Raw genomic sequence first — 144,179 nt, forward strand, 5'->3', positions numbered from 1 at the left:
TTTAGGGATTTCCAACCAAAGAAATATGGTGGGAAAAGATAGAAAATCCGTAGGTCCTTTCTACACAAACAGAATAAAATGCGTAATCAATGTTCATTAGGTATGCTGCAATTTGTGACCCCCGTGATTGTTTGCAATCACAGGGATAGTTGCCTGCTAGGGCATTTCAAAACATAAACTCTTTTGTTTTAAAGCGGTCCCAGTTCCCAGGAACTCTGGCAGGTTTTTCTTTTTTTTTGCAAATCTTCAGTGATAGCAGGCTGTAGTCCCTGGGATGACTGCCAATTCCCCCTGAAGCTGACTCCCCAATTCACAAAGGGAAAGAGATCTAAAGGTGACCCCCTTCCTTTTGTAAACAATTTACCACCTCAGCTTGGTTGGTGGATCAATGGTTTGCGACTGGAATTATGGTTACAAATCATCAATACATAAGTTACTGATTCGCAATTTTGAAGGAACGCCCAGAGCACATCCTTTCCAAATTGCAAATAAGAAATCATATCTAAACCTATTTTACAATTCCGAAGACGAATTCCAAATTCGCAAAATGAGTCTGAAACATAATAAGAAGATTGATTCTCAGGGTTTAAAGCACTTACAGCCAGATGCATCAACAGATGGAATTGCGATTCCTAAAGAGCGATTTTTAAGGAATCGCTATTTAGGAATCGCAAAAGCCTATGCATGTAGGAATCGCTATAAAAATAGCTTCCTACACATTCCTTAATTGCGACTCGCAAATTGCGAGTCGCAATTAAGGAATGCTGTCCCATTCATTCCTATGGGCCTCCAGGCCCATAGGAATGAATTGGAGATTGCATGAGCAAATATGCGAGTACCAGTAGGTACTCGCAAATTGCTCATGCAATTTCAAGGGTGCAAGGGTGTCAAAATGACACCCTGTTGCACCCCTGAAATTGATCTGTGCACATATGTTAAACACACATGCCCTCAGGGCATGTGTGTGCGCAACATGAAACTTTAAAAAAATGCACTAAAGTGCATTTTTCAAAGTTTTTGCAAATTACCATGAAGTTCAACTTCATGGTAATTTGCTACTCCTATTAGCGAAATCGCTATTTTTTTTACTTTGATGCATTGCATTTAAGGAATCTCAATTTGGGATTCCTTAAATGCAATCGCAACTTAAGGAATCTCAGTTTAGGAATTCCTTAAATTGCGATTTTTGCATTTGGGATGATGAATCTCAAATGCAAAAATACCAGTCGCAAAGGGGGAGATTCTGAGATTCTGCCCGTTTGCGCCAGTTTTTAGCTTGATGCATGTGGCTGTTAGTACATCTGAATCATACTTTGCAAAAATTGGAATTCTTTCCTCTGTAACTACCCTGTGCATAAACATGATCTACAGCTTCTGCATGCATTGTCCAATATAGAATAAAGTGTGATATATGTAAGTTGTATAAATCCAACTTGTTGGGTCAAGTTTGGCTTTGCTGGGTAATACTTGTGTGAAAGCTGTCTCTAGGGCAGAGCTTGATTTGGTAAAAATAAAGTGTCAGGGCCCTTGTCAGGAGGTCACTGCAGCTTGCACCATCCATTGCTCCTGTCAGCACTGCCAGTGACAGTACCAGCACAACTACTAGCCATTGTCCTCCTACAAGTGTGAAAATTCTGAATATACAAATCCTTGCGAATGGGTATGGCTGCTGGTATTTATCATTATAATGTATATTGAATTAATAAACAACTGCTGTTGAATTAATAAAAAACTGTTGTTATGCTCATCTTTAAATAAGACAAACAGCGCCACTATGTGGCAGACTGTCATAAGTGCAAGTGTTCACAATTAAGTGCTGGTGCTGAGCAGCGGGAAACCACAGAGTCAAATTAAGCACTTCTCTAGGGAGACACAACTTTAGCTGGTTTAAGGAAAATAAATGCAGAACTTCACAACCTTTCCACAAGTATAAATTGTAAAACGTACAATATTTTAGGATTTTAAAAAACTGTGCAACTCTTGATTCCTTCCCTGACAGTATGCTGCTCTGCAACATCACAAGACGCTGCGATTGTGCTTGAGTACTCCAATATGATGTGTGACAGTCACCCTGCACCTTCTACCCAACATATGCCTGGCCTGTGCATGACCCTTTAGATTCAATAGTGTTTTTTGGCAGGCTGATCTTGTTAGTTATTTATTGGTCACTAGGGGTCGGAGATGCAACCCCCTTTCTTCCCGTTGCAACCCTTGGTTTCAGAGGTGAGAAAAGCGGCGTCATGAGCTGAAGGTAAATTGAGCCCTTATGCGCACAGTTTACTTTCTGCAGCTCTCACATGGACATTACACATTTTATTTGGTAAAACAAAAATAACTCAGTAGTTCACCTCTCTTTAGAATACACATTAAAATTAAATAAATAAAAAAATACATATTTTCTAAGTTTGTCTCCATGATTCATTATGAAGAATATATGAAAAACAAGCTGTGGTAAAGCCGATAGGTCTGGCCTTGGCCATTTGGTGAGATGATTATTTTCATGATTGCAAAGATATGCCACAGAATAAAAAGAAAGAAAATGTGTTCTTGATTGTCATCTGGGCTGTTCCCTCCTCTTTTGCCTGAAGAAAGATTCACCAAAAGCAGGCAGATCCAAGTGATCCTGATGGGCTCCTTACCACCTTACTTATATAGCCTAAGTACTGTACCATCTACTACTTGTTTTTAGGTTGTGGCATACATTTGTTTTGCAAATCTACCTTAATGCATTTCTGTTTTGCATTTATAGAGCAAGCATTGCCAAAGCCAATATGTTTGCCTTTTGTACAATGTGCATGCACAGACACACAGATAATATCTAGGAACATACTGATGAGAATCACACATTCATGTAAACAAGCAAACACAGCAATATACCAACAGATATCCATTCAGACATAGAAAACACAAGTTGAAACTCACACACACAGATCAGATGATAAACAGACACCCTTGCACACACACCTACAGATACCCAGCCACACAGTGTCCAGGTGATAATGAATGAGCCTCCGTTGCCCAAGGCTATAACAACCCTCACTAGACCTAGGCATTAATAAACATCAATAGTGAAGACACAATGAACCTGAGAGTCTCTAGGCAGTAATATGCCTCGATGGCTTCCAACAGTAGTGGCGCACAGTGGACCTAGGCTGTAATGAACCACAATGGCCTCAGATGGCAATGAATATCAATGCCAAAGGCTGTACGTACTACAGTGGCTCCAAACTGGAATGCTTATCAATAAACCTAGGCAGGAATATGGCAGTACATGCATGCATTAATAATTTTAAATTAAAATTGATAGAACTGAGGGTCTCTAGTTGGCAGAGGTAGGTACCTTTGTCCAAATTGGGACCCTCGCTTCTAGTCAGGGTAAGGGGGATACACACTTTAGATAACCCCTGCTCACCCCCTGGGCAGCTTGGCATGAACAGACAGACGTATCCCATAGGCAATGTGAAAAGCATTTGTACTCACTACAGTGATGACACCACAAATGGGCACCACACCAGTTTAGGAAAAGAAAGTATCTTTATCTAAACTCAACAAGACCAAAACAATAAAAATCCAACATACCTGTAATAAGAATATGACTTTTCAAAGATTTCAAGCAATTTGGTCCATAGAAAACTATGATGTGCGATTATACACAAAGAACCTGAGGATGCGTCAAAATTCACAAGGCCAAACAGCCGCAGAGATGGGAAGCATCGAGAAACAAAGAGATGCTTCATTTCCTGAGTCCTTTGGGCGGTGATGCGACAGATCTGCTGCATGCAGGAGATGTGATATGTCAAATCTAGACTGTAGTGGGAAGTGATGCGTCAACTCCAAGACGATTCTGGTCTGCAGGTGATGCGTCGGGAAAACTTGCCGCAGAGGTGCAGTGCATGAAAATCCGGGATGTGGCGGTGATCGATGCAGCGATGGCAAGCCGTGCCGTGACAGGTGCTGCATCGTCTCTGCAGCAGTGCAGCAATGCGTAGAGATTCTTCTTGCACGGCAGTGCCACGTTCGGAAAGACAGCCAAAAGAAGAGTGATGCATCGATTTTCTTAGTTCTTCAGGTTTCTTCCAGCTCCCAACAGCAGGAACAACCTCCAGAGGCCTAAAACTGGAAAAGACGCCTCCTGGCAGGTCAGAACTCTCAGCAGCAGAGTTCAGGGGAGCTGAGGGTGAAGTCTTTGTGTCCCTAAGGGGATTGGTTACATCGCGGTGTTCATACTGCAATACCTTTACAAAGCTGGCATTACAATGCAAGTCATTACAATGACTTGCACTGGATGGCTCTCTAAGCTAAGGAATAGTATGATTTACTATTCCAACACTTTCTCTACTGTAACGTAGGCTGAATTTGGAATAGTAAATCATACTATTCCTAAGTCCAGCGCCCTCCAGCACAAGTCGTTGTAACAACTTGCGTTGTAAGGACTGCGTGGTAATGGTATCGCAGTGTGAATACCGCGATGTAACATTGCATGTTCGTCCCTAAGACTTCAGAATAGGGGGCCAGCACACACTGGCCCTTGGAGATTCTTCTTCAAGCAGGTTCACAGCAAATTTCCAGTCTTTGTCCTTTCCTTAGCAGAAATAGCAACTGCAGGCCAACCCCACACAACATACAGCAAAGGGGCAGTACCCCTCCTCACACCTCTTCAGCTCTTCCCCTTTCAAACGTTCCTCTTGAGTATAGAAGTGATCTAAAGTTCTGGGGTTTAAGGTCTACTACATGTACCCCATTTTGACGTTGTTCTCTCTGTACAAGGGTCTCTGAGCCCAGTCAAAACCTGCTCTGTCCTCACTGCTGCAGTATGACCACACGCGGTGGAGATAGCATTGTGCAAGGGAGACAGGCCGTATTCAGGTGCAAGCAGATCTCCTCCCACCACTCTAAATGCAGCCAAGCCCCATTCAACTTATCGCTGAGTCATCCAGGAAGGGCGAGGCACACCTTAACCTCCCCAGTGTCCGTCTACAGTGAATGCACTTCCCCAGCCCCTGTCACCAAAACCAGAAAGTAAATCCACTACCAGGCAGAGGCACACAGAATGGTTAAACAAAAAAAGCCTACATTCTAAAAGTCCTCCTAAACATTGTGGTATTTCAAAATTATTTAAATTTTACAGAACCAGGAGTGAAGATTTTTCATGCACTATGATTTTTTATAATGTACAGAGTCTGTGTGTTTTGTTCCACGTTGTGCAATCTGTAAGTGTGTTTTCCCTGCATTATGGTAAATTGTTCTAATTATTGAATTTCTAAATAACTTGGATCCATAAAATAATAATGAAGACTCAGGAACTAGGAAGCAGCCAGGCTCCTCTGACCAATCATAATGCTGCAATGCAGCATTGTGATTGGTAAGCAACCTGGCTCCCCTGACCAATCACAATGCTGCAATGCAGCATTGTGATTGGCCTGAGCATTGCGGTTTGACGCTCAGACAGGAACAGGGAGCCTGGGCAAGTTCTCCACACAGGCTCTAATGCAGTCTGTGTGGAGAACAGGGAAAGGCCGGCCAAACAGTCATTTGCACTTAGGAGTGGGCAAACCACCCCTCGCATGCCCTGCTCTGAGAGCAGAGCAGCCCCACCCTCCCCGGCCGCAGGAACAAATACAATGATAATAACGTTCAGTTATTATCATTTTTTCTTTATCTTTTATTTACATGGCTTAAAAGCAGTGGGGCGACGCTCCTCTGCCATAGTGGAGAAGCCGCCACTGTCACTATTGTTTCTTTGGATCACTTTTTTGTGATTCTCCCTATGATTTATCAATATATTTTCTCTTTGAACTATACATTAGCTTAAGTGACATTACTTACTGTGATGCCATCAGTATCAAGGTCACATGGCTTCAATTCATGGAATTCAGGGTCGCAATCCAGAGCAGGTCACTTCCTCTGATGCCGTTGAGGTCAAAGGGTGTTTGATATCACTTTCGTAAGTCTTGGCATTTTTGTGACTAAAAGTATGTAATTCTAAGGACTCAGGAGTTTATCACCTTTCTTTTATATGTAAATACCGACCTGTTTTTCTTACAGAGGATATATTTTGCAGTTGGTGAATATAGGTATTGCATAAATTAAGGACGATCAGAACATAATGCAAAATGCATCAAAATCTCATTGTGTCCGGAAGCAAGTTTTGGATTTATGGACAACAATTTTTTTTTATTTTTGTTTCACAAAAGCAAAAAAATGAATGCAAGCTAGAAATAGTTCTTAAATGAAATAACGTGTTTTTTTCTTTCCAAAGGAGTGATTTGCTCGCAGTGGGAACGGTTTCCATCAGATTAAGCAGACTCTAGCCCCTCGTTTTCCGCATTTGTTCCGCACGACATTTGAAAGTGAAATATGTGATGCAAGTTAGTCACAGCGATGTGATTGACCCAGGTCTGCATTCAGTGTGTAGCTTGGAAATACACACAGAAGCTCAACAGCCCAAATCAACAATGGCAAATCAATTCATCACTGAAACTTCTCGGAGTAAACCCATGTTTTGGGCAGAATGAGGCCCTAACAGCAGTACCACCGGACTTTGCTTTCAAACATTTCAAAAGCCACGCGCTTCCTCGGGAGTTTGCATAGGTTCTGTGTTTTAGGGCTACTGCATTCAACAACAGACCTTTGAAAATTCAAACTTCTAAATCTTGTCTTCGCTTCTGTCAAATGGGCAGCGAACTGCACCTGTTTTCCATCCTCTGCGGCGCGTTTGCAATGGCGGGCACTGTAGCGTCTCTCTGGACGGACTGCTGGCAGGTAAGGCGCGCTTCTATGGCATGTTACGTAGAATGTGTATGTTGAGGCGCGTCACAGAAATATACTTGTATAACTTAATCTCATACCGAGCTATAATGTAAGATACACATATATCGTAGAGTAAGTGTCTCAGGCTGCGTGTTTTTTGCTCCGGTTACAAAGTGATTAGGTATTCGTTGTATGAACTGACAAGCCTAAATGTGCTAAGAACGGAGACATCGTGTCCTGCAAAATGGAGGCGTTTTGCGTGCAAAACTAAAGGGAAAAAGACATAAGAAATTAGTAAATTAATAGTAATTGCGATTTACCAGCTGGACTGCTCTTACAGAATGTGTGTGTAGGGGGGTGGGGGGGGGGGGTAATACGTGTTTTAATAATGACAGAGGGATCACCTTAATAAAAATGAATCACTCTCCCTCCAGCCATTTTTTAATACACCTTCTAGGACTTCACTGCCACTTACACTCACGCACCCATACGGCATCATCAAACGATCTCCGAAAAAGAGACCCTTCAGGGGACCCGTAGGGCATTGCAGCGCCGGCCCGACGAGGAGCAAAAGCCCAATGATGAAGCATGACATCCTTCGGATGTGTGAGGGCATTAAGATAAGGACACACTACCCCCCACAATTAGAGTAGCACACGAAAAGAGCACCTCTTACTTCCCTTCTTTTTATCTCTCTAGTTAGGAAGAGTGACTTACTTTTGGTATAAGGTTGTCTTCGGGAGCACGGGTCACCAGATCTTTTGAATAGCCCCTAGAGTCCCCCTCTTTTGATAAATAGGATCATTTATATCAAATTCATATAGACACCCAGTGCCCATAGATAGTGTCTCAACACTTTTATATTACCATTAACATTTTATATAGGAGTATACATCCAAAGACAGATTGACTTGTCTTTGGGGGAAGTTCCTTGTTTTTTAACAAATGTGATAGATGCTTTCTTACATATTAGTATTTTTAACACAGATTTTGGAATTAAAACCATATATGTTTTTCTGAGAAATTTGTGGTATTCTATTCTGCCTTATTTTGGAGTTTCGGTGTATTTTAATAGGTGCGAGATTGAATGATTTTGAATGCTATTGGGGGTAAGTCTTAATGGTTGTTACATATTTTATCGGAGCCAAAGAGCCCCTGAGCTCCAGCAATGCATCTTTTTCTAGACTGTCATCCAGGCTTTTCCCTCTGGCTGTGCCTTATGAAAAAGTGTCAGAAAGCAGGCTTATTCAAGCGACCCTGATGGGCTCCTTACCACCATGTTTATAACAAAAGTACGCTGCCTATACCATACCATCCCCTGCTTGTTTCTATGTTGTGGCGTACATTTGTTTTGCAAATCTACTTTAATACATTTCTGTTTTGCATTTATAGAACAAACATTGCCAAAGCCAATGTGTTTGCCTTTTGTACAATGTGCATGCACAGACACACAGATATTATCAAGGAATATACTGATGAGTATCACACATTCATGTAAACAAGCAAACACAGCAATATACCCACAGATATCCATGCACACATAGAAAACAAAGGTACAAACTCACACACACACACGCACACACAGACCAGTCGATAAACAGACACCCTTGCACACAAACCTTCAGGAACCCATGCACACAGTGTCCAGGTGATAATGAATGAGCCTCCATTGCCCAAGGCAATAACCCTCAGTGTTCCTAGGAATTAATAAGCATCAATATTGAAGACATAATGAACCTCAATATCGAGTAATGTGCCTCAATGGCTTCCGACAGTAGTGGCGCTCAATGGACTTAGGCAGTAATGAACCACAGTGGCCTCAGATGACAATGGGGATCATTACCAAAGGCTGTACGTACAACAGTGGCTCAAAACTGGAATGTCTATCAATAGACATAGGCAGTAATGAGCATGAATATCCAGGCAGCTAATGAAAATCAAAGGCTCAATGGAGCACTGAGCACCAATGGCTCAGGTTCCAATGAACCTCAGTGGTCACAAGCATTAAGGACACTCAATGGCCCCAGGCAGTAATAATAAAAAAACTATGACATATAGGAATGGGAACCGATTGCTGAGGCATTAATGAACCTTATTGCTCTCAACTAATCGCAAGCCTCAGTAACTTTAGGCCATGGGTCACCAACCATTTTTGTAATAAGATCTACTTGTATTCAATCAAAATCATCCTGAGCTAGTAATAGTAGTGATGTAATGATGACCACCCCTTCTAAGATTGTCAGCAGTGATAACATCAGTGCCTTAAGCCGGATTGCCATCATTAAAGTAAAAAGAGATTCTCAATTTGGAATGCCCCTATATGGGTAATGCATTAAAGCTATAGCTGCGACCGCCTGGCATCAAGGTAATAATATGGGTAATAAATCTCTCCCTCTCAAATAATAGCGTTGAATACGTTAAAAAAATTCAACCATTTTTCTCCAAACAGCTTATGAGTTATGAAAATACACACATTTTCATCTCAAAAACATGCTTTTGTACTTTTGGTATACATATAATAATTCAACCAGGAAAAAGTTTATGTAATAATAGGCTGGCTGCACCCTGGAGAGCTTCTCACAGGTACCTTGAGAGCTACTCGTTGGAGACATCTGCTTTAGGCAGTCATGAACATCAGTAGTACCTAGCAGTATTGAGGATCAATGGCCTGAGTTAGTAATGCCCATCTTTGACTGCAGAGGGCAGCAAGCATCAATGGCTTTGAGCATTAAAGAGCTTCACTTGTCCCTGGCTACAACAATTATCAGTATTGGCCAAAGGCTGTCATGTACATTAATAGCTCTAGGCAACAAAATGGCTTAATGGTGCCAAAAAATAATAAGGTCCAAAAGCCGTAGATATTAATGTTCACCGATGTCCTCAGGCAGTAATGATCATCATGTTTTCATGTACGTATGTTTATAGGTTAGAGTGGCCTTGTAAGTCCAGCAAAGGTGACCAGTCACCCTGCATCTGTCTGAGGAGAATGGCACTACGATTCTCAAAATCTTCGTGGTGATAGAGCTTGAAAACCCTGGTGTGACCCATTACCAGCCCGCAGAGTGTGGACTGCGAGACCAGCTCAGAAACTCAGAACTGCTACCACTGTTTTGTATTTCAAAGCAGAGTTGTGTTCATCTCAAGCAAAAGCTTGTAGAGTTATTGGGGCATTATATGCTTTAGAGAGTTGCATTTCTTTGAAAACAGGTTTATTGCCCCATTTCCACCTGTAGACAGGAATAGGAAGGGACCATGATATGGCTCTGAAGATGCATTGTGACTGTGATCATGTCATGGACCTACAGCCTTTCCACCTGAATGCTTAGGTGTGCCAAGGATAAGATGTCAAGCACTGTGCCCTTGCCAGTGAGGAGGCCATGTGTCCTCATCTGTCATCAATAATATATGCACAGAACAATAGGAAAATAGGAATGCGGCTATCACATCTGTACATCAATTAAGAAAAAACAGCATTGACGCTGTATATGTGCACACTCACTAAAAGTCTTATTACATTATATAGGTCTAACCAAATGGTGATACAATGGAAGTCTGCTGCTAAAGGTGCCTTGCTAGTCCACCGAGCCTCTCCCAAGTGGATTGAAACAGAAGGCCAATAGATTGAACATGGAGTTGTGGCACTGCACTATTAAAATTATGGTATTGTAGTAGGACAGTTAGTAAGTACAAATTCCTGCCACAGGATGAGTTTCTGTCTACTTATTCCATTCATTCCCATGTTCAAACACCATGCAGGCGACACATGTTTCACCTTTTACAAGGCTAAAAAAAAGAACCAAACAATTTATAATATATACTACAATTGAGTAAAAGGTTCTATAAAAAGATGATGGAGAATAAAGTAAAACAAAAAACAGTAGAATACCACGTGTTGTGCACAAGAAGCACATTATTGCATATTAAGGATCTCAGGGAATAATCTGCAGATAGCCTTCCTTTGGTTAACTGGGTTTTCCGGCAGCAGCAGCATGGGCGTCTTTGCACTTCCATGTGACAGAATGCCCTGCCCTGGACCGAGGCTGGAGGAGGCCACCAAATGCTGTGCCACCCCAGACTGACCCATTGTCATTGTGTATGTGGCAATCAGCCCCACACAGATTGACAATGGGCGGGTGGGGCTGCTCTTGTGCTCAGAGGAGTGCAAGGCAGCCCCATCAGGGAGCTGAGGCCTTTTGCAGGGGAACAGCTCTGTTTCCTGAAAGGCCCAAAATTACGGACAAAAGGCGTCCGTAAAAGGGATCCTCACGAACAACGGACGTGAGGTCCAATTTACGGACTGTCCGTGAAATTTACGGACGGTTGGCCACCCTACTCCTTGCTTCCTCCACCCACCTGAGCTGAGCAATGCTACCCTCACGGCTCGGCACATGCTGGATGCTCCATGCCTCGCAGGATGTGCTTTCAGTGCAGGATTGTGGTGAGCAGTGGCCCAGTGAGGAAAGAGGGGGCTCTCATTGAAGTCTGCAACACGCACAGCAGCACCAGCCGAGGAGGCTTTGTGAGCGAGGAATAGAGGGCTATGGGTGAGGCAGGGGTTACAGGGGTTCAAGTTGGTTGTGCATTGCAGGTCTGGGAATAGTGTGCTTGGCTCTGATGATGATGTGTGTTGGCAACAACTGCATGGTGGAGCTAAGCTATATTTTTTAAAGCTAAATGCCAACTCCTTTAATCAGCCTCCGCAATTCCGCCAGATTGCAGAACACAGCTGAATTTGACGGAGTTTTCCGGTAACTCTGCCGAACTCCGCAGATTACAACTCTGCGAACTCTGCCCAGCCTTATGGGGATGCACACAGGGGGGGGGGGGGCACAACCTGTGTCCCCCTGTATAAATGCCTACCAGTTCCTGCCAGGCATAGACTTTTCAGTCCATGTCATGCAGGGTCTGTTTTTGGCGTTCCCATTGCGGTGCCCATTTTTAGGGCACCGCCATGGGAACACTAATTAAAAAGCACACCAGACAGGTGGGAAATCCCAATCTGGCAGGCGATCTGACCACGGCTTTGGTGGTGCGGAGGCGGGCGGACCCGGTGCCGCACTGCACAAAGCCCATAGTGTGCTTTGCCACTTCAGAACGTATTCCTGCATTCCTGAGTATATCTGGCCCTTGAAAAATAGGCTTGATGAGAATAAACAAAATGTTACCTGACCATAGTATAGCAAGCCCCTAGCCCTTGATAAGTAGAAACAAGGCAACATAAACAAAGGGCACTAATCGAACAATCTATACTAATATAATAAAGAGAGAGCCCAAACATTTGAGGCGGGTAATCTCAGGAACCACAGCACCAATCACAACACCCAATACAGCGTTGGTAAGGGTAGTTGCAGCAGAAAGACATAGGCTATGCAGACGCCCACCATATTCATTTAAAAGGTAAAAGAACCGTGCCAGAAAAAAAGTCCCTTGTGGGCGTGTCTGCGTTGTGCTGTGGGCCTGGGCTGGGGGCATGACAAACGCTGGGTGCGTGTGGTACGTTCCGCCCTTCATGCCATGTCTCATATCGTGTGCTAATCCAACCCTGCTCCCTTTAAATACCCCTGCACCCCATAATCATAACCCACCCTTACTCCTTAAAATACCCCAACACCCTTAAACACTAACCCATCTTAACCCTATAAATATACCCTGTACCCCAAAACCCAACCCCATCCCTAAACCCTAAAAATACCCCTGCACCCCAAAACCCAAACCTAGCCATGAACCCTATAAATACCCCTGTACCTCAAAACCCAAACCTACCCCTGAACCCTAAAAATACCCCTGTACCCCAAAACCCAAACCTAGCCCTGAACCCTAAAAATACCACTGTACCCCAAAACCCAAACCTACCCCTGAACCCTAAAATACCCCTGTACCCCAAAACCCAAACCTAGCCCTAAACCCTTAAAATACCCCTGTACCCCAAAACCCAAACCTACACCTGAACCCTAAAAATACCCCTATACCCCAAAACCCAAACCTAGCCCTGAACTCTAGAAATACCCCTGTACCCCAAAACCCATACCTATCCCTAAACCCTCAAACTACCCCTGTACCCCATAACCCAAAACTATATCTGAACCCTTAAAATATCCAAACACCCCAAAACATATACCTCAGTACCCCAAAACATATACCCCTATACCCATTCTTACCTTATCTAAACATTAAAAAAAACATGCTTTTACCATTCATGCATTTACATCGAATTTGGTTGTAAATGTATGCATGGTAAAAGAATATAAAATGTAATGCCATGCATTATAATGGCATTGCAGAGTCATGGTACTTTCGTAAGGAAAGTATGCGGAGTGATGGTATGCGGAAAGAAAGTTGCGGAATAATAGGTGTTTACCCTCCCCCGGTAAGTACATTGGTGGCACGGCGGCCCACATCTCCAGCACCATACTCATTTTTTTTCACCACCCATTTGAAAAATGCACAGGTCTCTCTCATTGATGGCCAGCACTGACATACATTTTTAGACCGACCTCCCGCCACAAGTTCTAGAATTGTGAACTTTAGAGCTGGGGAGTTGCGTTCGAATCTCGGCATCAGCTCAACATCCTGTGATTCCAGGCAAATCGCTTTGTCTCCCCGTGCCTATCACAAATGAATGTGTTCTTCTGTAATGTAAATTGTGCTCATGCCTTGTTGTCGAGTTCGCGCTATATAATATTGCAAGGAAAAATAAAGTAGGGAAACTCGAGTCACACACTACTGAACGCGCACTCTTAAGTGCATCAGCAGTGCACTGTGAATCGGAGCGTTTCACAGGCCTGTCACAGATAAGAAATTCTATCAAAACGAAATCCTACAAAACAATATACTACTGGCCGGCAGCAATTCATACCTGGACAACGTCGGCACGGGCTGCTAGTAAACTATAAAGTAACAACTGAATCCACTGAGTTGTTCTGAAAATTTCTGACCACTGTATTTGCTAGATGAAGCCCCCACCGCCTTGAGGTCTTTCTCCTCCTAGACTGTTCCGAATATTGACGCTCAACATGGTAGTATTTAAAAAAAATCTAGTTCAAAATATCAGGAGACAGAAATATCAGAAAAAAAAAATTGGGATTCAAAAATATTGTGATGCAAAAATATAACTGTCAAGAATTTCATTTGTTTGGGTAAGTGATATCGTTTTTAAGAACATCGTTTTTTAATATAATTTTCAGGAATATAGTTGTAAAAAATATGGTTTAAAAATTACTTTATTGCGTGTTCGTTAAAATATACATTTTATGTGTTTAGATTGTTTGTAAAATTGTTAATATTGTTTTAAAATATTTGTTATTTGAAGTCATTTATATTTTTTTTATTCAATTGCTAATGGTAATTGATAGTGTCATTGTGAATTGTTCAGTTTGTAGGGGAATCAAGTGAGAAGTTAATTAAGTAATATTAGACCTGGCATCCTTTGTGTGGTTTTCCCCTGCATTTTTGCCTCTGCCTCCTGTGTTTTTGATGTGTGCTCGACTTCGTTTTTGCTGGTCTAGATGCTTTGGGAACCTTGCCAATGCTAATCAGTGCCAAATTGCAAGTGCTCCCTCTATGAATTGTGAATATGGATTGGTGTTTCCATGATTGGCTCATTTGACTTACTACTAAGTCCCTAGAACAGTGCACTGTGTGTGCCCAGGGCCTGTAAGTCAAATGCTGCTAGTGGGCGTGTAGAACTGATTGTGCCACCCACACAAGCAGCCTTTCAAAGGGTTCTCAGACCTGCCACTGCAGTGGCTGCGCGCAGTCGCTACTGCCATGTCCACCTGCCATGTACACCTATTTGTCAGGCCCTAGCTTTCCCTTTTCTTACATGTGAGTCACCCCTAAGGTAGGCCCAAGGTACCTCTGAGGCAGGGTGCAGTGTATGTGAAAGGTGGGACATGTCCTGATGTGTGTAACATGCCCTGATAGTGAACTACAATGAATTTCATTTTTCACTACTGAAAGGTTATCTGTTCCATAGGACAGAATGGGAGTTTATAAATATGAATTCTCATTCGGACAACATAGAAAGGTAAAGTTTAGTATGCCTGAACTCAGAATATAAAGATGCATCTTTTAGTAAGGATAATTTTTACTTTCTGTGTTCGAACATACCACTTTTAGAAAGTGGGTATTTTCTTGCTCAGCCATCCTGTGTGCCTCTGCAGGGTTGTGGATTCAGGGCCGGACAGGGAACCAAAACTCGCCCTGGCAAAGAGCTCGGCTGGACCCCCTAGGATTGGTCGAGCTGTTTGCCAGGGCTGGTTTCGGCCGATTTTGTTACAGGGGCTGATTTTGCAGCTTTGCTGCAAAAACGGCCCGGTTAAAAAAACGGCCCCCAGGGGCCCAAAATCGGCTCCCACAATAGCGGCTCACCAGGGAAACGCCCGGTGCCCACTACGGCCAGTCCGGCCCTGTATGGATTGACTGTCTGGCTTTGGAGTGACAGGGGCTGGGGCTGTGCATTCACTGTAGACAGCCACTGGTGGCGGTTGATGTGTGTCCTGCCTTTCCTGGATTTGTCAGAGCAGTGATGGATAGACCTGGGCTGCATTTAGAGTAGGGGGAGGAGATTTCCTTTCACCTGAATGGGCCTGGTCTGCCTTACACAATGCTGTTGCCATCTCCTGCTGGGAAGCTGGACCAGAGAGGACAGAACTGGTTTTGACTGAACACAGAACCTCTCTGCCACAAGAGAACAAAGAGAAATGGAATACAAATATTGGGGCCCATACCCCAGAACTTTAGAATACTTCTGGACTCAAGAGGAACCTCTGCCAAGGAGAAGAGATGGGAAAGCTGAAAGGGAAGTACTGCCCGCCATCGAGCTGATGAAGTAACCGAAGCAGCGCTTGCCCGCGCCTACCCGTGGCTGGAGAAATCGCTGCACATCGAATTGCATGCACCAATCTATGAAGGCCGAGATCACCCCATCAATTTCGACCCAGGCCCTGCTGTACGGCTGCAAGAACCAACGCATTGTGTGACCGCGGCGGGAGAGACTAACGTAGCGTTGTTGCCTCCGCATTGAGAACCAGCGCCAAGTTTACAAGAATGACGGGGCCACAGTAAGGAAACGACTCATCAGCTCCCACACAGTAAGAAACCGACACATCACCTCCCCTTCAGAAGGGTACCGATGCATCATCTCCCCTGCGTGGTAGTAAGGAACCGATGCATCACCTGCTATGAAGTAAGGAATGGACGCATCACCTTCCCAGTGCATAAGGAATCAACACATCACCTTCCCTGCGGCTGTTTTTGTTTATGATTGTGACACATCCAAGGTACTTTGTGTTGAAAGTGTGGCATCTATTGTTTGCTATGGACAGAACAGTTTTTACCTTCTAAAATGTACATTTTGAATACTATAGTGTGGTTTTTTTTTGTTTTGGTCTTGTTTGGTTTAGATAAAGATTACTTATTTTTCTAAACTGGTATGGTCCCATTTGTAGCGTTTTCACTGTATTACTGTGTGTGTGCACACATGCTTTACACACTACATATGAGATAAACCTGTTTGCTCATGCTAAACAACCAAGGGGATGAGCAGGGGTTATTTTAAAAGTGTATCACCCTTACTTTGACTTGGAAGAAGGGTCCCGACTTCAACAAAGGAGCAAACCATTGCCAACTAGAGACCCCCATTTATAACATTGGTGGTCAGCGGTTAGGATCTGGACTTGCATTTGTGCTTTACATACAGTGATTGGTGTACACTACTAGTATAGTGCAGACCATAACACAACCACATACTACCAGTGGAACTTTTCCAATTTGGATTTTTTGGCAACTTGAGAACTGCAAATTTTCACCATGACAAAACCAGCATCAATTGCATCTGTGGATATTGAATTTGGAAACCTACACTATGCCACAACTGAAAGCCATCTGCAAAAAATGTGAAATCTCAGGAAGAGACCTCAACAGAAAGGAGGAATACCAAAAGGCGCTGAGAGCCTGGTTGGAATCAAGGAATGGCAGTGAGCATACAGCAGAGCCTATGGTGGAGGCAGATAATTTAGATGGGCATCTGGATGGGCTATTGTGTCTGCCTGGAGGGAAGTTACCTTCCAAGGGGGTAGCAGTGTGTCTTCAAAGGGGTGGTCTCCAGAGGAGCTGGAGGATAGAGGGAAAAGCAGAGTGCATGAGGCGGAACTTGCTAAGCTCAGGTTGGAGAAAGAGAGTGACATGGAGGATAAGAAATTAAAGTTAGAGAGGCAGAAACTTGCCATGAAGGAAGAGGGGATGCTCTTAGAGCATGAGAGAAGTTTGAAGGAGCTTGACATAAAAGCCAAGACTGTGGAGTCCAGTTCAAATGGTGGCAGCTTGGCTTCAGTGCATGGGGAAGGGAGGCTGTACATCCCTAAGGAAGTGATTAAGGATTATGGGGAAAGTGATGACATTAGTCAGTGGTTCAAGGGTTAATAGGTAGCAATGAGGTGCCACATAGTCCCTGAGAGAGACTGGGGAGCGGGGTTGTGGAGCCGCTTCATGACAGAAGGGAGGGATACCTTGCTAGCCTTACCAGAGGAGGATAAGATGGTGAATGCTCCTATGAAGGAAGTCCTAATCAGGAGATATGGCTTGACTCCAGAACTATACAGGCAGAAGTTCAGAGCCTGAGAGACACTGGAGCCAGTGTGACAGCTGTCAGTTGTCAGCTAGTGTCTGAAGAGCAGGTGGTCCCTAACGTACTTTACCCAGTAGTTGCAGATGACAACTCAAAGTGCCTCTGCAAAGTGGCACAAGTTCTCTTTGAGTGTGTGTGGGGGGGTCTCAGGTACCTTGAATGTAGTTGTGACACTAGCCATGCCTGTTGACTTTCTGTTTGGTAACAACATGGAGAGTTCCCCTTGGGAGAAGGTGGAACACAGGTCTCATCTGGAGATGTTGGGTCTGCCTGAGTGGACGTGTGTGACCAATTGGTTAATGGCAGCCAGTAATGGCAATCAGGAGTACCTGGAGCCTGAAAGAGTGGCCCGGTGCCTGCCAGAAAGAGAAGAGGCAGTGGCCGTGGGAAACCGGCCCTGAAGTTTTAACGATCCAGGAGGAGGCAAACCTTGAGGGGATGCCGTGGAGCCTACAAGGGAGCAAGTGGCTAAACTGGGGACCTGCCTGAGCTTACCCACCCATTGGCAGCAGGAAGGGGGGGCCTTCAGGGAAGAATTCTGCAAGGAACAGCAGGAATACCCTTCTCTTGTTGGTTTGTGGCAGCATGATGCAAACCAGGAAGCAAGTGATCAGTCCAGATCACATTAGATTTACTGGGAGAATGGTTTCCGGTATAGTAAGCCTAAGGTGACTGAGCCTGGGTCAGCCCATGTGCTGGTGGTACCCCAGTGCTTCAGAGCCTTCCTATTGGGTCTGACTCATGATGTGCCTTTGGCAAGATATTTGGGGCAAGACACGACCTTTGATAGGCTTGTCACACACCTTTACTTGCCCCAAATGCGCAAGAACTCTGACACACATTGTAGGTCCTGTCAGACTTTTCAGGCGAGTGGCAAGAGTGGGAGGAAGTGCAAGGCTCCTCTCCAACCTTTCCCTGTAGTCAGCACACCCTTTGAGAGGGTAGGTATTGACATTGTGGGGCCACTGGAACCCAAGACAGCCATGGCCACCAGGTTCGTCCTGGCCTTGGTGGACCATGCCACCTAGTACCCCAAGGCTATCACTCTCCGGACTACGATGGCCCCCGTGGTGGGCTGGGCATTGATGGGGATATTTTCCCATGTGGAGTTCCCCAGAGAGGTGGAATCCAACAGGGTTACCAACTTCATATCCAAGTACATGAAGTTCTTGTGACGGGAGTGGGGTGTTACCCATAAGTTCATCACTCCTTACCACCCCTAAGTTAATGGGCTGGTTAAGAGATTCAACCAATCACTAAAATGCATGATTATGGGTCTTACAGAACCCATGAGGTATAAGTTGGACGTCCTCTTACCATTCCTGCTGTTTGCTTACAGGGAGGTACCGCAGAATTCCTTAGGGTTCAGTCCCTTTGATCTCCTATATGGCATCCTGTAAGAGGACCTTTGAGTCTGGTCAAGGATGGCTGGGAGAAACCTCCCAGTAAACCTCCCCAGGATGAATATAGCTACATGCTAGCCTTGTGGAACCAGACTAAGATATTCAGACAACTTGCTCAAGCGAATCTGAAAGCCAGCCAGGAAAAGTCGAAGCAGTGGCACGAATAGAATGCCACTCTTATCAAGTTTCAACATGGCCAAAAAATGTGGGTAATGCCCCCAGTGGCGCCTTGTGCTCTCCAGGACAAATAGACTGGGCCCTTTGAGGTGATGGAGAGCAAGAGTAAAGTTGCCTACCTGGTGGACTTGCATTCTCCCAGGAACCTTTTGAGGGTCCTACATGTGAACTGCCTCAAGCCCCACTTGGGGAGGTCCGAAGTGGGCATGCTCCTAGCGACAGCCGATGTAATGGAGAAGGAGACTGAGCTACACCAAAATTTGGAGGGGTGCACTACCCAGGTAGTCTTTTCAACAAATTATGTTCACTTGTTTTGTTGTTTCAAAATAAATCCTTTATTTTCAATGTCATCCAACAATGCAAAGTTCCAGCAAACACGTTTCGTTCATTAAGCAATGAACTACTTCAGGGCGTTCATGGGTATTGAGACTGTGAAGAGAAATATTCTTCTGGTCGACGTATCTTGTAATAAGCATGATGAGAGCTTGCTCGAGTAAGCTCGAGGTGTTTGTAAAAAGAAGAAGCAATCGTCTAGCAGGTGCGAAATACCGCAATACTACAACGGGTGCGGCCTCCTTGATAAGGGCCAGGATCCGTAGTTCTGTGGTGCAGTACGCCCGGGCCAATCTCGATCCAGTCAGTGGGAGATTGAGCCTCTTCCTTACCTCCTTTCTGCAAAGGAGCATGATGGGTCAGTGGACGGTGTAAACCTCTCACCCGCCCTGAACCCTGAACAGCAGAGGGACTGCTGCCAACTGTTGGAGCAGTTTGCTACTCTGTTCTCCCTGACCCCTGGTGTCACTCAGTGGTGTGTCCATGATATGGACACTGGGGCCAGTCCTACTGTAAAACACAAAATATACAGGTTGACTGACAGGGTCAAAGCTAGTATCAAGGAGGAAGTCTCCAAGATGTTGACTCAAGGGGTGATTTAGCCCTCAAACAGCCCTTGGGCCAGCCCAGAGGTCTTGGTCCCGAAGGTTGCTACACCCGGTGCCATGCCAGAACTCCGGTTCTGTGCGGACTATAGAGGGCTTAATTCAGTCATGTATACTGGTGCACACCCAATCCCCAGAGCTGATGAGCTCCTAGATCGGTTGGGAGCTACCAAGTACCTCGTATGTTTTACTTAACGTCTGGATACTGGCACATTGCCTTAACTGATGGGGCCGAGGAGAGGTCTGCATTTTCAACGCCAGAGGGGCACTACCAATTCTGGGAATGCCCTTTGGGTTGAAGAATGCCCCTGCCAACTTTCAGAGGTTGGTCAACCAGGTGTTGGCTAGACGGAAAGATTTCAGTGCTGCTTACCTGGATGACATCGCAGTCTTCAGTGCCACCTGGGAGGAACATTTGCAACACGTCTGCGAAGTGTTGAAGGCCCTGCAGATGGCAGGCCTCATGATCAAGGCTAGCAAGTGCCAGATAGGACAGGGATCATTGGCGTACTTAGGACATCAGGTAGGAAGCGGCTATGTGGTGCCCCTACAACCCACGATTGACACCATTCTGGCTTGGGAACCCCCAAAGGCCCAGACAGAGGTGAGAGCCTTCTTAGCTCACACCGGATAGTACAGAAGATTTGTCAAAGGGTATGGCACCATTGTTGCCCACTTGACTGGGCTGACTTCCAGAAAGCAGCCCAGAAAGGTGAACTGAACTGACGCTTGTTAGAAAGCTTTTGATGCCCTGAACCTGCCATGTGCACGGCACCCGTGCTCATGGTGCCCAACTTCTCAAAAGAATTTGTGATATAGACATATGCTTCAGAGCATGGTGTGGGGGCTTTTCTCTCACAACTAAATGATGAGGGCCTAGACCAACCTGTAGCTTCATTAGTAGGTGGTTACTTACCTGGAAACATTGGTGGAGTGCAATTCAGCGTGAGGCTTTTGCTGTGGTCTGAGCGTGGAAGAAGCTGAGGCCCTACTTGTTTCGGACTCACTTTTGGGTTCAGACCGACCACAGACCCCTCAGATGGTTGATGCAGATGAGGGGTGAGAACCCAAAACTGTTGAGGTAGTCCATTTCCCTACAGGGGATGGATTTTACAGTAGAACACCGCCCTGGGACAGAACACAGCAATACTGATAGTATGTCCCGAATTTTGGGCCCTTGCCTGTAGCAGGTTTTCAGAAATGTGTGGGTTTGGTAGGTTTCCCTAGATGGCTGCTGACCCCGGGACCAAGTCAAGTACCCGCTACAGGCAAGGGCCCAAAACGTATTAAGTAGACATCAAAATGACCTATGACAAAACATCCTGGTTTTGCAAGGGGAGTCACCAGGGTTTTTGTCCCCGGGCTCAGTGGCCATCTTGGGAAACCTACCGAACCCACACATTTCTGAAAACTAAACACCCAGGGGAGTCCAGAGAGGTATGGCTTGCGTGGACCCCCAACGTTTTCCTACCCAGAATGCCCTGCAAACCTCAAATTTAGCTGAAAAACATAAATTTTCAATATATTTTTGGGTGGACTCATCATGCCTACCCCACAGCGTTCCCCTTAGTCACCCGAGTAAAATGATACCTCACTTGTGAGGATGGGGCAAGGGCCTGTGACTGGGAAGAGCCCAAAACATAGGGAATAAAGGTATAGCACCAAGAATTATAAGCGCTACATTTAAAAAAAAATATGTGTTTAGCCAATTCTGCATTGTACACCCACACAAGTGAGGTATCATTTTACTCGTGACACTAAAGTAAACGTTGTGGGGTAGGACATTTGTGCTGGCACAGTGATTCCACACAAAAATATGTGGAAAATGTGTTTTTTAGGCCAAATTTAAGGTTTGCAGAGGATTCTGGGTAGAGAAACATAGGGGGATCCACACAAGCCATACCTCATTGGACTCCCCAGGGTGTCTAGTTTTCAGAAATGTGTCGGTTTGGTAGGTTTCCCTAGATGGCGGCCGAGCCCAGGGCCAAAAAAACAGCTCCCCCCCCAAAACCAGGTAGTTTTGTTATAGGTAATTTTGAAGTCTCCACAGTATGATTTGGGCCATTTCCTGTTGCAACCACTATGCCTACCCACACAAGTGAGGTACCATTTTTATTGAGAGACCTGGGGGAATGTTGGGTGGTAGGAAATTGATGTCAACCCGGTGATCCTACAACTTTCCCACACAGAAATGTAAGAAAAAATTGATTTTTTCATCAAAATTTGAGGTTTGCAGGGGATTCTGGGTAGGGAAATGTTGGGGGACCCATGCAAGCCATACCTTGCTGGACTCCCCCGGTGTCTAGTTTTCAGAAATGTGTGGGTTTGGTAGGTTTCCCTACATGGCCGCTGAGCCCGGGGCCAAAAACTCATGGGACCCTCTTGCAAAACAAGGTTGTTTTGAGATAGGTAATTTTGATGTTGCCTCAATAGATTTTGGGCCCTTGCCTGTCGCGGGTACTTGACCCACCCTCGCAAATGAAGTATAATTTTTATCGGGAGACCTGGTGGAACGCTGGGTGGTAGGACATTTGTGGATCCACGCAGATCCAGAACTTCCCCACAAACAAATTTGAGAATAAGATGATTTTTTTAGCTAAATTTGAGGTTTGCAGGGAATTCTGGGTAGAGAAATCTTGGGGGACCCAAGCAAGCCATACCTTGATGGACTCCCCTGGCTGTCTAGTTTTTAGAAATGTGTGGGTTTGGTAGGTTTCCCTATATAGCCGCCGACCCCGGGCCAAAAACTCCTGGGACCCCCACTTGCAATACCAGGTTGTTTTGTGATAGGTAATTTTGATATCGCCTCAATAGGTTTTGGGCGCTTGCCTGCCGTGGGTACTTGACCCACTCACACAAGTGAGGTACCATTTTTCTCGTAATACTTTGGGAAATGCGGGGTGGGTGGAATTTTATGGATCCACTCAGATTCCAGAACTTTCCACCACAGAAATGTGAGGAAAATGTGTTTGTTTTGACAAATTTGTAGGTTTGCAAGTGATTCTGGGTAACAGAACCTGGCGAGAGCCAGACAAGTCACCCCATCCTGGATTTTCCTGGGTGTCTAGTTTTTAAAAATGTATAGGTTTGCTAGGTTTATCTAGGTGCCACAGAGTTACGGTTCATAATCTACAGCTAGTCACTTTGTAAAAAAAGGGTCAGTTTTCACTGTGAAAATGTTGTGTCCACGTTGCGGTCCATTTCCTGTCAAGGGCACTAGGCCTACCCACACAAGTTAGGTACCTTTTTTCTTGGAAGACTTTGGGGAAAGTGGGGTGCATAACATTTTGTGGATTCACGCAGATTCCAGAACTTTCCACCATTGAAATGTGAGGAAAATTTGCTTTTTTGGACAAATATTGAGGATTTCAAAGGATTCTGGTTACCAGAACCTGAAGAGCCAGACAAGTCACCCCATCCTGGATTCCCCTGGGTGTCTAGTTTTCAAAAATGTATAGGTTTGCTAGGTTTACCTAGGTGCCGGCAGAGCTAGGGTTCAAAATGTACAGCTAGGCACTTTGCAAAAAAAAGAGCCAGTTTTCACTTTGAAAATGTGGTGTGTCCACATTGTGTTTTGGGCCGTTTTACTCACGGGCACTAGGCCTACTTACACAAGTGAGGTGCCATTTTTCGCAGAAAACTTTGGGGAATGCGGGGTGTGGGGAATTTTGTGGATCCATGCAGATTTCAGAACTTTCCACCTCTGAAATGTGAGGAAAATGTGTGTTTTTGGACAAATATTGAGGTTTGCTAAGGATTCTGGGTAACAGACACTGGAGAGCCAGACAGGTCACCCCATCCTGGATTCCCCTTGATGTCTAGTTTTAAAAAATGTATAAGCATGGGCGGAAAATCCGTTCCGCTCGCGGATTTTGTGGATTTTCGGTAAATTCGCAATCCGCGAGATTCGCGAATTTCCCGCAAAATCCGCGAGCGGAACCGATTGGGTCAAAAGTTCAAGCTGACTTTTGTAACTCTTTTAGAATGGCGCCGGCAAGCTGCCAGAGCCATTCTAAAATAGTTACAAAAGTCAGCTTCAAAAGGAAGCTCTAATAGATAAAGTAAAGCAGGTGCTGCTCAAATTCAGTTACACAATCATTAATCACCCCAAACTTGTGGTGATTAATGATTGTGTAACTTAATTTGACCTTCAACTGGAGCACCTGCTTTACTTTATCTATTAGTGCTTCCTGTTGAAGCTATTTCTAGCTATTTTAGAATGGCGCTGGCAGTTTGCCGGCGCCATTCTAAGTGGGGCTGAGGGCAGAAGGGCACAAAAGTGGGACAGAGGGCAGAAGGGGACAAAAAATGAGTGGGGCAGAGGGCAGAAGGGCACAGAAACGAGTGGTACAGAGGGCAGATTAAGCAGGCACCCCCCCCGCGAAGTTGCAAAGCGCCTCGCGAACGCCCGCGAACGTGTAAAAATAAAAAAATCCGCAAATTCGCACAAATTCGCAAATTTTGCGGATTGCGAATTCGCAAAATTCGTCCATGCTTAAAAATGTACAGGTTTTCTAGGTTTCCCTAGGTGCCGGCAGAGCTAGGGTTCAAAATGTACAGCTAGGAACTTTGCAAGAAAGGGTCCGTTTTTACTGTGAAAATGTTGTGTGTCCACGTTGTGTTTTGGGCAGTTTCCTGTCGCAAGCACTAGGTCTACCCACACAAGTGAGGTGCCATTTTTCTCAGAAGACTTTGGGAAATGTGGTGTGTGTGGAATTTTGTGGATTCACACAGATTCCAGAACTTCCCAGAACTTCCCACCACTGAAATTTGAGGAAAATTTGTTTTTTTTAAAGATTTTGAGGTTTGCAAGAGATTCTGGGTAACAGAACCTGGGGAGAGCCAGATAAGTCACCCCATCCTGGATTTCCCTGGGTGTCTAGTTTTAAAAAACGTTATAGGTTTGCTAGGTTTCCCTATAGCCGGCACAGCTAGGGTTCAAAATGTACAGCTAGGCACTTTGCAAAAAAAGGGTCAGTTTTCACTGTGAAAATGTGGTGTGTCCACGTTGAGTTTTGGGACGGTTCCTATAGCGGGCACAAGGTCTGCCCACACAAGTGAGGCAACATTTTTCTTGGAAGACTTTGGGGAATGTGGGGGGAGTGGAATTGTGTGGATCCACACAGATTCCAGAACTTTCCATCACAGAAATGTGAGGGAAATTTGTTTTTTTGATCAATTGTTTAGGTTTGCAAGGGATTCTGGGTAACAGAAACTGGTGAGAGCCAGTCAAGTCACCCCCTCCTGGAATCCCCTGGGTGTAAAAATGTATAGGTCTGTTAGGATTCTCTAGGTGCCGGCAGAGCTAGGGTTAAAAAAACTACAGCTGGTGTAGCTAAGATGGCGGCGGAGTAGGACATGCTTTCGGTCCCTCCGGCGCCGGTTGCTCTACAGCATTGTGTATCTCCCTGCAGGGCGCCCATCCACAGCCCAGACAAGGTGTCCAGTGCCCTGGGGCTGTCCAGCAAGTCCCAGCGGCATTATTTCCTCAAGCGGTGTGCAGGAAAGGGGAAGCGCCGCGGTGCGGCCTGCGCACGCTGGGAGACCAGGGAGTTGCGTGGAGATCAGACTGGGCCTGCTACACTCCCAGTGGGGCGTCCAGAGCATTGGCGGTGGGAGGGGTCAGAGCCGGTATTGCTAGTCTCTGGTTGCCGGCTGAATATCCCGTGCAGCAGAACGAATGGCAGACGGAGCCCTGTGAGCCCCCGCAGTGACACCGCAACAGGTCGGCCCAGCGGAGCAGACGAACAGCGGGAGTTTCCGCCAAGAGTAGGCGGTGTCCATCCTCACGGCCCTGCGGCGGCCGAACCCCTGGAAGGTAAGGCGAGCGGCGGGAATGGAGTGGGGGCTTTGCGCATCGGTCCGCAGCTCAGCCGACAGCGCTGCGCCCTGCGGTGGACTCGCGCAGGGGGCCCCTAGCACTTCCGTGAAGAGTCTCGTGGCGGCCTACATCGGAGCGACAGGCGGAGGCCTGGGGTTGGTGCGGAGGCTCGGCGGCTGCCCTTCGCCTTCTGAGCAGCAGTGCCTGGCGCCGTGGAAGTATTAGTGAGGCCTATGAGGCTCCCTGTGGCCTATGTGTGACTGGGCCTTGGGGAGCTTGCACCATATCGGCAGTTGAGGCCGGAGCAGCACACGTGTGGCCTAGCAACGCGGCCACCCTTTGTGCCTGGCTAGTGGGGGTCGCCCCTCTCTTCCCTGCATCAGCCTCTGAAAGCGTTGAGCCGGAACGGCCTGGAAGGCTCTATCGATCTTGGCAAGGTGTGAGGCGGTCTACCATGTGCGGGGGTGACCGCCCGGGCACTATCTAGGTCCCGCATTGGCCTTGGCGGACGTCTGAACGGGCATACTTGGTGAGACAGCGACGCAGGCAGAGGGGACCGAGCGGAAGACGCCGTACCTTCATTGCCACAAGTGGGTGACAAAATGGAGGTTATGGCCTAAAAAAGACAAGCTGCTGAAGGACAGCGCCCAGAAAAATGCGTCACAAACGACCTTGCCGGCTGCTGACAAGTCTCCACGCCGAGACGACAGCGAGGCGCCGACCACTAAAGCTTTCATGATGGAACTGTTTGCGGCAATAAAGGAAGACATCATGGAATTGCGCTCCCAGCTGGCATCAGATATGAAAGAGGTGCGGCGGGACGTGGATGCAGTGGGCGAGCGAGTTGCGACACTAGAGGAGCATGATCTGGGGACTGCGGAGGATGTGCACCGGCTCCAGCAAGATGTCTTACGCCTCATGGAGCAAAACCTAGATCTACAGGCGCACACTGAGGATTTAGAGAACAGATCGCGCCGCAACAATATACGGATAAGAGCGGTGCCGTGGAAGGGCGAGGGGGCAGACTTGTGGGAATACGTGGAGGCCCTCTTTCGGCACGTCATGAACGAGGACGATCTACAGGTCCCAAGGCTCCTCCTCCAGATATACTGGTATGTGTCCACGATTTTCAGCTCAAAGAAAGGATTCTGAGGAAGACACACGATCACACCCCCCTTGAGTTCCGAGATCATCGGCCGGTGTTGTATCAAAACCTTGCAGCCTCTACCCTGGCTAAGCGGAGAGATTTCCGCCTGTCACTAACTTTCTGAGGGAACAAGGGGTCCCCTACTCTTAGGGGCACCCGTTCCATCTTATTTTTAAATGTAAAACCAAGTAAATCCAGGTTCGGTCGCTGGAAGCGGCCCGTGAAATCTTGGGTCTGGATCGCCCCAATACCCCGACGGACACAGGTGACTCCCCTACCAGACAACGACGCCATTCCCCGGAGTGGCAGAAGGTCGGCAAACCAGCAGCGACAACAAGACCCGACCTGTCTGTAAGCCTGCGAGAAAGAGGAGCTGTAGTGGCTTCCATGGCTCGGGTGACAGAAGCCCCAATGGACACTTGAGGACTGAGTCTTTTGCTTGGCCCCTGCGGGACGATAACTGGTGCCGGAGGAGACTGTCCGCAGGAACCAGATGGGTAATGTTTCCACGTCCTTACTAGGGGGGATGTCCTGCATCAGGACTTGAGGACTGGGGGGGGGTCAATGCCAAGGTCCCCTGCCCTTAAGGCTGGTTCAAATGACTATCGTTCACCCCTTCCTTTGGTCCTGCTGGAGTTTCCGGACACATTGTTGGGGTTAATGTTCTTCAGGGGTTTCTATGTTGAGGGGGAGGGCAGTGATGAGGGCAGGGGGGGCAGGGGGCGGGGGTGCTCCGCATCGGTTCCGGGTTGTTGAGCACAGGCTTTTTGGGGTGTTTGTGGGGGTGGGGGGGATAGGGGGCGTAGTGGTGGTAGCCGGGGTTTGATCACTGATGGCACAGAGCTAGTTATGGGGTCCTCACACACTAGATGATGCAGCTAACTCTAGAGATGTGGAATGTTAAGAGGCTGAATTCTCCCCAGAAGTGCCAAAAGATCTGGAAATATATCATTGACCACCAGTTGGATGTCGTGGGCCTTCAAGAGACCCACCTGACTAAATCGGAAGACTCATGCCTTAAGCACAAACAATTCCCACTTATTTATAGGTCTTCCGCCTCCACGAAGCAAAGGGGAGTGGCCCTTATGTTCCGCTCGGCCTTGCACTTTCAGCCGACAGGAGTACAAAGTGATAAAGAGGGGCGCTGGGTCATGGTGAAGGGCCTCCTGCGGGGTAGACTATGCACCTTTGTCGAATTGTATGCACCTAACACTGGCCAGAATGGATTCGTCCAAACTCTCTTGGGGAAGGTCATAGATTTTACTGAAGGGCCATTGCTTATCATGGGGGATTTCAACTGTTTTTGGCAGAAAGACCTGGATAGTACTCATTCACGGAGATCTGCCATGGGCTCGTTTTCCCCTGATTCGCAGCAGAAGATCCTGGATATGTGCCTTTTTGATGCGTGGCGGTCCCTGTACCCCCAATCTAGAGACTACACCTTTTTCTCACACGTTCATCGCTCTTACTCCCGACTTGATCACTTCTTCCTGAGTCAGTCTCTCCGAGGCGACCTTCGTGAGGCCAAGATTTTCCCATTGTCCGTGTCCGATCATAGCTTGCTCACAGTGTGCCTTCATTGGGGCCTGAAGACTAGCCCTAGGTGGTACTTCCCGGCATCCTTGGTCCGGGACAAACCTCCTGTAACACTTTGAGGGGAGTTATAAAGGAGTTTTTTGTACTTAATGACACAGGGGACACTTCAGTTTTTACCACCTGGGACGCCCTTAAAGCTTGTATTCGAGGGCAGTGCCTGGCCCTGAATGCTGCTCTTAATAGACAGCGAGGTCGGGAAAGGGAGCAATTAGAGGAGGAACTCTCCACTTTGGAGAAATCACACAAGGCAAACCCCTCCAGGCGCGCATTGCGACAGCTCACGGCAGTTAGAGGTAAGCTTCGGGCACATTTCAATAACAGGGCAGAATATACTCTACTAAAATTAAGGCGTCTTTCCTATTCCCAGGGCAACAAGGTTGGAAAGCATCTTGCCAGGCAGCTCCGGGACAAGAGAGAACGGGAATACATTGGGGGGATTCAGGACACTCAGGGGGTGCTGACACATCAAGACAAGTCTAAGGCTGAGCTGTTCGGTTCCTTCTACAAAACTCTCTACTCGGGGGATTCTCTTGATGCCGCTGCGCACAAAGAGTATCTGCAGATATTACCACTACCCCAGGTATCAGCGGAGTGGAATGAGACGCTCTCTGCTCCCTTCACCAGAGAAGACTTGATGGCAGCCATAAAGGCCTTGAAACCCCATAAGGCCCCGGGGGCGGATGGGTACACAGCCATTTTCTATAAAACCTTTGCCTCTGAACTCAGCCCATACTTAGTCTGATTGTTTAACAGCATGGCGGACGCAGGCGAGACGGCAGGCACGATGGCTGAAGCCCTGATATCTATCATACCCAAACCCGGGAAAGACCGCCGTAAGTGTGCCTCTTATAGGCCGATTGCCCTCCTGAATCTAGATGCGAAACTCTATTCTTCCATCATTGCCCAATGGCTCAATGACCTAATGCCGGCACTCATACATCCGGACCAATCTGGGTTCATCAAGGGATGACAGAACCACGACAACACAAGGCGGGTGCTCCACCTGATTGAAAAGGCCAATAGGTTCAATATCCCGGCAGTCCTGGTGGGGCTTGATGCCGAGAAGGCATTTGACAGGGTGGATTGGGGGTTTTTATTTTAGATATTGGCCGCCTTTGGCTTCTCCTCTAAATTTTTGACAATGATTCGGGCGAATTACCTCTCCCCCAGGTCCAGAGTAGCGGTAAATGGGCATACGACCTCCTTCTTTGAACACTCACGGGGCAATAGGCAGGGGTGTCCCCTTTCGCCTCTACTGTTTTCCCTAAGCATAGAACCTTTGGCACTGGTGGTGAGGGCTAACCCCGAAATCCACTGTCTACCCTTTACTGGGGAGACGCATAAGATCACTCTTTTCGCGGAGGATGTCCTTCTCTCCCTCTCTGACCCAACTCGCTCTCTCCCTCATGTGCAGACGGAGCTGGAGCGCTTTGAAGCGGTTGCTGGGTTCAAGGTCAACTATGATAAGTCTTACGTCCTTAACCTCACACTCCCCCAATCTGAAGTCCTCCGTCTCAAGACGCTAACACCCCTTCCATGGGCCAGTTCCTCTATTCTATATTTGGGGATCCACTTGACTCCCACGCTGGGGAAACTCTACTCTGCCAACTTCCCCCCGCTGTTAGCCAAGATCCAGGTCGACTTGAACCGCTGGAAGCCAATGTTCCTATCATGGCTAGGGAGGATTCATACGGTTAAAATGTCCCTTCTTCAAAAGCTATCATACTTGTTCCAGGCCCTGCCCATTCAACTCGGCTGGGAATTTATTCGGCTAATGAAATCTATGATGTTACGCTTTATCTGGCAAGGGGGTCGAGCCCGCTTCTCCTTCGCCATCCTGCGCAGGCGGAAGAAGGAAGGGGGCGTAGGGCTACCTGACATACATCTGTACTATAAAGCGGTGCAACTTCGAGTGCTAGTAGTATGGTCGCAACAAGAGTCAGGAAAAAACTGGCTGCACATGGATCGGAGCGTGGCTGGGAGGACAATCTGGAACCTGGTATGGAAGCCCAAGTGCGACAGGCCCAAAAATGCTTACATCAGTACCCCCACTTGCACCACTTTGAAAGTTTAGGACTACGTCTCCAAGGATGATAGGTGGACTACATTCCCCTCCCCCTTTACGCCCCTACACTTTAATTCCGCTTTTCACCCAGCGTTGTCTGAGGGCCCCGTTGATGCTTGGAAGGAAGGGGGCTGTCTGGCACTAACACACCTATTCCATAACTTTGACCCACTCACCTTCGACAACTGTAAAACGGACTATGGGGTTCAGGAGAATGAACGTTATCAACACGCTCAATTACTCCACTGGGCACTGTCTCCTCAAGTGAGAGATGCAGCTACACGACCCCTCACGAAGTTCGAAGCCTTTCTGACCAAAACCTCCTCCATGAAGGGTGCTATCACCTTCATATATGGGTTCCTACTTTCCACTGCGATTTCACCTAGGCCTCGATACATGTCCATGTGGGAGGGGGTCCATCAACGGGACATTTCTGATGCGGAGTGGACACACTTATGGTCAGACATAGTCAAGTTCAACCACTCCGTGGAACGTAGGGACGTACACATGAAAACCATGATGGATTGGTACCTACATCCGGCCAAGCTGCGACAGATATTCCCTAACACTTCCGATAGATGTTGGAGGGGTTGTGGGCTGCTAGGAGACTTTCAGCATATCTGGTGGGATTGCCCTATCATCCGTCCATTCTGGGAGGAAATTCTTGCCCAAATTAAGGAGATGCTGGGATGCCCCATTCCTACCTCGATGGCCTCTACCCTACTGGGTCTCCTTGATCCTAGTCTCGAACATCAGACTAGGGCGGACAAGAAGATTATATGGCTCAGCATCGGGGCGGCCAAGCTCACCCTCGCTGTGGCGTGGAAACGAAGGGAGGCACCAGCCAACTCCCTTTGGCATTCGCGCCTTTGGAAGCTATTGAGTTTGGAGAGGATGGCTGACATCTTCCTGGATGATTTTAAGAACTTTGAATTCCGTTGGGGCCCACTGGTCACTTTTCTCTCCAAGGGTCTGCCGTCCGCAGTATGTCCTGCCAGCGTTAGATCCCTTCACCTATTTCAACTTTAAACTTCCAACATCACGTACCTTGATTCTTATCCTCTGTAGTCGCTACCATCAATGGGGAGGGGTAAGGCTGAGGGGGGGGAAGGGGGAGGGGGTGTTTTAATGTTGTGAAATGTGCATCACTCATACCGCTTCTTCCATGACAATGCCTACCAGGGAACTTGCACGTGGAAGATCGCAGTTTGACCTAGCGTAAGGTGGCGGCTGTTAGTTTCTTCCTGGGGCACATAGATTTCAGCCGAACTGATGTGAAGGCATCTGCCCTGACTTTCATTGATCTCCCACTTACTTCACAGGCCGTTTGGTACACCCGTCTATGTCAGGAACTGCACCTATTGGAGCGTTATTCTGTATGGTAAGGGTCTGGTTGAAAGGCGCTCTGTCCGGCTTACCGTGATGCTTGTGGGCTGATTTCAATGCTACCCCCTGTGTGGGACGATGTGCGGGATTGTCGCATTTTCTCTCTGTGTTTAAAATATCAATAAACACATCTTTGATTAAAAAAAAAAACTACAGCTAGGCACTTTGCAAAAAAGGGTCATTTTTAACTGTTGCTTTTTGCGCTGCTTCCTGTCGCAGGCACTAAGCCTACCCACACAAGCAAGGTACCATTTTTCTTGGAAAACTTTGGGGAACGCAGGGTGTGTGGAATTTAGTGGATCCACACAGATTTCAGAACTTTACACCACAGAAATGAGAGGAAACTGTGTTTTTTGACAATTGTTTATGTTTGCAAGGGATTCTGAGTAACAGAACCTGGTGAGAGCCAGTCAAGTCGCCCCATCCTGGATTTCCCTTGGTGTCTAGTATTAATAAATGTACAGGTTTGCTAGGTTTCCCTACGTGCCAGCTGCGCTTGGGCCCAAAATCCACATGTATGCACATTGCTAAAAAAATGTCTGTGTCTAGTGGGTTTTCTGCTGCCTTGGGGGGAATCGGGGGAGGGAGGGGGGGGGGTTTGCCCCGATATGCCCCCAAGGGGGGTATAAAGACTGTGGCTATTTTTCTGTGGGCTTGGGGGCATTGGTATACTCATTTTGGGCAGCCCCCACCCCACGCATAAAAAAGGCCAGAGTATTTGCTAGCTCCTAGTGGGATTTCTCCCCCCCCCCAGGGGACAGATCAGGGGCCACTGCCCCCATGTGCCCTCTGGGAGGCAGAAAGACTGGAATTTGTCAGGGGTATTGTCATGTCCATTTTTGGGCAGCCCATACCCGAATAAAAATACAATCCCTGGAGTCAAGAGGGCTTTCTGTCCCCCTGGGGGGGGCTGTCCCCCCGGGGGGGGAGGGGGCAGAAAGGCTGAAATGGTGTGGGGGGGGCGCATTGGCATGCCCATTTTGGGCAGCCCCCACCCTAAAAACAAATGCGCATAAAAAATCCCTGGTGTTTAGTGGGCTTTCTGCCCCCATCTGCCCACGGGGGGGGTGCAGAAATGCTGTAATGGTAGCAGGAGTGGGGCCATTGGCATGCCCTTTTTGGGCAGCCCCCACCCTATCAAAATTACCCCACAAAAAATCTCTGGTGTCTAGTGGGCTTTCTATCCCCCGGGTGGACAGATTGGGGGCTACTTCCCCCAGTCGACCCCCAGGGGGGTCAGAAAGGCTGTAGTTGTGGTGGGGTTTGGGGCATTGCCATGCCCGTTTTCGGCAGCCGCCACTCTCATTGAAATTGCCAACAAAAAAATCCCTGGCATCCAGTGTCCTTTTTGCCGTCCCCCTCGTGGGGGGCAGATTGGGGGCTACCGCCCCCACTTGCCCCCAGGGGGGGCAGAAAAACTGAATTTGGCCAATACTTTTTTGGTAGGGGAGCAAAGGCCCTTGCCCAATAGGCCACTCCCCACTCCCTGGTGCCTAATGGTGGATCCCTGCTTGGGGATCGCCCTCCTGGGGTGATCCCCAAGCAGGGATCCACTGGGGAGGGGTACCATTAAAAAGGGGAAAGTATCCCCTTTCCAATTATACCTCTCCCATCTTTCTACGTGCTCAGGGGGCAGAGATGGCCCCCTGAGCATCTAGAAAGTGAAACTGAAATTAGCCTAAAGGCTCATTTCAGTTTCGGTTTCTATGAAATGACATATATATATATATACGAGTGAAATCTGAGCCTAACTGTAATGTTCCTCTAAACTTTGTTTTTGTTTTTCAGTGAATTGCTATGGGGTTTTTTAAATTCTATTTTCTAACTATAAAAACCCTGTAACCTTTGTTTTTTTAGTGAATTTCTGCGTTTTTTTAATGTTATATCCTAATTATAACTTTGATGTACTTTTTTTGTTTAGTGACTTTTGAGGGCTTTTTAAAATGTTATTTCCTAACTGTAACCTTTAACAGTGGGTGTGTGAGTTACTGTATAGGTCGGTGCCTGGGTGTGTGAATGGCTGTATGGGTCCGTGAGTGGGAGTGGTTTTGTGGGTGTGTGAGTGTCTTTATGGGTGTATGAGTGGTTGTGTGAGTAGTTTTGAGTGTGTGTTAGTGAATTTGTGAGTGGATTTGGGAGTTGGTGAGTGGGTGTGAGTGGCTGTACAGGTGTGTGACTGCTGTTGGGTGTGTGAGTAGGTATGTGAGCAGTTTTGTGGGTGTATGGGTCTGTGAGTTGCACACTACTATTGTGGTCAGGGTTGGGCCAAACAGGTGATGCTGTCAGGTGATTTTGCATTCTTGAGTACTTGTAGTCATTTAAAAGGAGATCCATGGACTTTGCTCACACCTGGAGAAGCCAAGAAAGAGCCCACTCATCCCAGTCACTACAGGTTGTGTTTTGATAGATAAATTATACATTCACTTTCATTTAGGATCTCAGCACGTTTTTCAATATGGAATTGTCGAGAAAAAACACTTGCTTTGCCTTCGCCAAGCCCAGGAAATTTGAATCATTTGTCCTTTACAGAAGTGGAGCTTCAACTGGGGCACTTGCTATGTTTATATTTGTAAGTGCTTCCCGTTAAGGTTTAACTTCTGTGAAATGAGCATCAGGGTTAGAAAGGAACCTCACCTACCCATTTATCCAACAAGAGTCCACAGTTTTGTACAAAAAGTCTCTACAACTGGAGCACTTTCTACTGGTTAATTAGTAAGTGCTATCTAGTTGGGTACATGTCTAGTGCTTATTCTGCACTACAGCTTCATGATGGCTAATGAGGAAATCACTCCAGCAACCTTGTGTGTGTTTCGGCAATGTGATTGTCTCTCGCACGTCTTCATCCAGAAATCTGTGATAACATGAATACTCCTATAGAGAACACAATAAGACTACAAAGAGGTGAATCTCTTCCAAATAAGGGTATTCCGCTGAGCTAAATGGAGCAAGTGCTTCTTTGATGAAGATGTCCTCATTTTCTTCAGCATCTAGAATGTGTAACCAAAATCATCGAAAAATACGTGGGGGCCTTTTGGTAAGCTTTCTACCATCCTGGCAAAAGGCGAGAAGGCCATTGCATACTACTAAGGTGGACGGGTGGGGCCAAATGGGCGGAGCTTCCAGGTGATTTTGCACATTAGAATACTCATAGTAATTGAAAGGGAGAACCATGGACTCCACTCTCACCAGGAGAGGTAAAAAAGAACCCATTTGTTACAGTCCCTACAGATTCACCATTCACCTTCATCAAGGATTTCCGAACGGCATTCAATGTGAAACTGCTGAAAAATCACACTTGTTTTGCCTTCGTAAAGCCCAGACAGTGAGGCTCATTTGTACTTTACAGAAGTGGCGCATCAACTGGGGATCCTGCTACATTTATATTTGTAAGTGGTTTCTGTTGATGTTTAATAATTTCTGTGAAATGATCATCAAGGCCAGAACAGAACCTCACCTGCCAGTTTATCCAACAAGAGTCTGAAATTTTGCAAAAAATTCATACCCAACTGGAACAGGGGCTATCTGTTAAGCTGTCCATCATCCTGGCAAAAGGTGGGAAGAACCTTTGCCTACTACTAATGTGGACTGGGTGGGGATAAATGGGTGGAGCTTTCAGGTGATTTGCACATTTGCATACTCATAGTAATTTAAAAAGAGAACTATGGACTCTGCTCTCACCAGCAAAGGCCAAGAAAGAACTCCCTCATTTCAAAAGGAGAAGGGGCACCCAGAGTTAATCTAGGCCCTGGTAACCCCAACCCCTGGGGCCGGTCAATTATTAGAAGGGGAGTGGGGCTGCACAGTCCCGTCCCCAGGCCAATTTTGACTCAGGGGACCCTATCCCTCAGAGCCTGGCCAATTATTAGAAGGGGAGGGGGCCACTCGATTTTGGCTCCAGGGACCTCATCGCCCAGGCTTGGCAAACTAAGGCTTGGTGCCCTGGTGCCCACTCAGGGCACCCACTGAGCACTGTTGGGGACAGTGGTGGGACCCCCAATGCCCCCATGGTCCCTGTTGGTTTCCCGCATTCAGTGTGAGCCAGCATTTCTCCCACATGCAAGGAGCAGTCAAAAAGGCTGCTCCCTGCGTGCGGGAGCAATTGTTTCATCTCTTTTCCTGCCCGCTTGACAGCGGGCAGGAACGCAGATTAAAAATATGCTCCCAGCGAGTAGGAGCAGTTTCCTGCATATACAGTCATTATATAAAAGCATCAGGCATAGGGATAGAGTAGCTGCAGTGGAAACATTTTTGAGAGCCAGACCCTTATCTTCTTTTCAGTACCACAATATGCTCACAGAGAGGACCAAATTCTGTTTAGAGGCAAACATCTTCCTTTTCAACAATGTCATGAACAAGCAAACCCAGGGTACGGCCATGGGCACCTGTTTTACCCCCATCTACACCGATATGGTGATGGGCTGGAGGAACAGGTGTCACTGGATCCCGACATGGAACAATATCTGGAAAAGGTCATAAAATGGTTGTGATACATAGACAATGTATTTATGATTTGGGATGGGAAAATGAAAGTGGTGGATGACTACTGTTAATGATTAATGAGAACATTTTAAATTTATAATGCTAGCAAACTAAAAAGAAATTTACGTTCTAGATAACCATGTTGAAACAGAAGAATCAAAGCTAATCACGTCCCTCTTCAGAAAAGAGGCAGCAGGAAACACTGTTTTACTTGCCCACAGCAGCCATCCAGGCCATATGAAATGGAACATTACTTACAGTGAATTTGTGAGGTTAAAAAGAAGTTGCAGTACCAAAGAGCATTTATGGAAACCCAAGATACTCTGGTCTAGAGATTTAGATATAGGGGCCACCCTGGGAAAATCCTGCAAAAAGTAATGAAAAGAATTGCCACCATTGACAGGGAGAGGCTTCTCTATGGCAATAGGGAGCAAAAAAGGTACCCGCAGAAACAAGGGAAGGTAAAGACAACGCAGGTAAAGTGAGGGTCGTCATGACATTCAATAAAAACTCCAGAAAGGTGACCAATATATTAACAAAGAATTGGCTCATCCTGAAAAAGGTACAAACCATAGAGATCTACATAGGAAATAGACCAGGTATCACATATCGCAGGAGTAGCCATCATGGACTTGCTAGTCTGGAGCCACTTCCAAATAGAGACACCAAAAACCTAGCTAGGAGGGAAAATCATGCACTTCTATCCATGTACCCAATGAAAAACATGCAAATAGAGCTACATAAAACCCACATAGTCAGTCCCTTTCCAAAAGAAACCCTATAACATTAGGAAACATACAACATGTAGAACAGACCAAGTGATATATTGCATTGAGTGTCCGTGCTCAAAAAGGTAGATTGGCAGCACAATTTTCCAAGTAAAAACGAGAGCAATCACAAACAATGATCCTAAGTATCCAACACGTTCAAGGTAAACATAAGGGGGACTGGATACATTTGACATAGTTTGGTATAGACAAAATAAGGAAACATCAGAGAGAGGGCGATCAGTGTCTCAGACTACGCAGATTGGAATCTGAGTATATTATCAATTTGGAAATGGTTGAGCCAATAGGGCCGAACATTAGTGAAGAGCTAGCTATACACTTAGATGTATAGCGGATACATTCTCTTCAGTGTTTGTCTCCCCATCCTACGAACCCCTAGCATTTGCTGATGAGAAGCTTTAGTGCATTTTTTTTTTATTTGTATCGCAATGTATTTTATATATTTTTCTTTCCGTGAATATTGCTGATCTGTACCCATTTTTATAAGTGTTATAACATTTTAGCATTAAGATGTTCTTTATTAATATTTAAAAATAAGTATCTCTGCCCACTAGGGCTTCAATCAATGAAATTTAGGATGCAATTTGGTTACTTTGTGCCAGACAAGAGATGATTTAGGAAAGATGTCTAACAAAAGGAATAATTCTTTGGACAATTCCTCCCCCAGTGTGAAACTTTGTTTCAAAACCCACAATTGTGTTACATTTTTCCTATATGGACACAGATTATATTTTATGCCTTCACAATAATATGATAATAAGTCATGCATGAATTGAGATTCTGCACACTAGGCCCTCAATCATGGAAATGTAACAATGTTGTTTGACGTATATTACGTGAAAAGCAAGAAATATAAAGTGTTTAACAAGATCAGTAATCAATTATTACATTTTCACCCCAGTGTGAGATGAGAATTAAAATGCGCAACTGTATAAGATTTTCATGTATGTATATATATATATATATTCCAACACCGCTCCCGGCTATTCCTTGTCTCTGGTTACGGCGAGCCTGTGTGGGTACCGGACACCCTATTGTACAAGACCAAGGTTCCCCCTCTAAGAAGAACGACACAGGCTGCCTTTGGATGCTTCAAGTCGATTTATTTAGGGCACAGAATCGGCAGCTCCCCACCGACGCGTTTCGCCACTAAGGCTTGGTCACGGTTAGCGTGTACAACTTCAAAGTGCTATTTACATGGTGAAAAATCAAGTGCATAGAGGTAGGACTACAGTACATCTATTCAGCCAGTTTGGTCGCCATCTTTGACTGGTGTAATGCAACAACAATTGACCAATTGTTATGTAGTTTGTTTTTACACAGAACGAGGCAAAATAATATGCATCTAGCCATCCACATTTCATAGTCAATTACTAATAAAGTAGAATTCCAAAGATTACTGCCGGTTGGCGAAATGTTCATTTGCGTGCCGTTTTTAAAGCACTTCAAAATATTTACAAAATCATAGATGCCTTCGTTTAACAAAGTAAATCTTGCCCAAGTGGGCTAATGTTCCATGATTATACTGTAGTTGTGTAGGTGATGCCCCAGTGGGCTAAACAATTGTGACAATTCCATTTTAGCTATGAAATCAATTCTTGCTTGTAGTCAAATTCCCCTGAATGAAAAGAAAATAGGTGATTTAAAACCATTGTATCAAACTATTTACAAAATTAAAAGTAAGCGCAAAGAAATGTCAAGACAAATGTTCAATGATTTAGAGGTGGACTGCAAGTTCCTCACTGCTGTTCATCCCTACAGGATGTAATGTCTCGAAATCGATGATATATTTTGATTCCAAGATTCTTAATTGTTGCAGCCTGTCACCACCTCTTACATTTTCCTTAACTGCATCTAGTACTGTGTATTTCAACAAATTATCATTTCGGTTGTGGTGTGTGTTGAAATGGCGGGCAACAGGGTACTGTTCATTCATGTTCCTTATGGCTCGCTTGTGTTCTAGTATCCTAATCTTGGCTTTGTGTTTTGTACTACCAATGTAGAATTTTCCACAAGGACAGATTAGGCAGTACACACAGTATTCGGTATTGCAGTCAAAAGGACCCTTGATGTTAAAAACTCTGGTACTGTTAGGCACCTTGATTTTGTTGCAATTATTGCTACCTTTGCAGGCCTTACATTTCATGCAACATTCAAAGCCAACAGGGTTTTTATTATATACTGTTTTCTTGTGTGTGACCATGTTTTTACTTAACTCATCTTTTAAGGACTTTCCTTTTCTATAAGTAATCTGGGGATGTTCTTTCAAATAATTACTTAGAAATTTGTCTGATGTTAAGATTGGCCAGTTTTTTGACAGTATCTTTCTTACCTTGTAGGCTTGCCCTGAATATGTCGTAATGAACCTGACTTGTTCCTCATCCTCATTTGAAGATCTTTGTTTAGGGACTAACAAATCTGTTCTGGCTACTTCATCAACCCTCATAACCGCTTGGCGGATAGTTTTTTCGGAATAGCCCCTTTCTTTGAAACGGTCAATCATGACTCTTTTCTCTGTCTCAAAGTCACAGTTGTTGCTATTGTTCCTTTTGGCCCTTAACAACTCCCCGTAGGGGATACTCTGAATGAGAGTGTATGGATGTGCGCTAGAGGCAAACAATAGGCTATTCCCTGCAGTCTCTTTCCTGTGAAGACTGGTGACAAGCTTGTAGTTTCTGACCTCGACCTGAGTATCCAGGAAGATGACTTTCTCCTTGCTAATCTGTGATGTCAATTTGATATTAACATCGTTGTTGTTTAGGTTGGCAATGTATTCTTTAGCACTTGCTTCATCTCCTTTCCAAATGCAAAAGATGTCATCTATGAAACGGGTCCATAGTACCACCCCTTCACCCTGGTCACTGTGGCTGCTGGACACTTGCTCCTCCCACCAGCCCATGAATAAATTCGCGTAGCTGGGGGCAAAGCAAGTGCCCATCGCCATCCCCTGTCTTTGCCTGTACAACTGGTCATCAAAATAGAAAAAGTTGTTCGTTAAGCAGTAGAGTGTCATTTCTGCTAACATCTCTGTATGTGCAACATTGTTAATTGATCTTGCTCTTAGAAAATGCCTAATTGCTTGGATGCCTGTTTCATGCTTGATAGAAGTGTACAAGCTTGTCACATCCATCGTAATTAACAGATAATCTGGCTCCCAGGACAAATCATGAATTAGATTTAAGAAGTGCATGGTGTCCCTGAGGTAGGCTGGCAAGGACATAACAAAGGGTCTCAGATAATGATCTATATATCTGGATGTTACTTCCAATTGTGAACCTATAGAGGACACAATTGGTCTGCCTGGTGGAACTAGTGGGTCTTTGTGTAACTTTGGTAGGAGGTAAAGAACCGGTGTTTTTGGGTGCTTGCATTTCAAACTCAAGAACTCCCCCTTTTCCAATGTGCCTTCATCATACCATTTTGTTAACATTTCATTGAAGATTTCATATGAATTATTCAGTTCATTCACATTAGCTTTACAATAACATTGTTTATCATTTAGTTGCTTGTGCCCCTCTAATAGATATTCAGCCTTCCCCCATACCACCACATTTCCTCCCTTATCCGATTGACGGATTACAATAGAGTCGTCATTCTTAAGGGAGTCAAGTGCGTTACTTTGTTCTTTAGTTAGATTGTGTTTGGCCAAACCCTTGGTATTATATCTTAGATTTTTTAGATCTTTAGTGACACTGCGTTCAAAGACATCAATGGCATCGCTTTGAACTACCGGTACAAATCTAGATTTGGGTTTAAAACCACTTTTACTAGAGATGTCAACCATTTGTTCATCATTATCGTCATCGTCCTCATCAGTTTTCTCTGATGTATTGGTTGTCACATTTAGCGTGGGCACAGTCTGAATATCTATAGGTTCTCCCTCCTCATTTTCTGTAGAGTTAGGTGCGTGGAATTTGAACCATTTTTTAAGCTTTAGTTTACGTGTAAAGCAAAATGTGTCAATACGTGTTTGAACATAGTCTAATTTACGCATGGGGCAAAATGATAAACCCAAAGCCAGTAATTCAATTTCAGTGTCAGTTAACTCACGTTTGGAGAGGTTTACTACCGTCATCTTGTCCCTTTTCTGGCTCTTGTCTGCATGGGCGCGGGTGCGTTGGAATCTTCTTTTCTTTCTCCTCCTTGCTTTTTGGTTCCTCTGAAACCTCCGGCTTTTCCCCGAAAGTTTCGTCCTCGGCCCCTGTGAAAATCCTGGTCCGCTTGCCCTCCTTGCTGGTTCTGCTTAACTTTGTTTAGCATTTGAAATTGTTTCAGGAAATTGACTCTTCCTCTGCCTGCTCCTTGCATCGGTGTTCCTGGGGCGCTCCCAGTAGTATCGGAAAGATTTCCGTCTGAGGCGTCACTTTCTTCAGGAATGGTGCTGTCTTCCTCCACGGTGGCGTTGACTTTTTCAATTGGTTCTCCGCTTTCTTTCTGGAATAAGTGATCATACTTTTTGTGAAACGTGAGGGTTCTGCCAGACTGGTAATCTTTAAAGTCTCTTATAAATTTCCGTTGTTTTTTAGCAGTTATTTCCTCCTCTAGTTTCTTTAATCTTACTTCCAATTTTGTCATGAACTCCTGGATTTTTTCTTGAGTTGTTAATTTTCCTAATTCTGATAAAATTTCATCAATCTGCTCTAATAATTTCGCTCTGTCCTTGACAGCATATTTTATCAGAATTTTCATCATGGTGGATGAACAGTCTTTGGAGTTACATGCCCACTCCTCCAGCATTTCGGGGTCCGGATATATATATATATAATCTACTGGCGGTCGTGAGTAGGTAGTTATAGTTAGGACCTACTTTCCATAGGAAATCCACAACATTCTATTTGGAATAACTTTGGCGCCGGTAGACGAATCTTCATGAATTTCTTCAAGAAAATGGCCAGCTTGGTTCCGCTCTTTCCCTGAATGTTTGGGGGTGATTCGTCAAGTGGGGGCCAAGAAAAAAGGGGGGTCTCAAAACGTGTTTTCCCCATGCAATTTTCCTTTGGAACTTTTGGCCAGGGCTACAGCCCGAACGACTGAACGGAATTACACGAAATTTGGCAGAGAGGTAGAGTTCTGTTCGCAGATTGTGCTTTTTGTTAAATGGTGTAAATCCGTTCAGTAGTTTCTGAGAAAATTGCAAGTAAAATCATAGTGATATCTAGAGACGGAGTTCAGCATGCGTACGGAAATCTGTTCAATTACGAGCACGAGCTGCATGCTGATTGGCTGTGAACTGTCTGTCAACACTCGAAACCAGGAAGTGTTGGTGGCCATCTTGTGCCTCGCTATAACCGAGTCACAAGAAAACAGTAAAGAAAAGTTGAGAAATAAGGGAAGGGTGTAGGCTAGAAACATTCTGACCCTCTAGGCTTGCTCAGGGGGTCGTACATGGATGTTTAGGCTCCATTTTTTTTTTTTAAAGGAAAAATGGAGGCGTACGCGTTTGGAAAGACATACAATTACGAGCAAGAGCTGCATGCTGATTGGATGTCAATACTCCAAAACAGGAAATGATGGCAGCCATCTTGTTTTTCGCGAGAGCCGAGTCACAAGAAAACAATAAAACAAAGTTGAGATATAAGGAAAGGGGGCAGGGTAGAAACATTCTGACCTTATAGTCTTGGTCGGGGGGGACATGGATCTTTAGGCCCAAGTTTTATTTAAAAATAAATAAAAAATGGCGGGGTACTCGTGCAGTATTTGTACGCGGTGGAAAAGGTGAAAAAAAATAGAAGTCCGTTTTGTTTATTAGGTCCCGGGGGGCAAATTACAGGGGCAATTTTTAGAGCTATATTTCTATGACAGTGTGTAAAACTTTCAGTTTTTTTTTTTTGCTGCATCAGTTGTACTGTCTACGCATGCGCAGCCTTGTTTGCAAGTGCACTTTTTTTCTTTTCCTTCAAGTTCGCCAAGCAAACCTCTCCTGATTTTAGGTATTAAATTTGCCGCTTTGTTTTCCCGGGTCATGTGTGTTATCCGGTGCTATACTTTTGTAATATATTAATAAACATATTGTATGTATATTTATTTGAAATGTAGTGTCGAGGCGCCAAACGTTGATTACATACTCCGTCCAACCGCCATTTTAGTAGTTTTCCTCCGTTATTTTTATTATACCTTTTACTTTCATTTTACCCTGCGCATATTTTCTCTATGATCGATGATATTTCGTGCCACAGATACCACAGTGTTTGTCCTTGGCCTCCGATCTTATCAGAGTTGGTCACACGTATACCTAGAAACTAATTTGAAGGACGTAAGGCACAGGCATTACGTGTTGGTCAACAAAAAAACATTATTAAGATTATGCATTTATCATGTGTGGTAAATGCATACTAGTTGTAAAAGCATATGTGGAAAAGCGATATGTGTGCTAATGGTTTTGTGGTGACGATCACGCGTGCTTATGAACTGGATCTGGGCGTGGTGGAGTCTAGGGTACCAGGCGAAGGGGCACGCAGCTGCACTCATACAATATAGAAGTAATATAGGATTTTTAAAACTTAAAAAAAAATATTACATAATTATCCTAGATTAAGTCTTCTGTTAGTATGTTACATGAATATATGTTTTTAAACAATTAAAAACATTTGCGTCTTTTTTGTACGGGGGGCCGTTTATGACGTCACACGGAGGCTTTGATGCGACGCATAACCTTGAAGCCTATTCGTAGCGTATGCTGATAATGATTAGCAGCGCAAACTATGATGCAATCACTCTCTCACTGTCAAATCAGAGCACAGGGCGCGCTATGAGAATGGTTAGAAGTGGTCACTCATTGGAGATCCAATTCAGGTGTGTGGCTTATCGACAGTATCATAACGTTATTTTTTAACCTGATTAAGTTTGAGGTTTGCATGAAATACTATGCTATAGGCAGATATGGATGTTTTGGCAGCGCTTATGTCCATGAAGCTTGGTTATTACCATTTACATATAGGTGCCCGAGGGAGGGAAAAGAAGTCTATGTGAATGGCGAGGATTGCACAATAGTACCAGATCACTCCAATTGCATGGCTCTTGTATACAAGATGCGCCTGATTTGGACTGATTTTTGAAAGGTAGTCCGACACCTGATATCATAACAGCGTTCAGTTTACTGGAAACGGGAATTATTTACTTTGAAATAATGGAGATTGTTGTGCAATGTTAGCAGGCATTGCTTACATGATTACTGTAACTGAGTGTGTGGTTTGATTAAAAAAAAGTTGTGTTAACTCTTCTGCATGGGAAGCTGGATGTTTCCATCTGGCGGTCGATTTCGACCTTGAAAGTAGAGTCAACTAAATGAGTCGTATAAGAACGCTATTGTCCCAAAAAGAGGCCGCTCTAATGTCTGGTACAGAAACATTTGTCCTTTATGCAGCTAACACCCGCACAGAAGTGCATGATTTATTAAATACAGACGTGCTCTTGAATTTTGGGGAGTTAATTTAGAGTATCTTTAATGTGTCCTTGACTACGGGGTTACCTTACTTTTTTTAAGTTAGAAGCAGTGGCCTAGTGACTTCTGTAGAAAGTATATTTGGTGTCTTTTTGGTTTTTTTTCATTCAATTTTTTCCAGCATCTTTGGTGGATTGCTCTTAATACTCGCATTAGTTGCCGGTGTGCTTTTATTAATTTGTTTACATAAATATGGATGCACATCCTGCAGCAGACGATAATATGTCTCGGCTGTTGCTGCTCCGCAACCCAATGCTTAGTTACTATGGAGCGCTGCCTCTTGCAAAGGAACAAATTGGGTCGCACTCCACAGGTCGATTTTGCAATTTTTTTATTTTTCCATTACATTCCACAGACTCAGGCAGATGTATTCGATCTACGCGTTTCGGTATTACAAATACCTTGCTCACGATCATGATTATTTGCATGTGTGAGTATGTGTGCGAGTAACTCTATGGATGAGTATCGGTGTGTAACAGGATGTATAGCTGTATGAGTGCATATGATGAGTGAGTACATGTATGAGTGACTATATAGAACTGTTGCTGAATGAGTGGATGTGTATGTAGATGTTGGAATTACCTAATAGGTTGTTGTAACTGGTATTGGTATCTCCATTTTTTTGAAAACTTTAGTTTCTATTTTTGAATGTGTGTATCAAAGGTTATATTAGGGTGAGAGGAGGTCTGCTACTCTTTCACAAGGATGATGTCATCAGTGAGGTCATCAGTGATGTCATTTGAGATGTCATCAGTGATGTCATGAGTGATGTCACTGACCATGTCATGAGTGATGTAATATGTGACATCATCAGCAGTGCATTGCGGTCGCGCGAGGTCCAGCTAACTATAACATGTGTGAAACTTATGGTTTTTTCAGTGAATTTGCAAGGTTTTTTAAATGCTAATTCCTAACTATAACGTGTGTGAAACCTATAATTTTTTCAGTGAAAAAAAAAATAAAAAAATATATAATCTGTATGTATATATATACATACAGATTAACTCTTTCCAGTCAGCCAGTCAGCCAGTCAGCCCAATTACTCCAGGCAAAGAAAGAGCGCAGACCACTGTGGCTAGTCAGCTGCAGTTTATTCAAACTCCATATTCAGTGCAGCAGCCATTGGGGATATATATTTACACATACATATACATATATTTATATATATATATATATATATATATACATATATATTTTTTATAAATATAAATATATTACATTTATTGTGCCAGTAACCCTGCCCTGAGTTACCTACAAGAAAACGCTATGCTAAGAAGGATATGTAATATGTTTTTATGCTGTTCACTCTGTAAGTCACATGCACTTTCTCTTTCAAACCTGTATGTTGTAAAATTACCCATCCGTGAGCATGTTTGAGGTTATGAGCTGACATGCGTGGGGTCCACTCCACCCCACCCAATCTACTCTACTCTAATCTACTACATTCAAATCTACCCCACTCTCCTCAATCTGCTGCAATCTACTCCATTCCACTCCAATCTACCCCACATGACTCTACCCCAATCCACCCCAATCCACTTCAGTCTACACTACCACATTCTACCACACCCCAATCTACCACACTTCCTCCCAATCTATCCCAACCCACTCTAATCCCCTCCACCCCACTCCAATATACCCTACTTCTGTCCAATCTACCCCATTCCACTCCAATCTATCCCATTCCAATCTACCTCAGTCTATCCCCACTCCATTCCAATCTACCCTGCTCTAATCCACCCAAAGTAGCCCACTTCACCCTAATCTACTCCCTCCACTCCAATCACCACTCCAATCTGTCCAAGTTCACTCCAATCTACCACAATCTATCCCACTCCACTCCACCCCAACTGCCCTACAACACTCTAATCTACCCCACTCTATTCAATACAATCTGCCACTTCTCAATCTACTCCACACCAATCTCCACTACACTCTATGCAACTCCACTCCACTCTACCCCACTCCACTCAACCCATCTACTCCACTCCATTCTACCCTACTTCACTCTACCCTACTCCAATCCACCCAAGCCACCCCATTCTACCCCACTCCAATCTAGCCTACTGCACTCCAATCTATCCCAAACTACCATGATCCACTATACCCAATTACCCCACTTCACTCCAATTGATCCCATTCCAATCTGCCCACCCTCCACTCCAATATAACCCTCTCCACCCCAATCTGCCCCACTCCAGTCTAGCCCAATCTACTCCACTCCAATCTACTCAACCCCATTTACCCCACTCTGCCAACTCCACCCCACTTCAGTCTACCCCAACCCATTCCAATCTACCCCCCTCCACCACAATCCACTCCATTCTACCGTACTCCACTCCAATCTACCTAAATTCAAACTATCCCATTCCAATTCATCCCACTCTAGTCTGCCCCAATCTACCTTACACCAATCTACTCAACTCCATTCCAAGCTACCTTATACTTATCCACCCAATCTACTACACTCGAAGTACCACACTCCAGTACATTCCATTCTACACAACGCCTGTCCACCCAATTTACTTACTCCAAGTATCCCACTCCACTTCAATCTACCTCACTCCCCTCCAATCTGCTGCACTCTAATCTACCCCAGTTGACACAGCTCTACTCTTCCCCAATATACCTCACTCTACTCCAGTCAATCCCAATATACCTTACTTCACTCTACCCCAATCTATCAGATCTACCCCACTCCTATCTACTGTACTCCTATCTTCCCCCTCCACCCAAATCTACCCCACTCCAATCTACACCACCCAATTCCACTCCAATCTACCCCACTCTATTCCACTTGAGTCTACCCCATTCCACTCCAATCCACCCCACCCTGCACCAATCTACCTCACTCTACTCCAATATACCCCCATCCACTCCAGTCTACCTTACTCCACACCAGTCTGCCTCAATCTACCCTACTCCTATCTACATCATTCCAGTCTACTCTACTCCAATTTATGCCACCTCACTCCAATCTACCCCATTCCAATCTTCCCCACTCCAATCACCCCACTAAATTCCAACCTACCTCAGACTACTCCAGTACAATCTACCCACTCCAGTCTACCTCACTTTACTCCAATATACCCCACTACAGTCTACCCCATTCTAAACCACCATAACCCACTCCACTCTAAACCAATCTACCCCACTCCACTCTAAACCAATCTAACCCGCTCAGTGCTACCTCATTCTATGCCACTCCAATCTACCCCACCTAAATCCAATCTACATCAACCCAGTCCACTCTTACCCACCACAATCCACTCCAATCTACCCTACACCTCCACTCCAATCTACCCCACTTTAAATGACCCCGCTTCAATCTACCCGAATCTACCCCACCCGACTCTACTCCACTTTATTCCACTGAGTCTACCACACTCTAAATATCCCACTCCACCTCTAGCTGCTCCACTCCACTCCAATCTACCCCACTCCATTCCAATGTACCCTACTCTAATCCACCCAATCTACCCTACTCCAAGTATGCCACTCCACTCCAATCTACCTTACTCCACTCCATTCTACCCTATTCCCCTCCACTCTACCCTATCTCACTCTACTGCAACCCAATCTACCCCAATCGACCCCAATCCAATCTTCGTCAATCTTCCCTACTCCACTCCAATATATCCCAATATACCTCACTCCACTCTACCCCAATTTTTCCCGATCTACCCCACTCCTATATGACCACTCTATCTACCCCACTCCTATCTACCCCAATCCACTCAAATCTACCCTACTCCACTCCTATATACCACACCCCTTCCACACCAATCTACCCACTCCATTCCAATCTACCCCACTCAACTCTATCCCACTCCACCACAATCTACTGCATTCCATTACAATCTACCCCACTCCACCACAATCAGCCCCATCCCACCACAATTAAATGTACCACACTCCAAGCTTCCCCACTTCAATATACCCCACCCAAATCTTCCCCACTCCAATCTACCCCACTCCACTCCAATCTACCCCACTCTCTTCCACTACAATCTTCCCAAGCTACCCCACTCCAGTCTACTTCACTCTATCCCAATATACCCCACAACAATCTACCCCATTCTACCCCACTCCACTCTAAACCAACCTATTCGATTCTACACTACCCCAATCTACCCCATTCCACTCTAAGCCAATCTACCCCACTCCATGCTATCCTACCGTAAACCAATGTACCCCACACTGACCGAGCCCCAGCAGGAGGAGTTGGGTGCTTTCAGAGGAACTGAGAGACAGTATCTATTCACTTTCTAATGGTAAAACGCTAGGCCCCGATGGCCTTCCAGCTGAATTCTACAAGGCATACTCAGATATACTGGTGCCGGAATTGTTGCGGGTATATGAGGCGGCTCTTGAATATTCAACACTCACGCCAACGCAGAATAAGGCTACGTTAGTTTCTCTTTTGAAGCCTGGAAGAACTCCCGATCTCCTAGGCTCTTATCACCCACTGGACCTGTTAAACACAGACTATAAAATCCTTGCTTCCACACTGGCCAGGCACATCTCCCCTTTTGTGACGTCTCTTGTGCATGCTGATCAAAATGGTTTCGTTCCCACCAGAAGTACCTCTCTAAACATTCAAAGGTTATTTAGAGTTCAGAAATATGCAGTAGAGAATTGGCCCCGCTCTGGCTGTCTGGTACTGGACCTGGAGAAGGCCTTCGACTCGCTGAAGTGGCCCTATCTTGCAGCGGTCTTGCGTAAATATGAGCTGGGTGATGGATACTTGCAATTAGTGCAGCTGCTGTATTAACGCCCCACGGTACATGCCTGTCCGGGCAAACTCTTGTCTGACACAATCAGGGTGGGGAGAGGAACCAGGCAGGGATGCCCTCTGTCTCCGCTGCTCTTTCCTTTAGCTATGGAGCCTCTGGCATCTCTCATCCGGGATAATGGTGATGATTGGGGCATCCCCTTGAGGGATGGAATTCATGCAGTGTCCTTATATGCGGATGACCTGTTATTGTACGTAAGAGACCTGCAAGCATTGCCGCCGACGATACCAGCACTGTTCTGTAGCTTTGAGGCAGTATCGGGCCTCAAGGTAAACTAGGGTAAGTCAGGTGTCTATTCTTTTCGCGAGGATGTGGCCGTGACGGATATCGTGTTCAATGGGATTACACTTGACTGGTATCTGACCATGTTAAGATATCTTGGTATATAAATCAACAGATCCCCAGTGGATATACTGGAGGGTAACCTGGTTCACGCTATCTCCTCTATAAGATCACAGATACAATTCTGGAAGACGCTGCCACTCAACATGATGGGCCGCATCACCTTAGCCAAGATGATAGTGTTGCCCAGACTATTATATTATTTCGCAAACTTTCCGGTGTATGTCCCAGTGAGCCTGTTTAGGGAACTAGAGGGGTTAATCAGAGGCTTAGTTTGGAATGCAGGGCGACTCAGGATAGCATTACAGAAGCTATATGCACCCCCGGTATGCGGAGGTTTAGCAGTTCCCCATCTGGAAATATACTATTTAGCTGCACAGTTGCAATGGGTTGCAAAATGGCTAAGTGGCAAAAATCTGACAGACACAGCGACCGAGACAACGGTCTGGACGCAGGATCATATATACTGACTGTTTCTTCCGCTAGGCAAAGTATCTCGCCCTACGCAGCTCTATGTGGAGTTAGTGCATAGATGTTATAAGAGAAGCCTCTGCCTCACAAAAGACACAATCCCATATGCTCCGATACTGCCTCTGGTCGGGACGCCCAGAGGTTGAGACCCTATAACGGACATGACGGTAATAACCTGGACTGCAGTGGGAGCAGACACAATAGGAGACTTGTACGTAGCCGGCACCTTGTTACCTTTTGAGACATTAGCAGCGGATATCAGATTACCGGTGGGCCAGTTCCTTTTACACGCAGCCATTGTATGTACACTTACGCTAGCACGGGGAGACATGACTATTGAGCCACCGACACATCAGTTATTGCAATATCTACACGTAATGGGGGAGGGTTTGCATGTGATACACTGGCTAGCTCAAGCCCTACTCGCCCATGTATTAAAACCACTGCAGAGACTTCCTGCGCAATGGACTGAAGACAGAGGACGTCCCTGGACTGATAAAGAGTGGGAGCGTGTTTTGGCCAGTGCTACACATATACCACCTAACTCAAGATTCAAACTTATACCAACTTACATACTACTAAGGGCGTACTTATCACCAGATAAAATTAATAAGTATTTTGCCATCAATAAGTGCCTGAGATGCTGTTGCCTAGGCGCTGACTTGCTGCACATGCTATGGTCCTGTCCCTTGCTTTTACCCTACTGGCGTGCGATCACAGACACACTTGCCACATGCACTAATACTGAGGTGCCTAGCACATGGGAACTCTGTATTCTGGGGTTCTCTAAAAGAACTAAGGCCAACAAAGTATGTTCCAGATTTCGCGACCTGGGCCTTATAACCGCAAAGTGACTTATAACTAAGCGTTGCAAGCACATGGATCCACTGGAAGTAGTACAATGGGTGACATCCCTAGAAGTATGGGCACAGGCAGAGAGTACCACTTTACTTAGGGAAGAAATGGCAGGGCTGCGAAAATATCCAATTGCACAGTCCTGGGATGGCATGCTCAAAACTCTTATTCGCACTACTGCGACTCTACGGGAGCCTCCCGGACGATAGGCGTAACCAAACGTCCTACAAGCCGGATAGAGATAGAGGTTGCGTTGTACCCGGGTGTCACCTCGACCGCGACCGTGACCGCTGTGATTGGTGCAGATCTCGCAACCCTCACAGAACGTTACACAGTAATGGCTTTGCGACATGACACCCTAGCATTTATGTACACCGCATGACACACAAGAAAAGTAGCCCACATTTCTTGATTGCGTATTAGCCTAGATGTCACCATGCCCAAATGGCACATTGCACACTAATTACATATCCTCTCAGTTCTTTGATATCTCATTGTTCTGCTTTGATATTATTATTATTTTTCTTTATTTTTGTTATTACTTTATTAGACATGGTTGTTTGTTATAAAAATAGATATCTAATGAGAGGAATCGGCATTTACATGTAAATTGGTTTTGCTTACCTAGGAGGTGCTCTATATTGTGAACTAACAATTGTGCCAACTTAAACAGACTGCTCTTACTTGTATGGATGCATCACTGCATTATCAAACATCAATGCGGAGAGGCGCAATTACTAGGCCCACTCTGACCCCTGACTGGAGATAACAGACTGTGCGGGCTGTAGGTGCCGGAGGCTCTATGTAAAGATATGAGCACTCCCACACTGGTGACGCGAATATTATTACAACTTTGAGAAAGAAATGTGTTAGAACATATACGCACTGTCATACAACAAATGTTATCATCATAAGTCCTGACATGTATTATTGCTAACAATGTATCTAACGGATACAAATAAAATGCAATAAAGATATTTAAAAAAACAATGTACCCCACTCCAAGCAACCCCAATATACTCCACTCCACCCATATCCCACTCTACCTCAATATACCCCACCCCACACCACCAGCATTTAACCATGCTGAACATCAGCCACCCTGGTTTACAACATGGCTGAAACACATTGCCAAAGCCAATAGCTCTTGCATAGGTGAGACCTATTGGCTCTGCCGATGCTTGTTAATATTACTGAGACTTGGCTACATGAGATTTCACCTCCTGATAATGGCTCCCCCATTACACATGGCTTTTCCATCTTGCAAGGTAAATGGGGGCGAAGGGATAGGTGTTACAATTATCTATCTTCCCGTCTCCCTTGTACAATTTTTGGATACTTCAAATGTTCCTGAAGGCAAAATTCTGATTTTCATGCTTCACTTTAATTCTTCTACAGTTATTTAGGAACTCTTATTTATTGCCCTCCAGCGCCTAAAGCCCAATTTCTTTAAATATCTGCTGACTTTTTTAGAGCCTTTCATTTTAATATCCACCAACTTTATGATTATGGGTGACACCAATTTTGATTTAGATGATCTTGCTAGCAAGGGCACTATTGCCCTGGCTGAATCACTCATCCCGCATCTCCCTACTCATAGATTTAGGCCCTGGCTCGATCCAATTTCCACTAATAACAACAAAATTGGTACCTTTACTCCCCTCCCTCAAGTTTGGTTTGACCATTTAAGGGCTCAGTTAGTAACTCCTCTTTATGACAGGAATTTGTTTCCTCACTTGAAACATCAACGCCATCTCTACAGGTCATGGGACAAAGTTAACTATTTAAATTGTTCCCAGGCACTAAATAGGTCAATTTTCTCATTCATACCAAACACCTCTTCATCTGTGGATTTTCTCAGCACTTGGATATTAGAAAACTAGGCACTAAAGCACCATATAAACACATTATCTCACACCATTTGGCACCATATGCAAATTGGAGTTCAAAAATATTCAAGGTCTCAAAGTACCACTGTAAAGTCCTAGAAAGGCAATGCCGTCATTCACATAACCCCATGCACTAAAGCAGCCTAAAGAATGGAAATAAAAAATACCAATATATGATTTAAGCAGTCAGCTCCTCTTACTATTCTCACAAAATGTAACCTTCCCCCATTCTTCTCTAACAAAATGTCCACTATTCTGACTGGTTCTCTTTGCGAACCATCCCTGAAATCATTGCCTGCGACCCTAAACAATAACCCTACTTCTGGTGATATCCTACTCTCAAAATGTCACACTGTGCCCGATTCACAGAATGAACTTAAGACTCAATCCTAAACTTACTACTGTTTTGATATTCACAGATTGCACTTGCTACTTTTGGTATTCACAGAATGAACTTACTACTTTTGGTATTCACAGAATGAACTTACTCATTTTGGTATTCACAGAAGTTAGGACTCCTAACTTTAGGACTCCTAAATGCCTTCTGTGAATACCGAAAGTCTTAAAATTAGAATTTTTCTCAATTTAGTAGTAGGAAAGTTAGGACTCCTAACTTTAGGACTCCTAAATGCCTTCTGTGAATACCGAAAGTCCTAAAATTACGATTTTTCTGAATTTAGTAGTAGTAAAGTTAGGACTACTAACTTTAGGACTCCTAAATGCCTTCTGTGAATACCGAAAGTCTTAAAATTAGGATTTTTCTCAATTTAGTAGTAGTAAAGTTAGAATTCCTAACTTTAGGACTCCTAAATGCCTTCTGTGAATACCAAAAGTCTTAAAATTAGAATTTTTCTCAATTTAGTAGTAGTAAAGTTAAGACTCCTAACTTTAGGACTCCTAAATGCCTTCTGTGAATACCGAAGGTCTTAAAATTAGGATTTTTCTCAATTTAGTAGTAGTAAAGTTAGGACTCCTAACTTTAGGACTCCTAAATGACTTCTGTGAATACCGAAAGTCTTAAAATTAGGATTTTTCTCAATTTAGTAGTAGTAAAGTTAGGACTCCTAACTTTAGGACTCCTAAACTGGGAAAAATCCTAATTTTAAGACTTTCGGTATTCACAGAAGGCATTTAGGAGTCCTAAAGTTAGGAGTCCTAACTTCTGTGAATACCGAAATGAGTAAGTTCATTCTGTGAATACCAAAAGTAGTAAGTGCATTCTGTGAATGCCAAAAGTAGTAAGTTCATTCTGTGAATACCAAAAGTAGTAAGTGCAATCTGTGAATACCAAAACAGTAGTAAATTTAGGATTGAGTCTTAAGTTCATTCTGTGAATAGGGCCCCCTGTGTCCAATCATGAGGTCCTCAAAGTACTTAAGTCTACTAAGTTGGGTTGCCCTCTGGACCTGTGCCACACTTCATTAGCCCCCCTCCCTCTTTGCTTGTGCCAGCTCTCACACATCTTTGCAACCTTCCCATTTTATCAACTTTGGTTCTGCATATTTGGATGTGGGGTCAGCTGGCTCCTCTCCTTAAGAAAGCCTCTTCAGACCCTGAGATCCTAAGCAATTACTGACCTATCTCCTATCTGCTTTTACCTGCCAAGGTTCTTGACAGCGTCATCAACATGTAGGTATCATGCAACCTAGAGGGTAATGACAAATTGCACTATTCACAGTAATTTGTCTGGCAATTACATAGTACAGAAACAGCCTCAGTGTCACGAATTGGTGACCTCAGAATTGTTCTTGGCCAAGGACACTCTGCTGCCTTGGTCATATTAGACCTATTGGTGGCTTTAGACACCACGTCTCATTCCTGCTTGACCAGCATCCTTCACAAGCATGGTGTTTGCAATCAAGTCTTAGGTTGATTAACTCCTTCCACTAAAATAGTAGCTGATCTATCAAACATTGCACTTAGACCTGGTTGCAACAGAACTGTCTCAAAGTTAACAGGGATAAGACCTAACTCCTCTTATTTGACAACCAGCGCCCTGGCTGGTCCTCTTTATGGTGTTCTTCTGAATTAGTCCACCCCTCAGCCTCTGTTTTATCTGCAAAAAATCTTGTCATCATTGTTGACCATAATCTGTCATTAACCTTTCAGATTAGTCATGTTGTCAATACTTGTTTCACACTTCTTAGAATGTTGAGGGTGATTGTACCTCTCTCCCCTTAAGAGAAACAGTTGTACATTTACAAGTGAAATCCTCTATAGATTACGGCAGCTCCATCTATCTGGGGTCTCTTGGTTTTCTCTTATATCATATTCTGATCAGTGAAACCTCTGCAGCAAGGCTTATTTTAAATGTACTAATTTGTGCTCCTATGAGCTGTTGCCTTTGAGATCTTCTTTGAATGCCCATTAAACATTATCGCCAATTTAAGGCTTTTTGCCTGGTCTGTAGAACAGTCTGCAACTCTGGTCCTAGCTATCTGAAGACCAAGGGCCTCATTTATGAGGCTGTGCGTCACTTTTACGCTGCCTGTGCGTCACTTTTTGTGACGTACCACTGGCGAAAAAATTAGCCTTGTTGCGCCATATTTACAAAGTGATGCATCTAGGTAGATGCTTCACTTTGTAAACCCCTGCGCCACATTGTACCTGCGCCAGGTATATTATATGCAAGGGGGGCGTTTTGACGCAAGAAAGGGTCATGGAAGTGACGCAGTGAAATCTATAAGATTTCACTGCGCCATTTCTTGGCCGCGAATGCGTCAAAATCTTACCCCTGCTTCATGTCAGGCATAAGACGAACGCAGGCACTAACAACATGGGACATGCCCATGTGAAAGTACACATTGCAGGAGTTGCGTCACTTTTGTGACACACTCCAGCAATGCGTCACTTTTGCGCCTACAGATACGTCAGAAATACTGACGTATCTGTAACTCCTTGCGACATGATGCGTCATATTATAAAAATGACGCATCAATAATTACGCAAGGAGTGCATACTGAGAAGTGACGCATCGCTGTTTTCACTCAGCGATGTGTCATTTCTCATAAATGAGGCCCCTAGTGTTGGCCTTATCCCGTCTCTTGATGTCTTCCCTCTTTCTCTTCCACAATGATTCTGGTTCCTCATAATATTCTCTTGCCATCTACTTTGAGGAAGAAACCGAAAACCTTCCTTTTCAAGTAGTGAGTTCCTTTTCCTTTGTACTTTGCTGTAAATTCAGCCTTCCCAATTTAGGACCAGGCTGCCCCAATGGGATAATAGCAATGCTTTATACATTATTAATAACATGCCAACCATCATCTAACACATCGTGTGTGTGGTAATGAGGAGTGCTTTTGATAGAAGAGTTGTGGTTTTCATGACAGGGTCACAAATTATATTTGTGTAACTAAACATAATTTGCATATTTATTTGAAGGTTTCGTTTCATAACCATAACTGCACTTTATGCATGTTTCTAAAAGGATAGATGCTGTTAAAATTAATGTTATGCATTATTTGTATCTTATATGTTTTTATTAGATTAACAGCAAAGGGTCTGTAGTGCTGAGTACCCGATGCAAAGGACTTTGGCGTGAGTGCGTCTGGGACAAATTCGTGAAGATTTGGACTTGTGATGTGTTCAGCTCTTACTTGAATCCACATCCAGGTAATTCATCCAATACAACATATATTCTTCTTTTCTTCTGGATCATAGAGAAATCTGTAGCCCTGACTTGGGGTGGTAATTTGTATATTGCTCTCAGAATATAAACAGGCTTATCAAAAATCCAATGACTTAAGTGAAATTTTTTGAAATTTTGCATCATGCAATTAAGTATTATTTTCAGCCACGGGAGACTGGTTCATGCAGAAAATGTGTTGATTAACGAACATGTTCTGGTAGTATTTTACCAATATCTCATTTGACCCTTTTAAATAAGGTATTTCCACGAGTGATATTTTCATTCTCAATTGTATATATCTCAGTTTGTATAATTTTTCATACTTTCCCTAAGATTTCGGGCAATTTGTACGACAACATTTTCCCCTAGACACAGAATAGGTAAAACACATACGGCCAGATTCATCAAAGTAAAATCGGCGCGCAAAGGGCCAGATTCTGAGAATCCGGCCCTTTGCGAGCGCTATTTTTGCATTTGGGATTCATCATCCCAAATGCAAAAATCGCAGTTACAGAACTCGCTAAATTGCGAAGAATCGCATTTAAGGAATCTCAATTAGAGATTCCTTAAATGCTATTCATGAACCTTTTATAAATTGCGAATTCGCAATATGGGGCCGCTATTTACCGCGAAGTGTAACTTCGTGGTAAATAGCGAAAACTTAGAAAAATGCACTTTAGTGCATTTTTCTGAGTTGTATGTTACACACACATGTCCTTTGGACATGTGTGTGCGCAACACCTGTGTACATTTGCATTTCAGGGGTGCTACAGGGTGTCCTTTGGACACCCTGGCACCCTTGAAATTGCTTCCTTATTTGCGATTAGGAATGAATGGGAAAGCCATTCCATATTTGCGATTAGCAATTAGCTAATCGCAAATAAGGAGGCAGTAGAAATCGTAAAATTAATTGCGATTTCTACATGCATCCTGTTTTGCGAGTCTTTAATAGCGATTCCTTAATAATTGCTATTAAGGACTCGCAAATCGGACATTGATGAATCTGGGGGTTTGATACATCTGGCCCTTCATGACTTATTCTGAAAAAAATCGCAGTTTCACACATGCCTACATTTGAACTGCCGCCTTCCAGTGTCGTGCTTTGCAGCCTGTAGGCAGGGGGAAGGGAAGAGGAAATTCTCCTGCATGGGAACAAACTCAGTTTTACATGATGTTAGCATTCATTTCCACACTGGGTTAGTCTCCGTTAAACCTTAATAAGTCTTTTTTTAGACCAACTTTCTGCTAACAGTAACCTCTGAACAAATATATAAATAAGTGATAATGTGCGAGATTAATTCAATACAAGCAGTACTGTTACTGAGTGACCCTCAGAGAGCACCAAATAACTATTTCTAGCTTCCCTTTTCCCCACATAGTTCAAAAACCGTATTTAGATTTTTGTGCAATGATTTATTATATATTTCCATATTTTATTCTTCAGATAGGTATCCAGAAATAGCGTGTCCTAAATATCGTTTACAAAAGTATAGTCCCAGTGGGTGTAGAGTTTTTAAACAATAGTTATGAATTTTTTTTATGCCAGACGATATTCTGTTAATGATAATCTGCCAACACATCCCCGCTATTGATCAGTAGAATCACTTCTAAAAAGTATGATTGATTTGAATATGTACCAAACACCAAGCAAATGTCTGCATACCTCAGCCCTACCAGAAAGAAGGGGTGGGCTGATTTAGACTGTGTCAAAAGCGTGGGAGCACTGTAACGACGGTCCAACGATGATCCAAGGGAATTGGTGTCTTTCTCGGAGAAACTCAATCCATGGGTTACACAAGGCTGGAGATAATGTGTTTCAGCCTTGCAGGGTAAGACTAGGGTCAGGGCTGTCATGTTCCATGGACAATGAGCATGTTTGGGAACAGTTGAAGTGGGGCTCACAATCTTTCCTACTCACTGCACAAGGCTGAGGAAGAATCCTGAAACTTTTTGAGCATTCTCAAGTAATACTGATCTCCAAACTATAGTTTGACTTTAATTCCAGTTTTATTCATTAAATGAGTAATTAATTTTTTATTTAGAAAATGTGCATACGTATAAATAAGCTGTCTGCTAAATTGATGGACTTTCATTCTGGCCAGGAATGAAGGCTAGATCTGGTGCCTGGGAAGACAGTCCCAATGAAAAGATAAAATGTACTTTGTGATAATAGGCCGTTTTGAAAGTTGTAACTGCCATACCTAGTTTGTTTATGGTGATGTTTTCCTGCATAACAAAACAGCCACTTTTCCATTAAAAAAAGATAAAATCAAATTGTTTATCAAGTCAGTTTATTTAAATGCTCATTTCATTAGAAAGATTCAATAGTAGGAAACATTTGGGAAATTTTAATTGCTCAGATAAATATAATGAATTTTGCGTTTTCTTCCAACATCTTTACAAGTTTATCCTCTCGGGTTTACATATACATGCTCAAAAAATGATCTTAATGTATGTTTTTGTATTCATTCCAGGCTCAATAATTCTAACCAGATCTTTGATAATCACGTCAAGCATAGTTAGTGTGATGGCATTCGTCTTCCTGCTTTTGGGATTCAAACATTTCAGCGTGTGCTATGACTCGCTGACGAAGCAACAATATCTTCAACTTTCTGCTGCCTTTTATTTTCTTGTTGGTATGTTTTTAAATGTTACAGTTCTAATAACATTACCTGACTGCAGATCTTTTATCTAAGTAATGTTAAATACTTAGAAGGATTATTGATTGAAATTCTGGCATTTTGAATGAGGGACCATGAACCACAGTGTCCATTGTCATCTACTAAATTAAGTTCATCTTGGTCACTTCTAAGGTTCCCATGACCTATGACCGCAGGGGCAGCACTTAGGAGCCACCCATAACTCACCAGCAGGGTCCAGTCCAAGTCCAAGTGCTACTGGCCAGCTAGTCACGCCAGGAAAAAAGCTACTAGCAGATTTTGTGTATTTGTCGACACACAGGAGGTCAGCCACCTGATCCCTGGAGTCCACTTGTCACCCACACAGTTCATAGACAGTAGATCCATTCCTCTTCAGTTCTTCTGCAGACCCAGTTGTGTCTTGAAGAGTTGTAGGTGAGATGCCACTTTTGAAGGATCTTCTTACCAGTGGATAGGGATGACTCATGGACAGTCTCTAATAAATGGGGAAAACTTTCCCAGTGGCAAACCTTTGCACTTTTGCAGCACCTCCCTGTTGCATTACTGCAAACTATCCCAAAGAGCACTATTCTGAGTAGTATCCCTTCTGCCTTGGAGATTTCGGTTGTCCTAGCCAAGAGTGTGTTTTGGGAATGACCTGTAACCCCACTCATCACCCCCATCAAACATGTTGTGGAACCAGCCACCCCTCCCAATGGGCTGGTCACAAACTGGGTACAGTTGGGCCAGGGAACAAAGACTTGGCCTTCCCAAGTCTCCCTTCCCAATTAACTATGAGTGGGCTGGCCTCACCCTGGCCCCTTTTAAGCTAACTAAATTCCTGAACCCTCCACAGCTGCCCTTCCTGAGCTGAGAGAAGTCACGTACCTCACACCCAGGTCTTCAGTCCAAAAGGCCTAAGCCATTGAATCTTCTCTGGGAGCAGTTTTTTTCACACCTCATTAAGGGGAAGCACTGACAGGGGCAAGCTGGTGGCAGCCCAATGGTACTCAGCCCACTGGAGGTTCGGGCAGACATAGTCTAATTTTTTAAAGGGTTACTTTACATAATATGTATAAAAAAATCAGACTGTGAATTGGATTTATAATAAATATTTTTTAAAGTCGTTTGATCATTCCAGTAGATTATTACACACACAAGTTAGCGGAAATCATTTTTTATTCTGAAGCTTAGTTTTGCTCATAGGACAGCTACAGCCCATGAGAGTAAAATAGCTTTCGAGGGCTAGTCACTGTAGGGATATGTCAACATTAAATTTCTGCATGTACTTCTATTAAATACTAGGCACCCTACCTTTAGAACCTCAAGGCCTACATAGGTGTGACATAACTATTATTTAATAGTGGGCTCTTGTCTGTCAAAACAGATTATTTGACTGGTTTGCCTCAAGGTTTAAAAGTTCAGTAGTCACACTACAGCCTAGTGGGTGGCATATGTGCTGCAGTCCATGAGTGACTTTTAACTTCCCGTGCCATTGGTGAATTTTCTTGCACAGCATATGGTCTTACTGAAAAGTACCAAAAATTTAAATTGGTGATTAGCTGATGTAACAATGTTTATGGTAGTCTGAGCACACACCTGGGGGCCTGGACAGCAGAGCCTGAGTGTACAGAGATCAAACACCAGCAATACCAGTCAGGAAAAAAATGGGGTCATTTGGACATTAGGCATACAATCCATAACTTGCAATCTAAACGCAAATATAATACTGCAGCCATCCCCCACTCTAGAGGAGAACTGAAAATTAATAAATATATGTTCTGACGAATTAAAACACACCTGTGCAATATTTCATTTTAGCATACTCCCATGCCTCCAATTATGAGTACTGTAATACAATATTATATATTTAATTTTGAGATTTTGTTCTGGTCTTCAAATAAGGCATTCAATTAGATTGTTGGTGAAATAATGTAGATATTTTTTGGGCCACATTTTGTGTGTTTAAGTAAATAGATGCAAGACTACATTCTTTAAAACAGTTATCATTGTGGCTTAAAATATCTTTTGTACTTATATATATCATATTATTGAACATGTAGACATTGTGAAATTATTCCAACTTTTTTTTAGGTATTTCATCATGTGCTGGGATAGTTAGATACTGCGTGTATGTTTACCATGTTCACCAGTATGAGGTAAGGTACCTCTTTTTCTTTAAAACCATATTATTGTATTTATTACTCTTTTTCAAATGGAAAATATCAAATTGTTTGGTATTGTGTTGATTTATTTTGTAATCCCTTCTAGAACACTATTCTTAAACGTTACAACCAAATTTACTTTCCTTACACCTCATGAAGGAATCCCTTGCTGTCTGACATTAATGTGTGCGGAGAACCCCACCACAAGTGTGGAGCTCTATCCACCTATAAATCACTCACGCACACCGATCAAGTGGTGGGAAAGTGGATATTTCAAGGCCTGGTCAGCCTTGAAAATTTGTGAACTCCTTCAAACATGACGTTTGTCGGCATTCACAAACTCCTCTGATTCCCCTTACTTCCTTGAAAAGGATCAAGTTTTAACTCTAGCCATGGGCTAATGTAAACCCCTTTCCAGTGAGACAAGGGGAATGGATCACTCCTAGATTTGGAGGGGTGTGGGAGAATGGGGTTCTTCATGGATAAAAAGTAAAACAAAAACATGTGCGTTTTCATAGATGATCCTATTGCACCTGCGCAGAGATCTCCACTAAGGAGAACTCCACTTCGCAGAAATAAAATCAACGAGGAATATCACATGATCTTCCCAAAAGTACAGCTAGAAACCCGCGCCTGGTACAGCTTTCTAGGTGTACCCCGAGGGCAAAAAGTAGGAAACGTATGTGCAGGTAGAGACCTTTGTCAGTACTTTTCTTACTGTGTTTGTGAATCTAGTTATCACTTAAAAACTATAGACTAAACCAAATTATGCAACCACATGATGCTGAGGATTTAGTAGGGTGGATATGTATGCAACATATTATTGCTATGTATTGCCATATCGCAAATCAAGTTATGCACTGCGTCTGTATCATGGCAATGCTAAAGCAATAGTTGCTTTCCAGTGCTATGATGTCACATGGGAAAGGCTTGTTTCCCCAGTGTTTCTATGCCTCATATTGGTCTGTAGAGACCAGCAGAGTTTCTGTTCATTGTTTCACCAGCCTCATAGAGCATCTCATGGGTATTCAGATACTCAGGTAAGGAGGGTAAACAGGCCCAGCACTTTGCAGACACTATCCTTGCATTCTCATTCAATTGGTGGTCTCTGCAGACCCACTCTGACAGCTATTCAGCAGACAGAACAAATGTTGGATGTAATGCTGAACAATGCAAGCATTCACCCCAAGTCACAAATATCTAGGTTTAATCCATTGTTCTTTTGCTCACCACGCCCCTCAGTTTGGACCCAGCCATATGCTAATCAGTCTTGACCCTGCTCCTCATGGGAACAGCCCAGCCCGAACTGCCAAGCCAGGCCCTCCCTGGACCGTAAACAAGCATCCTGGGACCGGTTTCCGGGTTTCACCCCCCCCCCCCCATCAGCCAGGCTAGCTTGAATCCAGTGGCACAGCGAGCACAGGACCCATGTCTGGGCATACCCTTCCCAAGTAGGAAGACAAAAGTAAAAGGAACAAATGATGGATGGAATGCTGAGCAATTTACATTATTCGACATTCTGTCCATCAATTATTCTTTTTTCATTTGACAGCTATTTCAGAGTTGGACTGACCTAGGTCTCAGATAGCCTGTTAGTACAGTACCAACTCCAAGCTTCATGGTGAGCAGAGAACATGGTTTATGCCAGGATGGAATGTGAAGGCACAGATGTTGTTAGGAGTGGGTGTTAAGAGTCAGGTATTTTTCTCATATTTGAGTTAATGGGAAGAATTGAAGAGGTGTGGGTTGATACAGAGTGACAGGACTCCATCTGTCTCTTTTTAATTGTTGAAGAAAGGGTAGGCTCAATACAGAAAACGGCGAGGTTAGGTGGCAGGACACAATTTTCTTTTAATTTTTGGATGGAGAGGCAAGGCGAATGCTGAGGGCGGGAGAGTGGGTGGCAGCATTTCCAGGTATGTGTTTTTTTTATTTTTTATTTGGGACATGAGAGATGACCAGCGAGTAGTGGGAATAGTGACATGATACCAGGAATAATATGGTGTAAAGTTCAGAGGCAGGTGAGGGCATGTTTAGTATGGATCCCACATGATTCCTTCCACCTATGCACAGTTACCAAGAGGAGGAGAGATAAAGGGATGGTCCATAACATTAAATTATACATTTATAACAGTGAATAGAGGGAACGTTTTTTCACCTTGGAATTCTGGACAACACCAGCTTCACTGCCCTCTATTTGACGTCACTCACAGCCCCATGGTGTAAAACATCCTTGTTAATCACAGTCAAAAGTGTCTGATTCTCCATTCTTTCATTGTATACTAAAATACGGAATCTATTGATGATTTACATGTAGCAATAATATATTTTAGAAAATTAAGTGTGACGTGTCTTATACTTTACAGGTATCTCTAAAAATACCAGGGTTTCCAAGCTTTGAATATGGTTACTCTCTTTGGATGGCAGTCGGAGGTAGCCTGGGGGCTATAGCAACTGCAATAATATCCTGCTATGAAGTCATTCATAAAAAGAAGCTTAAAGGAACTGTAAACAATGAACTAATGGAAAGTGCTTTGGTACCTGACACTCTGAGAACATATGTCTAAAGAAGAATATGTTCTGTAAATCCTTGTATAAACATGAGTGCTGAAAAACTAATTTTAGATTATGTCATTTATTCTTAAATGCTTTTAGAGTTCGAATGTTTTAAAAAATGCAATTAGAAAGCTATATTTTACTGAATCACTTAATATAAAGTAATCGTACAATACAGTTTTGCATATAGAAAACAATGATTGATTAAGAATTGTGAACAATTAAAATCGCTGTAATTTGTGAAGATATTTATTGCATATATTGAAAAAGAGTGTTATTTAGCTTTTTTAGCGTTCATAATTGTTCACTATTGTGCCCTCACTATTTCTGTAAATGAAACCACAATCTAGGATATATTTTTAGATGGACTGTCACTTTCGTCCCAACAATGTATTGCCTGGTCATTAAACAGTGTTTACAATGTTGTCACATGTATGAAATTACATCATGTACTATCTTACATCAGTTTTCTACTTTTATGCAGCTTTTATAATAAGTTTTTTATTATTACAAAAACGTGTTCATTATTTTATTGCAATCAATGTTTGATACACTGAGAAAACGTGGAATGTTAAAAATAATGACAGTTATAACAATGGAGCATATTGTGCTTGAATGAGAATAAAGAAATATATGAGACCAAAGGTTTGTTTATTAATATTAAGTAGATTTGAATTGCATTTTCTGGAATAAACATGAAGAAAAAATATGGACACAAAAAGAGCCTGATGTACTAAGATTGTGCTTTAAAGTCCAACTTTATTTTGCACGATGACTGTCAAATCACAAAGGGCTATTTACAGGGAGTTGTCAAAACTTCTGCCTCATTATTATTTATGATAAAGAAGTCCTTCGTGAATCCCTGTGAAGGCTGCAAATGCAGGGATGGTAACACAGCAGATATTACTTTCTGTATGTATATGTAGCCGCGGCCCATGCAGGTAAGAGCGGTGGGGCCCGGTGGGGGAGATTTCGACAGACGATTACAAGGGGAAATTAAATAAATAATTAATTTTCCCTTGCCGTTGTCTGTCGAAATCCCCCACCCCCACCGGGCCCCACCCCTCTTACCTGCACGGGCCGCAGCTGTGTATATGGTATATGGAACAAAAGAGCCACTGCTTTCGTGCATGGCCACTATTTGCTCTTCAAAGGTGGCTTCCCCTTTGAAACTCACCTTTTCTACTGTCACTCTGTTGGAACTTCCCACCCGGGAGAGGTAACACCTCTTTCAACAGCAGGCCCTTTGTATTTTCCCTGAAAGTCGTTCACACCTCCCACTAGGAGAGCAAAAGTCTGTCTTGTGGCAAGCAACTGTAAATGGTCACAGGAAAATTTTAGGCAACAGAGTGTCAACTTTCTAAAGTTGCTATATACTCAAAAGTAACAATAAATTCGACTTGGCATCAAGTCATTTTTAATGCAACAATTCTTTTAATACCTTGAAGTACCAACTTTAGTAGTCCCTTTCAGACATTAGCACAACTGAGTTGTCAGCGTGTAACTCTGTACCTGTCAATGGAAATACCAGCCATTGGGGGATTTTGCTATAAGAACATGTAAAACACATGTTCCACTGTTTAATATAAAGCACCCTCCCTTAGGGCTCAATATGCCTAATTTGGGGTGACATATATCTTTAAAAGGAAGGTCTGGACTTAGTCACTTTTTTGGAAGACAAAGTCAAGTTAGCAGTTAAAAAAATGCTCTACCAGTAATCAACGGCAGCCAGGGAGCCATATTTTGCTTTGTCACACTCGGGTGGTGGCACAAGCAGTGCTTCAGTCTATGAGGATTACTTTAACTTACCCTAGGTTCCCCTGGTACCATATACTAGTGACTTATAAGTAAGTTAACTAATGCCAAATGTGGGTAAACCAATCAGACATAACCTTTTTGAGATGCAAAGCACTGGCACTAAGGCCTGGTTATCAGGTCTAAGAGCACCTCTAGAGTCAAGAAACCTGCAGCATCATTGCAAAACTTTGGGGGTAATCAGGCAAAAAGAGGCCTTTCCTTACAATTACTCATGGAATTTTTCTTCCTTGTGGGTGTTAAAATAATCTTTAATAATTTGACAAATGCCAAAGAGTTCTCAATACACCACTGGTGAGCTTGGCTCTGTTGACTAGGAAGCACTAATACTACTACTTTCATACTCCAAGACTTGATAAATAACTAGGGGCCCGATGTAGGTAAATCCCATTTACCGATTTTGAAATACCGAATCCTACCGATTCGGTATTTCAAAATCGGTAAATGGTATGTAGGTCCCAACATCTGGATTCGATACCGAATCCTTAGCAATTCTTTAATTACCGATTCTGTAAATACCGAATTGGTAATGCCCATTCATTCCTATGGGCTTTGAAGCCCATAGGAATGATTAGGCATTACCGATTCGGTATTTACCGAATCGGTAATTAAAGAATTCACAAGGGTGCAGGGGGTGTCACTTTGACACCCTCTGGCACCCCCAAAACAGGCACAGGTGCCATGTGGCAGGCATACCTGCCCTAAGGGCAGGTCTGCCTGTCACATGACATAGGTGTGCATGCACACATGTGCATGCACACCGGAATCGGTATTTTACCATGGATTTGTATTCCATGGTAAAATACCGATTCTGTAAGCCATGTGCAGAAGGTGCATTGCCTACCTACATTGCATTTTCGGTAATTTTACCGAATCGGTAAATATTACCGAATCGGTAAATTTACCGATTCGGTAATGATACCGATTCGGTAAAATTACCGAAAATGTGCCCCTACATCTCGGTAGCCCTTTACCGATCGGAAACGGCCAAAAATCGGTATTTTCGGCCGATTCGGATCGGTAAAGGGCTACCTACATCGGGCCCTTGATGCACTTTTGCAATGGTCTGGATATATGGCTACTAAAAGTGAATCCACTGTGACATCTAAGCTTTAAAGTCAATTATCAGACCTCCTCTCCTCACCTATATATCCCACTCCTTCTTGTAAATACTAGATTGTGATTTGCAGGTTAAGTGAAGTTCTTGCCCCCTTATTAGTTCTGCTTTGTTACAAATCACTCAACATACATCTGTTTAAGTGAAATTACTTTTCCCCGCAACTGGAAAGAAGGAGGTTGTTGGCCCAGAGAGCTGCATCCAATGCGAACATTGACAGCACACTCATTCTCTTGTGCTCGGCACAACACCTCTCGCCCAATTATCATGATTCAGAGGTTAACCTAGTGGGGGGTTTCAGTTCACAGGTGTCATACAGTCACCTCTCAGGAGAGGCAGGAGTACTGGGAGATCCCTCATGAATAGGAACTGAACCCGGTCAGACGGTCCAGCAACAGCACAGGCGGCCCATGCTCTGGTTATTCCCTGGTGGTGGGATATTCACCTCAAAGTTCAGCAGGAGTAGTTGGGGCCAGTACAAGGTCTCTTGGTGGAGGAGGTTGGGTTCTGCAGTGGGGAGAGCATCTAGAGCGCAGAGAGGAGTAGAGAAGTGAAATTTCCGGGAGCAGCCCCCATGGGGAATCAGGCCCCAGGACAAGTAGACAGTGCATTCAGAGGGAAGGCCAGGACAGCATTGAGGATCTGGAGGTGCTCACATCACAATAGTGGATGAATGTTGCAGGACAGCTATGTATTCCAACCCCCTTAGTAATTTAGACACACCATCAGGTTGGAGATCACGGGCAAGGGGAGGGCTTGTACAGAGTGTACAGGAGCAGGTAGTTATCATCCTGAAGGGATGTGGGAACTGCCAGGCCTCTGGACAGTATAGACATGCGGTGACAGGCCACACTGTACTTAAATAGGACAGGGCCCCCATATGGAGGCCCCCAGCAGAGTCACGGAGTTCACAGATTATGATCCCTCTGCCTAGGTGTCCCTGGGCATGCACCACCATAGTATTGGGAACATCAGTGACTGGGACTGGTGGTGTGTTCTCTGATCGGGCTGTATGGATACGACTGGGGGTTATGGACGACAAGGACACCGCAGAGTTTGGAGCAAACGAAAGGACATTTGGTGATAATTTCTAGAGGTGGTGAAGCAAAGAGCTCCTCCCAGGTCAGTGGTGATATAGGTTAAGGTAAGGGCCAGGTGGAGGACTATTAGAGACACAATGGTGAAGGCTGCATGTTATGAGGTGAGACCCTTGGTGTGGAGGACTTTAGCACTAGTGGTGATGAATCAGGGAGTAAAGAAGATGGAGGTGAGTTGCACTACGGGGGTGATAAGGTGGTGACACCGTTGAGGCAGAGGCGCATGGGCTTGATGGGAGTCATAGGTGAGTCAAATGGAGGAGCGGAGTCCAGTGCCCGGACTGATGTTGGCGCGAGCAAAAAAATGGTGTGCTCAAGCAGAAGGCAGCGCTTCAGAGGGCAGGATGGGCAATGGCTGCTTTCCAGTGAGAAGTGGATGAGGAAGGAAGAAGGTTGGAAGAACAAAGGAGGGGGTCTAGAACGTGACTATGATGAGGAAGGGGCGAGTGTAAGCATGGGAGTGAGCTATGTTGGAGGGCAGAGTGAATGACAATAGCAGGAGGAGGGGTGGGTCTGAGTTTGCGTGAATGCAGAAAGAATGGTGGAGGTTGTAGGAGCGGTTCATAGTGAAGTAGGGTAATAGGAAGTAGATGGTGGTGAAGACCGAGGTGGGTGGAGCTGTACAGGATGGGGGGTGGTGCAGACCGTCACCTAGGGGGATAAGATTAATATTGGATCAGCTTGTGCCCAGCTAATTTTTTGGATATGATTTGTATTGTTGTTCCGGGCTCCAGACTATCACCCTCTGAAAAAGGTGTTTAATATTGTAACACCTTTTGCATCACCCACTGTTGTGGGTGATGTCCCCCGGGCACTATGGGGATGGGATGTCATGACAGGACAGTGACTCATGGGGCTTGCGTCAGAGGGTGGCATCGCCTTAGTGGGCGAACAGGTGATGCAAAGGGTTGGTGACAAGGTGGTACTGGAGGCTCCACCCACCACCATCAGAAATGGTCGGCCTGGGGACATGGTCTTGATTTAGATGGGTCTTATTGTTGTCCACGAAAGAAAATATATGGGTAAATTAATACGTGAATATCTTTATGCTGCTTTAACGATGGAAAGAAAATATAATCAACAAGAGCGTTATAGAGTGCAGTGGACCATTCTGGCAGAATCTTGATATCATTAGGACAGCCAGCATAAGATGTGGGGGTCCTAGCCTGGCTTCGTTATTTTGAGCAATTTGAGTTTTTTACAATGTGAAATCGTGGGGTGAAATAAACAACAAGCTTTGGCTGAAGTATGTGACCCCTACAGGCTGATCAATTCCAATCAATGGCAAGTAGTTAACTTATATCTTATCAGCCCTTTCCAAATCGCCCCACTCCGGGAGGGGGGTGGAGCGACTTGGCAGTGTCTTACAGGGGCATGTTGGATCATCCATAAATGGGCCTGCTATCGATACCCATGCAAGTTCTGTCATGACTGTTTGAAGCGCGGTTGGGGAAATCTAGTGCTGCAATGTGCCCGTTGGGCAGTTCAAGCTTCGACAGGATGGGGTAGGGGGTGATGGAAGGAGCATTGTGGCTGTTCAGGTTAGACTGGAGACCATGCTTCCTCAGTTGAAGAGGTACTTGGACAGAATGGCAGATACCATGTTGTGGAATGGGTTTCCCTGGTGGTGTACAATACCATAAATTGGCACCTAGACAGAGAGATGGGCTGATAAACTGGAATCTTGCAAGGAAATGCTGAAGGTGATGAGGGACAAGCACCACAAAGAGGTAGCACAGGGGATGATGCCCAATGTTGCCCCTCCTTGCCTGATCTTATAATATCCCTTCTGAGGGTGGAGTCAAAGAAGGCTCCTGGGGAATTGTACCTTACACACCACCTGCCATTGATCAGGCAGAATGTTCGGTGTCCTACAGTAATCTAGACATAACAATTCACTGGTCAGGTCTTTTAGAGCGGGCGCCGAGATGGGGAAGGCTAAAATAAAGGCAGCATTACAGAAACTGCCAGTACATCCATTTGACTTTCACCTGTTGGGGATTCATTTTCAGAGGGACTACTGCATGGATAAGTGCATGCCAATGGGCTGCCCAGTTGCATGTTCTTTGCTTGAGTAGATCAGCACCTTTGTGGAATGGGTGGTGAGGTCAGTGGTAGGGTCTGAACAGGCCCTTCACTACCTGGGTGAATATTTGATGGTTGGGAAGCCTGGTGCCAAAGGGGAATGCAAGAGTGATGAAAACCATGAAGTGGTGATGGACAGCTTTGGGATTTCGCGGGCAGGAGAGAAGACAGATGGACCATCTGCAGGAATCACCTTGTTGGGCATTGATCTGGATTCTATAGCCATTGTCCCGAGATTGCCTGTGAACAAGTGTTTGTACTGGTTGAGTTACTCTGCTGAAGTACTGGGTAAGTGGACATGTAAGCTGCGGCTCATGCAAAAACTGTTAGGTCATATGAAGTTTGTGTGCCAGGTGAGAGATCCAGGACCGGCTTTCTGCAGGAGACTCTTGTCTGCAGTGCATGGGGCATCAAAACTGCACTACTGGCTGTGCATGATGAAGAGGGTGAGCTATAATATGCAGTTGTGGCTGTGCTTCTTGAAACAAAGGTGTGGCGACAATGTAGACTCAGAATCAATCATTGACTTGAAGTGTGGAAATATACTTTGATGCTTCTGAGGTTGGGGGAGTTGAAATGTAATGGAACAGTCAATGGTGTGGGAGCAGTATCCACAGGCTTGAAGGGACAAATATCACAGCAGTGCTTTCTTGGAATTTTTCATCTTGTTGCTGGCATTCCATTTGTGGGGGCAGCATTGAGGGACAAGAAAGTGATGTTCATTTTGGATAATGCAGATGTGGTAGAAATGGTCAGCAGGATGTCTGCGAAGGATGTGTGGCTGCCGAGTATCCTGAGGAAGCTTGCAGCATTGTGATTGGCTAAGGGGAGGGGAGGGAGGCTGCCTGCTTTGTGTTCCTGCTAAGGCAGGAAAGCAGGAGCAGACACAGCAGTGAAGACGCTGGACCCAGGAAAGGTACGTTTTATTTTTTTATTATTATTATTTAAACCCCCCTCCCTGCGTGACCACCCTTCCCTCATGACCATTCACCCATACCCCCCCGTGCGACCCCGCGCCCGCCAACCCCCCCCCACACATGTGAGCCATTCTGGCCCTGACTGGATGTGAGAGCATGAACTTGGTGGAAAACTCAGTAGGTTTATCAAAGGACATCTTACAAGCTGAGCTGGAAGGAATTTTTGGAATCTGGGCTGAGGCTAAGGTTATCTGAGGAACATGGCAAGTTAGAGACATCAGGACATGCTGCAGTTTTTCATGGGGCAGATTGACAGGAACCTGACTGTGGTGACTGTTAGAAATGGGATTTCTGGTTGGCTATGGTTTGCTCCAAACGCAGGCAGAAACACCACTCTAGTCAGGGTAAGGAAGTTACATGCCAAAGATAACCCCTGCTCATCCCCTTGGTAGCTTGGCACAAGAAGTCAGGCTTATCCCGGAGGCAATGTGTAAAGCGTTTGTGCATGCACACAGCAACAGCATTCCACACACACCACAAAAGGAACTCCACACAAGGTTATATCAAAAATAGTCTTTTTATTCTCATAACACATTAGAATAGTAATCACATAATATACATTGTGCCACGTGGCACTAGGTAATATCTACAAGGGATTATATACACCTGACAGGGCCCACTGGACCACTGTCAGAACCATCACAAAGTGAACTTAGTAAAATTAAGACATATCATAAATGTACAACCAGTAATCACTGGTAACCACTGTACTCAGCATCATCCTGTAACATAAACCATAATGTGCACAGTATCACATTAGGTTCAAAATACATTATATGCCAACCTCACCAGTCTAACAGTTTAGGCCCTAACCTCCTAAGCATCACTCACATTAGGGGTATACTAACAGTAGGAAATAACCTCAACAGCTTAAACACATTAGGCACATAATCTCATCCCCAAATGCATTTAGAGGCATGAATCACAGTAGAGAATCACATTTCCTAATATCACATACATCTCTGGCCCCCCTGGCCATCTCTAGGGCTCAAATGCCCTCTGTTCAGAATGTCAGGGCGCTAAGCTGCCACTCGCAGCTAGAGCAAAAAGTGTGCAATGCACGGGCACCATGGTGCCTCCTGGGTCCCCTCTAGGGAGTCCTCCATGCTCCCTGGCTTAAACATAGCAGCTGCCCACTAATTGCTGGGCAGCCGTGAGGTAAGGAAGGCCTGGCACTCACTTTGACTCTTCTTTCCTCTCTGCGACTCTCAGGACAAATTGCCCCCCATCGATGCAGCAGCCTGCGCTCTCACAGGACAGCTGGGTTCAGCCAACAGCCACCACTGCGTCTCAGGACCCCCCACTGGGGCCCTATGAATAAATGTGCCCCCGTTGCAGCTGCCCGTTGCAGCTTCCCGCTGCGGCTGCGCAGCTGTGACACCATTCATAGTGGGAGCCTGGCACCTCTGTGCTCTCTGGACCCCTTCGTGGCACTGAACACATGGGCTCATCGTTGGAGCGGCCCGCTGCCAGATGGGGCCGCTCAGGGATCCCAAACTCACCCGGTGCCTCGGTCGGCACCAACTATGGAGGAGCCCTACTCACCGGCTCTTCCTCTGGACAGGACTCTTCCCTTCACTTCGCCTGGGTTCTGCTGCTCCCTTCCAGGCAGTGGGGGCAGGCACCGGCAATGTGCCTCGTGCCCCCGGCACTGCAATCTCCACACCGCGGGGCTCTTTTTTTGCCATGGGAGCCCTGTGCTGTCATCAGCGGCCTCGACCGCACCGCCTCCCATCACCCGGGCCCCCTCCTGGGACCCGGTACTTCACTGTGGAGCCCTCTAGTCTCCGTCCGGCACTCTCCCCTCACCGTGTCTCCGGTGGGCTTGACTTCCTTTGGTGAGGCATAAGTCCCGCCCCACGTCTGGCCCCACACTGCCTGACTTCCTGTTTGGCTGATCGGGCCGCGGCGGTGAAACGTGGGGTGGGCTCCCGCTGGGATCAAAGATGCTGGCTGGGAGGGCACCGCCAGAACCAGCAGAATCACGGGGTTGGCACCCGCCATTTAATAACAAGCAAAAAGCGTGGTGGGCACACGCTATCAAATTTTCATAAGCGGGTGGGTACCCGCTCCACGGCATCACTGGGCGGGAGAATCCCCATTTCGGGATTCCCTCCAAAACGGCAGGCAGCTCAGCGCTGCGCAGCCCACGCTTCCCCTTCCTGGCAGGGTAAAATATAATGCTACCAAGGTGCTAGGTGTCCTGAAGGTCCATGGAAAGGGAAAGAATAGATGCAGACACTGTACTGGAAGACGACAGGGCAATGCATGGCCCAATGAGGCAAGCCCTCATGGCAGCGCACCCTGGGCCCCAGCAGCAGCACGCCCCGGCAGGATTCAGGAACAAGAACTCAACAACCTCTCATTGGGTCACAGCCTCTACATTTATATCCCAAAATCTCTTTGTCTGCGCCAGTACAGGGCTTGGATAATCAGCAGAAACTGGTTCAGGGGGGAATTGGAGCCCTCTGTTGACAGGGCTCCTCTTCCCCATTGTTAGGTGGGGCCTCGTCATTTGACACACCACATTGGGGCAGAGCCAGCATTCACTAGGGCAGGAACCATCCTATTCAGAGACCAGGGACTTCTCCTCCCACCTACTCCAAATGCAGAGGTCCCATTCAGCCCAGCGGTGACTCACTCTGCCCCTCCTGGAGCCACACACACCTCCCAGCCCCTGTCACTCAGAAGCCAGACATGCAATTCACATCAGGCCGGCAGACACATAGCACACAGAAATGCCAACTTCTAAAGGTGGCATTTCTCCCATAGTCATAATAAATCTGTGCACACCATTGTGCAGGATTTATTCTCACCATTTCATACATACTAAACTCGACCACTCTGCTCCTCCCACATCATGAATTACCACTGACACACACTGATATGGGAATCCCCAATGCATTCCTATGGGACGGTAGGCCAATCTCACCACACGTGCACAGAGAGCGCATACACTTTACACTGGACGACAGTGCTAAAGTGCTCAGAGGCCTAAAATCAGCAACACCAGGTTACAGAAAATGCTAAATGTTTCGGGGTGAACCTGCCAAAAGGGACAAGTCCAACAGTGACCATGGGGGGAAAGCTGGCAGGCATTGCATTTTAACGGAAAATACATTTGGGTTATGACCTCTGTGGGAAGCAGGCTTTGAGCTGGTCTTTTATAGTCATTTTTTGTTTAACATCAGACCCTTTCACCCACTGCTTAATAAAGTGTAATTTAGCGACAACCGAAATACCATACCTTTACTGTCATGGTGTTAAAGTGTACCATGAAGTTCATAATTTGGCAGCTCTTTTCTCCATTCTCCATCACTTAAATCTGCATTTCAGTGTGTGTGTGTGCGCGTGTGTGTGCTAGAGCGTGCACTGACCAGTGCTTCTCTTAAGGTGTCTCTGAGGAAACATTAAAGTGACTATGTGAATGCTTTAATTAACCTCAGTCATTGGTAATTACTTTGGGGCGTATTGCAGTCCTTTGTCTTTTTGATCATGATGCCACTACAAACAAAGTTCACCCATATGAAAGGCTCCTTTGTCCAGCTATAGTGAGAAGTGTCTGTTCAGCCCAAATGACTAGGCTGTCCCCCTTTGGAAGGAACACAAGTTACCCCTGATATGGAATGACTTTGTTGGGCCTCATCAGAGTGGGCAACTAGAGCCCTGTGGTAGAGTAAGCTAGGGGGGTTCATGTCTGGGCATACCCATGGCACTTAGAAATATACCTGGTGACACATAGCATGTCTCACTGAGAAAAGATGAAAGGGATGGGTGGAATGTTTGAATTAATCCCAGCCTCTAAAAATTGCTCTTAGATACGTTCCAGTATATTGTGTTTTGCTCAATGTACTCAGCGGTAAATCAGTAGTAGATTAAAAGTGGCCACTGTATTAGGGCACCCTCTGTTGATGGGGAGCAACCTTTGGGGAACATCAAGAACAGCTTGACGCAAATAATCAGGAGCAGCCATAGGTAGGTTGTATTAGACCACACTGGGTGGAGGAGGAGAACGTAGGACAGTCAAATTACACAGGACCCCCCCCCCCCATGTATCTAATCATGGCTTTAAGTGGGCTAGGTCCCTCTGGGTCTCAGACCTGATAGCAATTAAAAACAAACATTGAAACAGGTCCCTATTAGGTCCTATATTCATATTCTTAACTTTACAGGAAAAGCAATGATCGATTTCTGAAAAATAATAGTAAAAAAATGTTAGAGTAATCCATGGCAGCAATTTAGTTCCTGTTTATATGTCACATGTTTTACATAATCGTGCATGCCCCAAGAATGTTTGCTATGTCAAGGACACTGTGTTTATGTATTTTTTCTTTGTATAGCATATTACTCTTGTTTGGTGAATGCTTCAAAGTGAGTTGCCTCAACACGTGATAGAGAGCTCTGGAGTTGAGGCTTGAAACAGTGTGAGTTTATGCCTGTCGGTGAGTCAGATAAGTGTTCAGAATACATGGTCATCCAATCCTTGGCCACTTTGCAGAGCGCACTAAGCAATGGTAAAGTTTTCCAGTTGCAATTGTGGTTCTGTGCAAATGTGTATAAAGGAGGTACACAATTGTCAAAATATTGACAAGGCCAACGTAAAAGAAAATATAATGTTTACAGGTGAATGAGTGCGTGGCGTTTTGGGGGTTGGTGAAGGTAAGAAGATGCAAGGAATTTGATTCAGGAGAGAGAGAAAACAGGATGCTGAAGAGCAGCAAGGTGAGGTGTAAAATATGAGGATTTAGGAGATACGGAGATAAAAAGGGCATTCATGTCTAACATAGAGTGAACATAACAGGAGTGATTTGGACTCTCTGAAGACCACTACCCCTTCCACAGGCCTCATTTACGACCTCAGTCTCAACACATGTCAGAATTTAAACACTTACAACAAAATCAGTGTTGTCACTCATTTATCTTAAACAGCTAAAACCATTGGCAATGCTGGTCCTCCCTGGTTTTATGTGTACATCAGTTGTTGTGTCATACATTTGGTTGCAATGATATAAATCTCAGAGAGGACCCAAAATACTGGTTGGGTGGCATAGTATGGAAATCACACACCATGTTGTTGATGTGGTTAAGTGAAGCCCTTAATTATATAGACCAAGCCCCATTTAGGACACCACACACACACTTTTCTCATTCCACTTAAAGCACTGTGGGTGATTGTGAGTTACCTCAGCAAAAGATCTGTAGCAGTGAAAGAAACATGTGGGTGGGGCACTACAGAGCACACCTGCATCAGGAGGTCTCCCCCCTCCCCCTTCCCCATCCTTGTAGATCAGGAGCAGTCTTGTCATCAGAAGATCAAGAGCAACCTCAGGAAGAGACACTAGATTAGCTGAGCAGACCTGAGGCAGATTTATAGCCAGAGCTTTAACCCCTTCCGTGCTCGTGACGGAACCACTCCGTCACGAGCCATGGACGCCCTGTGCTGGTGACGAGTGGTTTTGTCACGGCGCGGCCGCCCCGCCCACGCTGCAGGGATTCCGCGCCTGTGCGGCGGTTTTATTGAGCGGGTGGGGCCGTGACGGAACCACTCCGTCACAAGCGCATCGCGCCCGTGGCTCGAGACGGAGTGGTTCCATCACGAGCATGGAGGTGCCGCGCAGCCCCTCCCCCCCCAGCGCCGTGGTAGAATTATCGCCAAGGGGTTAATTAGAATAACAATACTGGGGGGTCTCTCAAAGGGACGTGGCTTATCTAATTAGGGCGTGGCTTAAAACTACGCTGAAAATCTGTGCCTAGCATAGTGCGCCGCCCAACACGCAATTTACCGCTTCTGTCGTTGCATCCAGACAGCCACGGCCCGTGGAGGGAGTTTCGGTGGGGCGGAGAGGCGGGGTGGTGGAGGGGCAGGGTGGGGGGTGCTAAAAACCGGAGTATGGATAATTGAAGGTAAGTAAACAATTTAATTAATAAAACGAATTTCGTAGCACGCCCCGCCTCTCTGCCCCACCGAAACTCCCTCCACGGGCCGTGGCTGCATCCAGATATATAATACAAGCAAAATTATACCTACAAGAAGTCAGGACTATTGACTTTGCCAATGGTTGTTAGTTGCATAAGATAAATAAGCAACAAGTATGGCTTCGTTGTATGTAATATCGTAAATGTTTCAGCTCCGAAATGATGAGACTATGAAAGAATTACAACAAGTCTCTTTGAAGTTACATCCAAGGCAGTGAAGGGTGGCACTGTTGCAGAGTTAGGATTTTTTTTGTTCTTCCTGAGGGTGAATGGATAGCCCGATAGAGACCCGTCTAAGCACCTGCTTTTTAGAACTGCTGGTGCTGAGAACAGGCACGACCCGCCCCACGTTAAGCCCTGTATATAGAACTACAAGAAGCAGCAGTACCACTTCATTTCAAGCACGCGTTATTAAAATATAAGGACCCCCAGGAAATGTACAGCCGACTAGATTTGAAAAGCACCACAAGAGAAGGCAGGGGCTGGGTTGAGAAAAGGGACAGAAGAAGACCAGTGCCTCTGGAGGCCGCCTCATGAGACTAGCATGAACAAGATCTCCAGTGCTTCTGCAACAGGTGGTCGGATTGCAGCCCGGGGGAGGGGCTAGACCGGCTAAAAGCAATGCCCTCCTGCCGCACGCGCCATACAGGAGTGAAAGGGGCGGGATGAGGGAGGCCAATGACCGCTCTCACTGGCTGCAGGAGGAAGACAACAGAGGGAAGGGACCGCGCATGAAGCACCTGCTATGGTTATCCTAGGGCTGCACTCCAACTGGAGCCGGGGGATAAACACGGGGATACCCACCCTAAAGATAAGTCAACGCCGGCTGAAACAGAAGCAGAGGGGACATTTCGTCGACACCGGCAGCACTTGGGAAACTTGCTCCAGGACACAGCACGAGGAAGGTGGGAGTGACGGGCGACCTTGAGCTGGCTAAACCGCTTATGAACCGCGGCAGGGAGAGACGGACTAGGGGTGCAGAAATATTGCATGCGTAGGCGGGGGTTGCAGAAAGGGACTTTTCCTTCTCTGACACAGAAGACTGGACCAAAAGAAGTGACGGTGGCCGAGCCCTGAACTCAGCAGGGGGGTGCTGTTCCCCACTCGGAGGATTTGCTCACACTTGGACTCGCTGGAAGTTGGTACCCTACCCTCAGTGGAGCTGTCACCACTTGCTGACCTGTCATTTGTAATGCTGACGGATGGCGGGGACTCCCTTGCCAGTTTGCCGCTCCGCGCGCCAGCTGCGTTTTTGATGCTATTGTTTTTGAGCTGTCACCTCGCCTGCAAGCCTCGCTTTATCGATTTCGCGCCTTTGTAGCGCAGTGTGAGGAGACTCATCCATGGCTCGCGCCGCAACAATACCCGCGCTGACGATGGGTCCTGTAACTGTTCCCACTTGTTAAAGAGGTTTCCCCCCCACCCAGTCCTTGAACTGGCCAGGAACAGCTATGGCCCTGGAGCGGACACTCAACGCGGCCCGTCAGGGGGACCTGGAGAGCCTGCGGACCCTGAAGGCAGAGGGGCTGCTGCAGGCAGACCTCCGAGACCCTCTGGGGGCCTCCGCGGCACACCACGCCGCCCGCTCCGGGAAACTGAGCTGCCTTCGGTTCCTGGTGGAAGAAGCGGGGGTGGCGGGCAACAGCCGAGCGCGCAACGGGGCCACCCCGGCGCACGATGCCTCAGCTACCGGCAACCTGTCCTGCTTGCAGTGGCTGCTCACCCAGGGAGGATGCGACTTCGAGGTAAGTCCTACTTAAGCCGCAATTCTTTCTCAGCCGCCAAACTATACATTATGCTCTTCCCTCCTCCCTCTCTTTCCTTTCCTCGTGCGAAAAGCTAATTTCTTCAAGCTACCCCTCCCTGCCTATCATCTAATTTTAGTTCATCCATCTTTCAGGCCTTTAAGTGGGATGAAAAAACTGTGGGTGGGGGTGTCTATCAACGGGGCATGGCCGATATGATTAAGGGCGTGGCTTAAAACACTTTTGCTAAATATGTGCTCAGTACAATGTTTCGCCGGACTGGTGTTTTGCTGCTTCTGTTATTGCTTCCCCATATATAATACACGTAACATTACACCTACAACAAGCCAGGACTATTGGTTTTGTCAAAGGTTGTTAGTTTGAAAAGATACATATACTACATGCATACATAATGCATACATACACCTATGGCTTTCGTTGTAAATAATATTGAAAATGATTTAGTTCCTGCGCGAGAGGTTGTGGAGTAATGGCCAGAGTTATTAACTTTGGAGCTGAGGGGATCAGGTTTGAGTCTCAGCATCCTGTGTTTCTCGACAAATCGTTTAATCGCCTGTACCTAACAAATAACACATGAAGATGACAGTGTTAGTGCTCATGTAAAGCACTTCGAGCTTTGCAATATAGAAATGCAAAAACATAGAAATGACATCAAAATCAGTGAACTTCTGCAGAGTTAAGATTTTTTTCCCATTCTGAGAGTGAGGACGATAATGGAGAGACCGATAGGGACCCGTCTGGGCACCTGCTAGACCCTGCCCACTTAAAGCCCTGCATCTTTAAATTGCCCTTTCCACCTTTCTTCAAGTTCCTTAACGACCAAAACAAACTCACTGAATTCCACCTTCCTTCCGCTTTCCAGCCATCTCTCAGTCTTCCAATCCGACCACCTTTGTGTGCAGTTTTATGAGCGAGCCACTCCAGGGGAACAGCACTGTAAGGCTCCGGGGACCATCCCCGGAGCCGTGGACTTTTTACAGGTCTGTTCCCCTGGAGTGGCTCGCTCATAAAACTGTGAGCATAGGGCACAGCCGATTTCATAAAAAGCTATTGAGACTTGTAACGTCACAACGACCAGTAGCTGAACAATGAAATGTTAGTGCGGGAGAACGTGCATTCCCATGAAAAGTTGCTACCAGGAAGCGGCAGCCTTACGTGACACACGCAGCGCTCCTGTCCCGCGAAGCAGCGTGGAGCTGTTCACGCTGCTTCGACAGGCTTGGAAACTCAAGCCTCGCAGGTAGGCCTTCGGTATCGGCTTCACTCTATAATTAATGAAAGAGCCTGAGAGGCCATTTACAATGGTCAGGTTTGTGCAGTAACACAGAGGTCCTTGTGCATTAATGCCTGGCTCGGCGACACCTTGTGCTGACATTTTGTGAGTTTTTCTAACAGGCATGGTGACAAAGTGTCAAATTAACGCCTAATTTAGTTCAGCTGGACAATTTCTAGTGCGTTAAAGTTATTGCAATTACTCAAAGGCAGACCACGTTTACTGTTTTTAAAGGAGAAGTGAGGAGGCCCGAGCCTGCTGCAATTTACGAAAGAGCTGAAGACACACCTCTTTAAAGAGCTCTACACCATGGCGCAGTATCTGTCCACCTCAGCTCTAAGCACTCAGCCTACCCCTCCAATTACTTGCTGGCTGTACTTTTGACCATTCACCATGTTCCCTTGCCTTTCAGCTAGGTTTGCACTATAAAAATAAGAGAGAGTGACACTTTTCCCACAATTCGGCAGGTACAGTGAGCATCTAGTACAGCGGTTCCCAAACTTTTTTGACCCGTGGCTCCCTTGACCAAGTTGGCGGTTGGCCGTGGCTCCCCACCATTTTTTTGCCAGTGGGTCAGGCAGCGCACTGTGCTAGGCACGGATTTTTGGCTTGAGTGTTTTAGGCCACGCCCTTTGTTACAACGGCCGCGCCCCTTTGAGAGCCCCCCCCCCCCCCCCCCGGGTTTTTTCTTCCCACTTGGGGCCTTGCATTTGCATGGATGTAGGAGTTGCTGACATTCCCGGTACAATGGTCACGTACCCGCAGGACATGGTATCCCTCGTGCCCCCACCGGAGATGTCCACGCTCTGTGTGATCCAGTTCCCGTGCCCCTTGCTGCTGGCAGTGCCAGGGGTTCTCTGTGCCATCCTCGCCAGGGCTTTGCACGACAATGGTGAATATGAATGTGCCCCTATAGCGATTGGCGAAGGGAAGCACTTGCCCGCCTGGAAGGGTCTGGGGTGCTGCACTGCCCCCAGGACCGCGATCCGGTGCGCCAGGCTGCCCTAGTCCGACAGCAGGTGGGGCAGGGTCGCAAAGTCCCGGCTATCCATGCTTCATGGGGGGAGGTCCCGCGAGGGGCTCCGGGTACACAGCAACCCAGCACCGCGGCAGGGCGCTGGGGGAATTATCATAGTGCAAGAGCAGTAGACCACTTACCTATCGACATAAAATGCAAAAATGCAATCGGAATTTTACACAATGTGCTTTACAGCAGGGACATGGACCTTCTATTCTACTTTGAGTCAAATATGTGATTGAACAAACCACAGAACTCTCCCAGAACTGCATTGACCAACAGAGTTATGTTACCACTATTTTAATCCCCTCAAAATTGCAGGGCACACAAAGATCTCTTCAGCAGGTGTCTTACCCTGTACGATTTTTTTAAAACGCAGCCTCTTTGTCACCAATTAAGTAAGCTAGAAAAAAAATTCTGCCATGTGTCCTTCTGGGCAATTTCTTTACAGCAGATTTAAAAAAAAGTATAAGTTGGCAGCATACATGCTAATAGACCCGATTCAGACTGGAGACCCGGTCGGAATGGCTTTATTTTGATTGCCTCCCGCCATGGAATTCAATGGGAGAAATACATTCTTCCGATTATTTTCTTTTAACTTCCCACTTTCCTCTTAAATATTTGCAGGTATGGTTGGCAGCTACACTTTGCTTTCAAAGCTCTGCCCATTCGTGACTCCAAGCCCCCTTCCTCTGCCACACTTTGACCCCCAATCTATGGATTCCCAGAGGTAAAATTGTTTTTCAATTCCAGTACTGTTCAGGCCGATTCCCTGACTTGTTGTGCGCTCGGCCTTCGATAGCTGCAGAACCTGGCCTGGGCGTCAGACATACTAGGGAAACCCGAGGAGGGGAGAAATGTCCAGGCTCCGATGGAGACCTCGAGGATGTGCGGGGGGTCACACGGCGCTGCCGAGGCCTCTACCAGGCGGCCGGGCGGCGAAGGCGGGGTCAGTGCGGCGTCGGAGAGCCGGCCGGAGTCTGGTCATTCACACACATTTTACATGGAGGGAAGACACATCCTGCGCGGCGCCGCGGCGCCCCTGGCTTCTCATCACGGCGCACCGGGGCGCCGCAGCGCACACTTTGGGAACCACAGATCTAGTAGATGCTGTCTTCAGGCACTCTCCTAAGAATGTGAATCTGTTCAGAAGCACACTTTAAGAAGAACTAAAATCCATATAAATGATCTATAGAAATATTATTTGTAATTATGCTATTCTCACATTATTATGTTTACATTATACCTACTAGTCTCTGTATACACCATAACTTTGCAAAGCCCCCTGCAACCAACCTCAACAGCCAGGCGCAGAGTTCCCTGTTAAAAACCAGCTGTTAGGCCCTGGCCTTACTAACAAAAACCTTCGCAACAAATATTGAAGACGCAAATATAGACTTTACATACTTTGTATGAAATATAAAAATATAGACTGTAAAAATATTCAACACAATATCGTCATTAAATATTTCTATATATTGAGTTGTAAGTATTAAACATATTTATTTTTAAAATGTATAATAACTTTTTCCTATTTTACATTAAAAAATACAAATATCAAAAGTATATACAATTTTATAACTTACAAACACAAAATAAAAATATACACTTCAAAATAAAAGCAAAAAAATAGCATTTAAATAAATATCGTCAGTTAAACATACTTATAATATTTATAATCACACACACACAATATTAAAAAATGTATAAAATAACAGTCTTATAATAAAAAATACAAATAATACTACTCTGAGATGTTAATAGTAAAAATAATTTCAATTAAACTAGCTTTTAAAATTAAATCACCCAAATGCAAGTTAAAACATTTGTAGAAAAATGCTATAGAAATTGACTTGGAGAGGGTCAAATTCACTACTGCCACTTCAGCCTGAGAAATAGTAGGGAAAGTGTTGGACTTTGAAACTGTCAGATTTCCTATTCCTCCTCCAGCACAAGCAACAGTAGGGAAAGTGTGGCTTTTTAGAGGGTTCATATTTACTCTTTCTTTTCCAACATAAGCAACAGTAGCCAAAGTTCAAGAGTTTGGAGGGATCAGATTTACTAGCCCCACTCCAACTTAAGCAACAGCAGAGAAATGTTGGACTTTGAGAGAACAGATTAAGGGGCCTATTACGACTTATTGGCGGAGCTGTGGCGCAGTGGTGCAAAACTCTGTGCCACCTCTCCACCAAAGGTCGCGCCAGGTTACAACTTTTTAGTAATCTGGCAGGCGGGTGACGTGGGGGTGCCTCTCTTAAATGCGGCGGTGCGATTAAAAAACGCACAGCAATGGGTCCCCACTACAAGGTTCCTGCACGTCCATACCGTGTAGGAACCTATGTGCGTACACACAGGGGGGGCACATGTTATTCCCCCGTGTGCATGCACATGTGGTTGAGGCACAGAGGGCCTTGTAGGGCCCCCATTGTTTCCTCTCTGCAAGGGATTTCATGGCGGTGTAACCGCCATGAAAACCTTCGCAGAGAGTAAACTCGTAATATGATTGGTGGGACCGCAGAAGTCCCACCAAGCATGTTGTGGCCTTTGACTGCTGCTCTTATGCCAGGGAATGCTGGTTCCCTGGCAGAGCCAGCGGTCTGACTGCCTGAGTCATAATCGGGCAGTCGGACTGCAGCTGCGGCGGTGGCTGGATCTGTCATAGCTGCGCCACCACGAGTCTGGTGGTCCTTGGATCACCAGACTCGTAATAGGGCCCTTAGTATTTCCACTTTCACCTGAACAACAATGTGCAAAGTGCTGTACTTTGAAGGGGTCAGATTTACTATTCTCACTCCAATGTAAGCAATAGTAGGGAACGTGATGGACTTTGAAGGAGTCCGATTTACTATTCCCACTCCAACCTGAGGAACAGTAGGGAAAGTGCCGGACTTTGGGGCAGTCAAATTTACTATTCCCATTCCAACCTAAGTAAAACAGTAGGAAAAGTATTGGACTTTATTAGGGGTCAGATTTACTATTCCCATTGTATCATATGAATGCAGAGTTACCGCTAAACTCTGTGGAATTGTTTTGTGCAATAGGTGAGCGCAATCAAGCCCGGGTCCTTTGCAGAGTGGTTGAGAAAGGGGCCGCCGACCATGTCTCAGCAAGCCGGCTGTGGAGGACCTACTTGTGGCAACAATAGGGACTCTTGCCCCCCAACGACCCTCAGCAGCTTAGGGGACATCAATCCCCAACCACTAGTGTATTAGGAGGTCCCTGTGCAGAGTGGTTTAGAAAGGGGGTGGGGCCTCCAACCTTATCTCAGCAATCCCACTGCAGGGGACTTACTTCTAACAACAATAGGAGTTCATGGCCCTTAACGACCCGCAGCAGCCTAGCGGACATCAACCCCAACCACTAGTGCACCAGGAGGCTCTTGTGCTGAGTAGTTGAGAGAGGGGGTCGGGCCTCTGACCATGTCTCAGCAATCCCACTATGGGGGACTTACTTGTCACAGTAATAGGGGCTCTTGGCCCCCAACAACCCTCAGCAGCCTAGGGGACTTCATCCCCAACATGTAGTGCACCAGGAGGCCCCAGTCCAGAGCAGTTGATAAAGGGGGTGGGGCCTGCGACACAGTCTTGGCAATTCTCAGAAAGCATTGCTGACCTTTATTTTGCCTCTTTCTGCTCCTTTCTGACCTTTATTCTGCCTCTTTCTTCTCCTTTCTGATCTTTATTTTGCCTCTTTCTGCTCGTTTCTGACCTTTCTTTTCCTTCTTTCTGTTAATATCTCACCATTTTTGCCCCTTTCTGCTAATTTCTGGCCTTTATTTCCACTCTTTCTGATAATTTCTGGCCTTTATTTAGCCTCTTTCTGCTTGTTACTGATCTCTATTATGCCTCTTTCTGCTCATGCTGGCCTTTATTTTGCCTCTTTCTTCTAATTTCCGGCCTTTATTTTGCTTCCTTCTGCTCATTGCTGATCTCTATTTTGCCTCTTTCTGCTGTTCTGACATTTATTTAGCCTCTTTCTGCTTGTTACTGATCTCTATTATGCCTCTTTCTGCTCATGCTGGCCTTTATTTTGCCTCTTTCTTCTAATTTCCGGCCTTTATTTTGCTTCCTTCTGCTCATTGCTGATCTCCATTTTGTCTCTTTCTGCTGTTCTGACATTTATTTTGCCTCTTTCTGCTCATTACTGATCTCTATTTTGCCTCTTTCAGCTAGTTGCTGGCTTCTATTTTGCCTCTTTCTGCTCATTGCTGACCTTCATTTTGCCTTTTTCTGCTCGTTTTTGACCTTTATTCAGCCTCTTTCGGTCTGCTTGTTTCTTACCTCTATTTTGTCTCTTTCTGCTCGTTGCTGACCTTTATTCTGCTGCTTTCTGCTTCTTTCTGACCTTCATTTGGTTTCTTGCTGCTTGTTTTTGACATCTATTTTGCCTATTTCTGCTAGTTTCTGACCTTTATTCTGCCTCTTTTGGCTAATTTCTAACCTCTATTTTGCCTCTTTCAGCTCATTTCTGATCTCTATGTTTCCTCTCTCTGCTCATTGCTGGCCTTTATTGTGCCTCTTTCTGCATATTTCTGACTTTTATTTTGTCTCTTTATGCTTGTTGTTGACCTTTATTTTGCCCCTTTCTGCTCATTGCTGGCCTCTCTTTTGCCTCTTTCTACTCGTTGCTGGCCTCTATTTTGTCTCTTTCTGCTTGTTGTTGACCTTTATTTTCCCTCTTTCTGCTCGTTTCTGACCTATAGTCTGCCTTATTCTCCTAATTTCTGACCTTCATCTTGCCTCTTACTGCTCATCGCAGACTTTTATTTTGCCTCTTTCTGCTTGTTGCTCATCTTTATTGTGCCTCTTGCTCATTTTTAACTTATATTTGACCTCTTTCTGCTCATTGCTGACCTTTAGTCTTCCACTTTCTACCAATTTCAGACCTTTATTCTGCCTCTTTATGCTCCAGTCTGAACTTAACTTTTCATCTTTCACCTCTCCTGGGCCCATGGGTAGAGCCTCAAGGACCCCACGGTCCCAGCTGGCTCCCGACTCCTGCGGGACCCGGCAATGCTCCCCTTGCAGGGAGCACCTCAAAATAGCATCCCTGCTTGCAGGAGTAATGTTTTTATCTGTTTTATTGCACACATATTTGTTGCCAGCATTAATTTATCATGATTTGCCCTGGGTGGGTGGCGGTCCCGGGGGTGCAGGCGGGCCCACAGAATTGTCCTGGGAAGGTGGCAGTCCCCGGGGCTATGAGGGGGCCATGCGGGCCCCACATTTAATTAAGCAATTGCCCTGGGACGTGGTGGTCCTCGGGGCGTGTGGAGTGCAGCGCCGGCATTCCCTGTTCCCTGATACCTCTGGGACTTGGCACACCTGGGGGCTAAACATTAGCGAAGCATGGGAGCATGCACTTCTTTTTAAAAAAAAATGGTGGGAGCTGTTGATTCAGCATAGCTCCAGCCGAAAATGTAAAGAAAAAGATGCTCATCACAATTCTAGGCGGTCAGGGTATTGCTACCATGCTACCGTCTCTTTTTAAAACATTTTTTTGGAGGACTCGGCTGAAACCAAGTTCCACAATGGCTGCTAACACTTTCTGGTTGGAAGTGTTGGCAGCCAATCAAATTTGAGCATGGGGACTGTTGGATCCTCGGAGGATCCAAGTCCCTATGTATAAACATTTTTCCAATACTACTGAATGGATTTACATCAATTTACAAAAAGGTCACTTTCTGTACCAACAGCTATCTTTCTGCCAAATTTTGTGTCATTCCGTTCAGCAGTTCGGGCTGTAGTTGTGTCTGAATTTCCTATGGGATTTAACATGGGAAACGCATGTTTTTGCCCCCCCCTTTTCTCAGCCCCGGGTTGATGGATCGCTCCAAAACTTTCCATGCACAATGAGTATCACCAGGCACTATTTCTAGAAAAGTTTGTAAAGATTCGTCAACCGGTGCCAAAGATATAGGCAAGTCAAAAAACACTTTTCCCATTTGAAACTAGGTCCTTACTATAACTACCTATTGGCAACTGTCGTGAATGAAAAAGATCTCCACATAAATAAAAGCTTTACAAAATTGTAAACATTATATCAATATATCATTGATAGAAATATTTAAAAACAAAAACAATAAATTAACAAATACAATTATAAATAAAAGTATATTAAAAGGAATCAATTAAAAATATTCAGAAATAAATGTAAAACACACCTGCCCCATTTCCCTAAGCTCTAACACCCACAACAATAAACTCAAATAACAATAGAAAAAACGAACAGAAAATGGCATTAAAAAAATTACAAAAAATTATATAAAAACCTAAACTATGTGTAATTCAAGTCCAAATTATTAAAAAGACATAAGTAATACACATAATCAATTATTTAATTAGCCAAGAACAATTTAAAAATGAATTACCATTTTTAAATGTCTAATAAAGAATTAAGAAAATAATTCATATAGTTAACACTCAAAGTAACAAACCGGCTACTTTAACCAGTAAAACAATTGATTATTTAAGACCCAACAATCCATCAATAAAAAAATACACTAAAATACAAAAAGAAAAAACCTTTAAATATGTTATCAAATGAAAATACAACACTAAAAATAATTACACACAACTTTAAAATAATATCAACTTATAACAGGAAAACTGATAAAAACCACTCATATTTAAAAAGCAATATCTCCTATCACTTATTAAAAAAAAAAACAATAGTAAATTCTTATCAAGGATATTTTTATGTCAGTATTCTGTTGCACAATGTTCATAACATCGTACTATATTTGACACAATATTTGTGTAAATCGATATTTTTTAAATAATATTTTGTTGGAATACCGTTTTAGTGTACTGACTTGGAATGTCAGGGGTTAGCCACTGAGTAATTCATGTTTGTATTGTCCGTATCCCAAGTCAGTGCATTGCCATTTCAGATCAGATCCCTTATTCTAGGATGTTTTATAGACCTAGACTAATTTTTTTTATTGAGCAAAGGTCATCTTATATATTTCCTGTTTGGTATAGTTTGTGCAATTTCTTTTTTTAGCAGTTACTTGTTTTCATTTATTTTTTCTCATGAGAGACTGGTTCAAGTGGAAAATGCCTAGCAGGAACTATGGGGCCCATTACGATGGCGTAAGAATCGACACTGCTGAGCCGGTGGTGGCGACCGTTACGCCATCGTAACGTGAAATACCCCCACCATATTACAATGGCGGTGGGTATCGTGGTGGACGCAATGTCCGTCTGCCACTTTACTCCAGGTCATTGCCGGTCGCGCGGAGCTGGGCCAGTAATATGGTGGCAGCACCTAGTAGGCACAGCAGTCATATTATGATGCAGGATGTGAAAGGCCTTTCCATGGCTGCGATGCCACCATGGAAAGGTTTGTGGGGTCTGGCTTTGGGGGCCCATTGCGGGCCCCCGGGGCAAGTGCACTTGGGGGGTACCCATGGTACCCCCCTGGAGTTCCCTTCACCAAGTGGCAGGCACTGAGTAGTGCCTGCCACGTGGTGCAGGGAAATGCTGAGCATGCCCTTTTACCTTTGCGGATGGTGCTGCAGCCAGCAGCACCGTCCGCAATGGTGAAAGGCCATAGTGTGCCCGCCAGTATGGCGTGCGCATCCTAATTGGGCCAGTGGGACTGCCGCGCGTCTGGCGGTCGGTCCCATCACCGTATTGGTGGTGGGCGGATTGATGTCCGCCCGCCATCATAATGAGCCCCTATGACACTGGTATGCTGCAGCAACGCAAAACTTTCTTCTCAAAAACATCTATTGGCATTATACACGTGAAGTACCGCTCTACAGAATTCTGCAAAGTATGCATAATTTCAGTGAAATGTATGCATGATACAAATGTGATCTATTTTACAATTTCACCCACTAACTCATACAGCTCAGTATAGAAAGTATTCTTAACCGCATGCGCGCTAGCGGGTTTTCCCGCTGCGCGCTGGAATTTCAAAAATCCTGCGTTACGTGACAAAGCCAGCTCATCATGCGCGCAGCTCAGGTAACGCCCATGACGAGCTGGCTTTGTCACCCGCATCGAAGGGGTTAAAGAAGCCCATCTTCAAATTCTATAAGATAGAGGTGCTCTCGAGCACCCGAGGAGACATAGGGCCTCATTTAGAGATTGGTGGAGCATAGGCAGTGCCATAACTTGACGGCGCACCGCCACTTCAAAGTTACTGTTTCTTCGCTCTGGTTAGAATCTGGGAAGCACTGTGTTTACACTGATGGAGTGTTTGCATCTCCACCAGGTAATGATCTGACCGAGCGGCCCATCTGCTAAAGCGTTACAGGTCACAATGAATGTCATACTGACCTGTTGAGGGCAGGGCAACTGTCACTCACTTTCCGTGTCCATAAGCATGGCAGACATGGACAGGAAGAATATATAAAATGACCCAACATGCAGGACGAAATCTACCTGCCATTTGTTTGTTATAAGAAAACAAATTCCTGATTTTGTAGTTTATTTATTTTCGCAAAAAAAGAATGCAAAGTCAGTTATTTATTCATGGTGGCTACTCGGCAAACTTTCAGTTCTGTGATGGCAGCTGGCAGCTGGGAATATGCTGCGCCTTAGCAGCTTTGATTTTACTTTTATTATAGCCTTTTATTATTTACTTTTCAACACACCACCTAATGTACTGGCATAAAGTTGCTGGGGAGAACAAATAAATAATAGTATTTGTCTCTTGTGGGAGACATGGTCCTTGGCTCAAGACCACCTTAAAGGTGAAGGTAGTCTGTTGATTTTGTAGTCCACAAGTGGCAACCAGGGCATCAGTGTCGAATATTAAATACATTTCTGCCAAACTCTTTTAAATGTATTTAACTTTTTGAATAGGTAAATGTGTTCTAAGATAAACGGAGCAGTTCAAATTTCTGAGAAATAATTCAATTTATCCACACAAAATGAAAGGATGTTTTTCTTTAGTAAGGCTACATTACGTTGTGACATTTCCGAATCCCACAATTACATTCCACACAATCAACACGGTGTGGTAACATTTACCTGTTTAAGTGATTTACTTGGAGTGGAAGTGACCAAGTGCACGGGAAAAAGGCCCCAGATCATGGAGTCATTGCCACCTTGTACCACACCAGCACCCTGACTTACGCCCAGAGAGTTCCCTGTGTAGAAATGACGCCTTTAATGCATTAGGTGCAAGTGGGCCAAGATGGCACATGTGATGGTGCATGTTCAGCACTGTGTACTGATACACCGTGGATGCGGGTCTGTGACACTGTGCAACCAGATGCTGTGTTCAATGTAATTCTTGCTGTTGTAAGCGGGGTTGAGGTGGGGCCAGACACACAGACCTCTGTGGTCCTACAGCCTTCCATGCTAAGTGGCGAGCCATCCATTGACACCATGGCGTGATCCCAGCACCCGACTGTGACAAGCTAACCCATGCCTGGCATCATTAGCTGCAAACTGACATTATAGCCCCAATTAAACAGCAAAAATGAACAGTAATTCTGGATCTTGATACCTTCAATGCTAAGGAAGTAGTTGTCCACTTCATAACTTTTGATAATTTCTTTGCATCTATCACTGTCCCAAAAAAGAAGAAAAATTATCTAATCTGAACGATCCCATCACAAAGGAAGGTATAATTGCTAATATTGTAGTTCTAATAGCTCTGAAATTGGAGGTCCTTCGCTTAGGCCCACTCTTTTCATCAAAGAATGAAGCCACAACTGTCCTATTAAAAAGAAATATAACAAAAAGGAGGGGAGGAGAAGGATCAATTATGATCCATTAGGGCTAAGATTACCACTCAAGGAGGGTGAGTGGAAGGTCCAGCCGCAGTCGGAGCCCTGGAAATTGTGGATATCAAAAAGGAGGCTGGGCTGTTCCTGGAGGAAGAAAGGGACGGTCACTAAGGTGCAAGGGGTAGTGCTCTATCGAGAGCTAACCCTGGGTATACATTGTGTTGGATATAATGGCCTCACACACCCGTGCGAGTGTCATACTTCATCATAGGCAATGCTCCTCATTGGGTAGGCGGTGCAATACCCAACGGGCACACCTCAAAGAGGGGCTCTTTATCGGAGATCTTTTATCCAACTGCCTATGGGTGAAGTGTGGGTGAGGGGCCAGAACAGAGTAGATGGTATGGGTGAGGATAAAATGAGGCACAAGGTACTGGAAAACTATTTTATTCTGGTGGTCCTCTGCCGCAAAAAAAATCAAGATTAGTCTGTACTCTCTGGAACTTAAGTTTCCAAAGGCGATACAGTACTAAGATGTGAAGGGTGTGGATAGCATGGTGGATTCTGTCTTTTAGCCTGTCAGGTTGGAGCAGTTATGCCTGACCCTCAGGAATTGCCCAAAAAGGAAGATTCAACCTCTGTGCCTTTGGGTGGTGGCTCGTGAAGTGGAGCAAGCTGTTCCGGTCAGTGGGTGTCCGATACATAGTAGCATCAATTTTCCCTCCCTCTAGCCCAATGGTCAAGTCCAGAAAGGCGATGTGAGTGGCAGAGGCTGTCATGGTGAAGTTGAGATAATCATTCAGCGTGTTAAGCCAATTGAAGAACTCTTTGTATGAGTTTGCGGTTCCTGCCCAGAGGACCAGGATATCATCAATGAATCTCCTCCACAATTTGATGTTAAGATGGTAGGGATTCACTGGACCATTGAAGGAGCAAACGTGCTTCCCATGGAGGTGCCCTGGGTCTGATGGTAGTGTTGCCCTTTAAATTCAAAATAATTTTCTGTGAGGGCTTGAGTGGCGCACTCCATAATGAACGACGGTGGTGTGGGGGAGATCCATTCCTCGGCACTGAGGATCCTCTCTATCATCCCTAGTGTGGCCCTATCGGGGATGTTGGTGTAGAGGGCCTCCACATCGAGGGTGATTAGGAAATCGACCTGGATATCATCCTGTAGATTGTCCAAGAGGTGTAGGACATCAGTGGTGTCCTGGACATAGGAAGGGATCCGTTTAACCAATGGCTGTAAGAAGTGATCACAAAACTGTGACAGAGGCTCCAGTACAGAATCAATGCCCGATACTATGGGGCATCCTAGTACGGGGGTAGTCTCTTTGTGGATTTTGGGGAGGATATAAAAGTAGGGAACCCTGGGTTCTTTTTTGATCAGGAATTCCGCCTCCTTTTTACTAATCCACTCCTGGCATTCAGCAGATTCAACTATACCACTGATGGTTCTTTTCAGGCATACAGTAGGGTTGGAAGGGATGGGGGTGTAGTATTGCCTGTCCCCTAATTGCATGAGACATTCAGTGTTATAATCAGTGGTATTCATGAGGACAGTAGCCCCGCCTTTGTCAGCCTGTTTAATCGTTATGGATTGGTCATTCGCTAAGGAATCCAGCATCTGCATCTCAAAATTGGAGATATTTAGATGTTTCTTGCTAGGTCTCATGGCCCCAATGTCCTTAAGCACAGCCTGCTCATATCTCGTTGGGAACCATCCCACTATGTGGAGTAAAATTAGAGGGGTTGTGGAGACCTGAATCATCAGGAGTCTCTTGTGGTCTTCCGTCAAAAAAGGCCCTCAACCTGATTTTGCGGAAGAGTTTTTGAATTTCAAAGTCTGTTGGAAAAGGTCAATCCTAGGAGTCGCAACAAAGCCGAGCCCTCTCTGCAGTACTTTTTCTTCAACTTCCGTGAGTTGGCGTGAAGATAAGTTCCCCACCAAACTCACTTGCGTGCTGTTTTGCTCCTGGTATTCATCCCTTGAGCTTGTTTGTCCTCCCACTGCACTCTCTTGTCCGGTCCGTTTCCTCGCTTGCGCCCGCGTCCTCTGCCCCAACCTCTGTCTAAAAAAGGTGGCTGATTGGTACCATGTGGGGCAAATTGAGGTGGGTACTGGGATGCATATGGTGGCATGGTATGTGGGAATTGGGGGTATTTCCAAAAAGGTGGGCCCTGATAGGGAGGGTATGGATAGAATTGTTGGCCACGCCTCCCCCGTCGGGGTTGTGATTGCCAATCATCACCACTCGAGTTGCTGTCACTGTTAGATCCTCTTCTAGAAGAGGTAGCACTAGAGGCTGAGAGGTAACCTGTCCCAGGTGGGACATAGTCCTCTTTTAAATATGGGTAGACCTTTTCCTTTGAAAAGCGCTGAATGTCTTTCTGTAACTTAGTTACCTTCTGCTTCATCAGAAATTCTTTATGTTCTGAGATTTATTTATTTAATTCAGCCAGGTTGGTTTTAAATCCTGTGTTCTGCCCGGCACTTTTGAGTGCACTCTCTGCAATCTGGATTTTGCTAAGTAATTCATCAGTCAGTCGTTTGGCTGTGTTGACAAGCAAGATTAGGAGGTCGTGGGTACATTTCCATGAAATTATTGACCATTCGATCGTGAATTGGCCTTCCTCCCAGAATATTCTAGGGAAGTTTTTTACAATGAGGCCGTTGGGTGCTATTTTGGCCTTAAAATACTCAGCCATGAGTGTTCCATGAAGGGTAACCCTAACCCATTCTCTCTTCATGTCAGAAAGGGATTTCCAATCTGCTGAGTTGCTACCTGTGGCTGCTTCAGTATCAATTCCAAGGATTGATGGTATCCTATGAATGGCGGCTGCATCATCGTCACCGAAACTCAACCCTTGTCCACCCATCTTGTGGTGGTCGGGGAATGAGAGGTGTGATGTTGGTTTAAAACTAAGTGAAAGGGAGGTAGTGTGTACGAGCACCAGTTCAAAGTAGAGGTGCCTGTAACTCTCTCAGTGTGGTGCTGAGGGTAGAAAGGTTGGGGGAATGAACTAATCTTACCCACCAAACAGAGTAATCCCCACGGTGGTTAGCCGTGCAAGAGATATAACAAAAAGGAGGAGAGGAGAAGGATCAATTATGATCCATTAGGGCTGAGATTACCACTCAAGGAGGGTGAGTGGAAGGTCCAGCCGCAGTCGCAGCCTGCAATTCACAATGAATGCCATATATATCGCCGCTTGTGGCGCAACCTTGGGGGCTCTCTAATACCCTCATACCTTTATACCTCTTCCCAGCCTTATTTATAATGGCCTCTCCCCTGATGTCAGACCTGCTGGGTACTGTTGACACCTATTTACTCTAACTATTAGGTGAGTAATTTGCTCCTACTCATTTGGATACCCTGCTAGGTATGAATGCTGCTGCAATCAAATGTTTTTACTGCTTTTAATACATCCATCTTTGGATTTGCCACTTTGTTTTTTAGCCACATACTAGCTACACCTATCACTAGTATGTCACAATGTCACTGTGTGCTCACGGTCACTACAGGGATTGCATATTGTCACTTACCTGTGGTAAAGGTCTCTTTTGTCTCCCAATTTAGGCAAGAGCAGGTGTTAAACAGGTAGTACAACTTGTGTGCTTTTTGTTAACTGACACTCTTGTAGGTCATGTTTCTGTAGATAGTAGTTTTGATATATTAGGTCCTGAAGAATCGCAGTCAATTAACTTTAAGCGAGAAACATGTTGACCACACCCTTCACATCTTAGTACTGTATCGCCTTTGGAAACTTAAGTTCCAGCGAGTACAGACTAATCTTGATTTTATTTGCACCAGAATAAAATTGTTTTCCGGTACCTTGTGCCTCATTTCATCCTCACCCACACCATCTACTGTTCTGACCCCTCACCCATAGGCAGTTGAATAAAAGATCTCTGATAAAGAACCCCTCTTTGAGGTGTGCCCGTTGGGTATTGCACTGCCTACCCAACGAGGAGCATTGCCTATGATGAAGCATGACACTCGCAAGGGTGTGTGAGGCCATTATAACCAACACAATGGATACCCAGGGTTAGCTCTCGATAGAGCACTACCCCTTGCACCTTAGTGACCGTCCCTTCCTATTAAAAAGAAAACCATTAAAAATCTGTAGGTAAGCAACTTGTATCCACTAATATTATTGATACACGTGGATGTAAAAGTCCTAGCTGGGTGTTTGGCTTTAACACTCAGTCCCACTTTGTTCATCCTCATCATGAAGCACAGTCTGGCTTCATACTGGTTGCCATTCCACAGAAAACATGCATAGGCTAGTTTATGTAATCACCACCAGTCAAGGTCCATTGCAGACATCCTGTTACTGGATGGCTTGAATGTCACATGGAGGTATAGATTGGATACCTTGAATGCTCTCAGTATCACTGGCCATTTTCAACAACTGGTCCACCTATCATTTAGAAGTCCCCAGGGTGGCAATGCTTACAAATTGTTACCTCTCTCCCCTTTTCAGCACAAGCTATGGACCTTGATCTAGAATCCCTCGCTGAGGTAATTCAAACAGAGGAAAAAGTTACAGGTACACATTTCTGATCTCAATACCTACCACAATAACTATTTGAACTGGGGGTCTAATACCTCAAAAAAGCCTACAAGTGCTCGGAGCTGCTACAACCGAAGAAGCAAGAACGGAAAGCAAAGGAAAAGGATGAAAGTAAAGAAGCAACAAGGAGAAATTGAGCAAATACTTAGATTCCCATCAATTGTCAGTGTGATCAGTCTTACCATTTGGTTATCTAAACCAAAGGATGGTATGTCCCATGATCATCGGGACAAACTCCCCAAAGAGTTTGCTCAATAGAAACCCAGATAAAAAGCAGGGAAACAGATTATACACCCTACAATTCCATGACCACTTGGGAAAAGCAGTGCAGCAAAAAAAAAAGTGAGTGAAGTTAAAATAGAGTGATGAGGAGAAAAGCATAAATTTTATTAAGAAAACCACCTCATCCTTTAGGTTAAAAAATAGAACAGTGCAATAAGCAGTATTAACAAATGACTGCTAGTTCTTTTAGGCCAACATGTTTCAGCATATGGGGTAGAAGTTAAGCATGGGCGAATTTTGCGAATCTGGCGTTCGCGAATTTTGCGAATTTGCGAACTCGCAATCCGCAAGATCCGCGAATTCTCTCGAATTTTTTTTTGTGTTCGCAAGGATTTTTGCCATTTTGCGAGGGTTTTGTACCAGTTCGCAATTGCGAACTTACATGTCGGCTCGCAACGGTCGCGATTATGTTGTTTCTACGTCTGGTTCATCATCACAGGTTCCCAGCACCCTCTGTTTCACCCCTGCCACCCTCTGTTTCACCCCTGCCACCCTCTGGTACATCAATGCCACCCTCTGGTTCATCATCACTGTAGATTATGGGGGGAAAAAGCAAGCACACCTGCCCTGCTTCAACTGACATGAATTAATTTGGGGTTGATTTATTAATGTGTCACTGTTTTAAAATTCCAGTCTGGCACCTGCTTCCTTATCTGTAATTTGCTTTCTGTTGCAGTGCAATTTTTTTTCCAGGACCTTTGGGGCCTACTTGTAGCTATTCTCTGAGCCTGCTGTGAGGGTCAGAGCAGGGTCATACAATTGTTGCAACTAGCAACTGAACTCTGGAGGGGCCCCGTCAGGAAGCACTACAGGGAATGGTTACTAATGATGAGTTTGAACTTTTGCACCCGCTGAATGCTTTCACTTTTGCAAAACTCGTTTTTCTGCAGAACAGCATTACAGTAACTGTAATGCCCCAAACAAGCTTACTTGTGAAAGTTGATTTCTAATCCAAAAGTGATCCAAAGAAAGTCAAAAGGCCTCAAATCCAAAAAAGTGCAGGCAAATGTCAACCTGAGGAGTAATTCTGATAAAAATCATCATTTTCAGAAGTTCTATGCTGCTTGCTAGTGGATTTCTTGTGCAGAATTGCAATTTTTGTAATTTCGCGAGTGCGAGATTGTTGCTGCCCGCCACACCTACATGTTCGCAATTGCGAACTTACACCGCACGCCGCAAAATTGTATCACCAAGAAAAAAAATCCGCTGTGAGCGAATTTGCGGATTTTCGGTAAATTCGCGAGCGTTCGCGGATTGCGAATTCACCGAAAATCCGCGAGCGTAACGGATTTTCCGCCCATGCTTAGTAGAAGTCCCCCAGGCTTTCGTCAGGACCTCTGTTCTCAAAATTTGCTACTGCATGAAAAAGTGCAAAATAAAGTAATTGCGTTTATACATCATTGGAATTAATACAACCTGTTTATACAATTCCTCCGCTTCAAGGGATGCGACCAACATCTAAAAAACATTCAAACATAATCCTAGTCAATCCACCATTGCAACTATCTGGTGTAGCTCTCTGTATCCTGCATTAACCATCATAGTGTGACATGTAACCACGCAGTAAAAACTTTATTATTGTTTTCTCACCCGTCTTGATCGGGGACTGGGCCTCACCTCACCTGAACCACGCTCAGGAATACGAGTCCCCGCTCTAAAAAAAGAGTGCAAACAAGGGAGAAGAGAGTTATATTTAGAAGGTTTTTACAGGACAACTTTAGAACCATTCCACAGTATAATTCTCCACCTCAAATATTGCACTCTTCTTATTAAAAATCAACAGTGATCCCTAAGAATATGGTAAACGGAGTCCTCCTTCTAGCAACAATGTGCTTTATTCTTCCGGACACATTCACCCCTCGAACCACTTCAATATTCAAAATAAAAAAGGGTGGTGGGGGGGGGGTAAGTTCATGAGAATTATTTATATCCTGATCAATGGTTTATATAATAATAAACCCACTCAAATATTGTCATTCTAAATCGATTTATCAAGAGCTCTTAGCTACCTAAATGCTTATCTTTGCATTTACACAAACAACATGGGCAAGCTTCTCATTTACTGCGCATCGTAGGTAGAATAGCAAACAACAGACACCACTGCCCAAAAAGGTGTCCTTCAGGTCTCCATACTAACAAGAACTAACTGCTGGCGCCTACCTGTCCGTCGTTGCCTCTGACTTTGACTGAGTCGAGGGGGAGGTAACGACCGGACTAGGCGGCTTGTATTTGAACGTAAAAACGTATGGCTCGCACGTGTGTTGTTAATTAACTCGTCCCCTTTGATTTGGTTTAAAAAAGAGAGCCACAGGTTGGCAAACAGATATCTCCAAGTTTACACTAAACTTTATTGTGCTCCTCGCCGTTAACAAACACCAGGACCTCAACCAAATAACATTATTAGTGGTGTTCGTGTTTCAAAGGTACCACCACTGTCATGTTAAACTAAGTGGAAAATAGTCACACTGTACACCAGTGATGTCAAAAGGATAAATTAAGGAGTACTTACGGATGCACAAATCCATCCTTTTCATTGCAGTGCCTGCACTCGATATGATACACTCGGGCGGCGCCATACGGACTACAACCTGACGTCACGGAGGCGACATCTGTAGTTCTCAGACTATCGTCTCACTGATACTTCCGCTCTTGTGGAAACTACCGTAAATCTAACCATATTATGCATACTTAATGTTAGAGCCTTTCCTTGCAAGTGCTTATATAGGCGAAATTAGCCACTTGGATTCTAGAATAGGCACTAGAAGAATTTAATTGATGCCGATTCGGGTGAACTACAGGATGACGTCAAAAAAGGCGAGCCTGTTGTCCGCGATCAATAATGGCAATTTTCACCCAAAGCTACAGAGAAAATACTGTCTAATAACCCAAAATGCTTGATGTGCCTCACAGACAAAAAATATACAAAAAATATAAAAAATACAAAAAATACCAGGACTGAGGGCCCCTGTGTTTACCATCTGACCTTAATTTTTAGTTTTAGTGGTGGAAGATCAAGACAATTATAAATGTCAGCTGTACTCAGGCTAGGGCAAATTCAAAACTCTGTGTAAGATCCATCAGTGACTTGATCCAACCCAGCTAGACGCTAGGTGGATTGTATCTCTAGATGTCATTCTTCAGAAACTGGATGGTATTAATAGATGTCATAGTTCCCAACTCACTTGGGTTGGATATTGCTGGTCTATAATTTTAAATCTGTGTGGGGTAGAAATATGCTTGTCTCATGTATACCCAAACGCACAGGACCTATAACCAAGAAATATCATGGTGCTTTTCCTATAGTTTATCAATCCAGAAATCAAACCTTATGGGATTGGTGGGGACGTTACATGCTTGTCCACGGTATTTGATCATTAAGGCCCTTCTCATCGCTGTGTAATCTAAACACCCATTTCTGCTCTTTGATAAACAGGTAATTGGAAACATCCCTGATATGTGAGGGTATGTATGGTTTCTCCAAAACGGTTCATTGAAAGTCTTCTACATCGTGATTTTTCTCTAAGAAATGACGCATGAGTTTTGGTTACCGTCTTTTTGCATCTAAAAGAACGTTTGTGTTCAAACATGCATAATCTCACCTTGCGGGTGGTCATCCCGACATCTTGAACTTGGCAAAGACAGGTCAGCAGATAAATCAAATTTTCACAATTACAATTCGTGAAAGATTTTGGACCCAAGGGCGTTCAGTCCCTATATCTATTGAAGTGGAATGTTTGGTTTGGGGACAAACAGAACACGCCCCACATGGATGATGTCCAATGACGGCCGGTAAACCCCACAAGGTACCTAATGGTTTATTTGGTGCCAAATGGGGATGTGTGTGCACCAATCTATCGCAAATGCTTCCTGATCTTTCAAAAGCAAATAGTGGCGGAGCAATTTTCCCATTGCAAACATTCAGTATCCGCCAGTGTTTGCGAATAACCCTCTGGATGTTATTGGCCTTGGTACAGAAGGTGCTTACAAATGTCTGGTTTGGTGACTGGAGGTTCCAAAAGGGCTGCACAGTGGTTGTTTCTTGCCCGCTTCAATGAGCGTTTTACCAATTTCCGTGGGTAACGTCGAGCCAGTAGTTGATCAGTCAAGCCCTAATCATGAAATTTAAAAGTACGCTCTGTCGAGCAATTCCTTCGTACCCGAAGAAATTGCCCATAGGGCAGATTGTCCCTCAAAGCTTTAGGATGCTGTCTCTCATATTGTAATAAGGAGTTCCGTGCCATAGGCTTTCGATATAATTCAAACCAGCTGGTGTTGAAAAAATAGAGAGATCTAGGAAAGCCAGCCTCTCCTTATTGATCTCCACCGTAAATTTCAAAAATTGGTTCCTAGTGTTTAACCACTGGTGGAAGCAAAGTATAGAGTCATGGTCTCCTCGCCACACCACCACCACATTATCTATATATCGCTTCCACAGCCGGATGGACGTGAAGAATGGATTATCTGGGTCAGCACATGTTCCGTCTCAAAAGTGTGCACATATAGGTTCGCTAAACTTGGCACGAAAACACTTCCCATGCTCATCCCCGAGATTTGTAAATAGATGGCATCCTCATATCTAAAGCAGTTATCTTTCATGGCCAGACAAGCAAGTGCCATATTAAAGTGCACCGGGGTAATTGAGTCAAGATCCGCTCCTTCCAAGATAGATAATACTGTTTCCAAAGTCTCATCCTGTGGGATGGAAGTATCGAGGGACTCCACATCGAAAGAGACTGAAAGAGACTTTTTAATGTCGTATTCAATATCTGGTATTATGCGGAGCACATCTTTCGTATCTGACGAAAGCCTGGGGGACTTCTACCCCATAGGCTGAAATATGTTGGCCTAAAAGAACTAGCAGTCATTTGTTAATACTGCTTATTGCACTGTTCTATTTTTTTATCTAGAGGATGAGGTGGTTTTCTTAATAAAATTTCTGCTTTTCTCCTCATCACTCTATTTTAACTTCATTCACTTTTTTTTGTTGCACTTCTTTTCCCAAGTGGTCATGGAACTGGAGGGTGCATAATCTGTTTCCCTGCTCTTTATCTTGGTTTCTATTGAGCGAACTCTTTGGGGAGGTTGTCCCGATGATCATGGGACATACCATCCTTTGGTTTAGATAACCAAATGATAAGACTGATCACACTGACAATTGATGGGGATCTAAGTATTAGCTCAATTTCTCCTTGTCACTTCTTTACTTTCCTCTTTGTCCTTTGCTTTCCGTTCTTGCTTCTTCGATTGTAGCAACTCTAAGCACTTGCAGGCTTTTTTGAGGTATTAGACCCCCAGTTCAAATAGTTATTGTGATTGTTCAAGTGGGGATCGGAACTGTGGCTGGTCTTAAAAATTATCCCTGTGACCCTTCTCTCCCTGTTTTGTGTATGATCTCAATACCTACCACCCATCTTCCTGCTCTTGCTCGATGACTATTGCTAATTCTTAGTACAGGCTTGACTTTCTTAAGTTCAAATTGATGTCTTTATGCAACACTACATGACGAGTTGGTACCAATAAGTCTCTGCTCTGGTTACAGAATAGTCATATTATTTAGGGACAATGGTTCATATCACATGCAGAATACATAACATAAAAACTATGACCAGACCCTGTCCAAATATAAGATGATCCAGAGAATTGGATTAGGCTCCTTCTCACATTCATGGATGACATGATTGTCATTCCCACATTGCTGTAAGTCTTTCAAATGCTACCAGTCAGTGAATATTTAAGAGCTATTATCGATGTAAGATTGGCTTTTTCAGATATGTATGACATGAAAAGGCCATATTCATGTTACTTTCCTTAAGGGCAATCCAAACAGCAGCTGTGATGGTGTTACCATAAGTTCAGGTCGAGGGGAGTAGCCAGAAAAAAAAAAAAAAAACACTTTTACCCCAAGCTCTGATAGCACCAACAAGTGAGCTATTTCGTGCCCGAACCTGTCTAGAAGAGCTCCCTGGTTTTGCCAATCCAAGAATCAATCTATTCATCCTTTCACCCTTCCATCCACCCACTGATATCCACCATTTCGGTTTTATACTCTCTCAACCATTTATTCGTTCATCCATCATTTAATCTTTCACTATTCCATTCATCCATATACCATTCAATCCACCCACCCATGCTTACATCCATCTATAAATTCACCCACCTAGACAGCCCTCACGTTATCTACCCATCAATCAATAAAGCTTTTCACCCATCAATTGATCATTTTGCCCATCCATTCATTCATCCATTCTCTCCGATTTCCATTTACGGTGCCATCCCTTATTCTTTCACATAATCATTTACTCTGCCATCCTTTCAGCCACCTATAAAATCCATCCTCTTAGATTTATATTCTCCCACCCATCCATCATATCAGATTTCAATTTATTCTGCCATCCATCTATCCATCCTTCCATTTACTCATATTTATATGTATCCATCCATCCCTTTTCTCATATTTCAAATTACTCTGCCATCCATCCAGTCATATTTCAATTTACTCTCCCACCCATTCATCCTTCTCGGATTTCCGTTTACTCTGACATCTTTCCATCTTCCCATCTATTCTCACAGATTTCCATTGAACCTGCCATCCTTTCATCCATCCATCCATCATCTCCCTCATTCATCCACGCATCCTTTCATCCAATCATCTACCCATATTTTCACTCACTCATCCGTCCATCCTTTCACCCTTCGATACTTTTGTCCACCCATCCACATCTTAACCCACTCATCCATCCAAACTTTTACCCATCCATCCTTTCATCCACCTATCCATCCATGCTTTTACCTAGTTATTCTTTCACCCACACATCCATCCTTATACCCGTCCATCCTTCCACCCAGCCGCTAATCTATCCATTCTTTCATCCATCCACCCTTTCATCCCCTCATCCTTCCTTCCATCCACCCATCCTTTCATTCACACACACTTTCACTCACTCATCCATTCTTTCACTTATTCATACATTCAGTCGTCCACCCTCGTCTCTCTTTTTTTATCAGCCTATCTTTCTTTCTGCCTTTTTGCGTTAATTGTAAGCTTTTTTTGCCAAGTAGCAGATGAATGAAGCACATAAAGAACCCCACCCCCGCTGTAGATGAGGGCGACACAATATAATTCTTGAAGGGAGAGGGGACGCTCATGGGAGATGGCAAATAACCTCAAATAGGAAATGGGTGCATTTTGGATAAAAAAAACTCACTTAAACAGTCCAAAGTTCAGATATATGGGTATTCCTTCCTTGTTGAAATACGAGCAAAAACATGCAGACATCGGTGCAGTAACACAGATTCTTGCACACTTTTCCCAAAAAACGCGATGGAGAGTAAACCTGCTATGGCACAAGAGGTACAGATGCCTGCGGAATATATACTGTATATATGAAGTTGTAATAGGTAGGGGAAGATATTCCCAGGCAGTTTTCCAGCCCACTCATTCTGGGTCTTCTAATTGGGTACCACATTGTTCACAACATCCGTTTCCACCAGGTTATGCCACAAATGTATTAACTTACTTCAGAAATCCTAATATACACTAAAGACAGTCCAGAGAAGCACTCAACAAGTCTCTCCACTGACACGTCAAGTTCACGCTGATCCATCTACTGCGCAATGGAAATGGCTACTTACTTAAAAGATGCATTGAGTCCTTCCCCATCAGGTATCACAGTCATACTTTTTGAAGTCAATCGACATGACACAGTCACATCATTGTAGAAGATAGTTGTAGACAACACTGGCATCGTAATCACTAGCCAAACCAGGCCGCAACTGCGTTGTAAACCTCAGGCACATATTTGGTGGGATACAACATTCTGATGGCAATCTGAGGCCATATCAATAGCAGAACGTGCATTACACAAACTCCTTCTAACATGCATAACACTGTGGACTGGGGGCTCAGGTATTACGATTCTCTTGAGCCTGTCAGTGTGGCAATAAAGGAAATGAAGAATTTTCTTTGGGAGATTGGCAAGTCTTGTGGCCATCGATCTATCTGTTTTTGACCTCATGCCTTGCTCTCGGGCTGTACAGGTGTATTGCGTCTTTCACGCGTGCCTAGGAGGCATCAAACACTTAAATGCAAAGGCATTTTCAGGTTAAGGCTACTTTTTGCTCCCTTCAGTCCAAAGCTGTGATTGAGATGATAGCGGCTTCAGGAAAGATACTTTGATGGAGACCTATCAAAAGTGCGAATGGCCCTAATGCAACTAAGCAAAATGCACATTGCCACCTGGGAGGGTAGAAGAAGAGAGCCATATTTTCACAGCAGTGTGCTTCTCACACATCTGGACCCAAGTGCTACTGCACTTGCTGCGCCAATGATAGCTATGCCCCTGATGCTAACTGCTTCACCGGTGTTCCTAAAAGTGCTGCAATACATTTTCTGAGTTCTATACCTCATATTCCCTTTGATGTGCAGAGCTTTGGTTAGACTTAAAATGAGTCCCATTTTGATGTGGGTAACAACACCACATCAGTGTTACTTGAAGTACCACAAAGATTTGCCACATTGGTGCAAAACGCCACCAGTGGTATAACTATTATCTCAGTTGGTGGTTACACCAATGTACCAATGCTCAGTCTGTCAGATTCTGTCAGACCGCTTCTCTAGATCCAGCATTTACACATCAGAGAGGTATGTATCAAGACTTGAAATGTAGACACTCCGCCTCCTGCCGTCATGATCAGGAAACTTAAGAGAACTGCCCTTAGTGGTGTCAATTTTAGTATTGATTTGTGTGAAGCCAGTACCACTACATGTTTCCTGCCATAGTCAGGTCGCAGGCGCACAATTCTGGTGTCTTCCTCATCCCAGGTCTTGCCAAACAAAACATTTTACTCATGCCAGAGGATCTCTTCACTGGCTTCTAGTACCAGATCAGTGCTCGATCAAAGTTGGGAGCTGGGTGCCTGCTCACCTCAGGATCTATACAGCTATTTCTTCTCTATGCTTCACCACAGCAGTTGCAAAGCCAATTCAAATATCACTCTCCATTTTCAAGTAAATTCCAAGTCCAAAACGTGGTAAGCCCTTCTAAGGGCTAAGACTGACCTTCTAGAACTCCTTACCTGACCGGTTGTGACATCCCTGTATCTTATATGATTTTTAGAGAGCACTTAAAAACAGGTCAATAGTGAGCGCTCTGTAAACGCCATAATAGCTATATAATAGCTACATATTTATTATTAAATTAGTTTTGTAACATGCGCAGCTACCCAAAAAGGGTTTCCCGGCGCCTAGCACACAAATTGCTAGAAAAGGAGCAGTCAAGAACCATTTGCTACTAAAAGAGCCAAGTTTTAAGATTTCTTCGAAAGCTGAAATAGGACGGGTCATTCTTCAAGGACCGGAAGAGAATTCCAGGTTTTGGGACCAAGACAAGAAAAGGAGCGGCCTCCCATCCTTGCAAGTTTAAATCTGGGAATCACAAAGTCTCCGTGGGCTGTAGAGCACAGAGGACGAGAAGGAATGTAAGGATGGATGAGCTCTTGCAGATACGCTGGTGCCACACCTTGTTTGATTTTAAAGATGTATCACCGGGTTTTAAATTTAATTATTTGATCAATTCGAAGCCAGTGAAGGTCACATAAATACCGCAAGATGGAAGCCTGTCTAGGAACTTGACAAAGAAGGCGTACTGCAGAGTTCTGAACTACCTGTAGCTTTCTCAGTACCGTTAGGCAGCTACCGAGATAGAGAACATTGCAGTAATCGAGGCGAGAGGTGATGAGTGCCTGGACAGCCATGCGTTGGGTTGAGGCAGGAAGCATCCAAATGATCTTACGAAGCCACCTCAAGATCGTAAAACAGATGGCAGCAACACTCGCCATCTGTTGTCTCATAGAAAGACTATCATCAATAATGATACCCAGATTACGGACGTGGGTGACAGGTAAGGGAAAGGAACCCATTTCCTGAGGCCAATGGTGAGGGCCCCATAGGTCCTTGTGCTTGCCCAGGATAAGGACCTCTGTCTTATCCCCATTTAACTTCAAAAACACAGATAGTCCTTTCACCTCTATGGTTCCTATGGTGCCACCAAGGTGACAGCAATATCTGTGTCAGAGAAGGATACCGCCCCTGAGAAATTGGACGTTTTGGGACACTCAGGGGTTGGATCTCAAGTCCCTAGGAAGTGATATAATGACTTGTCCTTGTGTTCAGACAGTGGTGGAAGTGGGCGGGATCGTCAGGGTACGGCGTTCCCCTACTTCTTTAATTTGATAGATTCCATTTCTCTACTTTATTATTTCAAACACACGTCCAGGGACGGGCGGGGCTGTCAGAGAAGGAACAACAACGTCTCTTCCTTCCTCCTAGAGAAGACAAGGTCAGTGTAGACCTCTGCTCTGCCGCTGACAACTGTCCCCCTCTCTTTCTCACTCATCCTCACTCTCTTTCAGTCTTGCTTCTCCTCACTTAGTGGAAACCGTGACTTCAAGCAACAGTTTCTTACCCTCTCTTCACTCCTTTCGTTTATTTGTTTCTCCGTGAAATGGTTCCAAAAACGAAAACCACTTTTGCTGGAAATGTCTTTTTCAGACATTTTTCTATTCCAAAGTGCAGTTTAGGGACGTAGAGAAATAAAAGGTTCAAAATGTGAAAAAATAACTAAACAAATATTGCTTTATGTTATAGGCGCTTCAAAGAGATCTTAGAGACTAAGAGCACCACAATGTAAAACGAAGCACTGGCCAGAAAGCTAGACATGGAGCCTGGTCGGGGCACCGCTGATGCAGGGAGAACTCTAGGTGGCTTGTGGCAACGATTAGGACTCAGTTCATCTCTTGAGGGAGTCGGGAGTTACATAGACCAGCTCCTTTCCACTTTCTCCTTGCGCTACAGTTGCTACTCTCTGTCCAAGAGGTTCTCAGCGAGACCCCTAACCTACACAGGTGAAACACTGGCTTAGTCATCGATAAAAGTAAAAATAATAACAACAATAGCAGCAATATTTACAATAATGATTATGACGACAACAAAAAAGTCCAAGTGTGACCCTAAAGTGTGCTGATGAAATACATATGCTTATTGTTGGGACTCTGCGTATGACACTCTCATCTCTGTGCACCGTATTACACCTGATCTCCCAAACATGCCTGCTTCCAGGATCGGAAGATGGGGGTGGGAGGGTTCCTCAATGTGTGTGCACTACTTGAAGGCAAGCCTCACATCTCAGAGTGAAGCGCTGCACTAAACAGCTGAATGAAAACAAGCCTCACATCTCAGAGTGAGGATCTACACTAAACAGCTGAATGAATTCGTGGCAGGTTTTATAAGGAGGCTGTACTCTTTCAAGCACGCTAAGGTCAGGAAAAGTGAAGCACGTCTCAAAATCAGCCCTGGAAAAAAATATAACAGCTTATCTCTAAGGAGTCCCAGGACTCTCCCAAGACTTTAAACGACGGTCACCACTGTAAACGCCTGAAGTTCCATGTGGTCCATAGCATCCTTGCTAAGGCAATTGTGATCCATAGCTGCTGCAGCTGTGCAGATGTTTGGAATTTAGAATTTGTGTAGCCTATTAGTCTAAGAGTCATCAAAATACCTGTCTGGAATCAGAGAACTATTCCCATATAAAACTTGTTTAAGGATAAAGACTTGTATTTTTTTATTTTCACAAGGAGTCATCTACAGGGTTGCAAACTCACAGGATTATGGGCAAATATATTATGTTTCTAAAAGCACTTGCTGCCTCCTTCCTGGCCTCCAGCAATGTTCGGCAACAATAAAAATGCCATGATAATTCTGGTGATTAATGTTCTTCCTAGAGAGAGATGGAGTTTTGTCAAGTGGAAGTTTTGACTCATGGAAAGGGAGCATAGAGATTTAATGTGCCTGCTGCAGAGAACATGTACTATGCAGATCACAAACTGCACCTAATGTAAATAGGTCACTGGGTTACTGCTTTTGTCAGAGAGATCTTTTTGTTACTTGCAGTTTATATGTTGAAATCCTAACATAGAACAGTGATCTATTAACTGTCATCTAAGAGCTGAATGGAAACTGCAAGGTATAAATTAGAGCATTGTTTTTTTCCCCAGTCTTTGATTATTCGAAAGTTGCAAAAAAGGTTCCTTTGGATAGAAATCAATTCTGGTTATATAAGAGAAACCCCAACCATGGTGGTGCATTCAAAATTCAGAGTTTGTGTTTCTCCTGACCAACCACTATTAAACTATACTGCCTACCAGTATGGTTGACATGGGACTCCTACACCTTGCAGTCGTTTGCTAATGTAATATTTCCTATACAGTGATTTACAATTGTATGTTTGATTGTCTCTGTGTAATGTATGTAATGTAACGTGCTCTGACAACCTACACTGGTATTCGTGGCGCTGTACATCAAATTAAATGCAGCTGAGAGAGAGAGTGTCGTTATGGAGACTTGAGGAGCACTGTTAAAGGTTGGTAGTGAGGGAATCAGGGCCGGCTTTAGGGTGGAGCGACCGGTGCAGTGCCACTGGGTGCAGAGCTGTTTGGGGGGCACTAGCCTCAGGGGGGGTGCAGTGTTTAGCGACAACTTACAATTTAAAATCACCTGCTGCAGAGTTCCTTGTGCCTCCAGCTTTCAGGCACCAATAAAAATGTCATGATAACTCTTGTAATTAATGTTCCTTCTAGAGAGACTGAGATGGAGTTTTGTCTAGTGGCAGTTTTGACTCACCTTTAAGTAGCACAGCAGGTTAATATGCCTGCTGCAAAGAACAGCTCTATATTTTCTGTGGATAGCTGAGTGGATTAGGAAAGCCAGCCTTCACCAGCACTTTAAAAAAATTAAATGTATGTATGAGAGGGTCTATGAAGAGATAAGGGGCAATTTGGCCAGATGGTAGTGAGAGAATCCAAGGAGGAGGTCATGGGAAAGAGGGGCACCAAAAAAGATTGTCGCACAGGGTGCCACCAGTGCTAAAGTCGGCCCTGCCCTTGAGGCCAGTCCGCCTCATCCATTGGTTTAGTTTCAGCAGTAGTATATGCAACTCACCAGGGATCGGCAATGCAGGATTTGCACGCGCACCAAATTAAGGGGCCGATTAGGATGGCGGACAGACTTTGTCCGTCCGCCATCCTGACGTGGGAAGGGACCGTCCGCCATAAGGGCGGAGGTTGCGTGAATCGAATTAGGATTCACCCGCCACAGTGGTGGGTGCATCCTGCATTTTTAACATTGTGACGGGTGGTGCTGAAAGCACCGCCTGCCGCAATGCTAAAAATGCATGTTGTGCGTTTCAAAGCACAACATGACAGGCACCCAACGGTGTCTGCCATGTTGTACATTGAAACGCATGGGGGTACCATAAGTACCCCCCAAGTGCAACCCCCACCCCCCTTCACCTTGGGGACCCGCAACGGACCCCCAAAGCAAAGACCGTATGCCTTTCCACGGCGGCAATGCCGCCATGGAAAGGCATAGGACCGAAGGAATCGTAATATGGTTGATGGTGTCTCGAAGACACCGCCACCATATGTAAGCACTTTTTCCGCCAGTCGCGAAGGCCGCGGACCCCTCAGCCATCCTAATGTGGCGGGGGGTCATTTCCGATTAGGATGGTGGATGGATTGTCCCCGCCGGGCCAGCGGTGGCTACCGCCAGCCCGGTGGGGGCAATCCGTCCGCCATCCTAATCAACCCCTTAGTTCACAAACATCATGTCCCTCTGCTTCATGCACATGCATTTTTAGCATGTGCTGCCTGCTTTGGGGCCCTGAAATTATGCCGAAATAGGGGGGCAAAATTATGCCAGTGTTGACTAAATTATGCTGGAAAAGAAAGGCTGCAGCGTAATGCAGCATATTTTCTTATACTTTATTATTTTTACATTTCAACACATTCTAACAGGCTCTGCGAAGATTTTGCCTTATTAGTACCAGTGTAACATACAAAGGCAGTAGTGAGAAAGGTGACCAGTCAACCTTTGCAAAGGGCTCTCCACTTCTCAGAAACACAAGTCACATCTTTTAGTAACTTTTGATCAGTTTGGGCTACAAACAAATTATTGGTTAAAATCGTCAAATTATGCAGCAGATGATGCATTATGTGGCAAATATTGCACAGCCATAATTATATAGTAAGCATTTGCAAACTAGGATATTTTGCCATTCATGTTTGAACTGCTCTTGTAGAAAAAGGGAGAATAGCTGAAGAGAGAAACTCCATGCTCGGAGACAAATGGCCTGTGATCCCACTTCTAAGCGTATTTGGGGCATTTTGTGATTGGAAACATATCCCACTTTCTGAATGTCAACAACTCATATTATACTTTAAATAGACGTGTATTCATTGGTTGAATTAAATAGCGTAATAAGCTGTAACTGGATAGTAAAATGCCAAATACTAAAAATTAGAATGATTTGCTCTTTCTGGCCACACCACTGACTTCGCCTTCTGACCCAATCCTTGGGTTATTCCTGTCCTCTAATTCTCCGCCCACAGTTCCCCTACTTTTTTCCCCCACTTTGACCACTGTGTTCAGAAAACCTAAGGTCTGTGGAATACTAGTTCAAGTCTGCAAAATGTTGGTTTTTGTCACATCTGTTTGAGAGGGATGTATGACGTTACAACGCATGCTTTTACAACGCATGCCTTTACAACGCATAGTGCTTTGGGGCGCTGGATAGTGAATAGTTTAATTTACTATTCCAACTCCAGTCCCTGTGGATAGTAGGGAAGGTGTTGGATAGTACTTCCCTATCCTAGAGCGCCCCCCAGCGCAATGCGTTGTAATGGTTTGCGTTTTAAAAGTTGCGTCGTAATGGTAGTGCGTTGTAAAAGTTTTGTTGTAAAGGTTGTTTACCGTTTGAGAGTGTGCCTATTGCAAGAATTTATGTTTTATACACCTGCTGTTGATGCTATCAAACTGGTTCTGCATAAGCTGTGTGCAGTAAATTATTAGGGCCTCGTTTGTGGTTCAGAGGCCTACTGCTACATGGCTAGTTCAGCAGGAGAACTTTCTTTGCCAGCCCAGCCGTGGCGAATCTACAACTCCATGGTTGTCCCACGGGAATGCTCCACCATCTCGGGAACCATTATGGAGGGAAAATACAGTGACTCCAAGTCTGCTATGCCATTTTGGCATTGGTACAAACAAAGTGGTCCCAGACAAACAAGCAATAAACAAAATCGTAACAAAAGTATATGCATACACAGGTAATTATAACAACATTGTTTTTAATCACAACGTGTTTTATATAAGAATCTTTCATAAAAATTGGTACAGGTTAAATCACATATAGTGCCCCTAAGAATGAAATAGGGAAGGGTAGTGTTGGGATAGTGAAAGATGAGAACTAAACAAAAGGTCATAAAGACCACAATATAACAAAAATTGATGAGAAAAAAACACAATGGAACGATAAATTAATCAATAATTTTAGACAATCATGCCTCAAAGGAAATCAGTAATAATGAATGATGACAGAGGCTGACCACAGGAAGGAGTGTCGACGTTTCGACCCAGGTGAAATGCAGGCGTGGTGTGAGCCTTGCGAGAGGGTCTTCATCAGGACAGAAGTGGTGGGGGATGGGGCAACGGATCTGCGTAAAAATTTAAGAATTAATTAATACATGGGTCACCAAGGATCCCAAAAGTGTTTAAAAGGTCGATACAGGGAACATGATCATAATTCGAAAAAGGGGGATACATCATTGGTGGAGCAAGTAATCACTCTAGAGGTGAAAAGATGGAGCCGACCTCAGAGGCAAAGTTAATTGTTTAGTCCAAAGGACTACGTCAAATAATAATAGGTAGTAAATACATAATATACCACAGGGTAAGAAGTGCGGTAGTCAAGTATGATTATACAAAGAGGTAAATATACAGGCATCCTACAGGTACTGAGAGGGCCAAAAAACGAGCATGGTATAACCCTAGAGAGTGTCTATTACAACCCAAACAACAGAATGATCAACACAACGACCGCTTGGTCTGTGTTACTACTTTCACAACTGAGAGTAACAGGATCAAAAAGATCATCAATAAGTATTGGTCACTAATATCTGATGATATTGGCTACCCGACCCTGTCCCTACATGCATTCAAAAGAGGGAAGAATATCAGGGACCATGTCGTTCGTTCATTTCTCCCATCCACAGAACCGACAACCGTTCTATCATTGTGGAATCTTCCACCGGTCATAGGGCATCATAGATGCACTAAATGCAAAGCCTGTGACAACACCATTCAGACCAAGGTGTTTGAGTACAAGGACCATAAGATCCCACTTAAATCATTTACTAACTGTAATACTCAAAAGGTAATTTATGCCATCATATGTGAATGTAACCTTATTTACATTGGCCAAACTCAGCAAAAGGCTAAAGTCAGGATCCTACAACACACCAGCAGACTTCGCTGTGAGGTAGTGGGAGCCCCCCTAGTTGAACATTTCAAAACTAAACAACATACACCAGAGAGCCTAAGGTGGGTCATCCTTGAAAAAATCACGTTGGGCTCTAGGGGTGGCAGTATCTCAAATGTTTTGAATACCCGTGAAGTCAAATGGATGTTTCTATTTGACTCAGTAAAGACGGGGCTTAACGAAACTGAGAGTACTTTTGCCCAAATGGCCAACCTATGATTATGAATGCTGTCTGTTACTCTGCCTTAATAATAAATCTTTCTGAAAGTGTAATTTCCCTGCAGTAACAGCCTTTACCATCGTGTCCGATAGGTACGCCGTAGTAATAACTCTGGTAAGATGAATGTACTGATTATGGTATATGGCCACTGCACAATACTTTTTTTTTTTTTTTAATTTTCTGAATGTGTAATTTTCCTGCAGAGGCGGCTTTTACCATCATGCTCGATAGGTACGCCGTAATAATACTCTGATATGACGAATGTATATATTATAAGGCCATTACAAAATACATGTTGACTGTAACTCTGTCTGCTGGTTACTGTATATCTTGAATATACCATAATGTGAGCTGATAGGTTCTTGCTCACCGTGAATTCAGTAGATGCTGTTGAAACCTCTTTGTGATTTTTTATAATTTTTACAGAATTTATATTTTATTTTGATATAATTGATATCACCTCATAAGATGTTTAAATACCCTCCTATCGCCAACAATTGTGCTCTATTTCGGAGTTGGTAACTACATAGATCTATTGACCCGCTTTTTAGTCCTTTCTTGATGACCATGACAGACCCTGGTCACATGATCGGAAGTCTATAGCCAGAACCTCTCGCGGCCGGCTTTGTTTTGAGACCAGCTATGAGCGGCAGCTAGCAAGAATCTTTCTTTTCCGCACCGGACCTTGAATCACACGGTACGTGCTCTCTTTTCGTTTTTCAACACGCGAAGCTCAAAGCAGCTGACGCGCGTTTATTAAACGAGGCAACACCGCTCCATTAAGCTGAGGTGTCTATACTGATAAGGCAACATTGATTTGTTGTCCACAGATTACGTCCCTTTTGAGCTCAACAGGACTTCACGATCACGCAATCTATCGGCGTTTGGGATATCTGCACCATGCCTTTGACCGACCCCCACTGCCTTCAACAGTAAAGCTTTGGCTAGGTACGGTATTGCTAACTCTGTGGGAATAGTCCGTTACCCTTATGTTCAGTACTAGTTATAGATTGTTTTACTACTTCTTTATATTTTTCTACGGTACATACTCCTGCGAAGCATCTCTTCAAATTTCACTGTTCCTTTTTTGGCAACAGCCCTTGCCATGGGCAGGTATGTTTATTGACATGTCTGCTGGCAGTGTAATTGTACTGGTATTTCTATTTTAGATAAGTGTATATGTTTGTACTATTACTCTCATAGATTGCAGCCATCTTGAAGCAAGGACGATTGTTTCCAATTTTTGATCCAGTGCTGTCCCCCACGTACTGATACTACTAATTTTGCAGTTGAGATCTACTCTGCCTCTGGAAGGTATGTTGTTTTTTAAGTAACACCCTCTAGCCTGATGGGTCAGACAGTGTAGGCAGTAATACATTACGTTGTTGTTTTTCAGAACCCACATAGTACTTTGTGATCCAAAATTTAAAAGCCCCTCCTGTGAGCGAGCCTTTTGAAAGGTATTCCTATTTCTAAGCCCTACTGATGCTGAAATTGCTGTATGTTGATAATGTCAGTATCTGTAGGATGCCTGTATATTTACCTCTTTGTATAATCATACTTGACTACCGCACTTCTTACCCTGTGGTATATTATGTATTTACTACCTATTATTATTTGATGTAGTCCTTTGGACTAAACAATTAACTTTGCCTCTGAGGTCGGCTCCATCTTTTCACCTCTAGATTGATTACTTGCTCCACCAATGATGTATCCCCCTTTTTCGAATTATGATCATGTTCCCTGTCTCGACCTTTTAAACACTTTTGGGATCCTTGGTGACCCATGTATTAATTAATTCTTAAATTTTTACGCAGATCCGTTGCCCCATCCCCCACCACTTCTGTCCTGATGAAGACCCTCTAGCAAGGCTCACACCACGCCTGCATTTCACCTGGGTCGAAACGTCGACACTCCTTCCTGTGGTCAGCCTCTGTCATCATTCATTATTACTGATTTCCTTTGAGGCATGATTGTCTAAAATTATTGATTAATTTATCGTTCCATTGTGTTTTTTTCTCATCAATTTTTGTTATATTGTGGTCTTTATGACCTTTTGTTTAGTTCTCATCTTTCACTATCCCAACACTACCCTTCCCTATTTCATTCTTAGGGGCACTATATGTGATTTAACCTGTACCAATTTTTATGAAAGATTCTTATATAAAACACGTTGTGATTAAAAACAATGTTGTTATAATTACCTGTGTATGCATATACTTTTGTTACGATTTTGTTTATTGCTTGTTTGTCTGGGACCACTTTGTTTGTACCAATACTTTGCCCAGGTCCCTTTGACTCTTTGGGTTAACCCGTGTTTTTGTAACACTTCCTGTACAGGTAACACCTGTGAGGTTTATTTTGTGAGATTAACTCTCTTTTTAGTATGGTCGAGAGGGAACTACTTTCATATTCTGAGGAATACATCACACAACTGATTGGGGACCCAGCTAACACCTTTCTCTCTTTCAATGTACCTACAATTGATTTCACTTTGAAGGATAAAATAGCTCGTTTGGAGAGATTAGAAAAGAAATTAATCGAAACAAGGTGGCATGGCCACCTGTTCACCCGCTACCTTCAAGAAAACATCATACCAGTAGGCCTTCAGATTAAGATCGAACCTGCTATTTTTGTTGAAGTCCCCAAGTTTAAGGAGGGCTTCAGCTACGTAGCGAACAACTGCTCCCGGCACTGGATGGTGCTGGGGGTTGAGACTGCAGGGAAACAGGTACAATCTATCTCCAAAGAAATTGCAGCTCTCAAAGCTGAAATCAATGGTGACAAGGCGTTGACGAACGCTAAGGAAGCCTTAACCACTTTGGAGGCCAGCCTTAATGATTTTGAATTGACAACACAAAATAGAAAACTTGAGAATTTGGCCCGCGACCTTCGACTTTACGATAAAAAGAAAACCTACCCCTATTTACAGGAGGACTATTATCGACAAGATACAAAGGGTCGCTTTACCAACAGGGGCGCGGGTCAGCAAAGAGGGAGACGCAACTACAAAACATTCTCCGACTCCTCTTACAGCTCGGACGGTGATTTTGACCAATCCAGACCTGGTCCATCTAACAGAGGACAGGATTACAGTTATCAACCCCGTCAGCAACCTTTTTTAGAAGAGGGCCAGGGACAATGGCAACCACCCAGGAACCGGGGCAACAAATGGTCAACAGGATACCAACGAGGCCAGCAATCAGGGAATCAGAACTGGGAGCATGGCCGAGGCAGGCCACAGAAGCAGGTACACTTCCAGTCGGAGCAGCACGGGGAGATATCCACCCGTCGCAAAGTATATCGTTGGTGAACCCGCCCAACCCTGTGGTCAATATTTCAAACTACCAACTTTCTGATGATGAGCTGAGCATTCTGGGTAAGGGACTCTCATATGTACCTACCAACATCCCCAACCAGTTTACCGTTGGATCGGAACTCTGCAAATTCTTCAGGAAAGTTCGACTGAAGTACTTCTTCAAAAATAGAGCGCCATACCAATCTAAATCATACACTGGCCTACGAATCCCTTCTACTTTCGTACCACCTGCGAAAAGTATGTCACATAAAATCCTAGCCTATGAAACAGTTGTTTTACGTGACGTTAATCAGATCTTGAACAAACGCCAATACCATCCATTTAACATCAATAGGAATGAGAAGAAGGCTCTTCAATCTCTTGGGAACAATAGAGAAATAATAATCAAACCGGCTGATAAGGGCGGTGCTATTGTCGTCCAAGACACTACAAACTACAAGAGAGAAATTTACAAACAGTTGAATGATGGCATCAGCTAGAGGAGGCTCAACACTGACCCATCAATGGCCCTTGCTTCTGATATCCTGAACTTGACCAGGACGGGTCTTGATGAAGGATTCCTTACTGAATCAGAATTCAATTATCTAAACCAACAGACTCCAAGGCTTCCAACTATATACACCCTGCCTAAGATACATAAGAACTTGAGTGAGCCACCTGGCAGACCCATTGTCTCGGGCTGTGGCTCTATGCTGGAGCCCGTTGGTCGATATATCGACTTTTTTCTGAAACCCCTAGCGGAGATGACACCAACTTACCTCCGGGACACCATGCATACTATAAGTATTGTAGACGGTCTACCTTTTGACGCTGAGAAAGAAATTTTGGTCACTTGTGACATAACCTCACTTTACACCAGCATTCCACAAGAGGAAGCTCTTACCATCATGACTCGCTATCTAGACCAGAGGACTGCCCCAGTACCTGTACCAACTGATTTCATCATAGGACTTCTTAGGCTTGCCATGATGCATAACTTTTTTATGTTCATGGACCACTTCTACTTGCAAACTAAGGGAGTGGCGATGGGGACCACTTTTGCCCCGGACCTGGCTATTCTTTATATGGCGGCCTTTGAAGAAGACATCATTCTTAATGAGCGGAACCCTTTCAAACAACATCTTGGAATATGGGTCCGTTATATAGACGACATCCTACTGATTTGGAAGGGAACGGACACTGAGCTTTCTGCTTTTCAGACATGGTTGGATTCACAGTCTGCAGACATTAAATTCACTTTTAAATCCAACCCATCACATGTTGATTTCCTTGATCTTACAATTTACAATGATGACGGAATCCTAAAGACGACTCTATTCCGCAAACCCACTGAGCGGAATTCGCTCTTGCAGTATGGGAGTCATCATCCTAGATCACTTCGGGATAATTTACCCATTGGACAATTCTTGCGAATTCGCAGGAACTGTTCGGATAAATTGCATTACATGGAGCAGGCCAATGATCTGATGAACAGGCTTATACAGAGGGGATACCCTCGCTGTCTGGTTAAGAGGGCCAAAAAACGAGCATGGTATAACCCTAGAGAGTGTCTATTACAACCTAAACAACAGAATGATCAACACAACGACCGCTTGGTCTGTGTTACTACTTTCACAACTGAGAGTAACAGGATCAAAAAGATCATCAATAAGTATTGGTCACTAATATCTGATGATATTGGCTACCCGACCCTGCCCCTACATGCATTCAAAAGAGGGAAGAATATCAGGGACCATGTCGTTCGTTCATTTCTCCCATCCACAGAACCGACAACCGTTCTATCATTGTGGAATCTTCCACCGGTCATAGGGCATCATAGATGCACTAAATGCAAAGCCTGTGACAACACCATTCAGACCAAGGTGTTTGAGTACAAGGACCATAAGATCCCACTTAAATCATTTACTAACTGTAATACTCAAAATGTAATTTATGCCATCATATGTGAATGTAACCTTATTTACATTGGCCAAACTCAGCAAAAGGCTAAAGTCAGGATCCTACAACACACCAGCAGACTTCGCTGTGAGTAAGTGGGAGCCCCCCTAGTTGAACATTTCAAAACTAAACAACATACACCAGAGAGCCTAAGGTGGGTCATCCTTGAAAAAATCACGTTGGGCTCTAGGGGTGGCAGTATCTCAAATGTTTTGAATACCCGTGAAGCCAAATGGATGTTTCTATTTGACTCAGTAAAGACGGGGCTTAACGAAACTGAGAGTACTTTTGCCCAAATGGCCAACCTATGATTATGAATGCTGTCTGTTACTCTGCCTTAATAATAAATCTTTCTGAAAGTGTAATTTCCCTGCAGTAACGGCCTTTACCATCGTGTCCGATAGGTACGCCGTAGTAATAACTCTGGTAAGATGAATGTACTGATTATGGTATATGGCCACTGCACAATACTTTTTTTTTTTTTTTAATTTTCTGAATGTGTAATTTTCCTGCAGAGGCGGCTTTTACCATCATGCTCGATAGGTACGCCGTAATAATACTCTGATATGACGAATGTGTATATTATAAGGCCATTACAAAATACATGTTGACTGTAACTCTGTCTGCTGGTTACTGTATATCTTGAATATACCATAATGTGAGCTGATAGGTTCTTGCTCACCGTGAATTCAGTAGATGCTGTTGAAACCTCTTTGTGATTTTTTATAATTTTTACAGAATTTATATTTTATTTTGATATAATTGATATCACCTCATAAGATGTTTAAATACCCTCCTATCGCCAACAATTGTGCTCTATTTCGGAGTTGGTAACTACATAGATCTATTGACCCGCTTTTTAGTCCTTTCTTGATGACAATGACAGACCCTGGTCACATGATCGGAAGTCTATAGCCAGAACCTCTCGCGGCCGGCTTTGTTTTTAGACCAGCTATGAGCGGCAGCTAGCAAGAATCTTTCTTTTCCGCACCGGACCTTGAATCACACGGTACGTGTTCTCTTTTCGTTTTTCAACACGCGAAGCTCAAAGCAGCTGACGCGCGTTTATTAAACGAGGCAACACCGCTCCATTAAGCTGAGGCGTCTATACTGATAAGGCAACATTGATTTGTTGTCCACAGATTACGTCCCTTTTGAGCTCAACAGGACTTCACGATCACGCAATCTATCGGCGTTTGGGATATCTGCACCACGCCTTTGACCGACCCCCACTGCCTTCAACAGTAAAGCTTTGGCTAGGTACGGTATTGCTAACTCTGTGGGAATAGTCCGTTACCCTTATGTTCAGAACTAGTTATAGATTGTTTTACTACTTCTTTAGATTTTTCTACGGTAGATACTCCTGCGAAGCATCTCTTCAAATTTCACCGTTCCTTTTTTGGCAACAGCCCTTGCCACGGGCAGGTATGTTTATTGACATGTCTGCTGGCAGTGTAATTGTGCTGGTATTTTATTTCTATTTTAGATAAGTGTATATGTTTGTACTATTACTCTCATAGATTGCTGCCATCTTGAAGCAAGGACGATTGTTTCCAATTTTTGATCCAGTGCTGTCCCCCACGTACTGATACTACTAATTTTGCAGTTGAGATCTACTCTGCCTCTGGCAGGTATGCTGTTTTATAAGTAACACCCTCTAGCCTGATGGGTCGGACAGTGTAGGCAGTAATACATTACGTTGTTGTTTTTCAGAACCCACATAGTACTTTGTGATCCAAAATTTAAAAGCCCCTCCTGTGAGCGAGCCTTTTGAAAGGTATTCCTATTTATAAGCCCTACTGATGCTGAAATTGCTGTATGTTGATAATGTCAGTACCTGTAGGATGCCTGTATATTTACCTCTTTGTATAATCATACTTGACTACCGCACTTCTTACCCTGTGGTATATTATGTATTTACTACCTATTATTATTTGACGTAGTCCTTTGGACTAAACAATTAACTTAGCCTCTGAGGTCGGCTCCATCTTTTCACCTCTAGAGTGATTACTTGCTCCACCAATGATGTATCCCCCTTTTTCGAATTATGATCATGTTCCCTGTCTCGACCTTTTAAACACTTTTGGGATCCTTGGTGACCCATGTATTAATTAATTCTTAAATTTTTACGCAGATCCGTTGCCCCATCCCCCACCACTTCTGTCCTGATGAAGACCCTCTAGCAAGGCTCACACCACGCCTGCATTTCACCTGGGTCGAAACGTCGACACTCCTTCCTGTGGTCAGCCTCTGTCATCATTCATTATTACTGATTTCCTTTGAGGCATGATTGTCTAAAATTATTGATTAATTTATCGTTCCATTGTGTTTTTTTCTCATCAATTTTTGTTATATTGTGGTCTTTATGACCTTTTGTTTAGTTCTCATCTTTCACTATCCCAACACTACCCTTCCCTATTTCATTCTTAGGGGCACTATATGTGATTTAACCTGTACCAATTTTTATGAAAGATTCTTATATAAAACACGTTGTGATTAAAAACAATGTTGTTATAATTACCTGTGTATGCATATACTTTTGTTACGATTTTGTTTATTGCTTGTTTGTCTGGGACCACTTTGTTTGTACCAATACTTTGCCCAGGTCCCCTTGACTCTTTGGGTTAACCCGTGTTTTTGTAACACATGCCATTTTGGCATGGCGGACCATCTTCACTAATGTCCCATACTTTCAGGGAGTTTTGTCTGAGTGCTGGGGGACAATTCTAGACTTTCTATTTTCAGGATTGCCATGGTTAACCTAGTTTTCTCGGACTGATGGATATGGGTGGCTTGAGATTAGAAAGAATCACTTACATAAGGTGGACCATTCTTACTCGTATCAGGTCAGTTGCAAATGGTTTCCTGACAGCTGAACTGGCGGTTGCGCTGCAACTGGGTAGCCTGGCCCAACCTCTACATGAAGTAGGGAACTGAGGGGAGGCAGACATTTGCGTTTTTGCTAGATCCCCCTTCTCGATCCCCCTTAGTGAAGTTCTCCTGTACAGTGCCATTGTGCATAAAAATCTATCAAAGGTAAACAAACAATGAACAATTCTGCTCACCTTTCCCATTGTGACTAGAAAAACTCAGTGTTGAGCCAACATTATCTATGTATGTGTACACAATCTTCACATGCAGAACTTCAGAAAACTTCTTGAGAGGACGAAAAACCATAATATATATAGACACTGACTATGTACATATTTCATTTTTGCCAACAATGTAAATATTTGGCTCAGCAAATTAAATCTTCCATTAATTTGTCATCTTGTAGGTTTTTTTCAAGGAGCCCTCCTCTGAAGTAATCCATTCTTTAAATTTTTAAATCCAGGGATTGATCACTGGGGGGCCAGCTATAATTAATGTATCGATGTCCCCTGCTTGGCCAGTACTAAGCAAAACATAGTGAATTTTTGCCTCATCTTCCCTATCTTTTTCCTGGTATAACCCTTGGATGTATTGGTTAATCATAGGGGGTATTGTACGCAGGCGCAGCCCGTACAGGTAAGTAAGAGCTGTGGGGTGGGGCTGGGGTGAAGTCGACAGATGACGGGTTAGGGAAAATAAAAAATAAAATAAAAATATGACCACTTACCTTGGCTCATTGTCGAGTCGGTGGTGCGGCAAGCGCAAGGTAAGTGGTTTTATTTATTATTTAATTTTTTTCCCTATCCTGCCATCTGTCGACTCTCCCCCGTCCAGCCCTGCCCCGCCGCACACTGCCCCACCGCTCTTACCTGTACTGGCTGTGCCTGATTGTACGGCCAGTACATGTTTAAGCCTACGTAGTGTCTCCTCTCAATGACCCGTATGTTGTGACCACTTCAAGTTCGTGTGGAAAGACAAAAATGTAGGAACATAGATTTCAACTGGACACAAGCTGACAATGGAGAGGGAGGATTTTACCTGGCTATGGATAGACAGTACACGGGGGTATGTAGTAAAAAGGGTACTTTATTGGTTAATATAATTATTTGGGATCTAACTTTTTAACATTCATTGTTGATCCAAAGTTAATTCTGTTATTGTGCAATTTATATTTGTTATACATCACAATACATTTAGATTTCAATTTACATATCATACATAAATACAAAACGTGCATGAATAGTACACCAACTGTAATCTATATACAAGGATAATTGGTATTAATCATAAATGCATGGCTAAAGGTAATATAACAGTCCGTGACCACTTCAAGTTAACATTCACAAAATTCGCCCTCTCAGCATGACATTGTGGATATTGAGAAAGACGCCCAGGGTACATTTTGCATAATCTGATTGGGGTCAAATAGGTCATCTGAACACAACTGTATTGAATGAGTTTGAGTCGTGCATTGCTACACAGTGTTTTAACTTCAATAAACACTTTATCCCATTCTGTCTCTGTGACGGGGTCCTTGACACATAACTTCCATTTTTCCTGCACCTTTAACTTTTGTATTGTTCTGCCACTACTAAGTGATCCATATATAATGGAAATTGACCTCCTACCATTTGCCAATACATAGAGATCAACCATCGTTTGTGTAGGTGCGGGTGCATCTGGGTGGAAGGACCATATCTCTCTAGCTGTGGTTGCAGATTTAGTATATTGTAAAAAAAAAATGGGCAGTTCCAATCCCAAAGGAGTCTTACACATCAGCATATGTGAGGAATCAACCCCCGGGTATTTGTCTGTAAGTGTCCTGCACTCTTCCAGTGTCCCGGTGCCATACTAAGGGCAATCTATGCAAACCGATATATAGACATAATGGCAGTTTAATTGCTAATTTACAGCTTGATGTTATAAAATAAAGGCACACTGGTATTGACTGATCACCCATGAATGTTTATTTGTTTTACTTTGCTATCATGATAACAAATTGTTGGATTTACTGCTTTTTTTTGGTTAAAAGTGTACAGAACGCATTCTTAAAGAAGTTACAAAAATAATGGACCTTGGTTAAAATATATATTATGAAATATTATTAAAAATATGAAATTATGCAATTTGCAGCGGCCAACCATTACTGTGTATGATCAAAGTCTGGGTAATAAGGTGTTCATGGCACTATGAGCCGGTCGAACAGCTTGGCTACAGGCCCTGTAGTCAAACGCCTGACCCAAGATCACCTCTCCTTCAGGAAGCAACTCAAGACCTGGCTGTTCGAGCAGTAACAGACCCCCCCTCCCCCAAGCGCCTTGAGACCCTCCGGGTGAGTAGAGCGCTATATAAATGCCTTGATTGATTGATTGATTGATTGATTGAATCCCTACGCCATACACAGCCAAAGGCCAGTGAGGATGGACTGCACTGTGTTGGCCACCAATCAGAGTGATTCACAATTTGTGATCTACCCCATTAATATTCATGACGTACATCAGATTGCAGCCTACTCCGATTCGAAATTTAGCGAACCGTCTTATTAATACATAGGCCGGTTAAATTAAGTTCTTTATTGGTGGCAAAAATACTGGTCACAAATTGCAAACCTATTTTTGTAGCCAGAAATGAATACATCAGACAAAAACACTTATAGAAACTTACAGAAATAACACACTTATAATGGTTGTTCACTTTTCAATGACAGAATTCAATATGCCTGACCTATGCAGGTGATACAGTAATACCCCAAAACCAATCCCAGGATGCTTGTTTCCAGTCTGGGGTGGACCTGGTCTGGCAGTTCGGGCTGGACTGCTCCCATAAAGAACAGGGTCAAGACTGATTTGCAAATGCCTGTGTCTAAACCGGGGTGAAGTATGATGGTTTAACCCAGATCTCTTGACTGGGGGTGAATGTATGATTCTTTCAGCATTCTGTCAATCGTTTGATTGCGCAGCACTTTTTCGCCCTAAGTCAGATGGGTATGCCCAGACGAGGCTCCCTTGCTCACTGTGCCCCTGGATTCAAGCTAGCCTGGCTGATATGGTGTAATACTCTGAAACCGGTCCCAGGATGCTTGTTTCTGGTCCAGGGAGGACCTGGCTTGGCAGTTCAGGGTGGACTGTTCCCATAAGGTACAGGGTTGAGACTGATTTGCATATAGCTGGGTCTAAACTGCCGTGGCATGGTGAGCAAAGGAATGATGGATTTAACCCAGATAACTTGACCGGGGGTGAATGTATGATTTATTCAGCATTCCATTCATCATTTGCTTGCATAGGCCTTTTCGGCCTAAGTGGTATAGGTATGCCCAGACGTGGGTCCCTTGTTCACTGTGCCACCGTGCCACTGATTTCAAGCTAGCCTTGCTGATGCGGGGTAATACCCCAAAACCAATCCCCGGAGGCTTGTTTCTGGTCCAGAGGGGACCTGGCTTGACGGTTTGGGCTGACTGTTCCCATAAAGAACAGGGTCAAGACGGATTTGCATATGACTGGTTCTAAACTGGTGGCATGGTTATCATATGAATGATGGATTAAACCTAGATCTTTGTAACTGGGGTTGAATGTTTGCATTGTTCAGCATTCCATCCCTCAATTGTTGCTTTTGCTTTTTTCACACAACACATGGCATGTGGTTGAGTCGAATTATGCAGACCTAATTTTTGGCTAGGGTTGCTGAGAAAAGAATGGACCTATGCAGTGCAGGTTCAAAGTACACTGTTTGGTGTTTGAGACTTTCCTGTTGGAGTGACACACAGTGTAATAGGCAGCAGAAAGTTCAAAACGTTTAAGGACACTTTTGTAACGTGGTCCACTGAGCGAAGATACTCTTCCTTCAATTTGTCTAGGGTTGTTTTGTCGTTCTTGAAAGATGGAATCTAGGGAGACTGTCATGGAGGAGATATTGGAGCTCAACATACTCATGTTTTTTCATATTTTTCTCCATGATTTTGCAGGGCAAAGGGAAGTTGAAGATAGGCTGCTGGTTGGCATCGGGTTTTTTGTTCAGATGATTTTTTTTCCAGAAAGGGATCATGATGGCATGCTTTCCTGAACCAACTCCAAAATCATAGTGAAGGGAGTCATTGATTTTGTTAAGGGGAGTGATAGGTAAGATTGTTTGAGGTGTTTGACGCAGTATGTGAACCAGATCAGATTGAGACTAGGGGTAGTCGGAAGTCGTGGAATTTGACTCTATAGAATACCGCAGAGTTACATAAAAAATCTGCAAAATTCCAGAGTTTCGTAAATGGATAAAAAATATGCAGGTTGAGGTGCTTGCGTTGCAATTCTGCACTGGTAGCAGAAGCAGGGCTGAGAAAATAGCATGAACAACACCATTCGCGACTCAAGTGTGTGTGACCATTCGAGTTACTTTTTCTGCCGCTGCAGTAGAATATCTACTTGAACTACAGCAAATTTACTTGAGAAGCAGCCCTCTCACCACCACTGGTTGTGACCGCCAGTGACCGGTTGTGTTAGAAAAACATGCTTGCGGGCTCCTAAATATCGCTTGCGCTTGCCAGCTCTGATTTCTGAAGCCTGATGAGAAAAATGTCCATTTTGCTGCGATTGGTGGAATTTGCATGGAGCTCCACGTTACAAAAGTAACAACGAGTTTCAAATTCCACCAATACCACCGACACCCCTAAATGAGACCCATTCTGGGGAGATCCGATGGACTCCAACAATTTTGAATATTCAGCATTCCGTCCATCATTTGTTTGCATAGCACTTTGTGACCTTTGCAGATGGCATTCATGGACACAGGTTAGTGTAAGTTCCATTGGGAACTGTGGCACTAGTTCCAAAACCCCCTTGTGAGAACTGATTCAAAGGGAGTTAGAGGACTGTAGGGATCATCAAGTGTGAATACCCAGAGTGGTGTACTGGTTGGGGGCTGGAATGATCTATGCCACGAAGTGGGGCCTAACTACTACGTGCATACAAATAGACACAGAGACTGGCTGCAACCTAGGGGCCGAAGACCATTTATTTATACCCGAGGGCTGCCCCGCCCTCGGGTTGTATGCGTGCGTGCGCGCGTGAGTGGACGGGCCGGCTGGCTCCGCCAGTACATCCCTCCAAACTCACAGATGATTAGTCCAGTCTTATTTAGAGTTCTTTGTATGGCGTATCCTCCAGGCATAGCCCTGGAGCCGCTGACTGGGAGTCGGGTTTGGTCGTAGGTTGTATGTCTGGCTTCGCTGTCCCTCGGCCCCGGATTCACCTGCTGGTGCTACTTCTCTGTTCTCAGGGCTTGGCGGTAGAACATTAGAACTGGTGTTTCCTCGGACTGGTGAAAGTTCTCCGTCACGAGGGCTGGCGGCCGCCTCTGGAGTGATCGGCCTATCCTCATTAATCTCCATGTCTTCCAACTCCTGTTCCTGGGTTCCTTCCTCCCCGGACACTTTCTTGAACCAGGATATATTCCTTGTCACCACTCGTGTGCCTCAGGATGCGGACACCATAGTGCCGTGTATGTTCACAATCTCCCATATCTCTGGTTCAAACGTTGTTTGGTACTTCCACTGATGGTGACGAGTCTTAAGGACCACGCGATCCCCCACGGCGAGAGGCCTGACTCCTGCTCTCCTCGTTCGACTCTCCCTCTCGTTTGTGCGTCGTCTCCTTTCCTGGGTTGCCTCGTGATCTAATTCTGGTGCTTGCCATGCTGGGCTCACTGGTACACAATCTCGCGGGGGTCTCCTGAACATGATGTGCGCTGGGGCACACTTGGTGGTGCGGTGCCTGTAGGCGTTCAGGAATTGCGACAGACACTCCTCCGCTGCTTCCCCCTTCTCCACACCGATTTTTAGTGCCCTGTTCATTGTCCTCATGAACCTTTCGACCTCCCCATTGGCCTGAGGCCATTGCGGTGTGATCCTCCTGTGACGTATGCCTCGTCGGGCTAAGTATGCTTGAAACTCGGAGCCCTGAAACGGTGGTCCATTGTCTGACCTTACTTCATCTGGGAATCCTAGCATGGCAAACGCCCGATCCAGAGCTGGCTTGACGTGGCTAAAAGCGGTGGATGGAATCACTTCCACCACTGGAAACCGTGAGCACGAGTCAATCAGTACCAGGGCCTGGCGCCCGTCTGGGAAGGACCCGAAGTCAATGCTAATCTTGGACCACAGGATATCACATGCGTCTTCCGTGATGACAGGGTGTGGCGCAGGTTCCTGGCCTGAGATAACACATGAGTGGCAGTTGCTGATCTCCTCTTCCACTGCGCTGTCAATGCCTGGGAACCACACCCTTCCCTGCAGTCGGGCTTTTGTTTTTGCTATGCCTTGATGTCCTTGATGGGCCAGGCGTACCAACTCCTTCTGCAGGCATGACGGGATGACAATGGTGGTTCCGCGCAAAACCACTCCGTGAGGTCCTGTGCTTAGTTCGCTTTGTGCACGCCACATCTGTTGGCGAAAAGTCTGTTCCTCCGCTGTGAGGGCACTGGCCCCATGTAGGAAATGTTTCCAGCTACGGTCCTCCAGGATGCGTTTCACCCTCCTCAGGCACTCATCCTGGTCGGTGGCCATTCCAATTTCTTCTAGCGTGAGAGCTTTAGGTCAAGCCTCCTGTGACAGGATCCTCACAAATTCTTCCACCTCCTCTAGGTCTTCCTGTTCCGGCGCCACTGACGCATGACCCGGGTGTCTCGAGAGGAAATCCGCGGGGTTGTCTGCTCCTGGCCGAAAAACGACTTCAAATCGGTACGTCTGAAGCTGGACAGCCCACCGTTCAATCCTGGGTGGCGCGAGTCTGGCTGTTCCCGCAAACAGCGGGACCAGCGGTTTGTGGTCCGTCACCACCGTGAACTCATGTCCGAAAAGGTAGAGGTTAAAATACTGACATGCCCATTTGATAGCGAGCGCCTCTCTTTCAATCTGCGCGTAGCGCATTTCGGTGGCCGTCAGTGCTCAGCTAGCGTACGCTGTGGGTACCCACGAGTGATGCTCCGCCTTCTGTAACAGGACCGCCCCTTGCCCTACCGGGCTGGCATCCACGACGACCTCCGTTTGACGATGTGGCCTGAAGTACGCCATGACTTTGTCGTCGATCAGGGCCTCTTTTACTGCTCTAAACGCATCATCCTCTCTCGCCGACCATGCCCATGGTTGTCCGGACTTGGTGAGCACTCGTAAGGGTTCCGACAGGGATCCCAGATTGGGGATAAACCGACCACAATAGGTGGCCATCCCCAGGAAGCTGCAGACCTCTGTTGCAGATGTTGGCTTGGGCGCTGATCGGATGGCCTTCGCTTTCTTAGGGTCCACTCTAAGGCCTTCTCGAGAGAAGATGTATCCGAAGAATTCGACTGATTCATTGTAAAAGGAGCACTTCTCGTGGTGGAGCGTTAGTCCGTGATCTGCTAGGCGCTGGAGCGCGGCTCCCAGGTGCCCATGATGTTCTTCTAGGGTCTTAGAGAAGACCAGAATGTAATCACTTAGATTGATGACTCCAGGCAGTCCCGATAAAATCTCCCTGATCGCATTTTGGAACACATCCGCGGCCGAGGATACCCCAAAGCTCAGGTGTTTGAACCTGCGGAGACCAACATGGGTAGAGAACGTCGTGATGTTCCGGCTGTCTGGGTGGAGCTCCAGCTGATGGTAGCCTGCGTTTAAGTCCAACTTGGAGAACCACTTGGCCCCATTTAAATCAGCTACGATGTTGTCCATCGTTGGCGTGAGATGACGTTCCCTCTTGATTGCTTTATTTGGGAGGCGCATGTCCACGCACAGTCTTATTGCGCCTGGTTGCTTGGGTTTGGGCACGACAACGAGGGGTGATACCCACGGAGTGGGTCCTGACACTTTTTCGATCACCCCCAGTTTCTCAAGTTTGACGAGCTCCTCCTCCACCTGCGGCCGCAGGTGGAACGGCACCCTCCGATGCCGCAGTGCTGTTGGCCTCACTGTGCGGTCAATGTGCAACTTGAACACCTTCCCCTTCAGGCAGCCCAGGCCTCGGAATAACGTCGGAAAGTCTCTTAGCAGGGCATCTGCATGCCGTTCATGTACTTGGTTGGCAAAGAATACCAGCTGGAGGTCCTCCGCGGTGTGGCAGCTGAGTAGCGTGCCCCGTCTGCCCCCGTCACATGAAATTTCATGTTCACCTTCTGGTCGTTACACGACACCATCACGTCGATGACTCCGCATAAAGGCAGAGGTTCATCACTGTCGTAAGTGTATATTCTAGCCTTCGAGGGCAAAAGTGGTGGTCGAGGATGAAGTTGTTCGTATTGTATGCTATCCATTGTGTTCACCGATGCCCCTGTATCAATCAGGGCCATCACCGGGGACCCTTCAATGTCCACTTCACACATCGGTGGCGGCCTCTTCCTCGACCCATCTCGACCCACGAAGGAGACGAAGAAAACATCGTCGTCGTCCTCATCCAACCCGAACGCAGTCTGGTGGGGGTCGCCGCACGGTCCGGGATCCTCGAGGGAGAGTTGACGCACACCTTGGGTGGCGGACCTACCACTGGGGCCGGCACGGCGACTGCTGGGGCAAACATTTGCAAAGTGGTTCATTTTTCCGCAGTTGGAGCACGATTTTCCGCGTGCAAAACACCGTCCGCTCGAGGGATGTTCCATCCCACAGTTCCCACACACGGATCGCAACGTGGCTGCCGGCTGGTGTCTCTGCGTGGACGGCAGTGGTCGCTTTTGCATCACATCCACGTGTTCTTCCTTGATCGACATGTGCTTCGCCGGTGTCGTTGGACCGTCCAGAGCGGCCTGCATTGCCTCCGCTCTAGCGTTGGAGAGCTCATGCGACCTAGCCAGCACGAGGATCTCGTCCAGGCTGGTACGTGGCTGACGTAAGATTAGGCGACGTAGTTGAACCGACCTGTAACCTTGTATGAGCTGAGCCCTGATCTCCAGAGTTCTATCTGGCAATTTACACGATGTCGCGAGCTTGCGCAGCCTCGCGTAGAAGACGTCGATCGACTCCCCTTCCGCCTGGCGGGCCTGGCGCAGTTTGAACCACTTAAAGTCCGGGTTTGCGCTGGGGTCAAAATGGCGGCTGAGGGCCGTGATTGCCGCCGTATAGTCATTGCTGTCTCCTCGGTCCGGTAGCGTTTCAAACAGTTCATATAATTCGTCGCCTCCATAACACATTAGGAGTGATCGCTTGACCTTGCTGTCGGTTTCCCTGACGCCTACAAAGTAATGTTCCAGGCGTCCAAGCCATAAACGCCATCTCGCGGCCGCAGTGGGCGGCTCGGCCAGCTCGCTGAACGGCGGAATTGGGGCCGCCATGGCATGACCCGGCGCGGCGGGTGCAATGTTTCGAGCAGGGACTGGAGGTGGCGGACCTGCTTGCACCTGGCCAGCATTTTGCTGCGCCAATGGCAGGGGGTGGGAGTTCGCTGGTCAGGACCAGTGGCCGCTGCTCCTCCCGTTGCTGGCAGGCTCATCTTTGGCGCGTGGGCCGTCTACTGGCACTGGGGTGACGGCAGTGAAGCGCAACAACGGTTCCGCGTCTTCTTGCTGAGCAGTTGCTGTTCAGAGGTGCACCTCCCTCAACACTGATGACTGTGGGCCCCCGATAGCCAGCGTATGCGCTGCTGGACGTGCTTCGCCCTCCAAAAACGGCTAAAACGGAGCTCCGCGAGATGCGTGAGCTTTGACAGGGCAGCCGTCCTGCCTGGGCCGAACCAGTCCCTCCGATCAACGCTGCGCGCGTCTCCCCTCCCACGCGCTCTCCGGTGGGATGGCAGCCAGGGGGGGTGTGGTAACGCAGGACTCTCCCCACGGGGGCTCCCCAGCCACGGCTCACTCTCCTCACCTTGTGCGCCGCGACAGGCGCGAAGCCTCTGCTGACCGCAGACAGGGCCGGGACACAGCAGCTCAGCGGGGTGGCACCCGCGAGGGAAAGCAGCGCCGGCCGCAGGCTCCAGCGAAGGGAGCGCGAACGCGGCTCCGGCAACACCGCAGGACACAACAGGTGCGTCCGCGGCGGGGGGGGGCGAGGCGTGGGTAACGTACCCGCCTCGTCACCAATGTGGTGTACTGGTTGGGGGAAGGAATGACCTATGCCACGAAGTGGGGCCTAACTACTACGTGCATACAAATAGACACAGAGACTGGCTGCAACCTGGGGGCCGAAGACCACGAGCGGTCTCGCGCCCATTTATTTATACCAGAGGGCTGCCCCGCCCTCGGGTTGTATGCGTGCGTGCGTGCGTGCGTGAGTGGAAGGGCCGGGTGGCTCCGCCAGTACACCCAGTAAAAAGTCTGCTCACTGGTGGAGAGGGCAAAGTGGCCAAAGTGGCACATGCAACCTAGGCTTCTTTTGCACATCTGTTATACCTCCATGACTGCAGTTCACAAAAATCACTTTTTAAACGTTTTCACCAAAGTACTACAGGTCTTGGGCACGAGCTCACAAATACTGTGTGATTGACAGCTGCAATACAGCAAATCACCTCCCAGCATATGTATGGTAATTAGTCATGTTATAGGCCCAGTGCAGTCAATCACAGTGTTTGTGTCTGCACATTGCAGATCTTACCAAGCCCGGTGATAGATGGAGCAGAGGCCAAGAATTGCACTGCATGTCAGGTGTCCGTGTGGAAATGAGTGGTAGGGGGCAAGGGGAAAGTACTGATTGCGTCAGGGGTGGCAGGCGGAGGCAGAAAAGGTGCCTGTGGTGTGTGGATTTGAATGCCTGTCTGTGTACCCATATCACTGTGTATGTGAAAGTGTGTCACTGTGCGTGCTTTAGACTGAGAGAACGTGTTTCGTTGCCCCTCAACGTGGAGTAATCCCTTGTTAGTGTCCATTGTTAATGTGGCCCTCAGCATGTGGGTCCAGTCATGTCGTTTGGTCTCCCCTCCCGGATCTCTGATTTTATGAGGAGCACCACTGGCAACGTTTTGATCATAGTAGACATATTATTGGCAGGCATGCTCCAATTGTGCCTTCAAATAGTACAATATTTATTGTGGCATAAAAGTAGTAATTATTGGCAAATTTTGGGCTTCCAAAATATGATGTCTCTGATCCGTGTCATAATGCTTGACCTGGCATATTAATGGCAATTCTTGGCATAATGTAGACATCCGTTGCATGTTGAATACGCACTCCTGAACTAATGATGGAGGAAATCCCTTGATTGTGGTCGGTATTCCTGACATGGGATGGTGGTATATGTATTTGTAATAAAAAATCTTTCCACAGGGGACACACTGATGTTCTGGGAGTAAACTTTTATATAGAACAAATATTGAACTTTTGATGAACACGGATTGCATTAAAAAATGTTTTTGATAGCATAGTGCATCAGAAAATTACAAATCGATATGTAAAGACTAATGGTCAGATGTACTAGGCATTTTTTAGAGCGCAAACGTCCTGAATCTATATTTTACGACTGGAAAAATACTTTTTTAATGTATAAATATCAAATTGCCATTCTGTTACCGAAACACAATTTCTGTTTTCAACTTAAGAATAAGGAAGGGCTGTTTTAGGGTGTCCCTTCCAAATATATGTATGCATTAGTGTTTTGTAACCATAATGTGGTCACAAAACATTCATATGTTACCAAAAAGGGGGTGGTAAACCCCGCTGATGGCTTCGATTCCCAGTGGGTCACAATTGGTGCCATAGATTATTAATATACACGAGGTAGGTCGAATTGCGACCCACTACAAATCTGTATTTTGAAAAATGGCCTATTAGTACATAGGTCGCTGCACAAAATACCACACTGGTCTCAAAAATTGCACTTTTAGACCAAAGGGCCATGTATACAAAGCATTTTTGCAGTAAAAAATGGCTCGATTTGGCTGTTTCCCACAGCAAAAATACCTTGAAATATGTTCAAAGCACAAACTGCGATTCCGTAACATGTTACAAAATCACAATTTGTGTTTGAGATTCAGTATTTGAAAGGGGCGTGTTTTGGACGCCCATTCCAAATATCGACTCTGAATGGGATGTATTAATGTTTTGCCACCGAAATTTGTTTGGAAAAGATTAATACTTTATTGACTCCTTGAAGGAAGTGGTAACCCATTCTTTCCCTTTGGAGAATGAAAACAAATATTTTTCAGAGCACTGTCTACTCTTAAAAAATGTAACTTTGAAGTCTAATTTTCTGTTTTTTAAATGCATCCCATTTTACTTTACGAAAAGCGGGCTGCATTAAAAAAAAAAGGTTTGCTCTATTATCACAGACATGATGGTCTGCTTATCACAGCAGGCCATTATACCTGTTCTGGCTATCACTCCTATTGACCTACCTCATTAATGTTCATGAGGTAGATAGAGTTGGGACCCGCTTGGAATCACTATTTCAAATTGTACGTTTTCTTACATTTGGAAGTGTGATTTCCTAATTGCTATTAGGTAAGAATCCCAATTACGAAATCGAAATTCCTACTTTTTGTACATCTTGTCCTAAATTAATTTCCAAAATATATTTGAGCTGATATTTGAGTGATATGTTATGCTGAGTTTAGGGGACATAGTGGTGAAGTTATTTTCCATTGGTCCTCGTGGATACCAGCTGCTACTGTTATTATTTCATGACAGGTGGAGGGATTTTATGATCCATATTCTGCTTTTTGACATCATGACTACAGTAATATGTCGCCTGAGCCTGCAAGACTGGCTACAGTTCTGCTGTATGAGTCTTTAAGACTCTGCTTCTACTGTCTTTTATTTTTCAAATGAGGCCTCTCGCAAATTGATTTTCAGACATAAAATATGACTGATAATCCATTTGGAAGGAACAAGATGGAAAGATTCAAAAGAAGTCTAATGCAATAGATAAAAGCTAGTCTACATATCATTTAAAAAGTAATAGGCCATGTGACATTGAATACCTACATTTTTTAATTGCTGTTAAATACTTGTGGCCTTTATTCAATTTCTTTCGACATTGTGCTGAATTTGTCACAATTTTACAAAACTTTTGGGAAGGATGAATCCCTTACACCCTTTTAGGGGAGTCAAGCTTTCTTTGCACAAAGTGAAAGAATTGAACTATTTCACGAGAGCTTCTTCAGGGCAGATTTGTTTTTTATGGAAATTGGGTAAAAAATGCAGTATTTAACTATTTAAAAAATTACATTATTCAGTATGACAAGAAATCCAAAAGCCCCCTGATCCAGTTTGGGCCTGCTTACTGCTCTCACATCTTCTCTGCAAATCGGGATTGATATCTTTGTCCTATGGCATGTTTTTTTTATCAGCGTTTAGCAATGGCGGCTGGTGCCATTTGAAAGTGGTGGCATAAACTTATTGCCATACTGCACTGAGGCGAGCAAACATAGCGATCAAACCCAAATACCCTACAGGGGTTTGGGGGGGGTTCTCCCCCCACGAAAATTTGGAAAAAAGAGTGGATAAATGGTGCATTTTCAAGCAAATTTGAGAAAGCAGGAAGGTTAATAAAGCAATATGATTGAATTATTTATCATTTAAGAAATTGGTAATTTTTATGAGATATAGAGGGCAATCTTTGCGTATGCTGAAGTTATCATATAGATATAAAACTACAAAAAGGAAAGAAAGAAAGGGCCATAAGCACTGCATCCTCTCTCTCTCAGATAAGAGCACCTGGGCACAGCAGTTTCAGGCTTTGGTGCATGCTACAAGCAGGGCACCAACATAAGTATGAGGATTCAAAAACAAAGGACCTAGAACAATACCCCTGAAACAGCATGTACATAGCTCTAAAAGCCACATGCAAGCCAATTTTGGTAAAGTATTTAGAGCGACAGGGATTAATATGTTCCAAATTAATTTCTGGAAGCCCTGAATGAGGGGAGGAAGAGTGAATAAATGAATGCACAACTATATACATATGCAGAAACACATATATATATACAGGGCATACATAGCACCAACACACTACAAAATAATTAAAGTCACACAAAAATTAAATACAGCATCATATTTATCAAAAACTCCAAGTAGTGATTTCTACTTTGAAATGTTGACCCACTGAGTAAGAAAACTGGAGCACAACCTCTGTCCTTACATTTCGGTAGGTGAAAACATTTTGTCACTATTTTAACTCCTCCTAAAAAATACTCAAAACTATCTAAATACAACTCTCGTCCACTCTGCGGACTGCACAATTTCCCAATTGTTGTGCAGTCCTTCTAGTGAGGTCGTACTTGCATGTTACACATGCACTAAGTGCCGAATATCAGAGCACCTATTAAAAGCCAGCGCACTGGACTTCAGTGTTGGATCAATGGCTACATTTACCCGCGCAGTGGCTCGCTAAGATGTTGTGTAGTTAAAATCTTGATGAAGAGCAGATTTAAATGAATTCTACATGACATCTAAATTAAATGCATACGCATCTTTGGAAAGATTATAAGAGCCTAACTTTGAATGCCTTGTTAATTACAAATTCAGACACAGATGGTGATAAGCTGTTGTATGATTTGGTTTGGAGTAAACTGTACACTTTTTGCGGTGGTTGTGTTTTTATTAAGACGTTGTGTGGGCAGATTAGTACCATTGGAAGAAAACCATGCAGAGAAAATAGATAGAAAGAACGTTTTAGCATACTAGACTCTGTTTCACTCTGCAAGCCTTGGAATCTTGTCCAAAAATCTATCTGATATCATGCACAAAAGTTTTACTCTGGGAAGATTTTGCTGGTGAATGAAATTGTAAGTGTGCTTGATATAGAGAACTCTCCAGTTGCACAATGTGAGATCCTGTGGAACACGACTGGCCACGGCATTATAAATAAACCCAAAATATTTATATAAAAAAAGACTTATGCGACAAGCTTTACCCATGATCCTCTTCATTAATCTGTACATCAATCCTGTGCTTCAAAGTTAGAGCCGTAATATATAATTTCAATTGTAGGCAAACAGATAGGTACATAGATAAAGACATACAAATACACAAAAGCATGTAGTGCCTTCAGTAAAGAGAATCAGACTGGTTAATACTCATATTCTCTTGCCCCTTGAGTCTGTGGTCACAGCCCTAATGTCTGGATCCCACTTGCGCTGCCCAATGAATCTATGATACAAGAGAAGATTACAAACGAACAACAGAGAACTATTAGCCAATTACTTGCATCATATTTATGTTAACTTAAAATTAATGAATCATATCTTGCTCTTTTTCGAAGCCCCATCAGCACGTGGAGAGATGCGAGTGGGCCCCTACTGTGCCGCGGTCCTGGCGTGACAGACATTAAGGTGTTGATGGACTATCATCCATCATAACTCCAGTATGATGCTGTCAATCTGAGCTGACTGCAAAAGCCATCCAGACCCACATTAACCCCTTGTATGCTTATGACGAGCTCAGCTCGTAATGAGGCACAGTGGAAATGGGCTCATGACGAGCTGAGCTCATCATAACTGCCGCGGTCAACACACGCGCGGCTAATTCCCCGCCTGTGCGGGCGTTCTATGGGAGTGGGTGGAGTCATGACAAGTCCAGCTCGTCATGAGCACAGCTACACTGTGCAGCATGATGAGCTGGACTCGTCATGAGTACTGCGGCGCCGCTTGCGGCCCCCCGCACAGCGGGGTAATCAGCCGCGCGTGTAAGGGTTTAACTCACAGCTGCTGTGCAGCACATGCGCTACGGCTACAAGAACAAGCGCGGAACACATTCCCCCATTTGTGCAGAAAATGATGCTGGATTTTTCTTGTCATATTTGAAATTTGGCGTTTCCAAGTATCCAAGTAAAATATAAGGGCCTACATATTAAACACTCCCATTTTCATTGTTAGAGTATAAGTGTTTCAGAGTTCATGCCAAATAATCTGATGCAGTACGCTAAAACACTTCTTTGTGTTAAAAAAATACATGATCTTGAACTCTGAAACACTTATACTCTAACAATGTTTTTTTCCAATCTTTTCTTGACAAGCATTTCTAGGACTCAGGCTGTGCACTGTCATTTAAGTCAGTGTTGACCTCCTTTTCAGTTTGCTCACGGCTCACCCACCTCAAAAGTCTACTTCATTCATCTGCCTGGGAAGGATCACGGGAAGGGCTGGCTGAAAGCTCAAAGGCGTTCCTAAACTCTGCAGAGTCTGTCAAGCTGGATTCTGTGAGAGCACTTGATGAAGCTGCAGCGCGGGAATCTGTGGATTGAAAGTCGAGCTGATGCGCTGCTCAGAATCCAGTGCTCAGCTTCCTAACTGCAGCCTCTAAACCCCCCCTTTCCTAGGGTCTGTGACGCTCTCTGATCCCACCCTGTGACGACAAAGGGAAGGGTAGGCTGTGGCATGGCTTCACTCCTTGACTGACGTGAAGCTCCTGACGCTGCCGGGCTTCAGCCTGATGCGCCCTCAGGATAACTTTAAGAAAACGTCATCAAGGGGTGGAACTCATCCCAAGAGGCTATGGAATTGCCTGGCTGATGACCTCACAGACCTCAGGGATGTGAGATCATCAGCCGGGCAATTTCACTGATTGCAGCCAGGCTGTGCAAAGTGTGCCTGCGTCAATCCATGGACTTCAGCATAGCTAAAAAACTGTAACAGGTGAGGTGAGTGCTGTGTGTGTGAGAGAGTCAGTGTGTCTGAGGACACAAGTGAGTGCTACTGCAAGTTTGTGTGTGTGTGTGTGTGTTTTAAATCTTACATTTTTCTAATCTGAATTTGAGGCTGAATAGAGGGGGCGGCGCTCCAACGCCCACAAGGGGGAGCCGCACCTGGCGGTCAGCATCCGTCACTCATATGTCTGCCCTTCATGAACATTTACCCCATATCCCAGGGACACAATCCAGCCTCTGCCACTGAGACTCCAATAGAATGCAATAAATAACCCTGTGGTTCCTGGGTTTAGAGAAAGAGGGATCACTGACAAAATATTGCTGACAAAAATATCAATTCAAAAATATAGAATGCAACAATATCGAAGTAAAAAATGTAGATGTACAAAGTATTGATTTAAAAATATATCAAAACAGGAAATAAAATACATTAAATATATTACATATTGATATTTTAACAAGATAAATTAAATGTTATATACATTTTAACTTTATATAACAAATAAACTTAATTAAAAAATATATACACACACATAATACTTTATACACATACATATATTTGCTTACAAATAATTTATTAACTATTATTTTTAATTAATTTTTAAACTTTTAGATTATATAAAAATAAAATATATCCAAATATCAATAATTTAAACTTAAACAATAACCATTTCATAATGAATTCAAACATTTAACTATAAAAAAAATGAAAATGTACATTTTGCAATACAATAAATACAACAGTAGGGAAAATGTTGGATAGCGTAATAATTGAATTTACTATTCAAACCCCATTGAGTGCAAAAGTAGGTAAATTGTTGGATAGCGGGGGAGTAAAAATTACTATTCCCACTCCAGTGAGTGCAACAGTAGGGAAAGTGCTGAATAGCGGAGGGGTAAAAATTACTATTCCCACTCCAATGAGTGCAACAGTAGGGAAAGTGCTGGATGGCGGAGGGGTAAAAATTACTATTCCCTCTCCAGTGAGTGCAACAGTAAGGAAAGTGTTGGATATCATAGAAACATAGAATTAATAATAACATTTAAACAATTGAAAACATTTAAATAATCTTAAAATTAAAGAAACAACATTTTAAAACTATCACATTATATATATTAAACATTAACATTAAATATATTATTACATATAACAAAAAGGTACAACTATTATCTAAAATACATTAATAAATACCTTTATAAACAATATTTATCAAATCAAATATTAATAAACATTTTTTAAAACATACATTTATTAATTTTATTTACTACCCTATAACACCACACCAATAAAAAAAACTTCAAATTTTTAATTTAAATATTTGTTCCATAATTAACATAATGATTAATGATTTCAACAATTATTATTACAATTAATTAGTAAACATTCATTGACTACTCATTCTTTAACACTATAACTGGCACAACACATACCTAAAATGAAATACACAATTACCATGATTAATTACTAATTAATTATTTTAAATAATTAACAACTAAATAATAATTCATCAATTAAAAATAAATTACTCCCCAGACTTCCCAACATTTACACCTATAGACACCAAAACACCCACATTAATTCAAAATAATTAACATTAATAAATACATTTATAAACCATATTTATTTAAAAAAAACAAATATTAATAAACCTTTTTTAAAACATAAATGTATTAATTTTATTTCCTACCCTATAACACCACACCAATAAATAATACACATCAATTAAAATAAATTACTTCCCAAAATGTACACCTATAAACACCAAAACACCCACATTAATTCAAATAATTAACAACTAATTTTTAACTCACCATTTAAAAATAAATTACTTCCCACCCTGTTCACCTATAAACACCACAACACACGTCAAAAATAATTGCACAATTAACATGATTAATTGCCAATTAGTTATTTAAAATTAATTAACTAATTATTAAATAATCAATTAGAACAACTAAATTACTTCCCACCATTTTCACCTATAAACACCGCAACACACACCCAAAAATAATTACACAATTAACATAATTAATTAAATTAAAATAATTAACAGCTAACTAATAATTAATCAATTAAAAACTAAATTACTTCACACCCTTCTCATCATTTGCACATATAAACACCACAACACACAACTAAAAATATTTTCACAATTAACATAATTAAATGCCAATTACCTAATTAAAATGAATTACCATCTAATGATTAAATAATTAAAATTAATCTACACATTTAACACTATAACATCTCAACTAAACAAATATTAATTTAAAAAATTCAATAAATGTACTATAATTAAATTACTTCCCACCCTATTCCCCTAAAAACCCACAACCCACTACGGAAATAAAAATGCAAAATTCAAACACAACAAATTTAATAACTACTAAAATTTCACCGCATTCCATCTTTTGACGGAGGTCTTAGCCTGACAAGCCTCTACCTGTAGTATTTAGCGAACCGACTACTCACGCTTCATGACTGGTTTAACGGCTGATGGTCCGATCCGGCATATCGCCTTGAACTGCACACTCTGGGCTTCGCCTCCCTTCAGGGGATGCTCTATGGTGCGGCTGTTCCTCGGGCTTTCCCTGAGGTTACTCGAGGGGTGTTCCTGGCTTGGTGGGCCTTATTGTGCCTCACCCGGGCCGAAGACGGCTGTAATGCCAGAAACCGGTCCCCGGGAGCTTGTTTCCTTCCCAGTGTAAGAATTGGCTTTTGTAGTTTGGTTTGCCCTGTTCCCATCATGCACTGGGACAGGAACAGACTAATTTGCATACAGCCAGGTTCTGAAACTGGGATGGTGCAGTGAGCTAAAAAACGGTGTTGGATCTAGCCCTGATCTCTTGACTGGGTGAGAGCTTTCTGCTTAATTCAGAGACTCTGTCCCTCACCACCCCTTGTTGTAAATATCACCCGCTGGTCGGGCAGACTGATGCAATATACCCCCTGTGGTGTGGTATCTGGCTCAGGGAGGTGGCGTCCCTGGCAGGGTTCCGGCAGTGGGACATTATTGTGATATCCCTGCTGGGCGATGTCTGGAGTGGTTCCCACTAACGCTCCTTTCAAGACCTGCAAGCCAGGTATTCTCTCCACCCCGCCCAACTTTTCTGCTACCTGCAGCTGCGCCAGGCCCTTTGTGCATATATCCCAGATGGGATTCCTTGCCAGAGTACAGTCCGCCAGAGGCTCAGATTATGACTGGTGATTTGGGGAAAGGGGGGATTTCCAGAATATATTGATCACTCACTTATAATACCCCCAACTCCCTCTCGCACCTCCGTGATAAGTGGGAGGGTTAGCTTGGGGCGCTCGAGGATACCCCAAAACAATCATGGTCTCTGCGCGGCTTCGGTTGGTCCAAATTTATTTCCTACATGCTGCCTATCTTACACCGCTGCACCTTCACAGCGCAGGGCTCTGGTCGGATGCCCTTTGTCCCCGCTGCTCCCATCCCAGCGCAGACTTTTATCACATGGTGTGGCTTTGTCCCGTGATACAGAGGTACTGGGAGTCCTTAACAGGAGAATTGACCGAGGTCTTAAGCTGGGAGTTCTCTTTGGCTCCTACACGTATTTTATTGGGCATAACTGATGGTCTAGATCAGAGGTCTTCAAACTGTGGGGCGCGCCCCCCTGGGGGTCTGTGGAGGCATTCCCAGGGGGGCGCAAATGCTTCACAAATTACTTGTAAATAAGGATGATGGCCTGAAAGCCCGGCTTTCTTTGTTTATCGTGTTTCCAGGCCGTCTTCATTTACATGAAGCGGTTGAGGATAGAATTGCCATCTTTCACGGTGAATGCCTGACATCTGTTCACGTGTTAAGATTCTGCAAAGGCCTGGACATGGCATTCATTTCTATCTAGCTACTTTCATTATCATTCAGAGGTCATTAGGGCAACAGTAGAACACATTTTAAAGTGTTTCCTTTTATCATTTTCTATTCAAAGTATGTGTTAATAACAGAAAGAAATACTGGTTGTCTGTGATTTTTCTAATTTGTGCATGACATTAAATTACGAGTCGTGCCAGCAATTGTGTTCCTGAGTCCTGTGGTTGAGAAGTATTTTGTTACTTAAATCAGGGCATCTGCATAAAGAAACTGCACATGCTCTTAAATTACTCCTTATATAAAAAAAAAATCAGTGCAAAGTAAATTAATTGTTGGCAAATGCACTCTTCATTTATTGGTTAATGCTGTCACTGCAGATCTCTTTTTTGTGAGATTAGAGTCAGAGAACTGAATTCAACTTACCACAGTGCAGAATACTGACATGTATTTATAGTGGTCTGAGGTCCTAACAAGTAACAGAAAACACTGAAAATATTTAAGTAATTATTTTTAAGTTGTAACAGCATAAAATAGGCTGGCACACAATAATGTGGTATATATTATGAAAACACATAGTTCCCAAGAATACATTTTCATAATAGCTAACCTAGTGTAGACATTTTTATAAGTCCATTAAAGGACACTTTTCAAAAATCTGCATCCTTACAATATCTTTCAAAAAAGTTATAAATGTTTTTCATCATGAAACTTCAAGTGTTTCTTTAAATTAAATCACTTTAGAGCCTTCTCCCCTGACCTCCCACCTTCCGCACCTTCCAAGTACTCCTGGTCACCATTAATAATTAAGGGATTGTTGCTTTTAACACAATATATGGGAACTGTTTTGTAAAATTAAAAACACCTTGGTCCCCAGTACACCTAGCCAATTTTAACCTCCTGTTTTCATTCAGATGTCCTCACAGGTGATCAGAGGAGGTGGGAGGAAGGAGGCCAACAGGGTCATATTCAGATCCCTGATTGCCATGACCTCTTGGGCCTCCGGCTAATGGCTCAGGAAAAAGCAGAACAGAGCAAAATCCATGGATAGTCAAAGAGATGACACTGAAAAAATGCGCTATGTGGGGTCTATTTTTTTGAATTCACAAATGGACAGACAGCTGTCCCACTTCGTGAATGAGATGCTCTGAAGAAGGTTTTTAGAAATGCAGATTCATAAATTATTTATTTTTAGTACCATCACTACCAGTAGTGCAACAGTTGCATTGGCTCTGGGGCTTTGGTGTGAGGAGTCATTACACCCCAATTAAGGCTATGTCTCTTGCAGAAAAGGGGTGAGAATGGAGCCATTTTCCTGGTTGGTATTGGGGCCCAAGTCCCCCATGCTGCACAGGGAACAGGACCCAAGCAACAGAGGGGACGAAATGTGGGACTTTTCCTTTTTGTTTTACAGAAAAGAGCAGGCAGACTGCTTTAGGCCACAGGTCAAGCAGAAATAGCCTAGTAGTGTGGGCAGAGGAATAGGTATAATTGCTCTTGTAGGTGCAGTGTCACAAGGTCCCAAGGGTGTGAGGTGCCAACTAAGCCCCTATTATGGCTGTTCTACCATCATTCCTGTCTTATATTAGGGCTCAATGCTTCCTTGTTGTGCCAATGTTGCTTTGAGCATTGAACCAATGGCACCAGAGAGAAGAACATTGAAGCAGAGGGGATACCTTAGCTAAGGCCTCAGAGATAGAAAGGCAGATGGTGGGTTAACAAGGGGCAAAGGAGACGTCCTGCTGCACAAGGCATTAGATCTTATTAGTGAGGCAGATGCAGTGGTGCCCTGCACAAGAGTGTGAAGGTCCCCCTGCTCACAATTATGATAGTCTTACTTTAGAATAGAGGCATGCTGGATAGCATTACGGCTGAGGTCACCATTGCTGCAAAGAGGCGAGAAACACATGGGATCTAATTTGTTATGAAAGAGACAGAGTGTTTCAAAATTTGGTTGACGGCCATGCTTGGCGGGAAGTGGGTGAAAGAGTCAGAGGAGATACCCTGCTACTCAGGGCAGCAGCTATGAGTAATGCAGAAGGTGCAGTTCCATTGGGGCCCAGGAATGGGAGGGGTTCACAAAACCCCAAATAAGGGAGTAGTTTTTTCTTCTGTTTCAGGTTTTGTAGTATATTTTCTCATAAGTCTCACATTTAGTGTGGCTTATGAGATACTAAAAAACTGCCCATGAAATTATCTCATTCACACCAACCCCTGTGTTCAGCCCTGCTCTTTTTGCTTTTTACCGTCTTTTCATAAAATTTTGGAGGGGGGCCCGATTTCAAAATATTTTGGGAAGGGGGGGCTCACGGTAAAAAAGTTTGAAGACCTCTGGTCTAGATGGTAGCAGGGCCGAAACGATTTTTCTTAACACGGCCTTGGTGGTAGCAAAGAGGGATATCACTGCCCATTGGCTGCTGGCTACGGCACCAACATTGGCTCGTTGGCGCAGGGGGGTGGACTGGTGTGCCGCCCAGGAACGACCTCTCCATGTGGCCAGGGGATGCCCCGGGAAATGTTGCTGAATGTGAGGGAAGTGGGTGGGGGTGATAAAGTTTTAATGTGGGTCGGATGGATGTATGGAGCGCTTTTTGGGATTTGGGCCTTTGATGTGCATGTATGTCACCTTTTATGTCGATGTGAGTTGGGCTTACCCTGGACTATTCCCATGCGAGGTAACCCTGAATGGTGCTGTTTGTTTGGTTACGTTGGAAACTCAATAAAATTGCTTATAAAAAAGCCTAAAAAAAACCACATATAATAAAAATACAAACAATTTTCATTCAAAAAATAAATGCATCACACACTTAAAATATATACTAAAATTCATTACATAAATTAAAAATCAATATTTTTAACATCTATATTTTTGCAAACGATATTAAACACTTTCATATTTTTTACATCGATATTACTAACCCTGGGCGTAGTAGGCGTAGTGGGGCTACTCCAAGCTACGTAAAGTGGGTGAGAAACTACGCCCACCTACGCGCTTCGCGTAGCCCCACTACGCGCCACCCGCCTCCCTCCTGCCCTCCCTAAATACTTAAATTACTTTTAAAAATGAATTAAAAACCACTTACCTTGTACGCTGCATCCCCCGGGGCTCCCTCTCATAATCGCGCCACCGTCTTGGTTACTAATGAGCATGCGCGGCTGCCCGCGCATGCGCCTTTCTCGCGAGAAATGCCCATGCCCGAGCGGCCGCGCATGCGCATTAGTATCCGAGACGGCGGCGCGATTACAAGAGGGAGCCCTGGGGACGCAGCGGACAAGGTAAGTGGTTATTAATTAATTTTTAAAGGTAATTTAAGTATTTAGGGGGGGCGGAGGGAGGCGGGTGGCGGGCAACTAAGCTACGCCCACGGAGTGGGCGTAGTGTTGCCTGCGACGCCTACTTCGCAAAGGGCGAAGTAGGCAACACTACGCCCACTCCGTGGGCGTAGCGAAGTACTTAGCCCAGGGTTAGATATTACTTACCCAA

General features: G+C 44.5%; 2 protein-coding genes across 2 annotated transcripts in view; both read left to right on the forward strand.

The window, feature by feature from the left end:
• Positions 1–6,672: 6,672 nt before the first annotated feature.
• LOC147710850 (claudin-16-like) lies at positions 6,673–63,970 on the forward strand. The gene is made up of 5 exons (XM_086920063.1): positions 6,673–6,762; positions 56,457–56,583; positions 59,074–59,235; positions 61,333–61,397; positions 63,770–63,970. Exons 1-5 carry the CDS (start codon positions 6,673–6,675, stop codon positions 63,968–63,970), a joined length of 645 nt encoding a protein of 214 aa, XP_086776189.1.
• Positions 63,971–78,450: 14,480 nt separating this feature from the next.
• ESPN (espin) overlaps positions 78,451–144,179 on the forward strand; it is a 1,077,204-nt gene continuing 1,011,475 nt past the window's right edge. The window contains exon 1 of the mRNA XM_086921582.1: positions 78,451–78,771. Within this exon, the coding sequence (XP_086777708.1) occupies positions 78,478–78,771 (294 nt within the window). The 5' untranslated portion in view covers positions 78,451–78,477. The remainder of the gene's footprint in view (positions 78,772–144,179) is intronic.

Source organism: Lissotriton vulgaris, chromosome 5 (assembly GCF_964263255.1).
Source record: "Lissotriton vulgaris chromosome 5, aLisVul1.2, whole genome shotgun sequence".
Classification (NCBI taxonomy): domain Eukaryota; kingdom Metazoa; phylum Chordata; class Amphibia; order Caudata; family Salamandridae; genus Lissotriton; species Lissotriton vulgaris.

Bases quoted from the DNA above. Each gene is read 5' to 3' on its own strand.
- LOC147710850 (XM_086920063.1), top strand. From the start codon at position 6,673: ATGGGCAGCGAACTGCACCTGTTTTCCATCCTCTGCGGCGCGTTTGCA. The intron at 6,763-56,456 runs GTAAGGCGCGCT...TGTTTTTATTAG, and splicing joins TCTGGACGGACTGCTGGCAG to ATTAACAGCAAAGGGTCTGT. The intron at 61,398-63,769 runs GTAAGGTACCTC...TATACTTTACAG, and splicing joins ACCATGTTCACCAGTATGAG to GTATCTCTAAAAATACCAGG.